Source organism: Glycine soja, chromosome 20 (assembly GCF_004193775.1).
Source record: "Glycine soja cultivar W05 chromosome 20, ASM419377v2, whole genome shotgun sequence".
Classification (NCBI taxonomy): domain Eukaryota; kingdom Viridiplantae; phylum Streptophyta; class Magnoliopsida; order Fabales; family Fabaceae; genus Glycine; species Glycine soja.
The window spans coordinates 11010201-11154379 of record NC_041021.1 but is presented as its reverse complement, the minus strand read 5'-3'; the positions used below and the strand labels follow the sequence as shown (position 1 = coordinate 11154379).

The following is a 144179-nucleotide window of genomic DNA, read 5'->3' as shown; positions in this document are numbered from 1 at the left end:
TTTGTTTTTACATATAATAAGTAAATCATTAAATAAAAAATTTAATCTAATAATATTTTATTAATTTGGTGGTATTCTTTTTCTACAGTCCATAATTTAGATAATTTAAAATATTAAAATAGAAAAAATAAACCAAATACAAGAATATAAAAATTTAGATATAGATATTTGCACAATATATTAAAAAATCAAGATAAAAATCATATAGATATATAATTTTAATATAGGTGGATTAAACATTAATTCAAGACCGATGTTGAATGTCTAAAATAATCGATGTTAAATATTAATTTTATAGTAGTGTAAGAAACAAATATTTTATAAAAGTAAATTATGCTAAAAATCCTATTATTAATACAATTAATGTTGATGTTTTATTGATCAATTTTTTCATATATATATATATATATATATATATATATATATATATATATATGCTTAATTAGAATAAAATATTTTGAAATTATTAAATAGATATATCAAATTTAATTATATTGCCTAAATACCTAACAAATAGGAACAACAACATATAATGATAATACTCCAATTAATTTAAAATTGTGGCAATAAGGAGTTATTACCTTATTGCTTTTAATTTTTTAAATTTTAATCTATATCAACTTAATTAAAATATAAAAAATTTAATTATATTGTCTAAAAAAATTTCACGTAGTCCTCAAACACTTTGTTACAGTAATGTTTTATTTAAATTATGTCAATATGTGATGAAATAATATTGCATATCCATATATTTCAAACAAAGTTGAATACGTAAATAAAATAATATCGTCTAATCATATATTTTTACATTAAAATATTCAAAAAATTGAATTAATTTATTTGTTAAAATAAATTTTGAATTTTTTAAAAAGAAAATAAATATTGAAATTAATAAATAAATTAGTGATTATGAAAATATTTGAATATAAATTAAATGATTAAATTGTCTTAAATATTATTTAATCATACGTTAATAAGCCTTAACTATAAATTAAATGATAAAAATAAGAATTAAATATTTTGTAAAAATAAATTCAATTAAAATTTTTATTATTAATACATTTAATATTGGTGCTTTGTTGAACATTTTTCTTCCTATTAAAAATATAATTGAAGTTCTGTAAACAACTTAAGACATAATTCTAGAGTTTTTGTGATGTGGGAATTTGTACTAGATGTATCTCTTATTGAAGAATTAATGAAATATAGATATCCAGATGCCCACATATTTGCTTAATTAATTGGATGAATGAGATTTTAATTTACCCAATAAATCTTCATATGTATGTTTAGGTGATCAAGTCACCACCATATTTTTTGGTAATACCTGTTTGAAATGACATCTCTAATGCATAATATTTGATCGATCAAATTAGAGAACTAAGATCTACTCATGTTGGACCATGAACATTGGGAATTAAGATCCCTTAATTTTATAACATTTATGGTCTAATCTTTCAAACTACAGTAGCATATTGATCTAGTTAATCAAATATAACCATACCGTAGCCACGTATTTGCAGGATCTTTCCTTGAGGGGATTTTGGTTGCAGAAGTGGTTGAGCACAGATAAAGCTGAAGAGAGAAGAGAGGAATGAGAGATCGACTTTTGAGTCGTGTAAAAGAAGGAAAGTTAAAATGCAAGTATGTTTTATATTCTACCTTTCAAGGGGGGGATTGGGTTATACGGTCAAATTGATTTTGAATGTTCTCACACTTTTGTTTCGTATTCATTTGACATACCAATTTCACTTAATGGTTGCTTTATTTGCAGGATGAAATTGGCTCCCTTTGACGATTTCAACACAGCATTGGATAAAGCTCTTGGAAAACTTGTGAGCCAACCTAAGCAAGTGATGTGATCTTGACTAGGAGCAGATTGTTTAATACAGGTTACAGAGTTTTGGATGACGCCACTTTCAAAGAGGGAAGATAAGGCAAGATAGACGCCACAAAGATTATCTTGATAAGTTTGATATTGGTTCAACAAGAAACCCAGAGAGAAGTTTTCGCAAAATTTTATCAAATGTCAAAAGTCTTTTTATTGAAAAACGAAAACAATACATATAGTATATCTGAACAAAAAGATAGAAATAAACATGGATCTTCTAAATAGTTTGGGCCAAAATTACAATTAAAAAAATTATAAATAAAAAATAGAACATATTTGATATGGGTCTTCAAATTAATATGGGTCTTCATCAAAAAATTAATATTCTTGTTAGTGTCTTTGCCTCTGGACCTTCATCCTTCTCCATTTGGACCTTCATCCTTCTCCACTTGAGCCTTCGTCCTTCTCCACTTGGGCCTTACTAAGTATTCCTGCTACCATTTGTTAGAGGGTATCCACTGACTGTTTGGTCCTACTCCTGGTCATAGGTCCCTCTATTTAGGCAGTTTTAGAATTCTCATCATTCCCTCTTTCTTGGAAAGCATTTGTCCTCAAATGTCCAGGATCATCACCGGGTTCAAGTACCACTTCCTTCCTGTTCTTGTTGACTTGCTTGGCACAACTTTCATTCTTCTTTGCAATTTGCACCTTCACTTGGTCATACAATCTTTTCACTTACTCAACTTTGGTCTGTGCATCCTTATGTTGAGTTTCTTGGGGATTGCTTTTGTAAACTAGCCTGTTAGGCAATGAAGCTCCTGGAAGGAGATTAACTTGATGTTCTATGTCTTTTTGAAGGTGGCAGTCCATGAGGAAACTCCTTAGAAAAGACATCTTTAAATTCCTGCAATAAGAGTTCAACACTTGGAGAAACAAAAATAGTTAACTCATTAGAATTATCAGTATAAATTTTACTGTCTTTGCAATACAATAGATAGAGTGGTTCATGAGCAAGTAACACTCTCCTCACTTCACTCGCCTCTGCAAAACAATTAAAGTTTCTCTCATGTGTATCATCTTTCTCTCAGTTGTATCACTCTTCTTTTTCCTATTCCTCTGTGGTGTCTCATTATTTTCTTTCTTGTTCTCTCTTTTCTCTCATTATGATTTGGTCATCACACACTTCTCTAAGGGATAAAGGTTTAAGAATAATTTTTTGTTCATGGTGCTGGAAAGAAATCTTGTTGGTGAAGCCATCATGCACTGCCTTGGTGTCATACTGCCATGGTCTTCCCAACAGTATATGAGTCGCCTCCATTGTAACCACATCACACAACACCCTATCATTATATCTTCCAATGGTGAGACACACCTCAACCTGCTGAGTCACCTTTACCTTTTCATCTTCACTAAGCCACTGAAGTCTGTATTGCCTAGGATGAGGCTGAGTATCCAAATTCAGTTTGGACACTAACCTGGAACTTGCAACATTGGTACAGCTTCCTCCATCAACAATTAAAGAGCAAAGCTTACCATTAATTGTATATCTGGTGTGGAAAATATTTTCTCTTTGGGTGTCATTCAGTGGCTGCATTTGACTTCCCAAGAGCCTTCTCAGCATTAGCATATCATCTTGCATAGCTTCCTCCTCAAGCTCTTCTTCCACTTCTTCTTCTTCACTAATTTTAGATTCACTAGTGATTTCTCCATCTATCTTCATGATCATGGTCCTCCTGATTGGACACTCAGAAGCAATATGTCCTCTACCTGAGCATTTGAAGCATTTTATGTTTCTAGGACCAGTGTTGGATGATGAAGCATGATTATGCTTGGTTTCAGCACTGAACACTGCTGACTTTCCATGTGCACTAGAAGAGTTGCCTCCCTTCTTCTTGGATCTGTTGGTCCAGTTCTGGTTGAAATTGTTGGATAAGTTCCTTGTTGCTGCAATTTTCCTCTTTAGCTGTTGTTCAACCCGGACTGCCTTATGCAGTAAATCATCTAATTCCACGTACTCCTGTAATTCAGTAACATCTTTAATGTCAGGATTTAGGCCACTCAAAAAACAAGCCATTGTGTCCTTAGTGTCGTTTTCAATGTTGGCCCTCACTAGTGTCATCTCCATCTCCTTGTAGTACTCCTCCACAGTCAAACTTCCCTGGGACAGCCTCTAGAGTTTTTGTCGCATGGTTCTGCTGTAACTAGTTGGAACATACCTATTTCGCATAACTCTTCTCATGTCAATCCATGTATTTATCTCCCGCCCTTTCTCTCTCATCATCTCTCTTTGATTTTTATTCCACCAAACAAGGGCATAGTGTGAGAATTCAGTTGCTGCTAACTTCACCTTCTACTCTTCAGTGTAATCATTGCAGGAGAATACATGTTGAATCTTCATCTCCTAGCCAAGGTAGGCGTCTAGGTCACTTCTACCTTTGAAAGGAGGTACATTGAGTTTTACTCCCTCAATTTTGTTCTACCCCTCCATTCTGTGTTGCTTGTGTCCAACATTGCCCACTCTGTTACCACCATAATGTCTTCCAGTATTCTAATTTAGTTGGTTCTCCAGACCTTCTATTTGTCCATAGAGTTTTTCATTGTTACGATTTAGCAATCGTTGCATTTGTGTAGTCATTACGTCTAATAACAAATGTTGAGATCCGTCCAATTGATGATAATCACCACCTCCATCACCAGCTCCTGCCATAATAAACAAAGAAGAAAATCTTATGTAGTAATTTAAAAAAAAAAAAAGGTTTCAGGACCTCACCACACTCTACTCACGTGTTTCTCTCTTTGATAGTAGTTCACTCGTGTTTGATGCTCTCAATATAGACTTTTGTGTGATGTTTTCACTCTTCCCTTTTACCACTCACTCCCTCTTAAGTTCCTGGATGAATCAAATTAGACACACAAGGTAATATAACAGGAAATACAATTTAATTATCACAAATTGAGTAACAAATTTGATTTGGATAACAAATTCGACTTGGATAACAGATTAGACTTGATTTGGATAACATATTAGATTTGATTTGGATAATAGACTAGATTTGATTTGGATCAGATTGGATTTGATTGGATAAAAAATTAGATTTGATTTGGACAATAGATTATATTTGATTAGATAACATATTAGATTTGATTTAGATAACAAATAGAAGAAACAAGGAAGCTACTTAATCACAAAGAAGAAGAGAATAGAATTAATGAAGATGACATGTAAACTTCAATTGGTCATAACTTTTGCTACGGTTGTCCGTTTGAGGTCCACTATATATCAAAACGCTCAGAATTCAGAGGAGAATCCAGATAAGAATATTTGGTCCATGATTTTCTTGCAAAAAAAATGTCTCTAAGTGCCTCAATTTCGTGTTCAAAGATCAAACACCCACTTTCTTTCTTTTTTCTTTCTTTCTTCTTTTCTTCTTTTTTTGTTTTTCAAAATTTCTGAAACTTTTTTTATAATATTTCTTTTCAAATTTTTTTAGGATAATTTAGGTAATTCATTCAATAGACAAATAGGCACATAGATTCAAGAGACTCAACCCCAAAATTATTCCAGTAAGCCAAATTGTCCCCAAACAGAAATTGTAACAGAACTTGAAACAGAGTTCAAAGAGATTTTTTTTTTTACAAAGTTTGAAAGAAACAAGAACAAGAACGAAAAACAAGAACATAACAAGACGCAAACAAGAACACAAATAACAGAACAAGAACAAAACACGAAACTGGACAAATTACAAAGGAAAAGAATTGGATAGGATAGAACCTGTATCAAGAGTCGAAGCTCTGATACCAGATGATGTGATCCTGACTAAGAGAAGATCGCTTGATACAAGTTATAGAGTTTTGGATGATGCCACTTCCAAAGAGGGAAGATAAGTCAGGGTAGACGCCACAAGGATTACCTTGATAAGTTCGAGATTGGTTCAACAAGGAACCCAGAGAGAAGCTCTCACAAAATTTTATCAAATGTCAAAAGTCTTTCTATTGGAAAATGAAAACAATACATATAGTGTATCTGAACAAAAAGATAGAAATAGACATGGGCCTTCTAAAAGTTTGGGCCAAAATTATAAATAAAAAATAAAACATATTTGGCATGGGCCTTCAAATTAATCTGGACCTTCATAAAAAATTTAATATTCTTGTTAGTGCCTCTGCCTCTGGGCCTTCGTCCTTCTCCACTTGGGCCTTGTCAAGTATTCCTGCTATCATTTGTTGGAGGATATCCACTGACTGTTTTGTCCTACTCCTGATCATAGGTCTCTGTATTTAGGCAATTTTAGGATTCTCATCCGCAAGTGACCAACCAATATACTATTTTTTGTTACATCAAAATTGTTCTGGAATTTTCAAGAAAAAACAATTTGAGAAGGAAAATGACTTCTTCATTGGGGGTAAATACTGCAAGAAATAAGCATCATTTTAATTTTTATATACAGTCTTGTAAAGATTTTTACATAGTTAACTCATCAAACTCGTGTGTCTGTATTGGCTATTATTGAGCATTTTATTAATAAGATTTTGCTCTTATTAATGTTTACATTGACTTGTCTTCTTTAACCTTCTGAAAACAATGTATTTTATTTCTTAAAACCGTAATAATTTTTTGGATAAAGATAATTAATATATATATATATATATATATATATATATATATATATATATTAAAGATTAAAAAAATATAAAATGTTAAAATTAAAAAATACTATTTGGTTATTTGTGGCAATTCTAAAATCACTAGAAAATGAAAACAAAATCAAAAATAAAAATATAAAATATGTACTTGTGGCAGTTAAAAATATTCACAAAATTTCTAATGAATTTACCCGTGTTTACCAAAAACAACCACAAACCATTACCCATTCTTGTATTTTCACTACTACAAAAGGCAGTTTTTAAGTCGCTGGTTCTAAGACGGTTGTCGAGGATCGTCTTAGAAAGTGCGCTGGTGGCATTTTTGTAATTAACAACAACGAAACAACATCATTTTGCCATACCCGTCGTCGTAGCCCCATCCAATGGCAAATTTGTAATTATGTAATTACCATACAAAGACAGTCTTGTCCCTACAACCGTCTTTGTATCATTTCTAGATGCACATGGCGGACACGTGATTGTTGTTTCGTGTTCTTTGGCGCCTAAGGTCATCGAAACACCTTTCACTAGCTACTCCCATTGATTAGTGTCATACCTAGCATTTGTTCTCTTGTGCCCTATGTTCTGCTTTCGTGGAGGTACGTGACTACACGCTGTACCTTGCTTTCTCTAGTTACATTTGGCGGGTGGTTTTCTTGGGCGTTTGTTGGTTCTTTCGTGTTGTGCCGTCTGCATTGCCCTCCAACAACGCTGACCCCCAATTTAGGTAAGTTTTATTGTAGAGTCTGCATTTGGTTCATATGTTGATGTTCATTTGTATTACTTATATTCCTTCATTGATACATTGACGTTTCATCTCTGGTTAGGGCCCTTGTGTCTGAACAGTGGTTTCGGATGTTGTACTACTCTGCAACCGATTTCGGTGAAGCTGAGTCCCATTATAGGTAATGCTTAAAACAGTGTAGTTTATAATTTTTTGTTTCACACTTGAAAGGTTTCTGTTGTTGTCTTGTATTATTTGCTTGTTTCTATGATTTTTTTTATAACAAAATGTTGGCACTTAGCTGTAGTTTCAAAAGACATAAATCTAACAGACACGACATTCTAAACTTTAATCATTAAAGGTGGAAATTGCATGTATTGTCCTAGGAGGAAGCTATAATTTTGAAAAATAAACCCTGAAAATGACAAAAAAAACTTTTAATTTGTAGGTCAGAAGATAACATTATTACATGTATTAGGTCGTACCTAGTACTACATGTATACTTGTACCTAGGTCCTGTTGTCCAAGCAAAGTAATGTAACAATAGCACCCATACGTAGTTAGTGAGGCATGTGTAAATGATGTTTGTGTGTGTGCCAATTTGTACATAACATTTGTACCATTAAAGGCAGTAAAAGGAATGCTTACTTGAGTACCACAATACAAACTAGGCTTCGTAGTAAGAGGAATGTTTACTTGGGAAAAAATCAATTTGCATGTCAGACCAAATGTAGCATACATGAAGAATTAGATCAAACATGTTGCAGGAAATAGATGAAGTCATGAAATTATTGTTACCATTGAGGGTGTTTTCAAACTTTGAATATGAGGGAGACATTTAAATTAAAGTACATGTTTAGAGTTGAAAGGGACATACCTATGAGGATAGTCAACTATTTAATAAAACAAAGGAAATGTCGTCTTGCATGTCTTGCATGTTTAGATGTCGTCTTGCATGTGTACATAGTAATTGATGTGAATGTTTTAACACATCCAACAACTTGTGTAATTCCTTAAATAAGAATATCAACACAGCATCTAAAAAAATATGAACGAGGAAATGAAACCTACAACAATAAACCTGAAAGCATTGATTATTATTGTTTATTTAGCTGCTAGTAATCATTGTGTTTTGGACTAAGTTTTTTTATGTTGCTTACTCAAAAACCTTAAGGTTGAACTCATTAGAAAAATTTGATATACTAGTGGTGGATGCATTGGGTTTTCTTCTGCTGGTATGACCCTAGCTTGTGTGATAAAAAAAATTAAGTATTAGTTTACACATTATGAAAATACATTAATATACCATACATCATATTATTAAAGACTTTCCTACAATACCTTAATAGTGTTCTGTTCAAGCCGTTTTTCCCACAATGTGTTAGTACCCTCGACAGCTTCATTGAGGAAAAATAAATATGTTCTATGTCTCCAATATTGTTTTGAGTAGCAGATGATAATATCAATGCTTTCAGAGTTAATTAGGGGTTTTATTAGGGTAAGGCTAACTACATTTGTCAAGCATGATTTGGTCTTTAGGGATTCAGTTGATATGGCTACTGCGTGTTTTTACAATTAATGTTCAACCTTACTAGGATGCACAACATATTCAAATCGGTAAGAATTAAGGAATAATGATATATAATATAGTTGTAAAATTGTTGATGTTGGAGATATCAATTTATTTTGTGTTTGTTACTTACTTTGTTTAGGACAATTAATTGATAACATTTTCTATGTGCATTTTTATGTAGTTGTTTGTGTTATAAGATCAATAGTATAGGGGAAGGTGACCACGAGAGGGCATAAAGTGGGCTCTTTGTTCAGTTTGGTAAATTTACAGTTTCTGGTGTTTTGTTTTTAGCTTCTAGTGATATGTATCATATGAAAATGAGGCTTGGGATAAACGATTAGGAAATTGAGAATCAATGTTTTGTCGTCTAATTTAGGGAAACATGGATTTGGCTATTTTGCATACAAAAGGTCACAAACATAATTATAGATTCCACAGTATGCTTAATTAACCTATTCATTATAGCACTATCTTGAGGCAAAATATTTAAATAAAAAAGAGTAAAGATAGTTGTCAACCAAAGCAAAACCCTAATTGAATTGGTATAAAAACACCAATCGCTAGCCTTGAACAATCCACATTAGTGATAGATGCAAAGAAAAGAGCATATATACATGAACGTTGCTTCTTTGCATGTTTGTGAGGTATTCGATGTGTTTCAAGTACAACTATGTAGAGAGAAACAAGCATGCTAGTTAGCACACACCAAAGGGAATCCTATCCCCTCCCCACAAAGGTTCTCTATCTGATTAGTATTTGTATAACCATAAATGCGTATTATAGCTAGCATTGTGTTCACTTTCCCATATGGTTCCTTTTTCTCCAATTTTTAACAAATATAATCATGGGAAATGAAATACCGGCAAGCGCACTGGGTCGTCAGGTATTTAAAATTAAAACGGTGATCGAGTACCGAACTTAGGGAACTTACTTATTAGATAGAGTTTTATTCAGAAGTAAGGCATTGTTGGAACAAACATTGATAATTGATGGTTAAAAACATAAATAAACTAATTCTATGGTAAAAACAGTAAATGCAAGTATGTAAAAGTTGACAGCAATAGGTAAAAAGTGTTGGGTCTTTCTAACAAACAAGTTGATGCATATGAGGATATTTCTCTAATTAATCATGTTCTTGTGTTCTATGCAATAGCCTAAAGTACTAAACCTCGATCTCTCGTAAGTTTAGACTAATTTAACCTAAGCTTCATCAACAGATCCCTCTTGTAAGACTAGGCTTAACTTAAACAGCATTATCATCACAACATATTCAAAAAACCAAAACCCCACAATCCATCCCTGGTAATGTAGTTATTTAATCCTGTTTCTATCAAATTCTAAGGCAACAGTACATTTCCCAATGCTAAAGTCACCTAACAGTACACACAAGTGGGTGATCAGGCCAAGAGCATGAAATAATTAAGCATTGAAAGAATCATTGAACACACAAAACAAAATTAATTAGATATGAAAAGTAATTACATCAACTGTTCATTAGAAATCTCCAACTAGGGTTTTTAGCCAACCATACAAGGAACCCTAATACAAATGAGACAGAAAGTACAGAGCAGTTGTTGCTTACACAGGAAGGGGGATTCCTCCTCCTCTTCTTGGCACCTCACAATCGCTCAAACACTCTCTAATCTCTCAAAGTGATTAACCCTAGCTTCCCTGCTTAGCTGCTGCCTCTTTGCTGCTTCTAGAGCATTATTCTCGAAGTCTGTGCAAAAATATACAGCTTTGGTCTCTCAAAATTGTACCCTAATTCTAACAATTCAGGCTTAAATAGGCTCTAAAATTGCGACGTCGCACTTAGCGCCACCCTCGTGCTTAGCGTGAGTAAGTGGATTTGGGCTTGGCACCAGTCGTGCGCTAAGCCTGGCAAGAGACAAACGTCTCGCTTAGCGAGCTGATCTCGAGCTTTGTGCACGACCTTGATTCTTGTGCTCTTCCAGATTCCCTTGTCACGCTAAGTGCACTGAAGCTGCGCTTAGCGGTGGATGCACACTGAGCTCACAAGGTCCGCTTAGCACGATTGCTTCTTTTAGCACTTCAAGATTTTATCCTCTTTTGACCTGAAATTGTATAGATTTTCTCATTAATTCCAATTAAAGATACTCTAATGACAGGTATCAAAACATATCAAGATTTATTTACAAATTCCTACAAAAGAACTATAACTTGGGGAAACTATACATGTTTTAGAAAATGTTTTCTATACAAAAGTTAGTCGTATAAGATGACTAACAAACTCCCTCAAATTTACAGTTTTTCTTGTCCTCAAGCAAAGAAAGAACAGTTCACTTGTCCTGAAGTGACAAAATACAGTGGTTAATCAAAGTGGTGTTTGTTTCACAAAAAAAATCAATCATATGAAATGAATATCATGGAATGCTTCAATCAAATGCCCTCCACAAACATGCAGCTTTTCAAAGATAGGAACGTATGAATTAGAGTCACAACTGAAATAAGCTAGTGAGAATGACAGATATCAAGGAAGGATCATCAACCAAAGCCTCACAGTCATTATTTCACTCAAGCACAAGTGTTTAGGCTTATTCCATCATAAACAACTAACACAAGTCCCAACCTTTGCATTTCATCTCATGCCATATAGAAATAAGCACACAAAATGAATCCGAAGGACTTTCTAGGCTTGTAATGAGGTTGGGCTACCAACAAATCATGGTTTTTCTAGGATTCAAAAAGCTTAGATTCTAGGAGAGCATTCATCCATAGATAAACCTTTACTTCTTTTTTTTTTATTAATTCCCAACCCAATACTTGCCCCTTTTTAGGCACTAAGCTTTCTTTTCATTGATTTGCAGCACACACACTTTTATTTATACTTACAGTTTTTTTTTAAACACATAAAATTGTGTGAGTATGCTGCTCTGCTTTGACCATTTCATTCCTTTACCCCATGTCTCCCCCAAATTTGGGACAATTTTTCCTTGAAACAAGCTTTTTTGTGGATGATGCTCTCCTACAACCTAAGACAAGGTAGCAGGAGATAAAACTGCATAGGCTTAATGTTCCATCAATCAAACATTCATTCAGCTCAAAACTGGGTGCAAGGGATAAATCATTCATGCACATGGTCAGCTTTTTGGCTAAGTGACTATCACAATCAAACATGGCCTTCATCATCCTCAATTTCATGCATTTAGTCATTAGTACTAAATGATAGTCGCTTTCTCTCAAAAATAAGGATCACACTCTCACTGGGTTACGGTTAATGCATTCCTTCACAATCAATCTGACAAACTGACCAACATTTTCATCTATAATTTTAATCACATGTTCTTTCTCTTCTAATGACTGCAAGCTTGCTCAAGACAAAATCTAACATTCCAATCCACTCAATTCATACAATTTCTCATTCAAATCAATCACAACACTTCATTTCATACAAAATCAAACCACTGAATCATATTCAATCAATTCAATGTTCAATCATGCTTTTGTACAAGCTACTACTACAAACAAAATAATTGAAATTTAAAACTGAAATTTAAAGATTGAAATTTAAATAACTGAACATAGACATAAAATAAACTAAAATAGAATAATAATAAACTGTTCAAAATGCAAGACAAGAACATAAAGATCCTGCCAATCCTTATGTGGGTGATCCTCTGCATGCTCGTTTAGATCCAGCACTGAAGCAGCTGGTGGATCCTGTGAAATGGGTTGCTCTTGCTCCAATGCTGGTGCAGATGGCAGGGTATCCTTATAGATAGGTGCAAGGGATGGCTCTGGAATAGGTTCTCGTGAAGGTACTTCCTCCTGAGCCATAAGTCATTAATATTGTGTCGCATATCAGCTCTCCTAAAAGCACAATATATTCAATGAGGGATCATGAATGATTTTATATCTAACTTAGTACTAAAGGGGGAAGTCAGTAGCTTTAGTCGAAAGCAGATTTCGGTAGGATTAAAGATGTTGGAAATTACAAGATAAAGGGAGCTTTGACTTATGGATTACGAGACACGTAGCAGAAAAATTGACATCCTCTTTTTAGGCCAGTTTGTTGGATTGCATCCCATGTGTCACTCTTTTTCAGTTATGGTTTCATTTTTTCCCTTGTCCTTCTATCATAGCCCTCGATGTAGCTTCCAGTGTGTCGTCACCATGTGAATCCGGCAGGAAATAATCATTCCTGCAACTTTCAAGTGAAGGTTGGATCATGAATTTGTCATAGGTCAAAGCAGAGTCTTCAATCCACTTTTGTTGTTCTAGGTGTTGCTGAACCACCTATTGTTGCTATCCTCACTTGTTGTTGTTGTAGTTGTTCTTCGTCTTCTACAACCTTCTTTTTTTCTTCCTTAGGTTCATTGGTTTGGTTCTCTGACTTAGTTGGGTGGTTGGCAGTGTCTAAACTGATGGTGGTTGTGTGCTTAGGATCAGAGGTTGGTGAAGGAAGTTGAAGGAAGCTGAAATGGTGATGATGATCAACTTGAGAATAGTGTAGTGGAATAGGACTCTTGGCCAGCTTCTAACTCAGACACATAACTGAGGATATATTGAGATAAGATGGTGGAATGTATATTTTGGTAGTACTATCACTTTCAACAAAAGAAGAGTGGAGATAGCCCCCATGAGCACAAGCTTTGCAATCCACATCAAAGTCTCAAATGTGTATGATTTGACAAAAGATGGGTTTTGAAAAAGACCCATCACTGCCATGTTGCAGCAGTAGCACTACTAATAACAACTCTTGACAACAACACCCAAATTTCTTTGTACAAGGAACAAAAAAAGGAATTTTGTGTCTGGTTCAAAAAAATTAAAAGAATAAGAGCCAGAAACAAAAACTTCTAGGGGGGAATTTAGTAATTTAACAAGTTGCACATAAACATGAACAAGTAGTAGTTGTTCAGTGGACTTTTAAAAAGGATTAAATCATCATTGGTCTCCATATTATTGTCTTCCCCACGCTTCGGGACCACAATATTCAATATACTATCCAAGGCTGAAAGTGTGTTAGACTTGACACCCTATTTTTGCTGGGCTTCCAGATCAAGTTCTTTGATTTTGATCTGATTTCTAGATATCCATTCATACAAAGACCTATAGTATTCCTCTGGTACATCTTTTCCATCATCTATGCCACCATTATTTTTTATCAAATCTTCAGCCGACATCTGCATAAATCAACAAAGAAAAATAACCTAATTACATATATGATAATGATAATCATATGAAAATGATTGGTTCTTTAATTAACACACTGCACCTTGTTTTTCACCGTAGCATTGTGGGCATTGGTATTAAGTAGTATCACATTATATGCAAGGACATATGTTGTATCAGCATTAGAAAAGACATTTGTCTAAACATTTATGTAGAAGTTGTTGCAAGTGAAATTGCTCCTGATAGTCAGATATAATGCTGATTTTATCCCACTTATAGTGCCAAATTATTGTTGCCCTAATAGGCAGATATAATGCTAATTTTATCATCACCAATACATACCAGGAGATTACAACAACAAAAAATATTGTCAGCTAGTATGAGAGGCACACTGCTTTTAGTCTACCCAAACTCTATAGTCTTGCAACAAAGGCCCAAGAAGGAAGGCCCAAGAGAAGCACCAATCAGCCTGCATATGTTACAAACTATAAATAACACTCGGGAGGGATAAGTATCAGGAATATAGTTGTTTTGTTTAGCTAAATGCCAATATTTGTTAAAAGGAATATTGTTAGTAGTGGGAAATTTTGTCAGTAGTGGAAAATTGGTTAGTATTTGAATTATGTAGAAAATGATCACTACCCACGGTTATACAAGCAACATTTTGTTAATGAAATAAGAGAGAACATGAATTACAGTTTGTTACCTTTGCATTAGGAGGCTCGTTGACGTCCAATACAAGGACTGTTGTTTGCTAGTTTAGCCTATGCTCCTAACCAAAGCTATTAAATATGTTTGTTGAATTGACATGATAGTCATAGTTGATAAAAATGAGAACACAGTCATAGTCCATGTTGTGCAAAAAAATATAATAGCACAACAGTAATGTCATGGAAATGATGGACAAAATTTTATTTCATATACCTTCCTTTCTTTGAGGCCTGGCAGCCAACAACTTCAGTCCTCTCTCTCTAGTTTCCATATTACTACAAAGAAAGAAAGAAACAAGATTTTTTTTTTTAAAGAAAGACACGTTTCAAATTTCAGTGTTTCAGTTGTAGTAGTTTCGTTAGCAGAGCCAACAAAAATTCCATTAGTACTTAATAGGTAGGTATGCTGGTTTGGTTATACAGTAGACGACCAAATGACGAGTGAAAGAGGGGATTTAAGTGAAGATGTATTGGGGTCTGTTATATTTTTGTTCTAATCAGTGATAGTGTTTTCGTACATGCATTCATACTGAGACACATACAAGTATATATAACTGGTTTAGTATGTCACCTAATTATATTGTTTGAGATTGGTTGTAGGTATTTGTATTTCAGTGACAAAGGAAGTTAAGGTGGTTTTTCATGGTTCTTGGTTCACTAAAAATAACCTGATACAATATTTGTTGCCTTCATCTCAGTGATCATTTTTGTTACACGTATCTTGCCAGGTACATATGTCTCAGTTATTGTTTTATGGATATTACAATTTTTTCAACTATTTAAATTGTTAATTATTAATATTATGCACATGCTGAGTTACCCTTAGTTTCCCGTTCAAGCCTCATTACAGTGATTAATACGGACAGTTTGGATTAATCACTATATTGGATCTTGAATTGTCTGTTTGGACATTTTGGGAGCACTTTTTTTTTACTTCATTCATTGTTACATGTTAAGTACGTTGTGCTAAATTTCATTAAGTTTTGGTTGACTGCATATCGCTTTGTTCTCTGGGTGCATACTTGAATGTGGTCAAATCATGTGACCTGTTTCATTTTGTGCATTTGGAGACCAATGTGAAATGCTGCCAAAATTTAATGAAATTTACCCTATCGTATTGGACAAGTACATATGAATGACTTAAAAAAAAGGGTTCCTGAATGGGATAGGACCACACCTTTTATTGAAAAAAGTGAGATTATCATGCATATAGGATAATGTACCTAGTATTACAGAACAATGACCATGGATCGAAGTTGGATTAGAGCACCTCGCATAAGCGAAGTTTATGAAAAGGAGGTTGAAGAGTTTTTGGCATTTGGCGAACAAAATGCACCAAATTTAGCTGCAAAATATTTCTGCCCTTGTGTTAAATGTGTCAATAGGAGACGTCAACCGTTGAATGACATTAGATCACATTTTATATGTGATGGGTTTTGCCCGACTTACACAAATTGGATATGACATGGTGAATTGCCAAACCTGTCAACAACGTCTCAACTTGAGCCGGTTAATGTACAAAGTGGAGATCGAATGGAAGACATGATACATGATCTTGGCCAAGAGGGTTTTGGGATGTTCATGCAGATATTTATGATGATTTACAAGCAGATTCAAAGAAGCCATTGTATGTGGGATGCAGAAGTGTCACTCGATTATCAGCTGTGCTAGGTTTGATGAACTTGAAGGCCAGATTTAGGCGGAGTGACAAAAGTTTCACTGAGTTGCTTATGTTATTGAAGAATATGTTTCCTGAAGATAACATTTTACCCAAGAGTCACTACGAGGCAAAGAAGATATTATGTCCTGTCGGCATAGAGTACCAAAAAATCCATGCATGTCCTAATGACTACATTCTATACCGAAATGAATTTGCAGAAATGCATAACTGCCCCACGTGTGGGTTATCAAACTACAAAGTCAATGACCGGGAAGGCAGTGATGGTGTATCCATAACCAGTACTCGTCCAACAAAGGTATGTTGGTATTTGCCAATAATACCAAGGTTTAAGAGATTTTTTGCTAGTGCATCCGATGCCAAAAGCTTGACGTTGCATGTAGATGGAAGAATAAAGGATGGCCTGCTTCGACATCCCGTTGATTCTCCACAATGGAAGATAGTTGATCGTTTGTATCCAGAATTTGCACAGGATCCAAGACACCTAAAGTTTGCTGTTGCTTTAGATGGTATGAATCCTTTCGGTAACTTGACCACCAATCATAGTTCATGGCCAGTTTTGTTAATGATTTACAACCTTCCTCCGTGGTTGTGCATGAAGCGAAAATACATAATGTTGTCTATGATGATAGCGGGTCCAAAACAGCCAGGAAATGATATTGATGTTTATCTGAGTCCCTTGATTGAAGACTTGAGAAAATTGTGGGTAGACGAGGTTGATGTGTATGATGCGAATGTTCAAGACAGCTTCAGGTTACGTGCTATGATATTTTGCACTGTTAACGACTTTCCGGCTTATGGTAATTTGAGCGGATACAGTGTGAAAGGACACCACGCATGTCCTGTTTGTGAAAAAAAAAACTTGTTACATCTAACTCACACATGGGAAGATGATGAGGACAAGGCAAGGAATAAGGGCAAGGAACCTTTAGAAGGACTTGGAGGACCTATGGCAAGGGCTAGAACAAAGAAGGCCAAGGAAGCTCTTCAACAAGTGTTAACCATGCTATTTCAATTTAGGCCCAAGTTACAAGTGAAGAAGCTTCGGATTGTTAATTGCACCATGTTCCAAGAAGAGTAGAGGTTGCCACTTTTGTTGAGTGGTTTTATTAGCATTTTGTTAGTTGAAATAAAGGCCCAAACTTGTGTTAAAGTGGCTGTCAATTCTCTTGGGATTTGCACCACCTATGGGCTTGTTTTAATTTAAAGAAATTAAGGTTTAATAAGGTGAAAACTCTAGGATTATGGCTGCCTCTTGGTTGACCAAGGAGTTGCACAATTTTCCTTATGTTTATGTGTCTTATCTAGTTTTAATTAGATATAATGACACCATCAATTGTTGTTATCAATTCTAGTTTTAATTAGGTTTAATGACACCATCAATTGTTGTTATTGGTGATCATTTCACTTATGTAACCAACTTGATGGCATTCCTATTTATAGGCTGCACATTTTCTAATAAAAACATAGACCTTGCATTTGAGTTTTTAATCACCTTCTAAAGTGTGAGAGTGAATCTTCTTTGTTACTTGAGTGATTCAAGAAATTGGTTTATCAAGGAACATCACCTTGTGTGTGACACCAATTTCGGAGGAGTGATTCTTCCAACTCCCTTCTTCATTCTCCTTCTTCATCTTTCTAAACCTTCATTCTTTAATCTCACTTGAACACCATTGTTATCATCTTCATTTTCCATCCAAACACATTCAAACTTTGAACCAAATACCTTACATTCAACCCTCCATAAACTCATCACTTTCTCTTTCATTCAATAAATTTCATTAAAAAAAAAGAAAGAAAAAACCTTTGAAGATCTATCTTCAACCCTTGTGCAAATGGGTTTACATCAGAAGAAGACAATATATACAAGGCACAGAAGATTTTTAAGCCGTAATCACCCATATCGGCGATTGAAGAAAGCTTTTAATGGAGATAATGAGATTGAAAGTGCGCCTCAACCATTACGTGGACATGATGTTTATGATCGGGTCAAAGACATTGTAACTATCTTTGGTAAGACACAAAAAAATGAATTTTCTGCGAAGAACATTTGGAAGAAAAAGTCCATATTCTTTGATCTCCCATATTGGTGAGAGCTAGATGTTCAACATTGTCTGGATGTTATGCATGTGGAGAAAAATGTTTGTGATAGTTTGATTGGCACCCTTCTTAACATTAAGGGCAAGACAAAGGATGGTTTGAAATATCATCAAGATTTGGTTCAGTTAGGTATACGAGACCAACTACATCCAGTGTCTCGTGGTGATCGAACATATTTGGCCCCAGCATGTCACACAATGTCAATGACAGAGAAAAAAAGTTTTTGTCATTGTCTACTAAATGTGAAAGTTTCACAAGGATACTCTTCAAATATCAAGAGCCTTGTGTCAATTAAGGATTTGAAAATGATTGGCCTGAAATCGCATGATTGTCACGTACTAATGCAAGAACTTTTGCCAGTGGCCATTCATGGAATCTTGCCTAAAAAAGTTAGAATTGCCATCACTCGCTTGTGTCTTTTCTTTAATGTTATCTGCAGCAAGGTTATTGACCCATCACAATTGGATAATTTGGAGAATGAAGCTTCAATTATCCTTTGTGAATTGGAGATGTATTTCCCCCCTCTTTTTTTTGACATCATGATTCACGTAATTTTTCATCTAGTTCGTGAGATTCGGTTGTGTGGCCCTATTTATTTACACTGAATGTATCCGGTTGAGTGGTACATGAAGGTGTTGAAAGGATATACAAAGAATCAATATCGACCAGAAGCAAGCATTGTTGAAAGATACGTTGCTGAAGAAGCAATTGAGTTTTGCTCAGAGTATATAAATAATGCTTCACCAGTCGGGGTTCCTCAAAGTCATCATGACTCCACGACTCATGGTAGGGGTACACGAGGATTTAATGTTGTAACAATGGATCGGCAACAGCTATCCCAAGCTCATCTATATGTACTAAACAACACAGCAGAGGTCATCCCATACATAGATTATCACAAACAACATGTGTTACATACTCACCCTAAATTTAACAAGATGAGGTTGTTGCAAGAACACAATAGAACTTTCATTAATTGGTTTAGACACACCATATTTGCAGATGACAGTGTTTCAAATACGCTAAGAATGTTAGGGTGTATTTGATTTGCATTTTCATTTTCTGTTTTCATTTCCTGTTTTCATTTTCTGAAAACTGTTTTCATTTTCAAAAGATTAGAATTTTGAAAATATGTTTGGTTTGACTTCTTGTTTTCTGTTTTTAGGAAATAAAAACACTGAAAATTTATGATATATTGACTTCTTATATTTTTTGTATTTTTAAATTTGCTTAAAATTACATTCATTGCCATCTTATTTTCATTTTACTCAAAATGAGGTTCCTGTTTTCAACTGAAAACACTGAAAATGAAATTTTATTGTTTTCATTTTCTGGTTGTTTTCTATTTTCATTTTCACTGAAAATGTTTTCAAAAATCCAACCAAACACATTTTCATCACCATTTTTTGTTTCCAGTTAAAATGAAAACAGAAAACAGGCAAACCAAACACCCCCTTAGAAATTGGTCCAAATCTAAATGTTCCCACCTGGCAAGGATATGATATCAATGGCTATTGTTTCTGCACAAAGTCACAAGATGCAAGAAGTAGCATGGAGAATAATGGGGTTAGTGTTGACGGTCAGTCAGATCACTTTAGTAGTGTTTCTGATAATAATCTGATTCACGCATCCATGCCTTACTATGGAGTCATTGAAGATATTTGGGAGCTTGATTACGGTCAATTTAGAGTGCATGTGTTCAACTATCGATGGGTTAATGGCAACACAGGCGTAAAGCAAGACAAACTAGGCTTTACTTTAGTAGACCTGCAAAAGGGTGGTTACAATGACGACCCATTCATCATGGCAGTGCAAGCTAGACAAGTGTTTTATGTCCAAGATCCGTCCAACTGGAGATGGTCAGTGGTTGTTCAAGGCAGAAAATTCTCTATGACTGACTATAGTGATGGTTCATCAGTTGATGTCAGTGACATGTCAGCCGTCTGTCAACAAATGCCCATCATAAATGCCACAGATCAAGATGATGTTGTACATGCAACTCGAAATGATCATTATGAAGGTTTATGGGAGAATAATCAAATGTAACTGCTTATGTTTTTATTGATAATGTATATGACCTATTGCATAATTGTAATACATTTATGTATTTGAATTTCATTCAACTTAATGTACATTTTATTTGTTTGTTTGACTGGCATTTATGTTGTATATCTGAGATGTTAAAAGTGATGTTGTCATACATTTTTTATCATGTTGACATTTATGTTTATATAACTGACATGTGCTGCTAATTGTATTTGTTTCAATTGTGTATACTCATGACGACATCCCCACCCTCACCTACACATTATGATATTCCTTTCAATGGTACGTCTAGGAAGACTAGACAATCCACTCGACTAAGAAGGTTGACTGCGAGAAGCTTGGATCAGCCACGGCCTACAGTTAATGTAAATCCAGCCACTGGCAGAAGATCAGGCCCTCATAAAGAGAAGTTTCATAGCTATCTAGGAGTTGTTTCACGAGACAAGATTCCAATTGTGCACTCCAGTTGGAATGATGAACTAGAAACTCTAAAGAATCTTATATGGGATTACATTTTGGTAAGTCTTTATTTCAATTGACATTTATATATGTTTTCATATAATAGTTAAACAACAAATTATATGTCAATAATTCTTACTTGAAAAAATTTTTTGGAGGTCAAATTCGACATCCCCGAGGGTGACAATGCAAAAAAGAAGGTGATGTCAATGGTGGCTACACGATGAAGGCAATTTAAGTCCTCCCTGACAACAAAATATGTTTACGGTAATATTGAGGGGCAAGCAAAAGATGATCCTTTTGTTAAGTATGGTATTGATGTAGCAACTTGGGCGGAATTTGCAAAAAGCCAGCAAACCCCTAATTGGCAGGTTTATTTTACTACATATATAGTTGTCTATGCAACTTGTCAATTTGATAACACATAAATGTTTTTTCTAATCATTCAAAATTTCTGATTTTTTTGTCAAAGGGAATAAAGAAAAAGGCGCAGGAGATTCAAAAATACAATGACTATCCTCACTTGTCTCATGGAGGTTACGAGCTTCTTGAAAATAAATTAATGGACCAAAAAAGGAAGACACGAGAACAACAAGTTGAATTTACTGAAAACCCCTCATTGTATCTTGACCCACCATCCCCCATTTTGAGACAAATGAAGTGGAAGATGGTCTGCACAAAGCAATATGGCCAGATGAACTCTACAGTCGCCAAAGAAATATCTGACAAAATTGTGAGTAATTAGCGGTCGCTACTTGATAGTGCCAATTAATTAATTGTATAATAGCAATCTTTGTTGGCTTTTAATTTTGTCTTATGTTCTTAACAGGACTCTTCAGAAGAGTAGACCATGCAGGGTAGCTTTGTTCCTTCTGGGCGTCAGGATATATTGAACACGACTATTGGCTGACCGAAGCATCCAGGTCGTGTCCGGGTGGCGGGGACAGGTGTGACTATCACACAGTACTTTGGTCAGGCCTCACGTGCGTATAACACTTCATCTGCATCGATCATGCCACAATAGTTGGTTGAAATCATCGGTAACTTAAAGGAAGAATGGAGGAAACAAGTAGAAGAAGACAACAAAAACAGAGAAGAAGCGTGAATGAGGAGGGTAGAATAAGAAAAGCAACGCACTTTGGACACAATTAAACAAGAACTGAAACAAGCAATCAAGTTGGAGTTATCACAAATTGCATCACAACACTCACCCCCACTTCAGCCATAGGATATACAAGTATTAGCTGCAAGGGTAAGCACGAAGGGGAGTTGTGCAACACTTGAGACAAATGTAGTAGGTGTAGAAACTTCTGATCTGCATCCTGATACCGTGGGCCTGCATGTACTTGTTGACTATGCAGCTAGTGGCATTGGGAAAACTGTATGACACTTCTAGCACCATACACAATGTGCCTTATGCCGATGATGTGGTTCGGGTGAGTGTTGTGAAAGTTTACCACAGTGATGCTCTCGTCCCTTTCCCGACATCAGAAATTAAGTTTGTGAAAGAAGTTGTTGGCACTTTCGTGGGATGGCCAACACATCTGGTGAAACCCATATCTGATGAGGTAATTATTTTTGTCATTAGTATTTATTTTATTGACGTTCTTATTTTTTTGGTTAGCGTAATTCTTTATTTTTTGTTAACCTTGTAGGTTTCACAAAATCCTCTTACCAGACCGGTTAAATCTATTGAGGCGGACAAGGTAGTGGCCCTAGTTGATCCATTGGGAGAGTTGGTAAAGAACTTGTTCGAAATTTACCAAAAGCCAATTCAGTTGTTGTGGGATGGAGCACAATTTGGGATTGATAATGTCAAAGATGGATTTTTCATCACACGCAAATTTTAGTGAAATAATACTAGGTGACAAGTGTTTGAACATCTCCATAATATAGTTGTGGCTGATGTAAGTAAATTTGGTTTATTAGCTCTACCATTTGTTACCTGAGGATCTATGTTGGTTAAAATATACCATTAACGATATTTATGTCAAATGTTTGAAACAGGTTTATGTGTGATTGGAGTACAAGCATAGGTTATGGACCACTATATGGTTTCCTTGAACCTCAGTGTCTCCATAATACAAAGAACAAACATGAAGATTGCCAACATTACATTGAAAATGGGTAAAGGAATCACAAAAAGAAGTCTACATAGGACCTTACCTAAATCGGTAAGTTCAATTCATGTTGTTCAATGTCCATATTATGTGATTCAACTTTTTCCTCAATGACATGCCTTTATGTCTTCAGGGCCCATTGGCAACTTGTTGTTCTATGTCCACGGGACAATATAGTTGTTTGGTTTTGTTCTTTGCGTAAGAAGCCAGATGTTAACATCAAGACTGCAATGAACAGGTTAGTTTAAGTAGGATTGCTTCAATTGATGTATTGTAATTGTACACTAGACACACAATGATTATATACATCGACTCTTAATTTAAAATAGTGCAATGAAAACATTAAGCACAAGTGCACAAGGAATGGTAGATCAACTTGTGCCTCAATGGATTGAAGCAAAGGTGTGTCATTATATTAAATTAATATAGCGATCTCCAATAACTAATGTGTGTTTCTTTGAAATAACTAGCTTAAGTGAACATGTTGCATGTAGATTCATGTTCAAATGGGAGGGTATGAGTGTGGATACTATGTCATGCCCTAGATCTGGTGCATAGTCACCAGCGATTTGAAGAATGAATGGAATAGCGTATGTTTCTTTTTAATGATGTACTTGTTAGTGTCAATAGACCTCACTAATTGCAATGTGTTAACGTACGCAACTAATTTCATATTTACAATGTTGCAGTGGTTTTATGATGGAACACCGATAAGCAAAGAGACCATGACAACACTTCGGCATAAATGGGCGGGATATTTTCTCCAAATTAAGAACAACTTGGAAGTTAAATAAATTTAGCTAACATAGGAACATGTTTCGTTCGTACTAAACATTTTTCCAAGCATTTACAGTTGATAAGGAAACTTATTTTGTAATTAAACTTCATTTGATGGTGGCAAATTTTTATGTTTCCATTGCATGTATTTTTTTCCTATTCCTTATATGAACATTACATTACTTCATGGTTTGTTGTCTCTATAACCAAATTTATGCATCAGCTATTGATTGCCTATGAGTATTGTGCTTTGGAGTTACACCAATGTAGAGCACGAGTGAATTCACTATAGGAACTACTAAGCAATGGAAATACACTTCTTCTTTTAGTCTTGTTGTGCTTTTTACAGATACTACACTTTGGTCAAATGGAGAAAACCAACTTGAAAGGTTTCTGTAATACAAGCAAAATTGTATTTGCTTCTCTAATCTTAATCAATAGTGGTGGAATTAATTCGACTTTTGCAGTCCAGCAGGTGACATCCTCATGCCATTTGTTTGTTGTTTTCTATTGTGGACCACATAACAAGCCTAGGATTCGAGGCCTAGATCCTCCAGAATAAAGGTAAGGAAAAAGGAAACTTGTATTATTCATATCCATTAGAATTACACTTTCTTTGTATATATAGATGTTTCTATTGCAAATCCTAGGCATAATCCTAACATATTTTGGCATTATTTGCCTTGGAGGAATTTGGAAATTGCAAAACCGAGGGGGACATCATCTAACAGTAATCAGCTCTGAAAGATTGGTGGATTCTGCTTCTGGAAGGTATTGCCAGCTCAGTGTCACTTGGCCACGTAGTCCTCTAGGTAACGTGGTTTGTTGCTTCCACGTTTTGGTCTGATGTTGTCTTCATTCTTTCATGCTTCATGCTATGTTTCTGCATAATTCTCTGAATTTTGCTTTGTGTTCTGGTTCTTAATCACAACATTTTCCCACTCTCCTTTTAGTTTTTTGTTAAATGTGGACATTGGGCTTAGGAAAGGCTCTCCTACCTTTAATGAGGCTCGTGCAGTTGATTTTATTGAGGAAAATGGAATTATGGCTGACATATGTGAAAGTATCTCAGGCAGTCATGTTGTGTTGTTGTTCATTTCAAATAGAGCAGAGGTTGGTTAATTGAACTCAGTGCACAATTTTACTGATTGATTCTACTATTTTATTTATATACAATTGTAATCATCAATCGTATATCTTTGTCTCTCTTTCACACAGTCCAACTTTGACATTAATTCTTTATATGATATCTAATTACTTTCCTGCCTTTGATGTCACTGAACTATAGTATTTCTCATAGCAGTTTTATTTTAAGAAAATAGACTGGTAGAAAAAGGTTTCCATAGTTGTTGAAGTACCCTGATGCTAAAGTAATAAGCCTTGGAATTGGTGATACAACTCAACCTATTCTTGTAGTCATAACTGATGCAATGTCAAAGGTATAACTTTGATCTCAAGAAAGCTAATATATGTTTAATGGTTGGAGATTGGGCAATAAATGTGGTCATTTTAGTTTTTCTTTTTTTTAAAGTAATTACCATTCCTGTGTTGAGGTTGGACCAGTTTCATTACTGCTGAATTTCTTTTCTTTTCTTCATCCTTGACACCTTTCAGGAAGAAATTTGATGAATTTTCCCCTTTTAGTTCAGTGAACATAAGTTTGTTGTGCACTTCAACAAGTTTTACAGGAACATGAAGTCGTGGATTGAGCCTTCTAACAAAATTGGGTCTGAAAAATTTTCACATTACATCATGTTTTCAGGGTGTGTAGTTAAAAATATGAGAATGTATCAACCTTTTTTCATAAAATTAAAATTTAACTTTAAGCATCTTAACTTTTGGAGGAGTTAGATCACATAATTTGTATAATAGAACATGTCAAACTCATGAATTATTTTAGTTGCACAGAATGCACTAATTTATTCAAACTATATTTGAGTGTGCTAATTTGACTGCTAATGAATATTTTGGTAGCAGTAAATGTATATATGGTTTTGCAAGTGGTTTCTATTTTTTCACAATACATGCTACATATTTTGGATTATTAGTCTTTTTGGTATTTTTCCTACTACTGAATATTTTGGTAGCAGCAAATGTCTTGCATGCAATTTAAGTTCAACAATGGTGCAAATCTTTTGTATATTTCTAGTAGGCAATTTTGAGTGATTGAAGCTATATATTTGCAATTTTTTACTTGACAAGTTTTTTAGTTCAGCTTCATGCTTTGTGAACATTGGAAGAGGCCAAATTTACTCAGCTTTCTCACTTTCAGATGGCTATCGGGAACCTATACATGTTCACTGACATGGCAGCGCAAGGGGAGCAAAGTCGATCTTCACAAGCCTTCTTTTCTTACAAAGACAACACTAATATCATTGTGACTCTGTTATTCCTTGTTTTTTATGTTTATGGTTATTACTTAGTTGGAATTGAGCTGCATCCAAAGTGATCTGGTACCCCTTTCTTCAAAGCTAGGATTTTTTTTCCTTCTTTTAAAACTCTCTAAATGTATTCTTTTCATTTTGATTAAATGATATGTGGTACTTCTTTGTGCTAGTTTGATAAATCTTATATCAATAACAGCTTTTGATCAGCATTAAAAACGCGCACATGCCCTCTGAATTGCTGTAAATGTAAAAAAAAATAAAACCTAACAAAAATGTTCTACGACGATTTTCTTCACGACCGTCTTAGAATTCATTGCATTCTAAGACGGGCCCGTCCACGTGACCGTCTTAGAATTAAGGCGCATTCTAGGACGGTCCTAGGCAACCGTCGTTGATAACAAAATGACTTTTGAGGATGTCGAAGACCACGACGGTTGAAAACCGACGTAGTATATATCAAATAACCGATGTAGAATGCGTCTTCTGTAGTAGTGTTTTGACAGCTAATTGTGATAGTAAAAATCAGAACTTGTCTTTTAAAGATAAAGATTATTAACTTAATTTTATCAAAATTGTATAATAATTATCATTAATGGAATCAATCTATTTACTGTCAAAAGTAAATCTCAAGTCTCTTAATATAATATATTATAACAATAATAAGATCCATTTATCCTATTCAACCAAAAATATATAATGTAAATTGAAGTTATAAAATAAAAGTAAAATTATTCGATTTTTTGTTACTCAAAATGAGAAAAGCTAAAATAAATACAGTACTACAATATAACAAAAGTAAAAAATAAGAATATATTTGAAAAACTTGTACAATAATGATACAAATATAAAATAAAATAACAGTAAAATGAGAAATATAAAAAACAAAAAATGCTTAAACTTTAACATGTTAAAACTAGGCAATTTATTAAGTTTCTTTAAAATTGAATAAAAAAACTATGGAATAAGTCATGCCTTTTAATGTAATAAATTATTAATAAATTACCAATATAGCTAGACGGATTATATTTTTAAAATTTGAACATCAATATTAAAAAAATTATACTTGTTTTTTCAAAATCATGATTATTGACTAATATTTTATTTCCATCAACCGCCACTGAATAAGAGAGCTAGTATTTATGAAATGGAGTAAGATTGTAGAAGAACAATTGTCTTTTATGAAATAAAAATAATACTATATTATATTATTTGAAAAAAAAAGACAAAAACTATAGATGAAATCAAACCCAACAATTGCAATTGAAAGAAAAAAAGAAAACTCACCTAAATTATAAGCAATATAATATTTCTACAAATATAATTTTGAAGGAAAAGGTATGAAGAAAGGTGAGAAGATTAAACAAATTAGAAAATCATTTAAAATTGAATTTATCCAAAATTATTTACCTATAGTCATTATAAGGTATCTGTAGTCGTTCTAAGGTTGGAAGCGTGAGTGACTGGAAAGGAAAAATGGAGGAACCATGTGTCTAAAAATAGGAAATAGTAAATAGAATAAAAGATACCATATAATTGTTATTTATATTAGGTTATGGTGGGGATACATTAATTATAATATTTAATGTTCATATTGAACTTCTCCATTGAATCTCATATTTCAAAACGAAACATTTCACATATTGAGTGAGATAATGGGTAACATTTGGTTTAATTATTTTTTATTTTCATCAGTTAAAGCCTTTTTTTTACTTCATTATTGCAAAATATATTTTCATAACTACCCCATCTATGCAAAATATATTTTCACAATTATCCTCACTTATCTCCTTTCATATGTATATCTTTATTTTTATCTTTATATATATATATAAGGAGTAGGGTGAAGGTATTTTTAGAATATAAAACGAGATGGATGTAGGTAGTTTTGAAAGAAAATCAAATTCATGAGGAGCACTTTAATTCATCTTTAGCTTTATATTATCTAATCTACTATATTATAAAAGAGAACCCCAGGAAAATTACTATTGTGCCCATGGTCCAGTTGATGACACCTGTCCATTTTATTGGATTTTCGGTCATTTTATACCCCTTCAGCTTTGCTTGGTTTTGTGCCACCTGGCTGCCATGTGTTTTGCTTTCAACTTTTTTTCTGCTACAAACTCCACGTATCATGCTCAAACTGACGGATTTCAACTTTCATTTAATTTTGCTTGATAATGTCTCTCAAATCCTAAATCTTTCTCTTTCCTCCTTTATCTCTTTCTCAAGCCACCCGCTTTTCGCAATGGATTCTCTCTTCTTCTTCTTCTTTCTCAAGCCAACCGCTAAATTTCAAGTTTTTTATTTGTTTAATCAATGTAGACATTAAACCAAATGATATACCGTTCCAAAATTAGAATTTTGGGGATCCTTTTTTATTTGTTATATATGACAATGAGAATTAGCTAATGTCAAATTGTGAATACAGAAAAAGTTGCAAGTTCCAGATGTGGAGTTTTCAAAGGTATGTATGTATGTGTTAATTCAATTATCTGCACTAGCACTACTTTGTAGGCCTTTTAAAGCTTGGTCAACTTTTTTTATGGGAGATTGATGCATATTTTACTAATTATGTTAAAATTTTATTTTGTCTTCTTCTGCATTGTAGTTAAATTAAACTATTATGTGAAAGTTTGGTCCATTTGTGTTTCAGCCCTGCTTCAATTACTTTCTGGGTGTAGAGTTATCAAGGTCAATGGAATCTATTTAGGCATATTGTTTAACTTCTACATGATTAAGTTATTACAAATTTGCATTGTTTGATTGTTTAGAGAAAGGATATATATGGTGCTTGGGAGCAATATCTTGGACTGGAACACGATGACAGTGCTCCAAAAAAGCCCTATGCAGTCAACCAGGTAAATATTCTGGATTAGCTTCTTTCTTTCCTTTGGGGGATTGCCCAATGTAGCTGTTTAGAGTTGAGATATTAGACTTACAATTTATTTTCTTCCCTAATCCTTCTTATTTATTTTCTGATTTAAAAATAAACTTATAAACTACAGTAGAACAGAGCCTACATAATAATAATAATAATAATAATAATAATAATGAAACAAAACCAAACATTATTTCCTATCTCTTACTATTATTATTATTATTATTATTATTATTATTATTATTATTATTATTATTATTATTATTATTATTATGTAGGCTTTGTTCTTTTATAATTTCTTAGTTTGTTTGCTAATCAGGAAATAAATTGTTGCTTTGTTGAGTGGATGTGCAAGTTGAGGTGCAATATCAACAAAAGGTAACTTTTTTTTCTTTCATTTTCTGTCATTTTTATCATGATTTTCTTTCTCTTATATGTTACAAATGACAGACATGCATGAAATTTCAATGCATGTGTGGAATAAGCTTAGAAACCTTATACCCACAACTGTGATGCTTCAACATTCCACTTTGCTATTGAATGTTTGGTTTCTTTGGGTTCTTTAAATAAAGCATGCACTTTGAGAAGTGGTTCATCTTTTGTAGATGTTAAGAAATCAAAATTTTAGTTGCTTATATTTTCCGAACTCATAAGAATGTTCTTATGCTTATATTTTGGTTTTGTATCATCATCATCATCATCATCATCATCATTATTATTATTATTATTATTATTATTATTATTATTATTATTATTATTATTATTATTATTATTATTATTATGTAGGCTCTGTTCTTCTATAGTTTCTTAGTTTGTTTTCTAATCAGAAAAATAAATTGTTGCTTCATTAGGTGGATGTGGGACTAGAGGTGCAATATCAACAAAAGGTAACTTTTTTTTCTTTCATTTTCTGTAATTTTTATCATGTTTTTCTTTCTCTCATATGTTTGGTTTCTTTGGGTCAAATCATTATTTTCTTTTGCTTCTGATGAATATCTAGGCTCTTCTATATTTAGTTTCCTTGCTTATACCTATAATGACTATCATACTCAAATGTTTTCTTTGCAACTTTGTGCTAGCTGAACTCCATATTATCCATGACCATGGTTCATAATAGACTCTTGATATTTTGTTTATTGATTCTTGAAGGCTCCCAGGTTACTGGTCTATTGTTTTTTTTTTTTTTTTTTGAACAGGTAGCTTCTTTGGGAAATAACATTGTCATTCAAATTGCAGTTGAAAGCAGGCTTAAGATAAGTATTTTCATCTTATTAGTTTAACTACATGTTTAACTTTTATTTCTAAACCTCCCACTATACATATCTTTGGAGCAGATTGCACTGCTATAGTACCTACTCCTTTAGCAGTTATTGTTCTTAATTGGATAGTTTTTTTATGTCTAAGATCAGTATTTGTTTTTGTTTTTAATTCCCTCAATTTTCTTTAGTGGATTTCTTGATATTTTCCATATGAGAAATCAAATGGTTTTCATCCAACAACTAGAAGCTATGGGTATGTAGTGGTTTTCATCCATTTTTTCCCTTTTTCATTTTAACTTTTATCATTCTAATACCAAAGTTTCCTTCATATTTTTTTTTTTTTTTGGAACTTTCTTACTTTCTTTCTTTTCTCATCCTGCAAGTTCTAAAGGACTACATGTTTGGTAAGTCTTTTTATGGGTATTTTTTTATTGATGCTTTCCTGCAATTTTTGGTTTTTGGTCAATTCATGGTTGGATTTTTTGTATTATTATTATTATTGTTGTTGTTGTTGTTGTTGTTGTTATTATTATTATTATTATTATTATGTATACTCTAGCTGAAGACCATTTTTTATATTCTAATTCTGGGAGTGAACATTGAGATTTTTCTTTGAGCTTCCTGGTGTGTGTAGGTTGTAATATCAAAGAAAACCATTTTTGTTTTAGCATGCAACTCCTATCATCACAACATAAAAAATGGCTTTCAACTAGAGCCAACATAATAATAATAATAATAATAATAATAATAATAATAATAATAATAATAACAACAACAACAACAACATAAAAAATGACCTTCAACTAGAGTTTACATAATAATGATAATAATAATAACAAATGAATATTCAATTTATTAATAACAAAAATATATATAAGTTTAGAATGTCTTAATTATAAATTTTTTTTAAAATACAAAACTCAACAAGCACTTCTCTACCCACACGAAAGAGAAGTTCTTAATAATGGAGGAGTAAGTTGTTATATACTTTTAATTTTTAATTGTATATTTTGTTGGAAATGTTTATTTTGATATTTGTGTGAATGCACATAATAGAATAATGACTTTCAGAATAATGCCTAGAATTTCATCATGCTTGGTTTGACAACGATAAACCTATTAAGGTATTTCCTTCTTTCTTTTTCTTTTTCTTTTAAATCATAAATTTTATTGTTGTTGCAGGAAGTCGAATTAGGATTTTATTTAATTTTATTGTTGTTGTTGTTGTTGTTGTTGTTGTTGTTGTTATTATTATTATTATTATTATTATTATTATTATTATATGTACTATGCAAAGTATCATCTCGGGTAACTCAAGGCAAAAATAGCAAAAATGAGGACACAATTATTGAAACCTCCAAAAGTATGCTGCTATTTATACTGTTTATTTCATATTGCAATTTTACATTTTAAATTATAAAGTTTATTGTTGTTGCATGAAGCTAGATTATGATTCTATTTAATTTTGTTGTTGTTGTTGTTGTTGTTGTTGTAATTTTACATTTTAAATTATAAAGTTTATTGTTGTTGCATGAAGCTAGATTATGATTCTATTTAATTTTGTTGTTGTTGTTGTTGTTGTTGTTGTTGTTATTATTATTATTATTATTATGTTGGCTCTACCTAAATGTCCTTTTTTATATTGTGATGACAGGAGTTGTATGTTTTTCTCTGGTCAATAATTTTTTCCAAACCTAATTTCTCTGCTCTCAAAAAGTGATTTTTTCCCATGTTTGTTTTCTCTCACTCTGCCTTATGGTCTAATTTTGGTTTGGGGTTTATCTTCTATGTCTTTGATAATTTAATGCATTTGAATTTGAATATGGGTACTTGCAGAGTATCATCTTAGGCAGTTCAAGGAAAAAATAGCAAAACTGAGGACACAATTATTGGAGCCTCCAAAAGTATGCTGCTATTTATACTATTTATATCATATTCTTATTCTAAGTTTGCTGATGATTGATGCAAGCTTTTGTTATATGTCTATATTCTCTAACTTGATTATTGAATGACAATTATCCTTTTGCAAAGAATGAGAAACCAGATTGCATGTGCAAACAAAGGCTTTAAATTGTAGTTGCAGTTAAGGCTTGGTTTTGGTTCATAGTCACAACCTAATGATACAACGGCTGTGTTCCATCAAACTTGCTCATTTTTTCATATAACACTTAATAGAGTTTTGGGGAGGAGTCAAGAGGGAAAGGCAATTTGATGGCATGCGATGTGTGTTGTTATTTGGTGCCTAACTTCTTATGGTTGGGGATTAATTTCCAATATCAAACTCTTTAATATCAATGTTAGTCTTTTTCCTTTTTTTACAATACCTTTCTTTTAATTCTTGCATCGGAAATCAATTGGCGAACATGACCCATAAAGTATCATAGCTGCATAGATATATATTGTTATTATTCCAAGAATCAAGCAGGTTATCAGATATGAAGGATGCATCCAAAAATAAGTGATGAAAAATGGTCTTCACCATATAGCAATATCACTAGGTTATATTGTTTCTAAAGTAATAACCAAGTTGTAATAATAGAAATGAAACATGGCAGATATAGGACTTACAAGTAAGTCATCTCTGATTTATGTCCTCTTTAAATCAATTATGGAATCAAATCTGAATTCTGTAACAGGATTAGCAGGAAAATCCATCCTGAGCTTCACCATTTTGCGAGTGAGGCACTGGTGATATGGGTCACTGGGATGTGGCAGAGCAAGACATATATTCAGAGACCATATCTGGATTGTTGAAACTTTAAAACAATGTTTTATTAATTTAGTTGTTGAACAATTATTTAGTTATTAATATTCAACTTTTTTGTTTTGTTAATTTTATTATTCTCACCATTATTTAGTTATTAATATTCAGCTTTTTATGCTTCAACACTGAATTACATTTTATAGGTATATTACAAATTAAAAAAAAAAACTTATGCAATGGCTTAAGAAACGACCCGTGCGTTACGCACGAGTTACATGCTAGTATATATAAAAGGAGAATGATGAATGTATTTTTGGAATATAAAAGGAGATGTATGTGAGTAGTTTTGAAAGAACATCAAATTCATGAGGAACACCTTATTTTATAAGGATCATGCTTCACTATATTAATTGTCATCATTACACATTACATTTTTTTCAGCACATGATTACTATATTAATCTCCTATATAAAATGTCTTTATGTCTTTCTTATTTAAAGTTTAATATGTTGATAACTTTTTGGTACGTTAATTTTGTTATTTAAATGGCTTTATTAGCCATTCTATAACATCTGATTTTGATTTCAAAAATTAAAAACTATCCTTAATTGATAGCCAATGGATTGCTCATTTTGCACACTATATAATGTGTGACAATAGCTTGAGTTTGTATATATCAAGAGTTTTTCTTCACTTTCAAAATTTCTCTCTTTCTTTAATTCCTCTATTTTCCTTTCTTTGTTGTGTTGTTCTAGGCATTTTTTTAAGCTTCCATGGTGTTTTAACCTCCAGTGTACAAGTTCAGACATGCCGCTATGTAAATCTTGGGGGGCAAAATTGAATATTGGGTTGCACCAAAGGTTTGTGGGAATTTTGCTTATAGGACAATGGTTATTACCATGATGCAACATTTTTTTATTCCTTTTTACAATTTTGCCTTCCTATATTTTTAACATGATCTTGTTTTTTAGGTTGTCAAATTGAATAATTGTGATGATTTCCTCTTTGAAAAACAACAACCAAAGGAACACAAGAGATAAATCACTATATGATACTTTTGTGAATACACATAAATTATATAAATGATGAAATTAATACATATGTCTACTTTTACTTAATATAAAAAATAATGATTACATGTTTGTTTATGTTTGATATTTCTTAATTTTTTTTTTGTTCATTCTAGGATAGTTTGTTTTGAAGCATCCTACAATATGAATCACTAACCTTGTGTTTGGATTAGGAATTTCAAAATTTCAGGAAATTTGAAATGCCTAGAATTTGAATTATTTTTTATTTTAATTTCTTTCATTTTTCAAATGCTTTGTTTGGATAAATAAATTCAAATTTCTTCAATTTTAAATTCTTTGTTTGGATAGGGAAATTCAATTTCCTCCATATGCAAAATTTTAATTTTATATTTTAAATAGATGAAATTTTAATACTAAACTTTATAGAAAACAAACACAATCTAATTTTGAAATATTAATTAAAAAATATTTTTCAATTTTTAATAATTCAAAAATACAAAATATTGATAATTTTAACTAAAGGCTATTTTTCGGTTGACATCAAATGGGGTTTTTTTTGTCAAAGTATGCTAGGAATATTTGTCAGCTGAAGTCAGTCGGGATTATTTTTCGGTTAACGTTGGTTGAGTCTATTTTTTAGCTAATGTTGACTAGGTTTTTTTTACCAACATTGGCTAGGATTTGTTTGACCAACACAAGCTAGGATCTTTTCAAATGACATTGGCCAAGGCTATTTATAGCCAACATTGGTCTAAAAAATCCTAGCAGGCGTTGACAAAAAAATCTATCCAATATCAGCTAAAAAATAGTTTGGTCGATGCCGACCAATAGAACCTACTCGATGTTAGCCGAAAAATATCATTGGTCAATGTTGACCAAAAAATCCCTAGTCGAAGTTGGCTAAAAAATAGCCCTAACCAATGTCGGACAAAAAACCCTACCCAACATCGGCTATAAAATAGCCTTGGTTGATGTTGGCTAAAAAATAGCTCTCACTGATGCCAGTCGAAAAAACTCTAGTGGATGTCGACTGTAAGAACCTAGTCGATGTCAACTAAAAATAGTCATACCCGATGTCAATCAAAAATACCTAGCTGGTGTTAGCAGAAAAAGCCCTAGCCAACATCAACAAAAAAACTTAGCTAATGTGGTTAAGAAATAGCTCTGACTGATATCAGCCATAAAACCCTAGTCGATGTCAACAAAAAAAATCCTAACCGACATTGGCTAAGAAAATCTAGTAGACATCAGTCAAAACACCCTAGCTAACACCGGCTGAAAAATAACCCTAATCGATATTGGCTAAAAAATAGCTTTGACTTGAAAAACCTAGTTGACGTCAGCTGAAAAACCCTAGCATGTGTCTACTCAAAAGTTAGTCATGACCAGTGTCAGTAGAAAAAATCTAGCCAACAGCGGCCAAAAAAATCATTGGTCAACGTCAACTGAAAAAACCTGGATGACAATAGCAAAAAAAATCCTTGGCTGACATCAGCAAAAAAATTTCATGACTGACGTTAGTGAGAAAATAACCCTAACCAACATCATAAAAAAAAAATCTTAGTCGATATCGACAAAAAATAGTTTTGGTTGACATCATACAAAAAAAATTCTAATTGAAAAAACCTCGGCCAACATTAGTGAAAAACAACTTATGTTGATGTCGGCCGTAAAAACTTTGGTCATCCATAGTTGAGCAAGAAAGAGTTGCGAGCAAAAACGTGAGTTAGAGTTAACTATTTTTTTAGAGAATTTAAAATTCCACTTTTTTAATCAATCAAAATGATTCATAAAAATTCCAAAAATCAAATCTCCTTTCAAATATTCTATTCAAACAAGCTGTTTTATCATAAATCATTTTAAATTCCTTGAAAAAATAAATTTTTCTACTGAATTACTCCATCCAAACACACTATAAATATATTTTGTTTTCTTTATTGTTGCTATATTGCAGAGAAAAGAAATAATAAAAAAAAAAGATAACTACTGAAGAACAAAAGTTTTGAAGGAAGACTACAACACTTATTTTAACTACTTTTCCATTCTCCCCACTCTATCTAACACTTTCTCTATCATTTTGATGGGCGGGAAAAAATAGACATGTAATTATTGAAGTACAAAAATGAAAATACACGAATTCGCAATGACTTTTGTGAAGCACTTCGAACATTAAACTCCATTATTTTTTTTGCTATTCATTTATTTTCTCTTTCTTCTCCTTTTTCATTTTCTTAGCCTTCATTCTCTATCAAAAGTTTAGGAAAAATTTAACTCTCCAATAAATTTAGATAATAAATTGATCAAATATTTTGTTCCCTTAGCTCTCTTTTTAGATATATATTGAGTGAAAATCAAATATTATCATTTTAATTATGTTTTAGTAACGTTTGATTAAATAATATTTAAGTTAATTTAATCATTTAATTATTCTCATAAATGTTTTGTAATGATTAATTTATTGGTTGTCTTTTAAACGCTACGATAACCGTTTAATCTTTCAATAAAAACATTTAATATTTTTTTCTAGCTTAACAAATCTTGTAAAGTATTATAATTTGGGTGATGGTAAAGTTCAACTATATTGGTGAAAAAGATTTTGACATTCAGTATTGAAGGTTATAACAACTATCGATCGAAATAATTTTATCACAAAATTAAATAATAATATTTGATAAATTATGAAATTATGGATAACTACTAAAGCATATTATGGGTTTCTATTTTAAAAAATAAATAAATAGATTGGGTATGCATGTTTCCAAATTTTTAATAATAAAATTGGTTTATCTTGATATATTATTTTGTATCATGTATTTCTTATCTAATTTTTAATATTTAATAGCATATTATCTCTTTATTTGTGTAACCTTTAATATTGATTAATGATTTCAAATTATCAAGGATGTTTTTATTTTGTTAAACTTCAAAACATAGTTCATCACATATTTCTGCATATAACATCATGTATTAATTATACATTACGCTATTATCAATATTATTCAGCATGTTTTACATGTATAATTGCAATAAAATAAATTTAATTCATCAATACTTTATTTACTTATTTCATCAACTTCACTATCCTAAATTATTTTTTATCTATATTTTCTTTGATTAGGTGTTTTGGGCATGTGATAACACTACTAAAAAAACAACTTTCTACATCGCCCAATTAACATCGGTTATAGCTAAAACCGATGTTAACGAAAGCGCGGTGGCATTTTTGTAAATAAGTAGACTTAGTTAACATCGGTTTTTATGCCATTGTTAACATCGGTTTTGTAAAAACTGATGTTATCGAGTCGATGTTAACATCGGTTTTATTATAACCGATGTTACGTAGTTGATGTTAACATCGGTTAATTTTAAAAAACCGATGTTGTTATCATTATAAATTAAACTTCTGAAATTGCACAATCCGCGCTTGAACCCTATCGTTCTTCTTCTTTCTCCTTGCGCTTGAACCCTATCATTCTTCTTCTTTCTCCTTGTGTCAAAGTCGCCTGCGCTTCCGTGACTGCAACCACATTGTGGAGATCGTGTTTGTGGAGATCGTCTTTGGCACTTATCCATTGAGGTACGTCCTTTCGTTTTAACATTAGGCGTTCGTCATTTTAACATTAGGCGTTCGTCGTTTTAACCCAGGGCTTTATTGTTGTTTCTCCTTCTGCCTTAGTTCGTGTTTTTCGCAAAGTGGGCTGCGCTTCCGTGACTGAAACCACATTGTCGAGTTCGCGTTTGTGGAGTTCGTGTCTGCGCTTCCATCGAAGGTATGTCTCTGTTGTATGTTAATGATGAAAATCTATTGTTCAATGGTGTGTCTTTGTTGTGATGTTTCGAAACCCTAGTTAGGCACAAAGGGTTAATCGTAACTGAATGTGTAGTGATTTAGGACCATATGTAACTGCCTTAAGCAGTTATTGCAGAATAAATTATGGAGTAACAGCAGGGGGGTTAGGCAGTTTTTAGTGGGTTTTCAGGAAGGGAGACATGAGGCTGTCAAAAATCAATATATTATATATAAAGATCAGTACTAGGTGTACTGAAAATAAGATAGGAATACAAGGCAAAAAGAGCCTAAACCCCACTAGGGAGAAACGGTAGATAGGACAACATACAAAGCAAACCCAACCCCTTTAAGAAAAAGCCTCCTTCAGATTAGTTGACCAGAAATTAAAATGCGATTGGAAACCCTTCTCCACACACTTGAGCCAGGACCAGGTGTGGAATAGAGCCTCATCCATGACCTTTTCTGGATTAAAAGGCTGATTATTGAAAATCATGCCATTTCTGTGATGCCAAATGGACACTGACAAAGCTATCCAGACAAATTCCCATCTCTTGACTGTGTAGGTTGGCCTATTCCACTGAGAGAATTGCAGAAAATGATTCTTTGGGTCAGTGGGGAAAGGACCCACTCTATTAACCCATCTCATAGGCTCCCACCAGAGACTCCTAGTCTTGGAGCAGTTGAAAAAAAGATGATTGACAGATTCTTCTTCAAGGTCACATAAGGGGCAACTATATGTATGCAATGACACTTGCCTCCTTCTAAGATTATCCCTAGTAGGGAGCCTGTTCTTGAATAATCTCCATGAAAAAGCACTAGCTCTTGGGGGAATTTTTAGACTCCACATGATGTTAAGAACCCTGTCCTCAATAGCACTAGCATGACCCTCCTGCAGCACTTTGTAAGCAGACTTTGTGGAATATAGGCCATTAGGATCAGACTTCCAACAAAGGAAATCCCTGCTGGAGTGATTGATGTTGCCTGACTCGATGTCAGCTATAAAATCATCTACCATGTCAATTTCATGGTCAAAAAAGTTCCTTCTCCATGTTAGCTTCCATTCCCATCTCTCTTCCACAAAATTCCCCATAGAATTAATTGAGGAGGTCTGTTGATTGCTTATTAAAAATAGAGTGGGATTAATTGAAGGGGCACATTCCGAGGCAACATTACAGTCAGCCCATAAATACTGACATATCCTCCTATCAATGGCTTCGATTTTTGTTTCTTGGATACATAGAACATCAAGATTGTTGGTCAAGGTCATTTTTCTGATGGCTGACCACTTGACACCACTACCCAACCCTCTAGAGTTAAAGGATAAAATATTCATGAGTCAATATTGTCCTTTCCCAACACAGCTGTTAAAATATTCATGTGTTGTGTGATTATTTCTTCCATGCAGGTACATGATTCCTATTTGTTGTGAGAGTGAAATGATGGGCAGCAGCACCAACTGAGGTGAGTTTATATTTCCTTTTTTTTGTCTTTATCTTTGTTAGTTTGTTATATAGTTTTTATTTTATATGTTTGAGTTTTAAATGTGTAAAAACTAGAAATAGAAAGGTCTGGTGATTGCTTAGGAATTCCTTGTTGTTTCATGGCATTCCTTTTGAACCTCAAAAGGTGCTTATGATGGCCTTTGGTTAAATTTCTGATTATATGTATTGGGGTCCTTGTGCTGGGTTATTGTTGGATTTGTTTTGCTTTTTGGAAGGTGGCACTTTTGTGTCTTGTATCTTTTATTTTCAGTACCTGTGGTACTGTTTTGTTTAATAATTTTTTTTTTGAACTGCAAAGATAATTTATATTTTTTTTTGGAAGGCAAAATTATAGTATTATTAATATAAAAACCATACAGTACCAGAGGTACTGAGTGAAACAGATACAAAGCACTCAATGTGCCACCTTCCAAAAACAAACCCAACAAAAAGCCCCACTATTAGAGATAGATTACAAATTAACCGAAGGACTCCAGAAGATTGGTAGACCACTGGTTAAAAGGAATATTAAAGCCTTTCTCTGTAGCTTTAAGCCAAGTCCACGCATGAAATAACGCATCATCCATCACTTTGGGAGGTTGAAATGGGGTGCCCTTAAACAGTAGGGAATTCCTATGCTGCCAAATAGTACTAGTTAAAGCAATCCACCAAATACAGCACCTATTGTGATTCCTCTGTGCCCTAAACCCATCACTGAATTGGATAAAATGAGCAGCAGGATCATCTAAGAAAGCTCCCAAAGTCCGGGTCCAGTTCATGGATTCCCACCACAACCCTACAGTCATTCTGCAATGGAAGAAAAGGTGCCCAGCCTCCTCCTGGTGATTTCCACATAGAGGACACATAATATCCTGTAGAGCCACATGTCTCCTAAGCAAATTAGCCCTGGTAGGGAGCCTATCTCTAAACAACCTCCATGAGAACAACTCAGCCCTTGGGGGAATTTTAAGCTTCCATAGAATCTTGAAGTTCCAGCTGTGCTGACCAGGTCTGTTGGTAGGTAGCAAGAGCCTATATGTTGACTTAGTAGAGTAGATCCCAATAGGGTCTGCTTTCCACAACATTGAGTCCTGCAGCTGCTGATGAATAGATATAGCAGATATATCATCCATGAAGGCTATTGCTTGCTCATTCTCGTGATCAAAGAGGTTCCTTCTCCATTTAAAATCCCAATTCCAAGTATTCTGATAAAACTTTCCCATTTTAGAGATGGGAAGGTTTTGCTATCTGCTAATCACAAATAATTGATTGTACTTCTGCTGAAGGCTGCCTCCCTGTCCCAGCCAAGAATCTTGCCAGAATCTGACCTTATCCCCACAATTAACATTCCAGGTCATATTCTGGTGAATAATTTGAAATTCAGGCTGATGATAAAGCTTTCTAAGGTCCTTCCACCATTGGGAGTGCCATCCTTTATCTCTACCATTCTGCAAATCTATCAATCCTCCATATTTAGAAGTTAGAATTCTGGCCCACAGCTGCTTATGCTTGGAGACTAGGTCCCATATCCATCTACCTCTCAAAGCTGTATTAAATTTGGACAAGTCTTTGATCCCCAATCCCCCATCAATTTTTGGAGTGCAAATATCAGCCCATTTGACCCAAGAGATTCTATTATGGTGTTGATTCCCCCCCCCCCCCCACATAAATGTTCTTTGAAGAGACACCAGTTTATCTACTATTCTTTGAGGAATCTTGAAGAAAGATAGGAGATAAATGGGAAGCGCATTGAGGACAGATTTTATCAAGGTGACCTTGCCACCCATAGATAAGTACTTCTGATTCCACTAGGAGAGCTTAGCTTTAAACTTGTTAATCAAAGGCTCCCAAACCATCCTGCTGGAAGCTTTTGCAGCAATAGGCATTCCCAAGTAGTGAAAAGGAATGTCCAGCTGCCTACAGTTCAGAAGTTGGGTTGCATCATGAGCCCAATTGGGCTGAAAACCAACAACCCCAAATTGGCTTTTTGCATAGTTAATCCTCAGACCTGAGACCATTTCAAATCCCCTAAGCATGGACTTCAGCACAATAATATTATCCCAAGAAGCCTCTCCAACAAAAACTGTGTCATCAGCATATTGCAATATATTTATAGGGACGTTTTGCTTCCCAACCAAGAAACTTCTATAGAGGTTTTTATTCAAAGCCTCCCTCATCATGCCAGTAAGGCCCTCAGCCACTATATTAAATAGCATAGGAGCCAAAGGGTCTCCTTGTCTCAATCCTCTAGATGGGACTAGTTCCTTTGTAGGGCTCCCATTTACTAGAATTGAGATGGTGGCTGATTGAAGGCAAGCAGAAATCCACTTCCTCCATATAGGACAGAATCCTAGCCTTGTCATCATATAGTCCAAGAAAGACCATGATACTGAATCATAAGCTTTTCGAAATCCACTTTGAAAATCATAGCAGGCTTCTTTCTGTGAACAACTTCATCCACCACTTCATTGAGAATCAGAATTCCATGGAGAATGTGCCTATTTTTTATGAACGCTGTCTGCCTTTCATCAATTAACTCATCCAGCAGAATCCTCAACCTATTTGCCAAGAGTTTTGCTATTACTTTATACATGCAGCCAATGAGAGAGATGGGCCTATAATCATTTAGAGACTGGGGTTGAGATATCTTAGGAATAAGAGCCACAAAAGATGCATTGCTGCCTCTAGGAAAGCTTCCATGAGCATGGAATTCATCCATAAATCTTCGAAAATCAGGTTTGAGCAGCCCCCAAAACTCCTTGATAAATCTAAAATTAAACCCATCTGGGCCCGGACATTTATCGCCATCACAACTCCAAATAGCATCTCTGATTTCTGAATCAGAGAAAGGGGCAGTCAGCCCCTCTCTTTGATAATTAGAAGTACCAGTGGTACTACATATTACAAAGACACATTTTGTTTTTTGCACAGCAAAAATCAATATATTATATATGAAATTCAATACTAGGTGTACTGAAGATACAAAGTTAAAAAGCAAGACAATTACAATCTACATCCCATTAGGAGAGACCGAATATAGCCCACAAAAATACAAACCCATCCCCTCTAAGAAAGAACATCCTTTAGATTGGTTGACCAGAAATTAAAGTGCATTTGGAAGTCCTTCTCCATGATAACTTCCATTCCCACCTACCCTCCACAAAATCTCCCATATAATTGATTGATGAATTCTGCTGTTTACTTATTAAATATAACTGGGGATATTTTCCTTGGAGAGTACAGTTGTCCTCCATCCATTTATGCTTCCAGAAATTGATGTTGGACCCCATTCCCACTCTCCATTTTAAATTATCAGTTAAGCATTCATTGTGATGCTGCTGGAAGATACTCTTCAAATCCTGCCACCATTGGGAAGTGAAATTCCTCCTTCCACCACAAATCAACTCCTTCCACCCACCATACTTAGAGACTAAAATTCTAGACCAAGGCTGGTCTTGATTGTTAGCCAGCTGCCACCCCCATTTGCCAAGTAAAGCCGCATTAAATTTTTTTTTTTGAAAAGCATAAGATAATTTATATATTAATCATAATAGGACACAGCAGCACCAGAAGTACTACTGGTGATTTACATAGATGCAGTGCATCTAAAACCGCCCACCATTACAGGATTAGAACAACAAAACCCCCCCACAAATACAAGAGAACCTAATTTAGCAAAGAAGTCTCCAAGATTAGACGACCAATAGTTAAAGGAGGTGCAGAAATTTTTGTCCCTAGACTTCAACCATGATCACAAAAGGAATAAAGCATCCTCCATGACTTTTGGTGTTTCAAATCTTTTGCCTTGGAATATGAGAGGACAAAATTAATAAGAGTGATTTTGCCCCCCATTGATAGAGTTCTTTGCTTCCATTTTGCAAGTTTGACTTCAAACTTCCTTACAATAGGCTGCCACACGATCCAACTCTTACAGGACACCCCAACTGGAATTCCAAGATAAGTAAAAGGAAATTCCAAAGTACTGCAATTAAGGAATTGGGCAGCTTCCCTGCACCAACTTGTTGATTTACCCAAACAACCAAAGTGGCTTTTAGAGTAATTTATCTTGAATCCACACACCATCCATGAAAATACCTGGAATAGCATTTTTTCTTCTTCTATGATTGATCAATCTGTGAAAATAAGTAGAATTGTTGTCCCCTTCTTTTAGCCACTTAATTCTAGCCTTTTGTCTCAACATAGATTCATATGCATAAGCTGCCTCCCACAATTGAACTTGAAGAGATTTCTTAAGAGTGACTTCCACTTGGGATAGAGGTCTGTCATTTAGATTCATATGATATGTATTCTTAAAAAATTGTCAATGAGCTGTTTGATAGAATGACTGAAAAAGGTTTTAAATACACTCTCAGTATAATGTCTTTTGAGAGTCAATTTATCACCATGAAGTGAGAGTCATATTGTTGATAAAAGGCTTTAAATACACTGTGGCTAATTTCTGTATGGTTTTTTTTAGGGCTATCATTTACTACTGCTAATTGGCGTTGCTGCGGAAGCGCTTTGATTATATCTTTGAAGCCTCAAAGTCAGGTATTTATATCTTTGATTCAAAAACTAATTTTGAAATTGTTGTTGTATGCATTACTGGTATATTTGTAACTTATGCTATGCCTGTCTACATGACCTTTGTTTCATTGGACTGATATCTTTGAAGTATTTACTGTGATTTAAACTCTCATAACTTGTTCATTGTTAGTGTTGAATGTTTTTGTAATTTTATCTACTGCCCTTCTCTATATATATGTTGTGACTGCCACTGCCCTTCTCTCTCTCTTGTATTATCTTTTTTTTATCAGCAAAATTATAAGTTGTATTAATAACTGTGAGTACCAGAGGTACTAAATATACAAGGTAGAAACCAGCAGACTAGCAGAAGCATAGGTCCTACGAATCAGGTGCCAATCTAAATTTTTTTTTTGGAAGGCAAAATATATATATTATTAATAGGCAAACTAGTACCAGTGGTACCAGAAATAAAAGTTACAAAGCACTAGAGTGCTGCCCTCCAACCAATAACCCACCCTAATACAACAGAATTAAGAAAGCCCAGCAGAATATCCAAAGGAATTCGAAATATTTGAAGACCAATGATTTAAGCTAATATTGAAATCTTTATCTTTAGCCTTGAACCAGGACCAAACTAGGTATATAGCATGATCCATAACTTTATATGGATCAAAAGGTCTTCCTTGGAAAATCAGGTTGTTTCTATGGTGCCAGATAGAACTAGTCAAGGCACTCCACCATCCACCCCTTATGTCCTGATATACAGGGTTCCCAAAGCCTTCACAGAATTGAGTAAAGTGGCACTTTGGGTGACTTGGAAGGGGGCCTACTACCCGGATCCATCTCATGGATTCCCACCACAAACCTTTTGTCAGATTACAGTTGAACAATAGGTGGCCCACATCCTCCTGTGCATTACCACACAAAGGACAGTTTTGATCCTGGATAGTAATGTTTCTTCTTAGGAGATTGTCCTTGGTAGGTAGTCTGTTTTTAAGGAGTCTCCAACAGAAAACTGCTACCCGAGGGGGAATTTTCAACTTCCAGATTATGCTATATATCTTCCCATCTGAGTTTGATGTACTGGGTTTAGTGTAGAACTTGTAAGCTGATTTAGTAGTGTAATGCCCGTGGGGTTCAGCTAGCCACACCATAGAATCCTTACTATGCCTCTCGATAGGAATGAAGCTTATTTCCTCCATAAACTGCACAGCTATATCATTTTCATGATCAAATAGATTCCTCCTCCACCTGAGATCCCACTCCCAGCTATCATTATTAAAGTTACCCATGCTAGAGATGAGGGAACTTTGCTGTCTACTAATCCGAAAAAGTTGATTATATTTCTGCTCAAGAGTGCAGTCTGTCCCTAGCCACTTATCTGTCCAAAATTTGATTCTTTCCCCACTCCCAACCTTCCAGGTCAAATGCTGATTGAAAATATTAGGATCCGACTGATGATATAGCTTTCTAATATCCCTCCACCAATGGGAATGACCCCTCTTGTTAGAGCCAAGCTGGAATTCTGACCAATCCCCATATTTAGAATTTAGGACTCTTACCCAAAGCTGCTACCCTAATCAAAAAATGTTGTTGATAAATTACTAGACCAATAGTTGTAGGGCTGGGCAAAGCCTTTCTGCAGCAGCAGCAGTAACATCCTGTATGCACAAGTGTCTGCTGTGTCTTGGGGCAGGTTCTTCAACACACACACACACACACAGAAACACACCCACACACAGAAACACACACACACAGAAACACATACACACAGAAACACACACACACAGAAACACATACACACAGAAACAAACACACACAGCCACACACACACACACACACACACACACACAGAAATACACACACACACACAGAAACACACACACACAGAAACACACACACACACAGACAGAGAGACACACACACACACACACACAGAAATACACACACACACACAGAAACACACACACACACAGACAGAAACACAGACACACACACACACAGCCACAGCCACACACACAGACAGAAACACACACACATAGACAGAAACACACACACACACACACACACACACACACACACACACACACACACACACACACACACACACACACACACACACACACCACACACACACACACACACACACACACACACACACACACACACACACACACACACACACACACACACACACACACACACACACACACACACACACACACACACACACACACACACACACACACACACACACACACACACACACACACACACACACACACACACACACACACACACACACACACACACACACACACACACACACACACACACAGCCAGAAACCCATACACACACACAGCCATACAGACACACACACACACACAGCCAGAAACCCACACACACACACAGCCATACACACACACACACAGAACACACACACAGAAACACACACACACACACACACACACACAGCCAGAAACCCACACACACACACAACCATACACACACACACACACAGCCATACACACACACACACACACACACAGAAACACACACACACACACAGCCAGAAACCCACACACACACACACACACACACACACACACACACACAGCCAGAAACCCACACACACACACACACACACAGAAACACACACACAGCCAGAAACCCACACACACACACATAGAAACACACACACACACAGACCCTCATTAGCCCTGTCAGTCCTTCAGCCACTAAGTGAAAGAGTAATGGAGCCAAAGGGTCTCCTTGTCTCAACCCTCATGATACACACAGATCCTCATGATACGCACACACACACATATACCCAACTACAATATTAAACCATAAGCACCCTTCAAACCCAACATTTGAAATTAGTTACATAAACAACTGCTGATGTCTATATTTGACCTTTTGTATGTTCTTGTATGTGATCAGTGTAATTTGCTATATAAACAATTGTTGTTCATGGTGAGTGAACCTTAGATTCCCGTTTGAGACTGAATGCAATGACTCTTGCAGACAGTTTGCATTAGCCATTGTATTTAGTCTTGAATTGTCCGTTTGGACAGTTTGGGGAGACTGGTATTTTTATGTTACATTCATTCGTGAAGGTTATTATTATTTTCATTAATTTGATTAAATTTCGGTTCACTGCATTTCAAGTTGTTCTCCGAGTGCATACTTGATTATCGGGAAATTCATTTGACCGATGTCATGTCGTGTACTTGGAGACCAATGCGAAATGCTGCCGAAATTTAGTCAAATTTTTGTAAATAATGGTAACCTTGATGATTAAAGCTAACATAAAAGACAGTTTTCCTAAATGGGATAGGCCCACACCTATAAATAAAAAAAAAGTGAGATTTTCATGCATGGAATTGCGTAGATGGATCGAAGTTGGATGAATGAAAGTCGCATAAGCCCAGAATATGAGGATGGCGTCGAACAGTTCTTGCAATTTGCTTCAGAAAGAGGTCGACCGAATGAAGAAGGAAAATATTATTGTCCTTGCATCAACTGTTTGAATGGAAGACGACAATTACTCGATGACATACGGGACCATCTATTGTGTGATGGGATTAAGAAGAATTACACAACGTGGATATGGCATGGTGAAGTGACAGACATGTAGAGTGGGTCCCAATCTGAACCGTTTGATGTAGAAATGGGAGATCGGTTAGAGGACATGATTCGTGACCTTGGACAGGAGTCTTTCCAGCAAGCACACGCCCCTGTGTATGAAGGATTGCAGAGTGATTCTAAGAAGCCTTTGTATGCAGGCTGCAAGAATTCCTTAACCCTGTTGTCTGCTGTGTTAAGTCTGGTTAATGTGAAGGCCAGGTATGGGTGGAGTGACAAAAGTTTCACCTCATTGCTTCAGGTAGTGCACAATCTGCTTCCAGAGGACAATACATTGCCTAAAAGTTACTATAAGGCGAAAAAGATATTGTGTCCGATGGGTATGAAGTATCAGAAGATTCATGCTTGCCCCAATGATTGCATGCTCTACAGGCATGAATTCCAAGAAATGTCCAAATGCCCTATCTGTGGGACTTCACGGTACAAAGTGAAGGATGAAGAGGAAAGCAATTCTGATGAAAACTCCAACAAGGGCCCCCCAGCGAAGGTTTTGTGGTATCTTCCAATAATTCCAAGGTTTAAGCGTCTGTTTGCTAATGAGGACGACGCAAAAGACCTTACATGGAATGCAAATGGAAGGATTTCTGATGGAATGGTCCGTCATCCGGCTGATTGCTCCCAGTGGAAGAAGATTGATGGTTTGTATCCGGATTTCGGGAATGAGCCAAGAAATCTTAGACTTGGACTAGCCAGTGATGGAATGAATCCATATGGCACCTTAAGCACTCAACACAGTTCATGGCCAGTTCTGCTAGTAATTTACAATTTGCCTCCTTGGTTGTGCATGAAGCGAAAATACATGATGTTGTGTATGATGATATCGGGCCCAAGACATCCAGGAAATGACATTGACGTTTATCTAAGTCTGTTGGTTGAAGATCTGAGAAAGTTGTGGGACGAGGGGGTTGTAGTGTTTGATGCGTTTCGCAAGGAAACGTTTGAAATGCGTGCAATGCTTTTTTGTACCATTAATGACTTTCCAGCATATGGAAATCTCAGCGGTTACAGTGTTAAGGGTCATCATGCATGCCCCATCTGTGAAGAAAATACAAGTTACATACAACTGAAACATGGGAGAAAAACAGTCTACAGTAGGCATCGCCGCTTTCTAACACCCAATCATCCTTACAGACGACTGAGAAAAGCTTTTAATGGAAGTCAAGAGCATGATATTGCGCCGATACCGTTGACTGGTGAGCATATGGAAGAAGAGGTCCATTTTCTTTTATCTTCCGTACTGGTGTGATCTTGACGTTAGACATTATATTGATGTTATGCATGTAGAGAAAAATGTTTGTGACAGTGTGATTGAGACGCTCCTTAACATTGAAGGCAAGACGAAGGATGGCTTGAATACCCGTCAAGATCTAGCTGATATGGGTATAAGATCACAGTTGCATCCAAGGTCTGATGGGAAGAAAATTTACTTGCCCCCAGCCTGCCATACTTTGTCCAAGAAGGAGAAGATAAGTTTTTGTCAGTGTCTTCGTCAGGTGAAGGTTCCACAAGGATACTCTTCAAATATTAAGAGCCTTGTGCAGTTGAAGGAGCTTAAGCTTGTAGGGTTAAAGTCTCACGATTGTCATGTGCTCATGCAACAATTGTTAGTCGTGGCTATACGAGACATCTTGCCAAACAAAGTCAGGTTCACCATAACTCGCCTGTGCTTTTTCTTCCATGCTATATGTAGCAAAGTGATTGATCCAGTAATGTTTGATGAGTTAGAAAATGAGGCCGCAATTATACTGTGCCAGTTGGAGATGTATTTTCCCCCTGCTTTCTTTGACATCATGATTCACTTGATTGTGCATCTGGTCAGAGAAATCAAATGTTGTGGTCCTGTTTATCTACGGTGGATGTACCCGGTTGAGCGATACATGAAGATCTTAAAAGGGTATACAAAGAATCTATATCATCCAGAAGCATCTATTGTTGAGAGGTACATTGCAGAAGAAGCCATTGAATTTTGTTCAGAATACTTAGAGAAGGCTAAAGTTGTTGGGCTTCCTGAGTGTCGGCATGATGACAGAGTGGGTGGTAAGGGTTCAAGAGGACTGCAGGTGATCACTCCAAGTGTAGAAGATTTGTTACAAGCTCACTTGTATGTCTTGAACAACAGTAATGAAGTTTTGCCATACATAGTTAAGCATGAAGCTTTAGTCAAATAGAATAATCCGAAAATATCAAAGAATTGGGCGTTGAAAAAGCATAACAAAACTTTCTGTGATTGGTTTAAAGATACAATCTTTGCAGATGAGAATGCTTCAGAAACATTAAGAAAACTAGCAGATGGGCCTAAAAGAAATGTTATAACCTAGCAAGGATACGACATAAACAGGTATTCATTTTACACAAAAGCACAAGATGACAAAAGTACAATGCAGAACAGCGGGGTCACCCTAAGGGCTGAATCTCAACACTTTGCAAGTGTCAATGACGCCAATCCCTGTGTAGCTTCCATCCCTTACTTTGGGTTCATTGATGAAATTTAGGAGCTTAATTATGTGAAATTTACAGTATGTGTTTTCAAATGTAAATGGGTTGACAGCAACACCGGTGTGCGCACCAATGATATAGGATTTACCCTGGTAGATCTAAAGAAACTTGGTTACCACAATGACCCTTTCATCATGGCAGAACAAGCTAGACAAGTATTTTACGTGCAAGACCCTTGTGATGAAAGGTGGTGCGTGGTTCTGCAGGGCAAAACAGTTGGTGTTAATGTAGAAGATGATGATTCATACATGGACACCTATGTTAGTCCTTTGACCGCTCAAATCACTGGTAACGTTGTCGGAGAAGAAGAAGCTGACGATGTTCATGCAAATCGAAATGATCATGATGAAGGAGAATTGATTAACATCGGCTAATGTAATTTTCTGCAAAGACAGAGGTCACCAAACCTAGTAAGTGACAACTACATTTTTCTCTTATTGAGGCATCGGTTTTTTGTCTTGTCTCATGATGTGGTGGGGTTTTGTTTAATAATCTTATACTTTTGCCTTCCAAAAAAAACTTATCACTAATCCTCTTTTCATTAATCCAATTTTGTATGTTATTATATAAAAGATCATGGGTTCTTCACCTGCCTCCACTACTCCTCCTCCTCCTCCTCCTCCTTCTCCTCCTCCTCCTCCTACTTCGGACGCATCGGCTTCGATGTCTGCCGTGAAGCGGACACGCAAAGCCTCACGCCTACGATCGTTGTCCACTAGACCACCTGGTGTTGAGAGACCAGTGGTGCATGTTGATCCTGCTACAGGGAAGGCCGACGGTCCCCACAAGAAGAAATTAAGAACATATTTAGGGATTGTGGCATGTGATAAGGTGGACATCACCTACGAGAACTGGAAGGAGGTCCCTACTGCTCAGAAGGACCTGATTTGGGAGGATATTCAGGTATTTCTCTTTTCTTATTTGATTGTGTGTAATTAATAGCCAAAAAATTTCATTATTGTAACAAATAAACTTTGTTTCATGTTGTCAGGCAGAATTTGATATCCCAGAGGCTTCTGACAGTAGGACGAAAAGGAAGTTACTACAGACCGTGGGGGAGAGATGGAGGCAGTTTAAATCAGACCTCACGAGGAAATGGGCCCTTGCAGCCGATCAGGACGGTGTCGAGGACACTGTCTGTGACAAATACGGCATCAGCAAGGAAAAGTGGGCCCAGTTTTGCCAGACTCGCAGAGACCCTTCTTGGGAGGTATGTTCCTTTTCCATTTAAGTTGTTTTTCATATTAAACATGATGTTGTTATACTTCATTCTACCCATTTCAAACATTATTGTTTAATTTTTTCAGGATGTGCGCATGAAGGCACAGGCCATCCAGAAGCAGAATACTGCCTCCCACGTTTTGTCTCGTGGGGGTTATGATTATTTGGAGCAGAAGCTCGTGGCTGAGAAGACCAAGAAGAAGATGTAGGAAGCTGCACAGTCAGGAAGCATTGATGGCGTCATCGACCCTCCATCCCCGGTCAGACGCCACGTGAAGTGGAAGATGGCCCGCACGAAGAAGACAGGGGAGATGACGATTGAGGCCGCAAAGGAAATCGCTGAGAAGATTGTAAGTCATGTTCAACTAACCATTACAATTATGTTTGAATATTTTGAGAATGTCATGTACCACTGTGTGTTTTCTGTGCAGGATTCTTTTGAGGAGCAGGCCACACAGGGATCGTTCGTCCCCCATGGACGTCAGGATGTTCTGGTCAATGCTATTGGACGTCCAGAGCACCCTGGACGTGTCCGTGCTACTGGAGCCGGTGTCACCATCAAGCAATACTTTGGATCGGCTCCACGGACGTCCCGCAGTGCTTCCTCCCTACCTCCTGACGAATTACAGCAGCTGACCCAGCAGATCAGGGACCAGCTAGAGGAGTCCATCATAGAGAAAGTGACGAGGCAGGTCATGGCATCCTTCAGCCACCTTCAGTCGCAGATGCAATCTCAGGGAGTTGCAGTGCCTCCTGAGCCTGTGGTTGGTCCTGGTCCCTCCGGTCCTCGAGTGAGCACAAAGGGGAGTTGTGTTGATCCCTCAGGAAACGATCCTGAGACCGGTGACTCTGACAGGTGCGGCTTGTACATAGAAGCAGATCCTGCACGCCTGGTTGCCATCGGGAGAGTTTATGAGGGATCCACTGTTGTTCATAACACTCCTTTGTTGTCTGGCCAAGTAAAGGTGAGTGTGGAGGAGGTTAGAGATGCAGATGCTCCAGTTCCTGTACCCACTGATGAGGTTTCCTTAGTGGGGCAGGCACTTCACACCTTCCTTGCTTGGCCGACACATCTGATCAAGTCTTTATCACAGCAGGTACTTATTGTCCTTACTATATGTTTCTTCTTTTCAAATTAGGCTATTTAACTTTGTTTCATGAACAGGTAGTTGTGTCTCCGCCAAAACCACCTCCGAAGCCCGATCCGGAGGTCGATGATCCGCTTTATCTGATGACATTGACCATCCCAGAGCTTTTCTTGAGGCCTTATCAGGTTAGATGGGATGCCACCGTCTTCGGGGTCGTTAATCCAGATTTCCCCCTGTACATGAAGCACGAAGACCTCTCCAAAATCGCACACGGTGGTCAATGTCTCAGCATATCAGTGTTACAGTTGTGGATTCTGTAAGTCTTTATATAAAAGGCTTTTATTTACCTAAGTTATGGCTTTCAATTCATAAATATTTAACTTTGACTTAACATAAACAGGCATCTCACTGAAACATGTATGCGAGCGGGGAATTCTGATATCTATGGATTCCTCGAGCCTCAGTCCATTCAGAGGTCTGGGCAATCGCAGTTTGAATCTGAAAGTTACATAAAGAGTTGGATGCAGAGTTCACAACGCGATGTGTATCTTGGAGCCTACCTAAATGGGTAAGTCACAAAATAACAAAATTTAATTAATGTTTACTAATGTACTAACCCATTTTAGGTTCCACTGCAGCGGACACTGGCAGATGGTGGTCATCCTGCCCAAGGAACACTTAGTTGTCTGGTTTTGTTCATTGCATAACAGGCCAGACAACTACCTTAAGGGGATTATTAATAGGTTAGTGTTGTTTTCAATACATTTGCATTGTAATACCTCAACGTACAACACCAATTTTTAATTGTTACTCATATGGAACAGTGCTATCAAGGGTCTTGATGATGCTCCACAGCCTAAATCAAAGGCTCCTGCTAGGTGGATTGTCGTCAAGGTACGTCATTTACATAAAACTTCTACTTATATATATTTCTTTATGTGTCTGTACACTAGTTGTTTAATCAATATCCAAATTTCATTATGTATTTAGTGTAATAGACAAAAAGGAACTACTAAGTGCGGCTACTATGTCATGCACTGGATGTCCACCATCATTTTAGGAACTTTTACAAATAATTGGGAAGCGGTAAGTTTATTTCAAAGAAAATCGATTTATTTATAATTTGTATTACATTATTAACTTAATATGATTTATTTAATCATGCAGTATTTTAACGACCCTAGACCATTGGAGCCTGAGAGATTAAAAGCATTGCGGATCCAGTGGGCACAGTTTTATCTCCGAATTAGAGATCAGGCCTAGGATTTAGGGACATTTTTTAACATTTTTTACATTTTTTACATTTTCTATGTAACATGAACATTCAATTCATTTGTTGATAGTTATTTATAATATATAAATCAATTATTTGATGTTTATTATCATTAAAACTGCTTGAAAGCATAATAAAATGTTTATTTGCTGTGAATTGGGCCTTCTGAAATTGCATTTGACAGGTACAATTTTGGGTTTACTGTAAAAACAGAAAGTATATATAAAAAAAATATTTGAAAACAACATCGGTTATTAACAAAAACCGATGTTAATATCATAACCAACATCGGTTATAATAGAAAACCGATGTTAACGTTTGTATATTAACATCGGTTTTTTGTGTATAACCGATGTCAGCGTTTGTAATTTAACATCGGTTATCTGTAGAAAACCGATGTTATCTAGTGTACATTAACATCGGTTAATTATCAATAACCGATGTGAATATTTGAATATTAACATCGGTTATTTATAATTAATCGATGTTATACACAAAGAACTACACCAAATAAGTGTATGCATCATCAACGTTGACATCGGTTTTCTAGCAAAACCGATGTTAAGGGCATATATTAACATCGGTTTTTTTAGAAAATCGATGTTAAACTAACATATTTACATCGGTTTTACTGGAAAACCGATGTCAACGTTCATCATGCCTACACTTTTTTTGCTGTTGTTCATTGTGTTTAACATCGGGTATTTGGAGAATCGATGTTGTCATATGTATGTTAACATCAGTTCTCCAAAACCGATGTTAACATTCATACATTCAACATCGTCACTTTCCACATTGGTTTTAGAACCGATGTAGAATGTTCTAAATAACCGATGTTGAAAGTGTATTTTCTAGTAGTGTAAACAATTGAAGAATTATGGATCTATTTCAAATAATATACAATTATTTAGGAAAAAACTATGTTTATTTTATTATGAGAGACCTCTGAAATGTTTTTATTTAAAATTATATGTTTATTTACAATACATGCTTTGTTAATACCAATTAATGTTTTTTATTTTTAATACATTGACTTATTTGTGGAATGTCTTACTTATTAAATGTCAAAATAATTAACTAAATAAAAAATAATTTGAATAAAAATATTTTTTATATAAATATTATTTAATACAAAATCACCCTATACATATACAAACAAATTGTTATAAAAAAACTAGTAAAGATAAGGAGAGGTGGTGAGTTGGGGTAAGATTTTTTCCGTCCAATTCAATGGCAATTTTGCCATTTCATTATTCTTTATGAATATTTTTTTTTAAAAAAAATAATCATTATTACCAACTTTAATATTGATAAACGTTTCTTATGTAAGTAAATCTGTATAATAATATGTTTCCACATTTAAATAATAAAATTAAACAACATAATTAGATAGTGATTTTAAGAAATATCTTTAAAGTATAATTTTTTTTATAGTTTTTTTTACAAGACTTTTTTTATAGTTTTGTTATCCTTTTTGTTCGATCAACTCGAAAAAATTGAAATAATAAAAATAGAAAGATATATACCATAGCATAGCGATTATTGAGTAATGGATAATTTTGGATTGTATTGTTTTGTAATTTAATGGGTTTTTTTTTTTAGAATTTCTATTGCCATTTTTCAATCTAAAAGTCTGTTGATGGAAAATAACCTCAAATTACTTCTAAATTACTTCTAAGATCTAACAAAACTAAAAGGATGGCTTAACACCACTCTTGTAAACTTCTCAAGAAGTAATTACATATGTTAAAGTAAGTTAATTTAATTTTATTTATTTATTTACTGACATAGATTAAGACTTGTTTTAGATAAGGGCATGTTTACATAAACTTTTCTATAAACATGTTTAGGAGGAAAAAATATATTAAATGATTTTCAACAAAAGTTCAAATTAACTTATGCATAAGTTAGTTTACATAAATTTTCTCATATAATTTCTCATAATTTTAAAAATTATACATAAACTAATTTTAATTTATGGAAAAGTTTATTTTTCCCCTTATTTTCTTATTAAAAATGTTTACAAGCTTATCCAAACGGATCCTAAAAGTCTCCTAATCAGCATACCTTTGAATTAAGTAGTTAAAATATATTAGCATTCTTTGTAAAAAAAAAAAAAACTGACATTATAATGTAATAATTTTTTTACCCTATCATGTTAATCATGAATTATTATATATAATAAGATTATTGACTTTTTAATAATCATTTTAATATATATATATATATATATATATATATAAATAATGATTTCTAATTAATTAATAATATAAAAAAAATTATACTGAAATTATATTACAATTAAACTCTAAAAATATGCAAGATGGTACTTGTGTCATATTGAATTCCACTACTTATTAATTATAGTCTTATGTAATTTTGTTAAGTTATGTATTCACTAAATAAATGTATATAGTAAAGGTACCTTTGCTACGATTATATGCCTTTTTTTTCTCTCTGGAAATTAAAGCAACTTTGCCACCACCAGTTTCCAGTTCTAGCTACTAATTAAATGTTCTTATTCTTAATTACAAAGTAAGATTTTGTTAGGTTGGTGATTTAATTAGATTAATAGTGAAAAGCCAGCGTCACATAAAGAGGGATGCTAACCAATCATCCACTAGTACAACCTTTATTTCTATTTTACATGTAATATTTTATATTTTATATATAAAAAATTATATATAGGTACTTTTCAACTAAACCAATTTTGCACTACAAAACTAATTAAAAAATTAAAAAATTAATTGGAAGTTGAACAAAACTAATTAAAAAATTAATAAGAAGTTGAAAATTTAGTTAGTAATTAAAAGTTGAAAGCTGAAAATCTAGTTTATTATATTAAAGTGAACTGTAAAATTAGTAGTTGAAATAATTGAAAAATGTAAAATAATATAAAATAATAAAAATATTCTTTATTTAAAAAAGGTAATAAGAAAATTTAATAAATATATTAAAAATAAAAGAGAAAAAAATATAAAAAGTTAAAATCTAAAAATTAACATTTTAAAAAATGTTACTTGAAATACTATTCCAACAAATACTAAAAACTATCAAGAAATTACTAAAAAAATTATTTATCAAATAGTCAAATAAATTTTTTCAATTACTAAAAAAAAGTTAAAAAATAACTTAAATATCTTGTAAAACATATCTTTATAATCTAGTTTTACCAACCACACTCTTAAGCCAAGATACAACATATGACAAATTTATCTCGTTAACCAAATGATAAAAGATAATTAAAAATTGGAACAACCTTTTATTGTACTTTTGTGTATTCCTTTTGTTATTGAGATGAGAGGGGGTGAGGTGGTGGATTTGACTCTCTTCACTAAAAAAAATTAACAATTAATAACTAATATTTTTTAATAAAAAAGAAGTGTAAGTTACTTTTTAATGAAAAAGAAGAAATTAACCTAGATTGTGCGGAATATATTTTAAGTAATTAATCTCCATATGGAAAAAATAAATAAATTAATCTCCATTTGGAAGACTGGTTGATTTTGTTTTCTTATGAATTAAGAGCATCGACTTTATTAAATCATGATTTAATTGATAAAAAAATATACATTCTTTAATTTGATAAAATGAATGGAATTAAATTTTTAATTAAGGTTGAGGTTCTTAATTAATGATCAAAATAAAGTTCATGCATTTTTTTTGTTGACATATAATAAATAAAGTTCATATCTATAATTAATAAAATTTAAAGTTGAAAAGCCTTATTGATTATGACAATAAAGTTCAAGTTCTTTTACAATATTTTTATCCATTGATCATTTATTAGCGAGAGATCACGAAACAACCTAGTTGCAATTTGTTGAGTTTAGTAGGAATTGTAAAATTGTTTACACGGTGAATTAATCATAAATGATTTTTAATAAAAATTTTAAAATAATTATTATAAAAAATTTATAAATTTATAACATATGACAGTTTTTAATTAGATGAAAGTGTAAAATACCTATATAAGTTTTATTTTTTAAAGCAAAAAGACCTTTATATGTTCTATTATCTTTACATGTATCATTTATTCTTATTTGTTGTTTTTGTGAGAAGTATAAGAGACGTAAGCGTGATGGAAATTGTGCAAAAACATCTCATATCTCCTTTGGAAAAAAATGTCCAAATCATTGGGCCCGTGAATAAAACTCTTGGTATGAGAGCAACAAAAAACAAAGGTTGATTTGATGAGTAAGAATATATCAAATTAAATGTAGATTTAATTTTGCTTATCAATGTAAAAATTTTATTGGTAGATTATATATAAATATTTTTGTAAGTGTTCTTTAAACTTTAAGACATGTATTTAATTTTGGTGAATTCCTAAGACCTGATTCACCTAAACTTTTATAAAAAAAAAAAGAAAAAAAAAAAAAAAGAACTCTTCGTACAACAGCAAAGAAAATCGGGTAAAAGCTATTTTTTTTCCTCAATGATCAAATTTACGTACCCGTCACATAATTAACCTTTTTCAAGATTGGGACAAATTGTGCATTACGCTACATACAAAGTATGAATGTCTTTATATCAAACTAACAAATAAAAAAATTGACTTTTTTTTTCTCAGTCTAAATAAGCTAAAAATCTATTTATACTTTTTATTCCCTCCAACTTCTTTCTATTCTACTTCGTTCATCCTTACATTTTTCCCATGTCTAAACAAATCTTTAACATAAAAGTTTTGACACAATTTGTTCAAGAATTTTGGATAAGACTTTGCACTCCTTAAATGTAAAGGATTTGGACCAGTAATTTGTTTTAGTGGATAATTTACTCCAGAGAAATCTCGTGACTGCCTAGCACCCAAGCAATGTATAAGGAAATCCAACTAGTGAATGTCAATGCTTTGATGGCACTGTTAGAAGAGCTTATCCTTTTGAACATTTTGTCTTCTAAAAGATGATAAGAACAATTTAAGAGTCATGTCCATTAATAAGGTAAGGATAAAGAAAGGTCCATGCTTCTCAATCCTTTTTTCTCTTCACACCTCTCAATTGTTATTTATTTTTGGCTTAGTTGTAAACTTTACTACCAAACTTTTATTATTTTGCGAATTTTATCATTCAAATTTTATTTTTGTGAATTTTATCATCTAACTTTTATGATTTCACGGATTTTACCATTGAAGTTTATTTTTCACGAATTTTACCTTCAAACTTTCAACATTTCCCAAATTTTACTATTCAAGTTTTTTTTTTTACTTTTGTGCATTTTATCATTACGTCCGGTAACAAAATGATATAAAAAGTCATTTTCTAAATTTTTGTTCGTCAATTGTAATTATAATTGATGTAGAAAAATGACTTTCTACATCATAATAATTAGAACCGATGTCAAAAGGTAAGACTATCCATCCTTCATCAACGATGGTAAAATATTCAAAAATTAAAAATTTGAGTGGTAAAATTTACAAAATTAAAATTTGGGTGGAAAATTTTACAAAATAATAAAAATTGGGTGATAAAATTTACAATTAAGCCTTTGCTTTTTATATTTTCAAAATATCCCTCTTGGCTCTCTCCTTCTTCACACCCCTTACTTTTTCGTGGATTTGATGGAAACTAATTTTCGTAACAATTATGATCTAATGCCTTGACATTATGAAAACTAATTTTTGCAATGTAATTTTTTATGCATTACGAAAACTAGTTTCTTTAGTGTAAAAGTTTACATTGCATAAATTAGTTTTCATAGTGTAACTTCTTTGAACATTTCAAAAATTAGTTTATGTAAAAGGATATTTTTGTTGAAAAAAAAAATTAAGAGTAACACAGAGGAAAAAGAAAAGTGTAAATAGCATCTCCCTAATAAGGGATTGCATCATAGCTCAAATGTAATAAGAGTTTGAGCTTTGGATAAATAAGCCAGTTGAATTCAAGTTGAGGCTATAATGTTAAAATATTTCTTAACTAATGTGGGGAGGATCACTAATCATTTTTTAGACAGAGATGGTAGAAGTACATTATCTCTCAATAAAGCATTCTTCATACACACAAGGAAAAGCTAATGTTTTGTTTGATTAAGGAAAGAAAGTCAAGGTAAAAGGAAAGAAGGAAAAAAAGTACAAAATGAAATGATTGTTATTGTTTGGTTGGAAAGAAAACATGTATATAAATAAAATAAATATTCCAAATAAAAAATGAGATGCAAGTTAAATAAGGATAATTTTGTCATTGTATATCAAAAAGCTATCATCTCCTTTTTGTCCAATTTGGACAAACAGTTACAACAAATAGAGGGAAGAAAAATTGTATCTTTCCTTTCATCCATGACTATTACCAAACAAAAAGCTATCACTTAAAAAGTAGTTCTTTCCTTTCATCCATACCTATTACCAAACAAAAAGAGGAAAGAAAAGTTGTATATTTTTCGTTCTATGGTCATTTTATACTCTTTTTCTCATCCAAACGAATGCTAAATCCTAACCATTTAGTGTGTTTGAATTGCAATTGAAAAAGTGGAGTTTGGTTGAACTCTACTTTGTAAACTTAAGTTTGGTTAAAAGTAGGTTTAAAATAGCTTGATTTATGTTGGAAATTTTAATGGAAAAGTAAGACAGGAGTAACTTTAGACTCAACTATGAAAATTATTTGCCAAACATGCAAGCACAATTTTTTGAGGGGTGAATTTCGATTTGGATGGTCAGACGTCAAACCAAACATACCCTTAAGCCTTTTAATGTTAACATCTACATAATATCTTTCACAAAAGTTACATTATTTTAAGGACAAAGCAAAAATAGATAATAAATATTATATTTTCTTTGGGACAACCTCTAAGGTGAACCACCAACATAAGTGGCCCATTGTGCACAAGGAATTACAACCATTAGATTAATGATTGTATGAGCTTGTCTTAGACTTGCCCCCATCAAATCCACATTCTGACATATCTCACCTTCTCTAACTCCGACTCTCATGGGCCCTTCTCTCATTGTTGTGTACCATCGTCGAAAGAACCCCTTGATGATCTAGACAACCTCATCACCTCTAAGACCGCCCCAACGGAGCATCCCGTAATGCCTTCGGCATTAGGTTCGCCACCCTCATCGAAGACACTACCAATCGCCAAAACCCATTGTTGTTGCATACTAAACATTACAGATCTATAAATGATTTTAAGAATGCAATTACAAAACAAAACATATTTGAAAAAATAAACGAGAAAATGTAAATTCAAACTTCAAGAACACAATGATAAAAGAAAACATATATGAAAGATAAAATATAAAAATTATCAAATTTCAAACCCAGATCTAGCACTCCCCTCACCAGATCTTCGTTGTAGTGACTTCGTTGCCATAACTCCTACGTCACAACTCCTTGCTCTCCAAACTCTCAAGAAACTCATTCCTCTTCTTGATTTCATAGTCTCTTCTCTCTGTTCCTTAAAAATCATATCAATGATGTATAGATCGTTAGGAGCAAGATCTTAACATGATGAGTTTGTGCACACACGGGAGGTGATTGAATACTAAATTTGAAGTTGCAGTTGGCAGAACAGAGATGTTGTGAGAATTCATACGATTGTAAACACAAAGGAAGTGTCTTGCAAAATTGTTGAGTTTGTGATTGCTAGGTGAACCACTAGAATCAGAAAAAGTAGTTTTCACAATAACTAGTGGACGCATAGTGAAGAACAACACTAGTGAAGAAGGTCGTCGACAACAAGGGATTCCTCTGACGGCAGCACACAATGAAAAGAAGCGTCACAAGGGTCAAAGGTGAGATATGCCAAAGTGTAGATTTGATAGGGACAGGTCTACAATAAGCTTATGCACACAAATTAACCTAATGGTTATAATTTCTAGTGTTTGGTGGTCCACCCTAGCCGTCGTCTTTCTTTGGTCTGTAAGTAAAACTCTAAATAGAACAAACCACATAGCAAGAGACATTTTACAAATGTTTCAAGAACATGTGTCTGTTGTTATTTGTTGAGTATGGCTTTTTTGACAGGATAAACGCTCAAATTCAGCCTACTACCAGATTTCTCTAGAAGGAATTTAGAATTTATTGTTGTTAAATTTTCGAATAAACATTGATGCTTTAAAAGTAAACTAATTCAACAAATACCAATCTTAATAAACAAATGACTGACATTAGACAACTTATATCTAACTAGTCATGATCAAGTTTATGATAAAACAATAACACAGATCAAAGTTGAGCATAATAATAATGTCACTACCTCAACAACACAACTCTAATTTGATCCTTTGACACTTGACACGAGTTTACATGGTATTTTGATAGCTAGAGGGTTGGCTTTTCAAGCCACTGGTCAACCTAACATATGATTGCTGAATTAAAGTCACTAACACTAGCTAATTGCATTACTACAAAAGCCCATTCATATATCCACAAAAATTCAGCATAAATTACAGCAGTCAGCAGCAAAATATTCACCTAGAAGCAGTATAAGAAGGCACCATTGTTGATTTACGACAGACGAGCAGAACTTCGAGTTACTCGTCTCGCATCAGAAATAGCTGTCAAAGATTGAGATGCATCAGATCCTCCTATATCTGCATCATCAGATCTACGTGGTCTGCCTCTTTTCTGTACTAAACCATTACCATGTTGGCTTTCTCTACTTTCATTCAGCTCATCCTGATTGTTGCTTCCAACTTCATCGTCAACAACCCTATTGGCTCTTCGCCTCTTTCGTTCAGATTTAATCACCTGTTTGCTTCCTCTAGGTTCATTGTCATCTTCAGTCTGCTCGGCCTCTGCCTTGGGTACTGTATATGGCCATGAAGTGCCACAACTTGGGCAAACTTCGGCAACCTAAACATCAATTAGTTGTAGTAAGATAGTCAGAAACTCTCCGCATTTCTAATATTGTAAAAATGAAATAAGACCAATACTAATACCTTTCTCTGCAAGAAAAGTTGCTTCAAGCAGTAATGATGAATTCGTACAGTACAATTTTCATTTTGGCATAATTCTGCCTGTCAAACATTGACTAACGAATTATCAGATTCAAACAAAGAAGTAATGTGTTGTGAGTATAACTGATACTATCTGCATAATTCAAAACTTCCACTTCTGTTCCTTCTAATACAATTAAAAAAAAAAACTAGTAATTTTTTGGTCTTGGGTTCTCAACAACTCCCCACAAGCCAGACAAATAGACAATAGGAATTTATATTACATCATAAAATTTAGAGAAATTTGAATATATGAAAAAGAATTATTGCTGTGTATATAATTTAAGAAAAACCACTCAATTTGTTAGTCTTCAAATCAGATCAATAAGTAATTTCAAAATTGACTGTCACAATGCAACAGGAACAACCTTTATTCCAGCTTCATTGCAAACATGACAGGATGGAAGATCATTATTTCGAAACCAACTGCGAAGATCAAGGAATGACTTTAGGCCAAGTCTTATAACACCATCTGTTGTCAGATCAAGCCACTGGTCCCGCACGAGCTCATGCAGGGTTTTTTCCTTTTGAGACAAACTGAAATTTTTCAATGCAGTTGGGACATTTGGCTGGCTTCCTTGAGATTGTGAATCTGTCACAATTGTAACCTGAAGATAGACCATGAAATTTGAGCATTTTAGTCAACATTTACAAGACATTAAAGAATAAGTATATTTTTTATTTTGGGATCAGTAACATCTGTCTCAACCCTCAAACATTGCCATCACAGAGGAAAGGTCAAACCTTTCTAAGAGATGATCAGGTTATCTTTTTCTCCATGTGTATACAATTTGGTAGCAAACAATAATCAACCTGTGATCCAAAATATGTGTATCTTGTTCCCCAACTGTGCACATAAATAAAAACAGTTCTTTTTCTTTTTGTGGTGGTGATGGTTGGGGGAGGATAGACTGCAAATCAAATGATACACTAGAGAAATACAACTGTTTTCAATACTCTTCAACCAAAAAACCAGAAACAACAATAGACTTGAAATTTAACCACTAGAAAAAATGACCAATCTTCTAGACTTTATTGCAAAATTCTAAAAACGGAGGTAAAAGAAGCACAAGCATATTGAATTACGGGCGTGTTTAGGTAAGAAGGTATAACTTATAACTTAGCATGAGTCATAATATGACACTGAAGTAAAAGCTATATGATAATATATTAAGATAAAAAAAACTTGCAACTTACAGAATCCATTTGGTCTTATGTCATGGAGACTATATATCTATTGTAGATTTGATAGAAATTTATAATGTTACCCATAAGATCTGCAAATGGTCTTCAATGAGTCAGGAAAAAGCCTACGATATAGGACCAAAACCACAACCCCTGAGGAAGGCTCTACATAATAAGGAGTTTGTGTTGCAAGGATTCAAACTGGAGCTAATTCATGGAGTTCAGCAGAAGATTCTCTTATAACAATTGGTTGGCACCAAAGGTCAACTTTGAGTCTATACCTGTCTACCATTTTATTTGTGTTACATTTAGAGAGAGATAGAGAACTGATAGAAATCATAATTGTGTTTTCATTATTGATTTGATGATTACAACAAAGGTCTATATATAGAGCAGAGTTCACAATGAGGCCTAACTCTGACTCTAACAATTACTAACTGATTCTGTTAGTAACTAACAGAATCACAGCATACTAACTAACTAAGAAGAGACAGCTAATAGTAACCACAAACAGTTTTTACAACTAACTGAAAACTAACTGAATTTAAGACTTCTCTCTAACACTCTCCCCACAAGCTCAGCAATACTAAGTACTCTGAGTTTGGAGCAGAAGTTGTAGAACAAATGCTTGCTGAGTGATTTGGTAAGTATGTCAGCAACTTGGAGTTGTGCAGGAATGTAGGAAACAACCAAAGACTTGTTCAGAACCTTTTCCCTCACAAAAAAAATGTCTAATTCCATGTGTTTCGTTCTGGAGTGAAGCACAGGGTTGTGACTAATAGCAACAGCACTTTGGTTGTCACAATAGATAACTGGAGGAGGGATGGGAACTTTGAGCTCATGGAGAAGAGACTGGAGCCAAAGAACTTCAGATGCAGCATGTGCTAGGCTCCTGTATTCGGCCTCTGCACTAGATTTAGCAACCAGAGTTTGCTTTTTAGACCACCAGGACACAAGATTAGGACCAAAAAAGATACAAGCACCTGAAGTGGACCTCCTATCATCAATATCAGAGGCCCAATCTGCATCACAGAAAGCATTAATGCTGAGAGGGGCACTGGTGGTGGCAGGCAGAAGGGTGAGACCATGATCAATGGAGCCCTTTAAGTATCTTAAGATCCTTTTGACTGCACTCCAATGAAAGACCAGTGGCTGAGCGAAAAACTGACACACCTTGCTGACTGAGTATCCAAGTTCAGGTCTGGTAATTGTAGCATACTGCAGGGCTCCTACAATGCTTCTGTACAGAGTGGGGTTGTCAAAGGGGTCAGCACCAGTTTTGGACAACTTAAGATTTGCAGGTAAAGGAGTGGAAATCCCTTTGCAGTCTTCCATGCCTGCTCTGTGAAGTATATCTCTAATGTATTTAGCTTGAGATAAATGAAGAGCACCAGATGGAGTAAGCTTGCATTCTATGCCCAGAAAGTACTCAAGAGTGCCAAGCTGCTTAAGAGAAAAGGTAGCATTCAACTTGTTCACAATGAGGTTAATAGCAGTGTTGGAGGAACCCGTGATGATTATATCATCTACATAAATGAGAATAAGCAGGCAGCAGCCATGTTTGTTGAATATGAGAAGAGAGGGATCACACTTGGATTGTTGAAAACCAAAGGAGATGAGAGTATTTGTCAAACTCTCATACCAAGCCCTTGGGGCTTGTTTTAAACCATATATTGCCTTGTGAAGTTTGCATACAAGAGTGGATTCACCCTGAATAAAGCCTTGAGGCTGTTTCATGTAGACATCTTCATGGAGTTGCCCATTAAGAAAGGCATTGTTGACATCAAGTTGAATAAGGGGCCATTTGGAAGTAAGAGCAATGGTGAGGACAGTTCTCACTGTGATTGGTTTCACCACTGGAGAGTAGGTGTCACTGTAATCTTGACCATATTTCTGGTTGAATCCTTTGGCGACCAAGCGTGCTTTATATTTGTTTATGGTACCATCCGGGTTCTCTTTGATCCTGAAAATCCATTTGCACCCGATGGCTCTTTTATGAGGAGGAAGAGGTACCAAGCTCCATGTTTTGTTAGCTTGAAGAGCTTGATACTCTTGTTGCATAGCTTCAGTCCAGTGGATAGATGAAAGAGCTTGCTGCACAGTGGTTGGTTCAGTGGTTGTTAGATTGATTGTGGGAAAGAGAGGAGGTTTGAGATGGCCAGTTTTGGATCTTGTAAGCATATGATGGGTGTTGGTTGTAGGTGAAGGAGAGGAAGTGGGAGTGGAGTTAGGATCAATGGTGGAGGAAGCTGTGGAGGGTAAGGTTGGAGTTGGAGAGGCAGAGGCACTGATGTATGGTGAAGATGTGTGGCTGGGAAAGGTAGTTGGTGTGTGAGGAGTAGGTTGGTTGTTTGGTGTGAAATTGTTTGGTGTGTGAGGAGTTTGTAGGGGAATATGGTTGACAACTCCAAGGGGAGCTGCTGATGTGACTGTTTGGTTAGGAGAGCAGGTGGTAGGTGGAGTGATTTGATAAGGGAAGTGCTTCTCATTAAACAACACATCCTTGGAGATATAGATGCGGCCAGACTTATTGTCAAGACACTTGTAACCCCTGTGAGAAGTAGAATAGCCCAGAAAGATGCATTCTTTTGACCTGTATTGGAACTTAGGATTGTTGTAAGGGGTTAGAAGAGGATAACAAGCACAACCAAAGGCTCTGAGGAAGTTATAATCAGGAACATTATTGAATAGAACTTTGAGGGGAATGCAATGATTATGAGATGCAGGGAGTCTGTTTATGATGTACACAGCAGTATGAAAAGCATGGTCCCAGTAATGATAAGGGAGAGAGGAGTGGGAGAGTAAGGAGAGGCCCATCTCCACAATGTGCCTATGCTTTCTTTCGACCACACCATTCTGATGGTGGGTGTGAGGGCAGATAATGCGATGAATGATTCCTAACTGACTGAGATATGATGTAAAACTTCTGAATTCACCCCCCCAATCAGATTGAATGGCTTTTATCTTAGTGTTAAGCTGTAATTCAGCTAATGCTTTGAATTGTTTGAAAATAGTAAGTGTTTCTGATTTGTCATGAAGAAAATAGACCCAAATATATTTGCTAAAAGCATCAATGAATGAGATGTAGTATTTGTAGCCCATAGAGGACTGCATGGGGGCTGGACCCCATAAATCACAATAAATTAACTCAAGAGGAGAATTATAAGTGCTTTGAGACAGTTGGGAAGGCAATTTGTGTGACTTGCCAAGACAACAAGAGATACAAAAATCAGTTTTGTTTTTATTGAATGTAGGCATATTACATGATTTCAAGGCATTATTCATAGTGTCTAGATTTGTATGGCCTAGCCTGTGATGCCATTGAAAATACAAGTCATTGTGACTAGTTACAATAGAATGAACAGAATGGTGTCTAGAAGAAAGACTAGAAGTAGTTGATGACTGAGAGTGAATGGGATAAAGCCCAGCCTTGTCCAATTTTCCTTGAAGCAAGATTTGATCATTGTCCTGAGATTTCATGACAAAGTGAGATGGATGAAATTGAATGTATGCATTATTATCAGATGCAAATTTTGAAACACTGATCAGATTTTTGTTGATGCTAGGAACATGCAAAACATTATTTAAATGCAATGTATGATGAGGATGAGAAGGTGAAGGAAAAGCATAAGAGGAAATTCCAGTGACACGCAAACCTTGACCATTGCCAAGGAATATGTGCTCAAGGTGAGAAGGAGGAGGAGCAGAGCCTGGAGGAGGTTGCATGAGAGTAACATGCTGAGTAGCAGCTGTGTCAAGATTGTTGTTCACGGTAGGGTGCATGGCATAACCAGTGAAATTGGTCTGAGGTGCATATCCAGTGAAGTTGGCCTGAGGTGCTGCTTGCTGCCACTGAGGGTTACTTTGAGCCCAATTGTTGTTATTTGGTGTAGTGTTCCTTACATACTGATAAGGGTTGCCATGAACATAAGGTTGATTGCTTCCATAAGCAGCATTAAACCTGTGATAACAGTAGGAAGCATCATGGCCTGTGCGATGACAGACTTGACACTGAACAGTGGAACGACCCCCACGACCACCACGATTGCCACGGCCATTTCTTCCTCCACGGCCTCTAGATTGATTGTTGTTCTTGAAATTGTTGTTTTGAGAGTCGTAATTGCCTGAATTTGAGTTCCCAGTTGTCCAATTGGCTTGAGGAGCAATCTGGGTTTCTGTCGCAGAATTAGGGTTCACAGAATTGGGGGTTTTTGAATTTGGCTGAGATTGAGTAAAATTGAGGGATGCAGCTTCTTCAGTGATACGCGCCTTGTCCAATCGCTGCTCATGAGCCAGAAGAAGGGCCCTAATTTCCTCTAAATCGAACCATTCGATCTTTGAGTTGATTAGGGTTACGAGACTTTCAAATTCATTAGGAAGACCTTCAAGAATCACATCAAGTTGATCTTGAAGGGAAACAGACTCACCAATTGATGTCAACGAATCTGAAATGTGTTTGATTTTTGCCAAGAATTCAGAGATTGAAGATGATCCTTTCTTCGTGGTGCGTAGCTGAGTTCGCAATTGTCGCGCCTGAGCCTTGGTTTTCGATTGAAAGGATTGATGGATATTTTCCCAGAGTTGGAATGTGTGCTTGCAACCAATGACAGACGGAAGAATGGCAGGGGAAAGAGATGATTGCAGCCATGCTAAGAGGAGCTGGTCCTGTAATTCCCAGTTGCTGAAAGCTGGATTTTCAATATTGGCAAGGCGATCGTGTTCCGAAGCGTATTGAGGAGGTATCTCAGGAGTGACACAGAAACGATGAAGGCGATGAGCCCTTAGGACTGGTTCAATCTGTTGCAGCCATACAAGATAGTTTGTTGCATCTAATTTGACAGAAATCTTGTAGTTGAAAGAAGATAGAGGTGTGATTGTTGAGTTGGGTGTCGCCAAGATTGGTGGTGTACGAGGTGTGTGAGGTTGGGAATCCATTGAAGAAGGGAAGATTCAGAGGAAAGAGGAAAGAGGAAAGAAAAGGAGGATCTTGCCACGCTTGTGGAAGAATCAGAAGGCTCTTGATACCATGTTACATTTAGAGAGAGATAGAGAACTGATAGAAATCATAATTGTGTTTTCATTATTGATTTGATGATTACAACAAAGGTCTATATATAGAGCAGAGTTCACAATGAGGCCTAACTCTGACTCTAACAATTACTAACTGATTCTGTTAGTAACTAACAGAATCACAGCATACTAACTAACTAAGAAGAGACAGCTAATAGTAACCACAAACAGTTTTTACAACTAACTGAAAACTAACTGAATTTAAGACTTCTCTCTAACAATTTGACAGTGAAATTATGTGTTTGATAGTTTTTCTGGACAGTTTCTGAACTCTGGGACAGCAAGAAATAAATTGGTGTAATTTCTGAGATCTGATGTGATTTAATCCTATTTCCATCTGCTTCAAAACCGCTATCTTTGATTTAGTAGGAAAAAGATGGAAGTTATGAAATTCAAGTATAGCAAATGAGAATTAGCAATCTTTAAAAGAAGAAAATTGGGGATCATTTCATAAGTCATAACACAAATTAAAATTTACAATTAATTTGATTGCATCTATACAATTATAAGTTTTGGACATTTAGCCCTGATCATCTATCAAAAATCAAATATTCTCACTGGTCTAACTTATTTATAGATTTTAAATATTTCACTTTTATATGTTTAATTGTACTTCTCAGGTTTTGGATACCAGCATACTGAAACAAGATTCAATTTTTTTAGCAGAAATATGTAGGTAGGTAAAAATATATAACCTGACTATCCAAACTAAGATTGAGAGCATGAATGCTGAAGATAGCAGCGTTTGCAGAGGCATCTTGTACTATTGCTTCAATCTGTTGTTTGCCATTGAAAAATATAAGAAAAGATTACTTGTTTCATATGTTAAAATGCCAGACATCCAAAAAACATATTTATCTCATTAAGAAAAATCACACTAAGCATTCAATGACACACATGCACAAGTGGAAGGCACACTGAGAACTGTAAATACTACATACATCACAAAAACCAATTTGTATAGCCTAGTACATATTCCACACACGTACACAGACAGATTGAAAAACACAAGCAAGTTAAGCAAAACTTACAATGGCCTTATAAAAGGCAATTTGCGGAACGGTATACTTCGTCCCTAACTTGGAATGTTCGTCAGAAACAGTATTCACCACTCCATAGTAAACTTGGCCATCATATTGATCTATGCAAGCACGCAACTCAAAATTAGCACAACTAAGCGCCTTGTTTATTTTCAGAATAAAACTATCAAACAGTTGCCGCTCAGTGCCTACAAAAAAAACAAGCAAAGCAAATACAATGTCACAATAAAAACCTATGAAGGACACAGAAAACACAAAACACCCTATTTCTAATTTTAATAAATAAAATAGTTATCTGCTACAAAAAATATTCAAATTCAGAAACACGTCACATTTCAGTATTTCACCCTTAGAACACATCATGAAACAATGTTGACTCTTCAAACAATCAGAACTCAACCTAACTCCAGACTAAATTAAAATTTTAAACCAAAAAATAAATAAAATTTCTTTTATAACCATCACGAAACTGTCCCCGTAGAAAGCAGTAATAAATTTTCTTCCGTGAGCACACACAAAGTGTGTATTTCATTCCTGACATGATTTATTTCATACTTAAGAACCAACCAGGATGCCAATCCTGGACCACTTGGTTAAAAGACACAAGCCCTACCACTTGTGTCAATCCTTGTTGGTAAATAAATAAATAAAAATACAATTTTTCAACAAGAAAATAAAAAATAAAAAAAGGGGAAAGAAAAAAACCTGGGTTTCGCTTTGTGAGGTCTTGAAACATGGCGTGCAAGTCCTTCTCGCTGAGTGGGCCCCGCGACAACAGAGATTGAATCACGACATGGTGTCTCCAGTTTAACGCGCTCGACATGGTTTTCTCTCACAAAAACCCTAATGAAGATTCTGAAACCACGGTTAGGGTTTCTGAAGACTGAAAAATCAAAAGCAAAATAGTAAGCATTTGGGAAAAAGTGAAGAATTGGAGGGTTTAGCATTAATTAGGGATTGGATTTTACCTCAGAAAGAAGAAAGCATTGCGTGGGGGAAGTTGGAGCGTTTGGGAGCGCAGAACGAAAATGAAAAGAGAGAGAGAAAAAAATGGAAAGTATGGCGGGAAGAGAAAGATATTTGGAAGATTGTGTTCTTGTTTCTGTTTTTTTTTTAATAAAAAAGTGAATATTATTTTATTATTTAATTAAAATAAAATAAAGACTTAATTGCATTTTTCATCCCAACTTTTTATTCCATCTTTTTAATATTTGGAGAATTTCACCATAATTTTTAAATTTAGCATATTTTATTTTCAACTTTTAAGAAATTTGTGAATTTTATTTCAACTATTTTTTTTATTAATAAGCATAAAATTAAAAGTAAAATTTGCCAAAAAAAAATAAAATTTGTCAAAAATAAAAATTTTGAATAAAAAGCGTAATTATATACAGAGTAAAATGACAGGATAAAATTCACATGTTTGTAAAAAATTTGATTAAAATGTGCCAAATTAAGTTGTTGGAATAAAATTCGCCAAAAATTAAAAAATTGAAAGTAATAAGTCTCATCAAACCTAAAATAGAATAGTTTATAAAATGAGAAAGAAAAAATATGAAATTGCGTTAGTGGTTAGTGATCCAACTAGTGGACCAATAATTGATCCAGTTTGATCCGGTATATATTAAAAATTCAAAATTATATATATATATATATATATATATATATATATATATATATATCATAACAATTTATAATAATGAGACATCAAAATGATATCATAGATGTGATTTATGTTTTTTTTTGTAAAATCGACTAGGTCGAACCGATACAATCGAGATTCAATGATCTAACCGATCAGATTTGACCGATCATCTTAGGTTAATTACGTGATTGATCTAATAGTGAAACCGACCTGGAGGTTTTAGTTGGATTGATCCGACCAATCAAACCGAACCAGGTTTCACAACTATGGAAAGAAGAGATATTAAAAGTTTTCAAAAACTTCTTTTGTTAAATAAGAATTTTAAATTTTTTGCTTTTAAAATCAAGAGGTAATTTTTTAAATTACGAAAAAAATAGGTTTTAAGAGTTATGGAAGAAGATGAAATAATAAAAATAACTTAAATTTAGTTTGTACATAAATATTTATTTTAGACAACTAAAATTTATAATAAAAATAATTTTAAATATATAAATTATATTATTATTAAAATTTATAATAAATAAATATTTTTGACGTATAAAATATATTATAAATGTATGATAAAAAATTTATATTGAATTTAATGGTAAATAAAACATATTATATAACTCCACAAACTTAGTGTACGTAAGAAAATTTTGTTTTGCATGAGAGAAATTATACTTATACGATAAATTATATAACAAAATATACAATTAAGAGAGAAAGAAAAAAAAAGATAAATTTAAATTTGAAATCTACTATAATATAATAAAATTTGTGAATAATTTTTTATATTCTATACCCATGTGATGATCAAACATGAGCTCTTGCTCTTGTGGTTCAGAGTATACGTGTCGAGAAGGAAAAAGCTTGTACGACATGTGTTATGAAATGAAGATTTAGTTCGATTACAAACCATATATATTATATATTAATACATTATTACATTAAAAAACAAAAATTAATTGCATTAATTAGTTTAAATTAGTTACATTAATTTTTGGAAATTAATTATTATTTTAATGAATTTAAATTAGAATTTGAAAATTTGATGAACAATAATTTAATTTGAGAGAATTTATAAAAAAAAAGTATATATATATATATATATATATATATATATATATATATATATCACGTTTTCTTATCCCAATAAAAATCATGAATTTATTATTTTCTTAAATGACTGGCTTTTTTAGACGTTATAACTTAAACTTAAATTAAGTTGTTAAGTAGGATATTTGTTCTCTCCCTTTCATAAATTCTCTAAATGTGTATTCTCATATCTCATTTTACATTTCAATCATCATCGGAAATCGAATGAAGGTGATATTCTATTTATTCATTCCAACAAAATTTAATTACAAGTTTTTCAATTTTATTTTTTTTGTTTAACAAATAATTTTTTGTTGCTCCTAATTATACTTATTCTTTCAAGCCTTCCACATACTCTCCTTTGGAAGATTCATTTTGCTGCTCATATAAGTTTTCTTTGTAACTTCAAATTATGAGTACAATTCTTAAAAAATCTTGCAGTCACTTGCTTCTTCATGATTGAGATGAGTGGGTCGATAGGCTGTAATTTAGGACAATAGAAGCATTGGAAAATTTGCATGACAATATCGACTTATGTATTTCTAATATTATGCAATGTAGATGCAATATACATTTTGACACAGTAAAACTGTCTCCCACATTGGTCAATTATATATATTGTTCCTCTTTCTTTCATTGTTTTAGAACAAAAACATCATAGATAAGATTCATCCTGATGTAAAGCTTTTTTTATCCAATGTATACACTTCTTTTGTAATTTTGTAATTCGTACAAACTCAGTAATCAATACTTTTGAGAGTGACAATATTGTTTTGTTGTAAATCAGGCCAAAACATAATGGAAGTACATATATTATTGTGCTTTTAGAAAATCAGTGTTCTCAAATTTAAAGTTTTTTCAATAGACTATATTTTAGTTTCTTTGAATTTTTCCATAGATGATGAAGGTTCTTTTTTTTGTTCTATTGCTCCATTTCATAAATAGACATACTTTTGATTTGTAAATGGTCATATTTGAGTTTAGTACCTGAATATAGGAATAGCCATGAAATAGAAACTGCACTAGTAAGGTACATAACTACTATTGGCTTTCGTGAAATATATATACTACTATATGCTTAATTAATGATAGCCAAAACATAAATCTAAAAGGCGGAAACATGGAGTGAAAAGATTATTCACTCCCAATGATTATTCATGGAGGAGGTATGAGAAGAAACTAATCAATGAATCACCTCATACTACTAAAAATATGTCTTTTAAAGATGATTTTAGGAAATTTTTAAAGACTTAAAATCGTTTTTAAAGTCAATGCTGTGAAAAGTTAATTTTTTTACAATGATTTTATGATAGTCATCTTTGTAGGATGTCATTTTTATGATGGTTGACAAATAAACTATTTTAGAATTAGTTTTCAAAAAAATATAAAATAATATTCTGAGACGATTTTTGAATAAAATTGACTTAGAAAAGTATATTTTCTAAGATTGTTTGTTCCATAATCGTCTTAAAATGTTTTTTTTTTAAATTGAAAAAATTGAGGATTCCAAGATAATTTTTTCAAAAACAGTCTTAGAAACAATTTTTCAAAGAAATCTTAGAATATTTTTTTAAATCTAAAAAATGGCATATGCAATGCTTCAACTTGTACATAACACGTAGCAATTACTTATTATCAAAAGCATACGATTAAACATCACAAGTACAAGAACGACCACATGTTTTCATTAAGAAATTGTGTACATCGACCTACCTATAATGTGAACGCATAGTGAATAAATAAAAAAAAATACAAATATTCAAGCAAATTGTAACCAAACCAACCTTATGATAGTTCCTAGATTGTAAAGTACAATGTAACCACATGCCCATAATTAACTATGTATGTTCAATTTTAATTGGCCAGTATAACCTAGTGATGTGAACCTGAGTAGGAGCGGATTGTTTGATACAGACTACGGATATTTGGATTACGCCAGTTCCAGTGAAGGAAGATAAGTTAGGGTAGACGCCACAAGGATTATCTTGATAAGTCTGAGATTGGTTCAACAAGGAACTCAGAGAGAAACTCTCACCAAATTTTATCAAATGCCAAAAGTTCCTTTATTGAAAACAAAAACAAATACTTATAGTGTATATGAACAAAAGGATAAAAATAGACATGGGCCTTCTAAACAATTTGGGCCAAAATTACAATAAATAAAAATTATAACTAAAAACTTATTTAACTTGGGCCTTCAATCATCATCAATGACAGCTATACAAATGACCAGCCTTGTCTTTATGACGTGTTGGGCCTGTTTAAGTCTGCCTCTGGTCATGGGCCCTTCAAGTGCTTCATGGTCCTTGCCCTTAGTTGTGTCCTCATCACTCCCTCCTTCTTGAAAAGGATTTGTCCTCAAATCCAAGGCTCCTCCATCTGCATCAAAAAGAGATAGATCAGACACATTGAAAGTGGCACTTACATTATACTCATTAGGCAAGTCAATCTTGTAGGCATTGTCGTTGATCTTCTCCAACACTTGGAATGGTCGGTCTCCTCTAGGTTGAAGCTTGGACTTCCTGTGTTCTGGGAACCTCTCTTTCTTCAGGTGTACCCAAACCCAATCACCTGGTTCAAGCACGACTTTCTTTCTACTTTTGTTTGCTTGCCTTGCATAGCTCGCATTTTTCTTTTCAATTTGAGCCTTCACTTGCTCATGCAGCTTCTTCACATACTCAGCTTTAGCCTGTGCGTCCTTATGCTTAAACATAGTAATGTTAGGCATAGGCAACAAATCAAGAGGAGTCAAAGGATTAAATCCATACACTATCTCAAATGGTGAACAATTAGTTGTGCTATGGACAGTCCGATTATAAGCAAACTCAACATGAGGCAAACATGCTTCCCAAGATTTAAGATTTTTCTTTAAAATAGTCCTAAGAAGTGTGCCTAAAGTCCTATTGACTACCTCAGTTTGACCATCAGTTTGTGGGTGACAAGTAGTAGAAAACAACAATTTAGTACCAATCTTACCCCACAAGGTCCTCCAAAAGTGACTAAGGAATTTTGCATCCCTATCACTGACAATGCTCCTCGGTAATCCATGAAGCCGCACTATTTCTTTGAAAAACAAATCAGCCACATGACAAGCGTCATCCACTTTCTTGCAAGGGATGAAGTGTGCAATCTTAGAAAACCTGTCAACAACAACAAACACAGAATCCTTTCCATTCTTGGTTTTGGGCAGCCCCAAAACAAAGTCCATAGATATGTCAGTCCAAGGATATTCAGGAACAGGCAAAGGAGTATACAATCCATGAGGTTTAACCTTAGATTTAGCTTGTTTACACACAATGCAATGACCACAAAACTTATGCACATCACGCCTCATATGAGGCCAAAAAAAAATGCTCTTGCAACATTTCCAGGGTCTTTTGAATCTCAAAGTGTCCCATCAACCCCCCTCATGTGATTCACTCACAAGCAACTCTCTAATGGAACACTTAGGCACACACAATTTATTTGCTTTAAACAAGAATCCGTTATGCCTATAGTAACCATTTTCAGAAAACTTTTCACATGCAGCAAAAATTTCAGCAAAGTCCACATCATGCACATACATGTCTTTCAAAGACTCGAGACCAAACAGTTTAGTTTCAAGCATAGCAAGTAAAGCATGTCTCCTAGACAGTGCATCAGCCACTACATTCCTTTTCCCCTTTTTATGTTTGATGACATATGGAAATTGCTCTAAAAACTCTACCCACTTAGCATGCCTCTTATTAAGCTTTCCTTGGCCTTTTAAGTATTTTAAGGACTCGTGATCACTATGGATGACAAACTCTTTCGGTAATAGGTAATGCTGCCAAGTTTGTAAAGCTCTAACCAAAGCATACAATTCCTTATCATAAGTTGAATAGTTAAGGGCAGCGGCTCCCAACTTTTCACTAAAATAAGCTATCGGATGTCCCTCTTGCAACAAAACAGCCCCAATACCCACATTTGACGCATCACACTCAATTTCAAATGATTTTGCAAAATTAGGCATAGCAAGAATGGGTGCATTAGTTAACCTATGTTTGAGGGCAGCAAAGGCCTCTTCTTGTTTCTTACCCCATTTGAAACCCACATTCTTCTTAACAATTTCAGTTAGAGGTGCAGCCAATGTACTAAAATCCTTAACAAATCTCCTATAGAAACTTGCTAAACCATGAAATCCCCTCACCCTTAACCTTTTCCACATCCACCCGTACTCCCTCAGCACTAACAACAAAACCCAGAAACACCACATGATCAGTACAAAAGGAGCACTTTTCTAGGTTGGCATACAATTTTTCTTTCCTAAGCACACTTAAAACAAATTGCAAATGTTCAACATGCAAATCAAGACTAGTGCTATAGATAAGAATATCATCAAAGTACACCACCACAAATTTCCCAATAAATTCCCTTAAAGCATGGTTCATCAATCTCATGAAAGTACTAGGTGCATTAGTCAAACCAAATGGCATAACCATCCACTCATACAAACTATATTTTGTTTTAAAGGCAGTTTTCCATTCATCTCCCTCTCTAATTCTAATCTGATTATGGCCACTTTTCAAATCAATTTTGGAAAACACACATGCACCATACAGTTCATCAAGAAGATCATCTAACCTGGGGATTGGATGCCTATACTTGATGGTGATGTTGTTTATGGCTCTACAATCAGAACACATCCTCCATGAGTCGTCCTTCTTGGGTACTAGAATGACAGGTACATCACACGGACTCATACTATCTCTCACCCAACCTGGAATGAGATCAATGTGATGCTCAATTCCCCTAAATGGTGGCAAACCATCAGGTACACTTGCTGGAAACACATCATCAAAATCCTGTAGAAGAGACTGAATACTAGAAGGCAATTTAAATTCATCAATTGGGTTAGCATGCAACATTTGACGTTGAGAAAACAATAAATAGAGGAGTTGTCTCGCACAAAGCACCCTCCTTACCTCCCTTTTTGTTGCTAAACAAAGCTGTTTGCCCTCAAGTGTTTCACTCTTTTTGTTTTCTCTCTTTTCCCTCTCAAGTGTTTCACTCTTTTTCTTTCCTCTCTTTTCCTTCTCAAGTGTTTCACTCTTTTTCCTCTCAAGTGTCTTACTCTTTTTCTTTTCTCTCATTTTTATCTGATCCTCACAAACCTCTTTAGGAGATAACGGTTTGAGAACAATTTTCTTGTCAGCTTGCTTGAAAGATATTTTGTTGGTGAAGCCATTATGCAATGCCTTGGTATCATACTGCCACGATCTTCCTAACAACACATGGGTCGCTTCCATTGGGACCACATCACACAACACCCTATCATTATATCTCCCAATGGTGAGACACACCTCAACCTGTTGAGTCACTTTTACCTCTTCATCTTCACTAAGCCACTGAAGTTTGTATGGTCTAGGATGGGGCTTAGTTTCCAAATTCAGTTTAGTTACTAATGTGGAACTTGCAACATTGGTACAACTTCCTCCATCAACAATTAAAGAGCACAGCTTACCATTAATTACACACCTGGTGTGGAAAATATTTTCTCTTTGATTGTCATCCAGTGGCTGCATTTGATTTCCCAACAGCCTTCTCACCATCAACATATCACCCTGCATAGCTTCCTCCTCATACTCTTCTTCTTCCACTTCTTCTTCACTGATTTCAGATTCACTAGTGATTTCTCCATCAGCCTTCATGATCATGGTCCTCCTGGTTGGACATTCAGAAGCAATATGTCCTCTGCCTAAGCACTTGAAACATTTTATGTTTCTGGTTCCAGTATTGGATGAGGAAGTGGAGGTGTTATGTTTGCTTCCACCTACACTAGACGCTGCTGACTTTCCATGCGGGGATGTGGCTGCAGGGCGGAACGAATTTCCTCCCTCCTTCTTGGATCTATTGGCCCAATTCTGGTTGTAAGTATTGAGTGAGTTCCTCCTTGTTGCACTTTTTCTTTTAATTTGCTGTTCAACCCAGAGCGCCCTATGTAACAAGTCATCCAACGCCACATACTCTTGTAATTCAACAACATCTCTGATTTTAGGGTTTAGACCATTCAGGAAACGAGCCATTGTGTCTTCAGAGTCCTCTTCGATGTTGACCCTCACTAACGCCATTTCCATCTCTTTATAATATTCTTCCACGGTTAAATTCCCTTGGGACAACCCTTGGAGTTTCTGTCGCATGGTTCTGTTATAGCTAGTGGGCACATACCTTTTTCTCATCACCCTTTTCATCTTAGTCCATGTATCTACCTCTCGTCGTTCCTCTCTCAGCATTTCTCTCTAGTATTTATGCCACCAAACAAGGGCATAGTCGGAGAATTCAGCTGCTGCTAGCTTGACTTTCTACTCATCAGTGTAGTCATTGCATGCAAATACATGCTCAATCTTCATTTCCCAGTCCAGGTAGGCATCTGGATCACTTCTGCCTTTGAAGGGAGGAACATTGAGCTTTACTCCCTCAACCCGGTTCTGCCTTGGTCCGTCATTACCGCCATTGTTACCTTTATTCCCATCTATATTTCGTCTAGCATTCTGATTGGCTTGGTTCTCCAAAACTTCTAGTCGTCCATAGACCTCCTCATTGGTATGGCCCAACAAATGTTGCATCTGTGCATTCATCGCATCCAGTAACAGTCATTGAGCTCCGTCCAACTGATGATACTCGTCACCACCACCACCTGCTCTAGCCATAATTCAACAAGAAAAAAAATGTGCAATAAAAATTATTAAGGTTTCAGGACCTCACCACACTCTACTCACATGTTTAACTCTTAGATGGTAGTACACTCGTGTTTGATGCTCTCAATAGGCTTTTGTGTAATGTATTCCCTCTTGCCTTTTACCACTCGTGTTTCCTCTTAAGTTCCTGGATGGACCAAATTAGACACACAAGGTAATATAAAATAAAAGGAAAGACAATATAATGATCACAGACATATTTGATTTGGGATAACAACTTGGACTTGATTTGGATAATAATATATTAGATTGGATTTGGATAACAAATTAGCTTTAATTTGGGTAACAGATATGATAACAAATAAGATATTAGATAGGATAACAGATAAGATATTAGATAGGATAACAGATATGACAACAGATAGGACAAGTAAACTTCAAATGTTCATAACTTTTGCTACGGTTGTCCGTTTGAGGCCTACTATATGTCAAAACGCTCAGAATTCAGAGGAGAATCCCTAAGCAAATCCCATTTGGCCCTACAATTTTCCCAAAAAACGCCTCTAACTGCCTTAAATTTGTGTTCAAAGATCAAACACCCAAATGTCTTCCAAACTTTTTTTTTGTAATTGTTTCCTTTTTTTTGTCTTTCTTTCTTTCTTTCTTTCTCTCTTTCTTTCTTTCTTTTTTTTTTCATTCTTTTTTTTTCTATTTTTGTTTTTTTTTCTAGACGTCCAGCTAATAGAATTCGTTCAATAGGCAATCATCATTAGGCAAATTTGACAATTTAGCAATTTGGAAATTAGGCAATTTTTACCCCAAACAGAATTCGAATAGGCTGAAACAAAAGTTATGAACAGAAGACAAAATACAATATGACAGGCACAAGAACAAGAAACAAGAACTCAAACAGATTTTTTTTTGACACAAAGTCTGAAAGACACAAGAAACAAGAACAAGAACAAAAAACGTGACAAAAACAAGAACGAAACAAAGACACAAACAAGAACGCAACAAGTCGCAAACAAGAATGAAACAAGGACAAATTACAAAGAAAAAAAGGATAGGATAGGATAGAACCTGTATCAAGAGCCGAAGCTCTGATACCAGATGCCTACCTGGACTGGGAAATGAAGATTAAGCATGTATTTGCCTGCAATGACTACACTGATGAGCAGCCAGTAGCGTATTGGTAATTAACTATAACAAATTAACATTAGAATCACAAATAATTGGTATTAATACTTACATGTAAAGCATGAAGAACAACTAGTCCATTTGCAAGAAAAATACCATCCAAGCTTAATGACTTGCATAAACCAAAAAAAGCATACGAAAACATCACCTAGAGGTTGAAGTGAATGATAGCTCTAAAAATGAAAAAAAACCAAATACATTGGAATCTCACTCCTTTAATAAATACAAGAAAGAAATGGTATAAAAAAAACTTAAATTGGACAAAAAAAGGTTAGAGACAGTCCAATAAGCTTGTGTTATCTTATCATCCTGCAACAAAAAAGAAAATAACGTTCAATAATATATAATAATTTATTATCCAAAGATACAGGTTTGGACTTCAACAACCCTAGTTCCTATACATATACAATAGCTACCATCCTATCTAGTTTTGGACTGCAGTTACTTCATGGCTCACAAGTCAATCAACTGCATGAGATAGCTAGCTCCGCAAAACTGCAAAGTCAACATTTTTAACAAAATGTTAATCAGATAATTCTCACTAGGTAAACCACTGTACTGGTAAATAGATCAAATAGATAGATATCACATACCTTAAGATCATCATTTTCACTTAAATTAAAGTAAGACTATGTAATAGCCAAATTGAAAACGCAAGAGATTTGATGGTCTTTGGTGATCCATGGGGAAAAAAATTAATTGGGAAAATTAAATGCATACCAATGAAACTTTTAAGTCAATGCAATAAAAAACATTTAGCTAATTTTGAAACATGTCACTGAAAAAGAAAACACAAGACAAAAGGAAGAAAGGAACAATTAATAGAATAAATAAATAAATAGAGATAATCAATAACATATCCAGAGTATATTTTAACTTCCTTAAGAAGGTTCAGAAGTAATTGTGGTTCCTTATTGCACAACTTGAGTATGATAAGCTTCCAATCAGCCAAAACATTTTGAGTGGTTAGACCAATTGAAACCTCATCTCATTCTCTTCCATCTCTGAGGAATATAATTGAAGAACATATTTCAAGATCTTCGTATTTTGTTTCTTAGATCCTGAAAGTATCATGATTCACTAGTAATTAATACATGAATACCTTGAAAGATTAATTAAAACTGAAAATACTCTACAACAAATTCACTAGTAAAAAAATAAGTTTTAACATCGTCTTATTAACAACAATTATTTGAAAATCGATATAGTTAAACACTTACAATATCGATTTTCAAATAACCAATGTTAACAGTTTGATTTAGTGCCATATTAACATCAGTTATTTTAAAACCGATGTTGTAAGTACTTAACGACATCAGTTTTCAAATAATCGATATCGTTAAGCATTTACAATATTGATTTTAAAATAACCGATGTTCATATAATTTTTTTTAGTTATTTATATATTTAAAAAAAATTCATATATTGAGTTATTAATTATATTTTAATTAAAAAATATAATAATTAATAAACAATAATAAATTTAAAAATTAAACTAAATTTTTAAAATAAATTATGTAATTTTAATTTTATTATTTCATTATTATAATTTAAATATAATACACATTTATATTAATTATTTCATATTAGTTCATTTGAAAATAAAAAAAAAACTGTTTTTAATAATAGAGATTAACTTTTATAGAATTTTTATAGAATGTTGGTAAAAACAATTATATCGTTGAACAATTAAAATTTATTATTAATATATTTTATTTAATTATTATAAAAAAAAATTTCATACAAAAACATTTATACAGACAATGTATATATTATTTATTCTCAAAATGTCTAATAAATATTTAAAAAGTATATTTTATGAGATATTTGGCACCATTCAATAAATAAATATTGAATCATCATTATATTTTAAAATTTATATAAACTTATACCTATGACTACTTTTACTTATGGATTTAATTAATTTAGATTAAATATATATAATTTATTATTTTAAAAAAATATATTTTTTATTGATGTAAATATGTTTTGATTTTAATTTTAATTTGCATAAATAATTATTAAGATTATTTATTAAATTTTCTATTTTATAGAAAAATATAAATTTTTTAACTTAGTTATAATATTTTATTTATTTAAATATTTTATTTCAATGAAAAATAAATAAATTTTCCATAAAAACATTTCTAAAAACATATGCTAACTAACCCCTCTAAGTGTAGCCTCCTTTCACATTTTATATTTTATTTATTATATGAAAATGAAAAAAAGGATAAGTTATACTTTGGTAAATCCCTAATGAGCCAAAATCATTCTAACCATGCGATGACGTTCAGAGTTTGAATTAATTAGGAAAATGGATAAATTTTAAAAAAAATTATCATAAACGGTATTTTTTTTAAATTACAAAAATAGATAAGTTATACTTTGGTATACAATTTCATAATAAAGAAATCATATATCTAAATATGATTTTACTTTTTATTTGCTTAAAACATTTTTTTCTTCTAAAAACTGAAATAGTATGTTAAATTATGATTTTAGTTTTTTTTTTCTTTTTTCTAATGAAATATATATTAAAATATGATTTTTAAATAACTATAAAAACATTAAAATTATATTTTAACATTAGATTTTAACTTTTAATAATAAAAAATTAAGTGTTGTTTCGGACAGTAAAATTAAGTGTTAGTTTAACATCACAATTAAGTGTTTTTTAACATTTAATATTATTTTAAATTTATAAACATTTAATGTTATTTTATATTTTAATTCTATAAAGAAAAACCAAAATGTTTGTATAAGAAAGCATATTTATTCAATAGTTTTAGGCAAAAACAATTATCAATAGGACCAAATCTATAAAGTTTTAAAAATAGATCAATGTTTCACAATATGGAAGTTTAATATCATCAATGCGTAATTTAAAGTAAAGAAACTAAAAGTATTACTATTTTTTAAGTTAAAAAAAAGACAAGAAAAAGAAAAGAAAATAGCATAAATGCACAATTCATTGAGTACTGTAACGACCCATCCTCATAAGCAAAAGATAAGACAACAACACGACATTGTTTTAGTGGTGAGAACTAGGGAAAGAAAAACACATAAGCAAAAGATCAGACATCAACCTTTCCCTCAGACGCTCAGAGTAAAATGACATTGCTTTTTGAACTCATGATTGTAACGACCCGCCTCGTCGCTACGATATCACCATTCTAAATACCTCGAGAAATTCAATTTTTTTTAAAACTCCCTTAATTTGCTTATGAAAATAGAAGTAATTTTTGTCTTGACATACATTCACCAAACAACACACCATCACTTGAGTGAACATATATATATATATATATATATATATATATGAATAGTAACTCAGTACACGTCATACACATAATGAAAAGTAAATTTGTTCATACATATAATTAAAAATCTGAGCTTTACATCTTTAGTTCAACAAAAGGAATCATGAACCAACTATGGAGGAGTTGATTAACAAAACACAACTCTCTCCCAAAATAATTCCAACGTCATCACGTCGGCTCCTCAATAGAATCTCACTTCCTGCACCCTACTGCTATCATTCTGCTCCCACGAACAAGGTTTGCGATCATCACATGTATCAACCATACGATACAAAATTGCAAGGGTGAGTTCATTATAAAAAGAACCAATACTAAATCCAAATAACCACAATTAGTAAGAGAACATAGACAAACATCATGAGCTTACACAACATTCATTAATCAACACACACATCCAACAATTATTCATTATCCATCCATGGATCCAATCAATTATGCTCAGAATGATGCATGCACCTGACCTCAACTCTCAGATGCAATGTGGTATGTACCATCCCCAAGGAAATAGCCTAAGCGTGTCCACACGACACCTCACTTAGGAAAACTATGCAGTAAGTGTCGAGACCACCCTATCGTGTACCATAACTCCCCCCTCCCCATGGTGATCAACCTGGGCCACAAGGGAGTTCCCAAACCAAGTGACACACCCCCTAGTACAAGTAGTCCTCCTCACAAGGAACTACAAGTACATACTGCCATAGTTTATACTATTTCCCGTGTCATATGAGGCATGAAACATGGGCACCATCAAGTGCAAGGACCATGGATGAATTAAAGATCCTAAACATCCCCTCAGAGATGTTTAAACTCTTTAACCACTCTATTTTCCCCCACCAGGGACATCCGACAAGGTCAATGCACCCTCATGAACATACACAGCATACGACGTATGAACATGAGCACCATCAAGTACAAAGACCATGGATGAATTAAAGATCCTAAACATCCCCTCGGAGATGTTTAAACTCTTTAACCACTCTATTTTCCCCCACCAGGGACATCCGACAAGGTCAATGCAACCCCCACGAACATACACAACATCCAACGTATGAAACATGGGAACCATCAAGTACACTGACCATGGATGAATTAAAAATCCTAAGACATCCATTCGGAGATGCTTAAACTCTTTAACCACTTTATTTTCCCCCACCAGGGACATTGATCGAGGCTCTACCCGAATCAAATAAACATTGAAATGCAGTATCTAGGAAGTGATCCTAGGTCGTCTCCCAGTGAGCAATGATCAACAAACGTTCATAACATATAATAACAAAACAGTAGCGAATGGGGGGGGGGGGTGGGGGTTTGTTTGTTTTTGCAATCTAAACAACAAGCAAACTTGAATTACAGAAAATAACAGAACTAAAATATGTTGTTTCCCCTTGATTCAAAAGCAAGTCTCTTATCCTAGGTTACAAGAATTTATCCCTAATCAATTCAACCACTTAATCCAACCCGAAATTAATTTACTATGCGAAAATTAACACAAGGCTGTCATTATGTGATTAAGCAACACATACACCAATTAATCCCTCTCACATGTCCATTAAGCATGAATATTAATTAAGCACAGGGACAAATAATCAAACATTAAGCATGCATGGATTAATATCAGCAACAAGTACAAAATAATTGGTGAAGGGGAAAAATTGATCAGAAATTAGTATTAAGAACAAAACCTCAAAGAGAACTAATGCTTAATCCTCAAGAGAAAACAATACTAGAGATTCAACCTTCCATAATCAGTAGAAACGAAATGGAATTTGAAGCATAAAACGAAACTGGAAATTGAAGCAGAAAACGAAACTGAAATTAGAAGAAGCTACGTGAATAGTAACCCTAAAAGAAGCTGGAAATGAAACCCTACAAAAACTGCTTACGTGAACAGTAACACGAAAACCCTTAAAACCCTAGTAGCTGGGCTCACTAAAATAAGGTCTGGTGGCCCAATTACAAAAATACAGGCCAAAAACAAAATAAAATAAAACTGGACGACAAATAAAATTGTCTGCTCTCTTCAAGTCTAAGCCGGTTCAGCCCAATTCCAGATCCAAGCCCAAATTGCTTATAATTCTCCTGAAATTAAATTAAAACACAAAATTAGTCAAGTAGGTCCAAATGATAAAACTGCATAATTAATTTGACAATTAAGGCTAATCAGTAATTAAAATGGTGACAGAAAGGGGTAAGAAATAGGAGAAAATAATGACAAATCAAATTCCCCCACACTTAGCCTTTTGCACTCCTGGGCAAAATCAAAAAGCAGAGCAAGGAACAAATCCAGAGACATTAAAGAGAGACAAACAAACATAAAAACATTTACATATTTCTCAATGAATCTCAAGGAATGGGAAACATCCAACACGTAAAGAGTTAAAGAATCAAGACAGTCATGAAAATCATCCAAGCACCTCAAACATGGCAAGGTAGTCAATCAGTTCAAGAATTGAATGAAAAGTGATAAAGCCTCACAAGATATGCACTCTATCTCTCAAGTGTCTAGGCTACTGTTTACTCTCAGAGCACCCATGAAAACAAACACCACATAGACTTGACAAGACTCTAAAATTGACAACCAAACACCACAAACACATGCACATGAAGATCAAAAGGTCTTTTAAGGTTGTAATGGGGCCAGGGACAAGGTAGAGGAAAGTATGGGATAAGTAGCTAAAACCCAAAGGAATAGAGGAGCAATGGGGAATAAGTGGAAATTAAGCAAAAGTAATAAACCCAAAATCAAAATTAAAATTAAGCATAAAAAGTAAACCCAAAACCTCCAATATCAACAAAATCAACCAAGTCCTCAAATCAGTCCAAGTCCTCAAAACAAGACCTCATTTATTCAACTTCATTCTTTTTCTGTTTTTCTTTTTAAGCAAATAGCATTTGAAAGCATTTTGAATATTTGGAAAATAAAGCAACAACAACAATTAGGCAATATATGTATATACATCAAGCATGGCAAAAATACATATCATCCACTTTGACCTCAACTTACCACTCATGAGTCCGAGCCTAGAGTTATACAATAAAACTTTCTGTCCAACCACAAAGTCCTTCTTAGCTATCAAGCTGTCATGGAACTTCTTGGTCTTCTCCTTGTAGAATTTGGAATTCTCAAAGGCTTCTAAACGGATCTCATCTAGCTCACTTAGTTGCAACTTCCTTTCCTCTCCAGCCTGATCAATAGAGAAGTTATTGGTCTTTACAGCCCAGCAGGCTCTGTGCTCTATCTCTATAGGAAGATGACATGCCTTGCCAAAGACAACTCAATAAGGAGACATTCCTATGGGTGCTTTGTAGGCAGTCCTATGCGCCCAAAGAGCATCATCCAGCCTGGTGCTCCAATCCTTTATGTTCGGCTACACAATCTTCTCCAAGATCCTTTTTATCTCCCTGTTTGAAATCTCAGCCTGCCCATTAGTTTGGGGGTGGTAAGGTGTGGAAATTCTGTGAACGACCCCATACTTTTTGAGCAAGGCATACATGGATCTGTTACAAAAATGGGTGCCTTGATCACTAACGATGGCTCTAGGGACTCCAAACCTGCAAAACAGATTAGATCTAACAAAATCCACAACAATCTTAGCATCGTTAGTTCTGGTGGCTTTGGCTTCCACCCATTTTGAAACACAATCAACAACAAGGAGAATATAAACAAAACCAAAAGAGACAGGGAAAGGCCCCATAAAGTCTATACCCCAGACATCAAACACCTCACATAACAACATGGGTTGTTGAGGCATTTGCTATCTCCATGAAAGTGAGCCGCCTGATCTTTGACAAGGCTCACAAGTGCTACATATTCTCCATGCATCCTTGAAGATGGTGGGCCAATAGAAACCACAGTCAAGCACCTTGCGAGCTGTCCTCTATATGCCAAGATGGCCACCTGGTGCGGAAGAATGACAGAATTGCAGGACCGAGTCAATCTCATGGTCTGGAATGCATCTCCTAATAACCTGGTCACTGCACAACTTCCACAAATAGGGGTCATCCCAAATATAATGCTTAGCATCACTTTTAATTTTATCACTTTGAGCTTTAGATGCTAAGGGAGGAAAAACAGAAGCAACCAAATAATTCACAATATTAGCAAACCAAGGAGTGGGGAAGGAATCAGAAATATTATATAGAATGTACAAATGGTCATCCAAAAAATCATCCCGAATGGATGAGTCCTCAAACGCATGCTCAATCCTACTCAGGTGGTCAGTCACGAGGTTCTGTACACCGCTCCGATCACAGATCTCCAAATCAAATTCTTGGAGCCAAAGCATCCACCTGATCAATTAGGCTTTGATTCAGCCTTCATCAACAGGTACTTCAGAGCTGCATGGTCAGTATAAACAATAACACGAGTACCAAGCAAATATGAACGAAATTTCTCAAGAGCAAAAACTATCGCTAATAGCTCTTTCTCTATGGTAGTGTAATTTGCTTGGGTAGCATCCAAAGTTCTAGAAGCATAGTAGATCACCCGAGGCAGCTTGTCAATCTTTTGAGCAAGGACAACCCCCAATGCATAATTGGATGCATCACACATTAGCTCAAATAGGGCTGTCCAATCAGGTGCCTGAATGATAGGGGTGGTAGTCAATGCACGCTTGAGGCAATCAAAAGCCTCTTTGCACCGATCATCAAAATCAAACTCCACCTCCTTTTGCAGCAGATTGGATAGTGGAAGGGCCACTTTGCTAAAGTCCTTGATAAAGCGCCTATAAAACCCTGCATGGCCAAGAAAAGAACGAACCTCTCGCACGCAAGAGGTGTAAGGCAATTGTGAAATAACAACTATCTTTGCAGGGTCTACCTCTATGCCCCTACTGGAAATGATATGCCCTAAAACTATACCTTGTTCTACCATGAAGTGACATTTTTCAAAATTCAGCACAAGGTTAGTTTCAATGCATCTATTAAGAACTCTATCCAGACTTTCCAAACATGCATCAAAAGAGGATCCATAAATAGTAAAATCATCCATAAACACCTCTATGCAACTCTCTAAAAAGTCACTGAAAATGCTAAGCATACACCGCTGGAAGGTACCAGGGGCGTTGCATAGACCAAAGGGCATCCTCCTATAGGCAAAAGTGCCAAAGGGACAGGTGAATGTGGTCTTTTCTTGATCCTCATGAGCAATATGAATTTGTAAATAATCGGAAAAACCATCAAGAAAACAGTAATGAGACTTACCTGCCAAGCGCTCAAGCATTTGATCAATGAATGGCAGGGGAAAATGATCTTTTCTGGTTGCCTGGTTTAGCCTCCTATAATCAATGCAGACTCGCCAGCTGTTCTGCACTCTTGTGGGGATAAGCTCATCCCTCTCATTCTTGATCACTGTGAGGCCTATCTTCTTAGGAACCATTTGAACTGGACTCACCCACTGGCTGTCAGAAATGGGGTAGATGATTCCAGCTTGCAAGAGCTTGGTCACCTTCTTTTTCACCACATCTAGAATGATGGGGTTGAGTTGCCACTGTGGCTGCCTCACTGGCTTAGCTCCATCCCCTAAAAGTATCCTATGCATGCAGGTAGATGGACTAATACCAGGAATGTCTGCTAAAGTCCATTCAATGGATTTCTTGTGCTTCTTGAGCACTAGCAACAACTTCTCTTCTTGCTCAGCAGCAATGGAGGTAGAGATGATCACTGGAAATTTTTCCTTGTCCTCCAAGTAAGCATACTTGAGGTTTACTGGTAAGGGCTTCAACTCTGGTGTGGGTGGTGGCTGAACAGTGGGAGGAACCAGGGTAGGAGAAGAAGAAGAGGGTTCCTCAGCCTGTACCTCATAAAGCAAGTCAAAAGTATATGTACTTCCTGCAACATGGTTAGTGCATTCTGACTCTAAAAAATCAACATCAAGAGGTACAACACCTAGAAAATCAGACCCAGACTCAAATTCAAATTTACTCTTGATCAAGGCCGTACCCGAATCAAATAAACATGAAAATGCAGTAATTAGGAAGTGATCCTAGGTCGTTTCCCAACGAGCAGTGACACACCAAATGTTCATAATATACTTGCAGTAACAGTAACGATTGGGGGGGATGTTTGTTTTGTGATTAAAGAGCAGAACAAGTAAACTGGAATACGAAACTACTAATATTAAAAACGGGTTGTTTCCTTTGATTCAAAAGCCATTCTCTTATCCTGGGTTATGGAGAATTCGTCCTTAACAGTCAACCACTTAATTCAACCCTATTTCAAAGTAGAAGAAGCAAGAATGAACTCGTAATTAGAAGCAGAAAATGGAAATTTGCATTAAGAACAAAAATCGTAACAAGGGAACAGAAAAACGTGAAAACCTAAAACCAAAGCTCTGAATAATGAAAATAGCATCACAGAATGCCCTGCACGAATCCCAAGGCAGCTATTTAAAAAGAGTCACTCAAAGTCACTGGGCCCTATTACAATACTCTGGCCCAAAACGAAATAAACACTGAACAACATAAAATAAAATTGCAAAATTTCCTAATTAGAAATTAACTAAGGTAAGTGCTGCTTTATTTTCCCTCTTCAAGTCCACAACCAAAATCCGGATTAAGCCCAATGTTTCATTAATTCCTGAAATTAGATTAAAAACATCAAATTAGCTAAATGAGCCCAAATAATTAAACTGCCTGATTAATTGACAATTAAGACCAATCAGTAATTAAAATGGTGCAAAAAAGGTTTAGAAAATAGAAGAAAATGATGGCACATCAAAACCCCCCATACTTAGCCTTTTGCACTCCTGGGCAAAATGAAACAAACAACAAAATCCAAGGATATCAAAGAGAGACAAACAAAAACATTCACATATTTCTCAATGAACATCAAGGAATGAAAGGAATGGGTAACATCTAACATAAGGAGATCCAAAAAGTCAAGACATTCATGAAAATCATCCAAGCAACCCAATCATGGCAAAATAGTTAATCAGCTCAAGAATGAAAAGTGATAAAGCCTCACAAGATATAAACTCTATCTCTCAAGTGTCTAGGCTACTATTTACCCTCAAAGCACCCATGAAAGCAAACACCACATAAACTTGGCAAGATTCTAAAATTGACAATCAACCCACAAACACAAGCACATGAGGATCAAAAGGTCTTTTAAGGTTGTAATGGGGCCAAGGACAAGGTATGGAGAAATATGGAATAAGTGGCTAAATCCCAAAGGAATAGAGGAGCAATGGGGAATAAGTGCATATTAAGAAAAAAAATAAGAAAATAAAAAGAAGTAAAGATAAAATTTAAACATGAAGAGTAGAACCAAGAGTTTCCTCATTCTTGTGCCATTTATTGCTTTTCTTTTTCTTTTTTCGAATTTTTTTTTTAATCTATAGCCTTTCAGAAACAACATTTCATTCAGCATGTCCAACATTTAACCAATATACAATGTACATCAAGTATGGCCCAAAATACATCATGAAGCATAGTCAACAAAACAAGTTATCCAATGAAACAAAACCCCCCACACTTATTCCCAAAACAATTCTAAAGCTCCAAAATTCCTTAAGGATATGGTGATATCATGGTTTTTCATTTAAGGCTTGTAGTGAGCTTCAAAACAAGGAAAGGGAAACAAGGCTCAAAAGGGCTATCAAAGTAATTAATTCAAGGTAAGTCCATTTGGCTAGAAGCTTATAAGAACAAAATTGCCTCAATCATTTCCAAATATGCATGTGAATTAGGAAGCATCAACAAGAATCAAGCCAAGACTATTGTGCAAGCAATCAATGGGGCAAAACACACCAAATGATTATGATGATGGATGGCTCAAATTCTCACAAAGGTAAACTCATCACTTTCAAATTGAGCTTTCAAAACTATCATGACATGTAGAGGAGAATCAAGGATTTCAAGTCACAAAATGTCAAGAACTTTTATTTTCAAAACAATTACCCATTTCTTGAACATATCCTATAATTCAAAGAAAAACATGCAAATTCGTACATGCACATAAAATTGACCCAAAATATTAAACTAAAAATCCGACGAAACTAACAACATTAACAAATTAACACAACTAACAAATTAACAAAACCAACAAAACTAGCAAAACCAAAGAACACTCCCCCCCATACTTAAACAACACATTGTCCTCAATGTAGCACAATTAAAAGATTAAAAACAATTAAATCATCAAAGAGAATCGGACAAGTGTAATAAAAGCAAAGAAGGAGATAAGAAAAGAAAAACTCCCTAAGTCATGGTGGAGGAAGAGTAGGGTGGAGTAAGGAAGTCTCTTCCACCACTACGTCCACTAAAGAAGGGTTCGTGAGGAATGACTTAAGTCGATGTCTGTTGACCTTGAAGCTCTTGTTTGTGGAGTCGCTTTTGATCTCAACTGTACCATAAGGAAAAACATTAGTAACAACAAAAGGACCAATCCACTTAGACCTCAACTTACCACTCATGAGTCCAAGCCTAGAATTATACAATAACACTTTTTGCCCAACCATGAAGTCCTTTTTAACTATCATGCTATCATGGAACTTCTTGGTCTTTTCTTTGTAGAACTTGGCATTCTCGTAGGCTTCTAGGCGGATTTCATCTAACTCACTCAGTTGCAACTTTCTTTCCTCACCAGCTTGATCCATAGAGAAGTTGCAAGTCTTCACTGCCCAGTAAGCTTTGTGCTCAATTTCCACTGGAAGATGACATGCCTTTCCAAAGACAACCCGATAAGGAGACATTCCTATGGGTGCTTTGTAGGCAGTCCGATGTGCCCAGAGAGCATCATCAAGCCTGGTACTCCAATCTTTCATGCTTGGCTGCACAATCTTCTCTAAAATTCGCTTGATTTCCCGGTTAGAAATTTCTGCCTGTCCATTGGTCTGGGGGTGGTATGGTGTGGATACCTTGTGTACCACCCCGTACTTTTTAAGCAGGGCATGCATTGTCCTGTTGCAAAAATGGGTTCCTTGATCACTAACAATTGGTTTAGGTACTCCAAACCTGCAAAACAGATTAGACCTGACAAAGTCTGCAACAACTTTAGCATAATTAGTTCTAGTGGGCTTGGCTTCCACCCATTTTGAAACATAGTCAACTGCAAGGAGAATGTAAACATCAAACACCTCACAAAATAGCATAGGTTGCTGAGGCATTTGTTGTCGCCATGTAAGTGTATTTCCTGCTCTCTGACACTGCTCACAAGTGCTGCAGATCTTCCACGCATCTTTAAAGATGATGGGCCAATAAAAACCACAATCAAGCACTTTGCGAGCTGTCCTTTGAACACCCAGATGACCTCCCAGTGCGGAAGAATGACAGAACTGCAGGACTGAGTCAGTCTCATGATCTGGAATGCATCGTCTAATTACCTGATCACTGCACAATTTCCACAAGTAGGGGTCATCCCAAATAAAATGCTTAGCATCACTTTCAATTTTATCTTTTTGGGCCTTGGATGCTAAGGGAGGAAAAACAGAGGCAACTAAATAATTGACAATGTTAGCAAACCAGGGAGTAGAAAGAGAGTCAGAAATACTATACAGTATATACAAATGATCATCCGGGAAATCATCCCGAATGGGTGAATCCGCATCTGATACACGTTCGATCCGACTCAAATGATCAGCAACTAGATTTTGTGCTCCGCTCCTATCACGGATCTCCAAGTCAAACTCTTGGAGCCAGAGCATCCATCGGATCAACCTAGGCTTAGAATCAGCCTTCTTCAACAAGTACTTTAGAGCTGCATGGTCAGTGCAAACAATAATGCGGGTACCAAGCAAATAAGATCGAAATTTTTCAAGAGCAAAAACTATGGCTAGAAGCTCTTTCTCAGTAGTAGTATAATTTGCTTGGGCAGCATCTAAAGTCCTAGAAGCATAATATATCACCCTGGGCAGAAATTTTTGCAGGATCTACTTCAATACCTTTATTGGAAATAATGTGCCCTGAAACTATACCTTGCTCAACCATAAAATGACATTTTTCAAAATTTAGAACAAGGTTAGTTTCAATGCATCTATTTAAAACTTTTTCTAAACTATCCAAACAACCATCAAAAGAGGATCCATATACAGTGAAATCATCCATAAACACCTCTATGCAATTTTCTAAAAAATCACTGAAAATACTAATCATGCACCGCTGGAAGGTACCAGGGGCATTGCACAGGCCGAAAGGCATCCTCCTATAAGAAAAAGTGCCGAAGGGGCAGGTGAATGTGGTCTTTTCCTGATCCTCAAGAGCAATAGTAATTTGCATATAACCAGAAAAACCATCAAGGAAACAGTAGTGAGATTTACCTGCCAGGCGTTCAAGCATCTGATCAATGAATGGCAGGGGAAAATGGTCATTTTTGGTAACCTGGTTCAGCCTCCTGTAGTCAATGCAGACTCTCCAACTCTTCTGCACCCGAGTAGGAATCAACTCTTCCTTCTCATTTTTGATCACTGTGAGGCCGGCCTTCTTCGGGACTACCTGGACGGGACTCACCCATTGGCTATCAGAGATAGGATAAATGATTCCAGCTTGCAAAAGCTTGGTTATCTCCTTCTTCACTACATCAAGAATCACCGGGTTGAGTCTTCTTTGTGGCTGTCTTACTGGTTTAGCTCCATCCTCTAAATTTATTCGATGCATACATGTGGATGGGCTAATACCAGGAATGTCCGCCAGGGTCCAGCCTATAGCCTTCTTATGCTTCTTGAGAACTGACAACAACTTCTCCTCTTGCTCATCAGCAAGGGAGGCAGATATAATCACTGGAAAACTCTTGCTATCATCCAAGCAAGCGTATTTTAAATTTGATGGCAGAGGCTTCAATTCTGGTGTGGTCGGCTGGACAGTGGTAGAAGGAGATGGTTTCTCAGCCTTTACCTCATAAAGAAAGTCAGAGGTATGTGTACTTCCTGAAACATGGTTAGTCCTATCTGACTCTATAAAATCAATCTCGAGAGGTAAAACACCACCACCAGACATGCAATCAATATCACTCTCAGATTCACTCTCAGCATCAAATTCAGACATATGATCAAGTACAATTTCAGACTCAATGCATGAAGAGTGAGAGGCATGCAAATTAGAATAAAGATCAGTCATGTATTCATCAACAACATGGTCAATTATTTCAGCACGAAATACAGAAAGATCTTCAGATGGGTATTTCATAGCATCCAGAATATTAAAATGAACAGTTATATCACCAAACTCCATGGACAGTGTGCCTGCATAAACATCTATCTTAGTTCTAGCAGTTTTCATAAAGGGTCTGCCTAGAATGATGGGAACTGATCCTTGAGAAAATCCATCTTCCATATTCAAAATATAAAAATCAACAGGGAAAATCAGTTCACCAACTCTAACTAAGACATCTTCTATGAAACCAACAGGATAGGCAACACTTCTATTAGCTAAATGAATTACCACATCAATTGATTGCAAGGGACCTAGAGATAGAGAATTAAAAATAGACAGAGGCATAACACTAACAGAGGCTCCTAAATCTAGCATGGCATTGTCAAACTTACTATTCCCTATAATACAAGGTATGCTGAATGTACCTGGATCTTTGCATTTTTCAGGAATTTGAGGAACAGATTTACCAATCAATGCAGAGACATTTCTGCCCATGCTAATTCGTTCACTTCCTTTAAGCTTCCGCTTATTAGTGCACAGTTCCTTCAAGAATTTAGCATATCTTGGAATTTGCTTTATTGCATCCAACAGAGGTATGTTTACCTCTACTTTTCTAAACGTTTCCAAGATCTCTTTCTCTGCCTCTTCCATTTTTTTGTTGGAAACTGCTCTTGGAGGGAATGGAAGAGGGGGAATGTGCTGCTTCTGCAAATCAGAATTACCTGTGGAAGAAGATTCACCTACACAGAAATTGTTGGTTAAATTTTTGTCATCACCTTTTTCTGGAGTAGAGTGAAGTTTGGCAGGTTCATTTGCAGATGAGGAAGGTGCTACGGGTTGAGGACCTTGACACTGCTTTCCCGACCTCAATGAAATGGCACTAACATTTTTGGGATTTTGGACAGCTTGAGAAGGTAGCTTGTCAGAATTCTGGGACTGTTGTTGATTCAATTGTGTAGCTAATTGTCCCATCTGATTAGTCAAGCTCTGAATGGAAGCTCTGATCTCTTGTTGAAATTGCATGTTTTGCATAGTCATTTGCCTCACAAGTTCTTCGAGGGAAGGTTGTGGAGGGGCCTCAACTGTTGGCTGTTTCTGGGGTTGTTGCTGTTGTTGGACTGGTGGAGGAATGTATGGTCTGCTTGGGCCAGCAGCATTTTGGAAGGAAGGAGCAGGCTGCTGTTGTTGTTGCTGAGGGCTGGACCATCTGAGATTAGGGTGATTCCTCCATCCAGGGTTGTATCTGTTGCTGGAGAGGTTGTAATTGTTCTGCTGTGGTTGATTTTGCTGCTGAGGTTGAGGAGGTCTATTGTAAATATTTGCAGCATAAGCTTCAGGCTGCTCAATTGCTCCAGGTTGCTGCATGGAAGGGCAAAGGTCTGTATGGTGGTCAGCAGAGGAGCACAAACCACAAACCCTTGCGACAGGTACATATTTCTGATTCAAGGCCAGCTGGGTTACCAAGTTAACCAATGCATCCAGTTTGCCTTCAAGCTTCTTAGTCTCAGATGATGCAGCTGAGTTTATAGCTACCTCATGCACTCCTCTAATGACTATAGCATCATTTCTGGCGCTAAACTGCTGGGAGTTGGAAGCCATCTTCTCAATTAAATTCTTGGCTTCAGCAGGAGTCATGTCTCCAAGGGCTCCACCACTGGCAGCATCTATCATACTTCTCTCCATATTACTGAGTCCTTCATAAAAATATTGGAGAAGAAGCTGCTCCGAAATCTGATGGTGAGGGCAACTGGCACATAGTTTTTTAAATCGCTCCCAGTACTCATACAGGCTCTCTCCACTGAGTTGTCTAATACCTGAGATATTTTTCCTGATGGCTGTGGTCCTGGAAGTAGGGAAAATTTTTTCTAAGAATACTCTCTTAAGGTCATCCCAGCTCGTGATGGACCTTGGAGCAAGGTAATACAGCCAGTCCTTTGCCACTCCCTCTAATGAATGAGGAAAAGCCTTCAGGAATATGTGATCCTCTTGGACATCTAGGGGTTTCATGGTGGAGCAGACAATATGAAATTCCTTCAAATGTTTGTGCGGGTCTTCACCTGCAAGGCCATGAAACTTTGGAAGCAAATGAATCAGTCCAGTTTTAAGAACATATGGGACATCCTCATTAAGGTATTGGATGCACAAGCTTTCGTAGGTGAAATCAGGTGCAGCCATTTCCCTTAGAGTCCTCTCACGGGGTGGAGGTTGTGCCATGTTCTCAGAATGTGCAAAATCAGAATGCTCAGAATCAGAATGCTCAAAATTATAATGCTCAAGATCAAGATGTTCAAAATCACCAATAACAGAATGCACAGATTCACCAGTAATGGAATGCTCAGAATGATCAAAAGGTATAAAATGATGCCTAACTAATCTATGAAATGTCCTATCTATCTCAGGATCAAAGGGTTGTAAGTCAGATGGATTGCCTCTAGTCATACACTACATTCAGCATGCACACAACTAGTTGCCTTGTCATGTAAATAAAGGTGTAGGTTTGAACTACAGCTACCCTCAAATGATATCCAAATGACTTGAAATTTTGTGAGCAACCTTATAAAATGATGAGAAGATAGCACAAAAAAATTTCAGACAAAAATTCAAAGTCTAACTATGAAAGCTAAAAATGGTAAGTTAAGAAAAATAAGTGAATAAAACTTGAAAAATAAAAAACTTTTGACAGAATCGCTTTTTTTGGACGATGGAGACCTCAGTCGGCCTATGGCTAGAATGCCCCGGCGTAGGAAATTTTTTTCTACCCCAAATGCATATATAATAATTGCGATTCTGATAACCGAAGCGAAAGTTATGGCCGTTTGAAGTTTTGACAAACACAAAATTTGCTACTTTTTTGGAACTTTCAAATCTGACCAAACTAAAGGCTCTAGCTATTTTTCTTACAAAATATGGATTAAAAGAAGTGACCAAAAAAAAATTCAGCAAAAAATAACAACCCTAGCTACTAAAACAAAAAATCACAAATAATTCAACATGGGTGGTCGCTAAAATCCGTCGCTAAGGGATTTCTACTACTACTCTGGTTTGCCGCAAGCAGAAATGGTCGCTAAGTCTGTCGCAAAACACTATTCACAGCAAAACACCCAAAACTGAAACAGGGGAAGTGCTTAGCAGGAAACCTGAAACAGAACACACACTAAACAAAATACCAAGATACTAAACAAACACTAACACACATACTAACACAATACTAACAATTAAACATAAAACACGAAAGAATTAAACACACGACGCGCTAGCTATTATGAACCTTTGGACACTGCTCCCCGGCAACGGCGCCAAATTTGATCGAGGCCGTACCCGAATCAAATAAACATGAAAATGCAGTAATTAGGAAGTGATCCTAGGTCGTTTCCCAACGAGCAGTGACACACCAAATGTTCATAATATACTTGCAGTAACAGTAACGATTGGGGGGGGATGTTTGTTTTGTGATTAAAGAGCAGAACAAGTAAACTGGAATACGAAACTACTAATATTAAAAACGGGTTGTTTCCTTTGATTCAAAAGCCATTCTCTTATCCTGGGTTATGGAGAATTCGTCCTTAACAGTCAACCACTTAATTCAACCCTATTTCAAAGTAGAAGAAGCAAGAATGAACTCGTAATTAGAAGCAGAAAATGGAAATTTGCATTAAGAACAAAAATCGTAACAAGGGAACAGAAAAACGTGAAAACCTAAAACCAAAGCTCTGAATAATGAAAATAGCATCACAGAATGCCCTGCACGAATCCCAAGGCAGCTATTTAAAAAGAGTCACTCAAAGTCACTGGGCCCTATTACAATACTCTGGCCCAAAACGAAATAAACACTGAACAACATAAAATAAAATTGCAAAATTTCCTAATTAGAAATTAACTAAGGTAAGTGCTGCTTTATTTTCCCTCTTCAAGTCCACAACCAAAATCCGGATTAAGCCCAATGTTTCATTAATTCCTGAAATTAGATTAAAAACATCAAATTAGCTAAATGAGCCCAAATAATTAAACTGCCTGATTAATTGACAATTAAGACCAATCAGTAATTAAAATGGTGCAAAAAAGGTTTAGAAAATAGAAGAAAATGATGGCACATCAAAACCCCCCATACTTAGCCTTTTGCACTCCTGGGCAAAATGAAACAAACAACAAAATCCAAGGATATCAAAGAGAGACAAACAAAAACATTCACATATTTCTCAATGAACATCAAGGAATGAAAGGAATGGGTAACATCTAACATAAGGAGATCCAAAAAGTCAAGACATTCATGAAAATCATCCAAGCAACCCAATCATGGCAAAATAGTTAATCAGCTCAAGAATGAAAAGTGATAAAGCCTCACAAGATATAAACTCTATCTCTCAAGTGTCTAGGCTACTATTTACCCTCAAAGCACCCATGAAAGCAAACACCACATAAACTTGGCAAGATTCTAAAATTGACAATCAACCCACAAACACAAGCACATGAGGATCAAAAGGTCTTTTAAGGTTGTAATGGGGCCAAGGACAAGGTATGGAGAAATATGGAATAAGTGGCTAAATCCCAAAGGAATAGAGGAGCAATGGGGAATAAGTGCATATTAAGAAAAAAAATAAGAAAATAAAAAGAAGTAAAGATAAAATTTAAACATGAAGAGTAGAACCAAGAGTTTCCTCATTCTTGTGCCATTTATTGCTTTTCTTTTTCTTTTTTCGAATTTTTTTTTTAATCTATAGCCTTTCAGAAACAACATTTCATTCAGCATGTCCAACATTTAACCAATATACAATGTACATCAAGTATGGCCCAAAATACATCATGAAGCATAGTCAACAAAACAAGTTATCCAATGAAACAAAACCCCCCACACTTATTCCCAAAACAATTCTAAAGCTCCAAAATTCCTTAAGGATATGGTGATATCATGGTTTTTCATTTAAGGCTTGTAGTGAGCTTCAAAACAAGGAAAGGGAAACAAGGCTCAAAAGGGCTATCAAAGTAATTAATTCAAGGTAAGTCCATTTGGCTAGAAGCTTATAAGAACAAAATTGCCTCAATCATTTCCAAATATGCATGTGAATTAGGAAGCATCAACAAGAATCAAGCCAAGACTATTGTGCAAGCAATCAATGGGGCAAAACACACCAAATGATTATGATGATGGATGGCTCAAATTCTCACAAAGGTAAACTCATCACTTTCAAATTGAGCTTTCAAAACTATCATGACATGTAGAGGAGAATCAAGGATTTCAAGTCACAAAATGTCAAGAACTTTTATTTTCAAAACAATTACCCATTTCTTGAACATATCCTATAATTCAAAGAAAAACATGCAAATTCGTACATGCACATAAAATTGACCCAAAATATTAAACTAAAAATCCGACGAAACTAACAACATTAACAAATTAACACAACTAACAAATTAACAAAACCAACAAAACTAGCAAAACCAAAGAACACTCCCCCCCATACTTAAACAACACATTGTCCTCAATGTAGCACAATTAAAAGATTAAAAACAATTAAATCATCAAAGAGAATCGGACAAGTGTAATAAAAGCAAAGAAGGAGATAAGAAAAGAAAAACTCCCTAAGTCATGGTGGAGGAAGAGTAGGGTGGAGTAAGGAAGTCTCTTCCACCACTACGTCCACTAAAGAAGGGTTCGTGAGGAATGACTTAAGTCGATGTCTGTTGACCTTGAAGCTCTTGTTTGTGGAGTCGCTTTTGATCTCAACTGTACCATAAGGAAAAACATTAGTAACAACAAAAGGACCAATCCACTTAGACCTCAACTTACCACTCATGAGTCCAAGCCTAGAATTATACAATAACACTTTTTGCCCAACCATGAAGTCCTTTTTAACTATCATGCTATCATGGAACTTCTTGGTCTTTTCTTTGTAGAACTTGGCATTCTCGTAGGCTTCTAGGCGGATTTCATCTAACTCACTCAGTTGCAACTTTCTTTCCTCACCAGCTTGATCCATAGAGAAGTTGCAAGTCTTCACTGCCCAGTAAGCTTTGTGCTCAATTTCCACTGGAAGATGACATGCCTTTCCAAAGACAACCCGATAAGGAGACATTCCTATGGGTGCTTTGTAGGCAGTCCGATGTGCCCAGAGAGCATCATCAAGCCTGGTACTCCAATCTTTCATGCTTGGCTGCACAATCTTCTCTAAAATTCGCTTGATTTCCCGGTTAGAAATTTCTGCCTGTCCATTGGTCTGGGGGTGGTATGGTGTGGATACCTTGTGTACCACCCCGTACTTTTTAAGCAGGGCATGCATTGTCCTGTTGCAAAAATGGGTTCCTTGATCACTAACAATTGGTTTAGGTACTCCAAACCTGCAAAACAGATTAGACCTGACAAAGTCTGCAACAACTTTAGCATAATTAGTTCTAGTGGGCTTGGCTTCCACCCATTTTGAAACATAGTCAACTGCAAGGAGAATGTAAACATCAAACACCTCACAGAATAGCATAGGTTGCTGAGGCATTTGTTGTCGCCATGTAAGTGTATTTCCTGCTCTCTGACACTGCTCACAAGTGCTGCAGATCTTCCACGCATCTTTAAAGATGATGGGCCAATAAAAACCACAATCAAGCACTTTGCGAGCTGTCCTTTGAACACCCAGATGACCTCCCAGTGCGGAAGAATGACAGAACTGCAGGACTGAGTCAGTCTCATGATCTGGAATGCATCGTCTAATTACCTGATCACTGCACAATTTCCACAAGTAGGGGTCATCCCAAATAAAATGCTTAGCATCACTTTCAATTTTATCTTTTTGGGCCTTGGATGCTAAGGGAGGAAAAACAGAGGCAACTAAATAATTGACAATGTTAGCAAACCAGGGAGTAGAAAGAGAGTCAGAAATACTATACAGTATATACAAATGATCATCCGGGAAATCATCCCGAATGGGTGAATCCGCATCTGATACACGTTCGATCCGACTCAAATGATCAGCAACTAGATTTTGTGCTCCGCTCCTATCACGGATCTCCAAGTCAAACTCTTGGAGCCAGAGCATCCATCGGATCAACCTAGGCTTAGAATCAGCCTTCTTCAACAAGTACTTTAGAGCTGCATGGTCAGTGCAAACAATAATGCGGGTACCAAGCAAATAAGATCGAAATTTTTCAAGAGCAAAAACTATGGCTAGAAGCTCTTTCTCAGTAGTAGTATAATTTGCTTGGGCAGCATCTAAAGTCCTAGAAGCATAATATATCACCCTGGGCAGAAATTTTTGCAGGATCTACTTCAATACCTTTATTGGAAATAATGTGCCCTGAAACTATACCTTGCTCAACCATAAAATGACATTTTTCAAAATTTAGAACAAGGTTAGTTTCAATGCATCTATTTAAAACTTTTTCTAAACTATCCAAACAACCATCAAAAGAGGATCCATATACAGTGAAATCATCCATAAACACCTCTATGCAATTTTCTAAAAAATCACTGAAAATACTAATCATGCACCGCTGGAAGGTACCAGGGGCATTGCACAGGCCGAAAGGCATCCTCCTATAAGAAAAAGTGCCGAAGGGGCAGGTGAATGTGGTCTTTTCCTGATCCTCAAGAGCAATAGTAATTTGCATATAACCAGAAAAACCATCAAGGAAACAGTAGTGAGATTTACCTGCCAGGCGTTCAAGCATCTGATCAATGAATGGCAGGGGAAAATGGTCATTTTTGGTAACCTGGTTCAGCCTCCTGTAGTCAATGCAGACTCTCCAACTCTTCTGCACCCGAGTAGGAATCAACTCTTCCTTCTCATTTTTGATCACTGTGAGGCCGGCCTTCTTCGGGACTACCTGGACGGGACTCACCCATTGGCTATCAGAGATAGGATAAATGATTCCAGCTTGCAAAAGCTTGGTTATCTCCTTCTTCACTACATCAAGAATCACCGGGTTGAGTCTTCTTTGTGGCTGTCTTACTGGTTTAGCTCCATCCTCTAAATTTATTCGATGCATACATGTGGATGGGCTAATACCAGGAATGTCCGCCAGGGTCCAGCCTATAGCCTTCTTATGCTTCTTGAGAACTGACAACAACTTCTCCTCTTGCTCATCAGCAAGGGAGGCAGATATAATCACTGGAAAACTCTTGCTATCATCCAAGCAAGCGTATTTTAAATTTGATGGCAGAGGCTTCAATTCTGGTGTGGTCGGCTGGACAGTGGTAGAAGGAGATGGTTTCTCAGCCTTTACCTCATAAAGAAAGTCAGAGGTATGTGTACTTCCTGAAACATGGTTAGTCCTATCTGACTCTATAAAATCAATCTCGAGAGGTAAAACACCACCACCAGACATGCAATCAATATCACTCTCAGATTCACTCTCAGCATCAAATTCAGACATATGATCAAGTACAATTTCAGACTCAATGCATGAAGAGTGAGAGGCATGCAAATTAGAATAAAGATCAGTCATGTATTCATCAACAACATGGTCAATTATTTCAGCACGAAATACAGAAAGATCTTCAGATGGGTATTTCATAGCATCCAGAATATTAAAATGAACAGTTATATCACCAAACTCCATGGACAGTGTGCCTGCATAAACATCTATCTTAGTTCTAGCAGTTTTCATAAAGGGTCTGCCTAGAATGATGGGAACTGATCCTTGAGAAAATCCATCTTCCATATTCAAAATATAAAAATCAACAGGGAAAATCAGTTCACCAATTCTAACTAAGACATCTTCTATGAAACCAACAGGATAGGCAACACTTCTATTAGCTAAATGAATTACCACATCAGTTGACTGCAAGGGAACTTCAAGAATTATTAGTGCACAGCTCCTTCAAGAATTTAGCATATCTTGGAATTTTCTTTATTGCATCCAACAGAGGTATGTTTACCTCTACTTTTCTAAACGTTTCCAAGATCTCTTTCTCTGCCTCTTCCATTTTTTTGTTGGAAACTGCTCTTGGAGGGAATGGAAGAGGGGGAATATGCTGCTTCTGCAAATCAGAATTACCTGTGGAAGAAGATTCACCTGCACAGAAATTGTTAGGTAAATTTTTGTCATCATCTTTTTCTGGAGTAGAGTGAAGTTTGGCAGGTTCATTTGCAGATGAGGAAGGTGCTACGGGTTGAGGTCCTTGACACTGCTTTCCCGACCTCAATGAAATGACACTAACATTTTTGGGATTTTGGACAGCTTGAGAAGGTAGCTTGTCAGAATTCTGGGACTGTTGTTGATTCAATTGTGTAGCTAATTGTCCCATCTGATTAGTCAAGCTCTGAATGAAAGCTCTGGTCTCTTGTTGAAATTGCATGTTTTGCATAGTCATTTGCCTCACAAGTTCTTCGAGGGAAGGTTGTGGAGGGGCCTCAACTGTTGGCTGTTTTTGGGGTTGATGTGAACCTTACGGGGCGCAGATCGTTTGATACAGGCTACGGAGATTTGGATGACGCCACTTCTAGTGAAGGAAGATAAGTCTGGGCAGACGCCACTTCCGGTGAAGGAAGATAAGTCACGGTAGACGCCACTTCCAGTGAAGGAAGATAAGTCTGGGTAAACGCCACTTCCAGTGAAGGAAGATAAGTCAGGATAGACGCCACAAGGATTACCTTGATAAGTCTGATAATTGGTTCAACAAGGAACCCAGAGAGAAACTCTCACCAAATTTTATCAAATCCCAAAAGTTTTTTTTTATTCAAAACAAAAACCAATACTTATAGTGTAGCTGAACAAAAAGATAAAAATAGACATGGGCCTTCTAAACAGTTTGGGCCAAAACTACAATAAATAAAAATTATAACTAAAAACATATTTAACTTGGGCCTTCAAATTAGTTTGGGCCTTCAGCAACAATTAATTGTCTTGATAGTGTCTCTGCCTCTGGGCCTTCATCCATCTCCACTTGAGCCTTCATCCTTCTCCACTTGGGGGCTTTGTCCTTCTCCACTTGGGCCTTCGTCCTTCTCCACTTGGGCCTTTAGCCTGTATTTGGCAAGTTTCATGATTCTCATAAGGGGTTGTTGCTGTTGTTGGACTGGTGGAGGAATGTATGGTTTGCTTGGGCCAGCAGCATTTTGGAAGAAAGGAGCAGGCTGCTGTTGTTGTTGCTGAGCGTTGGACCATCTGAGATTAGGGTGATTCCTCCATCTAGGGTTGTATCTGTTGCTGGAGAGGTCGTAATTGTTTTGCTGTGGTTGATTTTGCTGCTGAGGTTGAGGAGGTCTTTTGTAAATATTTGCAACATAAGCTTCAGGCTGCTCAATTGCTCCAGGTTGCTGCGTGGAAGGGCAAAGGTCTGTATGGTGGTCAGCAGAGGAGCACAAACCACAAACCCTTGCGACAGGTACAAATTTCTGATTCAAGGCCAGCTGGGTTACCAAGTTAACCAATGCATCCAGTTTGCCTTCAAGCTTCTTAGTCTCAGATGATGCAGCTGAGTTTGTAGCTACCTCATGCACTCCTCTAATGACTATAGCATCATTTCTGGCGCTAAACTGCTGGGAGTTGGAAGCCATCTTCTCAATTAAATTTCTGGCTTTAGCAGGAGTCATGTCTCCAAGGGCTGCACCACTGGCAGCATCTATCATACTTCTCTCCATATTACTGAGTCCTTCATAAAAATATTGGAGAAGAAGCTGCTCCGAAATCTGATGGTGAGGGCAACTGGCACATAGTTTTTTAAATCGCTCCCAGTACTCATACAGGCTCTCTCCACTAAGTTGTCTAATACCTGAGATATCTTTCCTGATGGCTGTGGTCCTGGAAGCAGGGAAATGTTTTTCTAAGAATACTCTCTTAAGGTCTTCCCAGCTCGTGATGGACCTTGGGGCAAGGTAATACAGCCAGTCCTTTGCCACTCCCTCTAATGAATGAGGAAAAGCCTTCAAGAATATGTGATCCTCTTGGACATCTGGGGGTTTCATGGTGGAGCAGACAATATGAAATTCCTTCAAATGTTTGTGTGGGTCTTCACCTGCAAGGCCATGAAACTTTGGAAGCAAATGAATCAGTCCAGTTTTAAGAACATATGGGACATCCTCATTAGGGTATTGGATGCACAAGCTTTCGTAGGTGAAATCAGGTGCAGCCATTTCCCTTAGAGTCCTCTCACGGGGTGGAGGTTGTGCCATGTTCTCAAAATGTGCAAAATCAGAATGCTCAGAATCAGAATGCTCAAAATTATAATGCTCAAGATCAAGATGTTCAAAATCACCAATAACAAAATGCACAGATTCACCAGTAATGGAATGCTCAGAATGATCAAAAGGTATAAAATGATGCCTAACTAATCTATGAAATGTCCTATCTATCTCAGGATCAAAGGGTTGTAAGTCAGATGGATTGCCTCTAGTCATACACTACATTCAGCATGCACACAACTAGTTGCCTTGTCATGTAAATAAAGGTGTAGGTTTGAACTACAACTACCCTCAAATGATATCCAAATGACTTGAAATTTTGTGAGCAACCTTATAAAATGATGAGAATATAGCACAAAAAAATTTCAGACAAAAATTCAAAGTCTAACTATGAAAGCTAAAAATGGTAAGTTAAGAAAAATAAGTGAATAAAACTTGAAAAATAAAAAACTTTTGACAGAATCGCTTTTTTTGGACGATGGAGACCTCAGTCGGCCTATGGCTGGGCTGCCTCGGCGTAGGAAATTTTTTTCTACCCCAAATGCATATATAATAATTGCGATTCTGATAACCAGAGCGAAAGTTATGGCCGTTTGAAGTTTTGACAAACACAAAATTTGCTACTTTTTTGGAACTTTCAAATTTGACCAAACTAAAGGCTCTAGCTATTTTTCTTACAAAATATGGATTAAAAGAAGTGACCACAAAAAAATTCAGCCAAAAATAACAACCCTAGCTACTAAAACAAAAAATCACAAATAATTCAGCATGGGTGGTCGCTAAAATCCGTCGCTAAGGGATTTCTACTACTACTCTGGTTTGCCGCAAGCATAAATGGTCGCTAAGTCCGTCGCAAAACACTATTCACAGCAAAACACCCAAAACTGAAACAGGGGAAGCGCTTAGCAGGAAAACTGAAACAGAACACACACTAAACAAAATACCAAGATACTAAACAAACACTAACACACATACTAACACAATACTAACAATTAAACATAAAACACGAAAGAATTAAACACACGACGCGCTAGCTATTATGAACCTTTGGACACTGCTCCCCGGCAACGGCGCCAAATTTGATCGAGGCCGTACCCGAATCAAATAAACATGAAAATGCAGTAACTAGGAAGTGATCCTAGGTCGTTTCCCAACGAGCAGTGACACACCAAATGTTCATAATATACTTGCAGTAACAGTAACGATTGAGGGGGGGGGTTGTTTGTTTTGTGATGAAAGAGCAGAACAAGTAAACTGGAATACTAAACTACTAATATTAAAAACGGGTTGTTTCCTTTGATTCAGAAGCCATTCTCTTATCCTGGGTTATGGAGAATTCGTCTTTAACAGTCAACCACTTAATCCAACCCTATTTCAATTTACTAAGCGAAAATCAACTTAGGGTTGTCAATACGTGATTAGGCACTACATACACCAGTTAGCCCTTCGTCCATTAAGCATGAACGCAAGTTAGGCTCAAAGGCAATTAATCGAACATGAAGCGTGCACTGATTAATATTCACGAATTTGGGATAACTGGTGAAAGGAAAACTGCCAGGAAACCACATTACAAGCGAAACCTCAAAGAGAGTTGGGCTTCGTCCTCAAAAGGAAACAACACCAGAAAATCTAGACTTCCATGGATTCAAATAGAAATCGCAAATGAAACATGAAGCAGAAACGTAAATGAACAGAAACGTAAATGAACAGAAACGTAAATGAGACAGAAATGTAAATGAAAGTAGAAGAAGAAGCAAGAATGAACTCGTAATTAGAAGCAGAAAACGGAAATTTGCATTAAGAACAAAAACCGTAACAAGGGAACAGAAAAACGTGAAAACCTAAAACCAAAGCTCTGAATAATGAAAATAGCATCACAGAATGCCCTACACGAATCCCAAGGCAGCTATTTAAAAAGAGTCACTCAAAGTCACTGGTCCCTATTACAATACTCTGGCCCAAAATGAAATAAACACTGAACAACATAAAATAAAATTACGAAATTTCCTAATTAGAAATTAACTAAGGTAAGCGCTGCTTTATTTGCCCTCTTCAAGTCCACAACCAAAATCCGGATTAAGCCCAATGTTTCATTAATTCCTGAAATTAGATTAAAAACATCAAATTAGCTAAATGAGCCCAAATAATAAAACTGCCTAATTAATTGACAATTAAGACCAATCAGTAATTAAAATGGTGCAAAAAGGGTTTAGAAAATAGAAGAAAATGATGGCACATCAACTCTCAACATAAAAATCCGATACATGATCAAATTCAAACTCAGATTCAGATTCAATGCATGAGGAATGACAAGTATGCAGATCAGATAAAAATGGATGTTTCCTACCATGAAGAGAATCAAAATCAAACATATAATCATCAACAATATGATCAAGTATCTCAGCATGAAAAACAGAATGATCCTCGGATGGATGTTTCATGGCATCAAGAATGTTAAAATGAACAACAATATCGCCAAATTCCATAGACAATATGCCAAAATAAACATCTATCTTGGTTCAGGTTGTTTTCATAAATGGCTTGCCTAAAATAATTGGAACTGAACCATGGGAAAATCCTTCTTCCATATCAAACACATAAAAATCAGCAGGAAAAATAAGTTCACCAACCCGAACCAACACATCCTCTATGAAACCTGCAGGGTAAGCAACACTTCTATTTGCCAAGTGAATCACCACATTCGTAGGTTGCAAAGGTCCAAGAGATAAAGAATTGAAAATGGACAGAGGCATGACACTAACTGATGCTCCTAGATCTAGCATGGCATTCTCAAATTTGTTGTTCCTAATAATGCAAGGTATACAGAAAGTACCTGGGTCCTTACATTTCTCAAGAATGTGAGGAACAGATTTACCTATCAATGCTGACACATTTCTGCCCATGCTAATCCTTTCATTGCCTTTGAGCCTCCTTTTGTGGGTGCACAACTCCTTTAGAAACTTGGCATATCTTGGAATTTGCTTGATGGCATATCTTGGAATTTGCTTGATGGCATCTAGCAGAGGTATGTTCATCTCTACTTTCCTGAAGGTCTCCAAGATCTCCTTATCCACTTCTTCCATCTTTTTGTTTGGAATTGCTCTAGATGGAAATGGAAGAGGGATAGGAGGCTGCTGCAAGTCAGGACTACTAGAAGAAGGTCCACCTGCATGAAAATTTTTGTTAGCTCCCTCATGATCAGGAAGCTTTCTCCTCTGTGCAGCTAGCTCATCCTCTTTTTCAGGTGTAGAATGAAGCTTGACAGGTTCAGGTGCAGGTGCTGCTACTGGCGAAGGCACTGCAATTTGCTTGCCAGACCTCAAGGTGATGACACTCACATTTTTTGGATTCTGCACAGTTTGTGAAGGCAATTTGTCAGATTTATGGGACTGAGCTTTGTAACAACCCGCCTCGTCACTACGGTATCCACACTCTAATATTCGATAATTTCATTTTTTATAAAAAGAACTCCCTTAATTTTTGCTTATGAAAATAGAAGTGATTTTGTCACAACATAAATTCATCCAACAACACGCCATTACTTAAGTGAATATGCATAATTACATAGAAACAATAATTCGGTACATGTCATACGCATAACAAAAATTAAATCTGTTCATATATATAATTAAATCTCAGTTTTACATCTTTAACTCAACAAAATAAAACTTAAAAGCCAACTACGAAGGAGTTGATTACAAAACACAACTCTTTCCCAAAATAACGTCAACGTCATCACGTCGACTCGGCGGCTCCTCACCAGAATCTTACTCCCTACACCCTGCCACTGTCATTCTATCCCAAGAACCAGGTTCGTGATCATCACAGGTATCAACCACACGATACAAAATTGCAAGGCTGAGTTCATTATAAAAAGAACCAATACCAATTCCAAATAACCACAATTAGCAAGGAACATAGGCAAACATGATGAGCATACACAACAATCATTATTCAACACTCATATCCAACAAATATTCATCATCCACATCCAACAATTACTCATCATCCATCCATGGACCCAATCAAGACTGCACAGAATGATGCATTCACTTGACTCAACACTCAGATGCAATGTGGTACGTACCAACAACAACCAAACCTCAAGAAATATCCTAAGTGTGTGCACACTACACTCTCACTTAGGGAACTGTGCTGAGTTTGTCGAGACCACCCGGGTGTGCACGTAACAGCCCCCCTCCCATAGGTGATCAGCCTGGGAACCCAAAGGTGTTGCCTACCAGGTGACAAGCCCCCTAGTACAAAGTACACTTGGCCACAGTTACTCTATTTCCTGTGTCGTATGAGCCAAAAGTAAGTGCCAAAGACCATGGAGCAATTAAAGTGCCTAAGCATCCCCTCAGAAGTGCTTAGATTCTCTAACCACGCTAATTACCCACGTCTGGGCCATCTGACAAGGTCAGTGCACTCTACCCCCCATGAGATACACTCCATACGATGTATGATCGTGGCCAAAAGCTAGTGCCAAAGACCCTGGAAGGTCAGTGCACAGTGCCCCCCACGATCATACACAACATCCAACGTATGAACGTGGCCAAAAGCTAGTGCCAAAGACCCTGGAAGGTCAGTGCACAGTGCCCCCCACAAACATACACAACATGCACATTCCAATGCATTTCCAACATCAATCAACATTCCATTTCCATGTCATTCTCAACATAAATATCATCTCGTCTCAATGACGTTATCAACAACAACAACAACCTCATTTTATATTCACATATTCATCAATAATAACAATTCATGTTGACATGGTCTTTATTAATAACGTCATCTCAAATCAATATCATCATAATCATCATTATCATCACATATCAATTAAAATCCTCAATAGCAACATCAACAACAAATCGTATTTCGCACACATATATATCTTTCATGTCTGAGATTCACACTCACGGCCTTCAAGCAACATAATTCAGACAAACACAACAGTATCATTCATTACAATACATACATACATACATACATACACACACACACACACACACACACACACACACACACACACACACACACACACACACACACACACACACACACACACACATACATATATATATATCGCATCCCATTCGTCAAAACATAATTTCTCCTGAAAAACCAGCATGCATATCAATAATAATTTTATCGCATCCCATTAGTTAAAAACATAATTTTCTTGAAAGAAAAATCAGCATGCAACAGGGACAGGCAGATATCCTCATAGCTAGGTTCCCTGACCTTAACTATGGTGTTAAAATAGTAAATTTTATAATAAACTTCCCTCACCTATTGTGAGCTACCCACAATTTCCTTGTCACGTCACTTGGAGATGTCTTTTTCTTTTCTGCTCGTCGGTTCCACGCAATCCTCTACCATACCAAAATGAAGGAGACTTAATATGGATTTCAGAAAACAAAGCTAATAATAGTGCTTTGGGTCAAACACCCACATCATTACATGAAAGAGCTGAGAGCATTTCGGGTTTTACAAAGGAACATCATTTGGAAATTCCGACCATGCCAATGTGACCGGGGTTCAGTGTAGGTTACGAAAATAACATGCATTTCATGAAAAGATAACGTTTACAAAATCTCTTTCTCTAGGGTTTTTCAAAGGAAGCATAAGACATGCAATGGTGGTTCCAAAGTCAGAAAAGATGCAAAGACAAGCTGAAACTAACAAGAAACAAGCGTAGAACCATGGTTACCTTAAAGGAAAACGAAAGGTCATACTAGGGTTTCATTCTCTACCGAAACCGCGATCCAAGTTGGAAGATTCTGCTTCGGTCGAAGGGTTCCTCTCAGTGTGGGGTTGCAACGGAGAACAATGACGGTTTGTGGTGGCTAATGGTGGCTTTGGGTGATGGAGAAAGTGCTTGGGACGTTAGAAATGGCTTTGGAAGAAAGAAAGAAGAAGAAATGGTGTTTTTCCTAAGCTACACGAAAGCAAAGGCTGAAAAGCTTAAATGAGAAATGCTCTCGGGAACGGAAGCTTCGCGCACACTCCAGACATCTTCTCAAAGATCCCAACAGCCAGATCATGGAAAACTGTCTTGTGAAGCTACAGACCAAATTTTGAGAAGATTCAACGGTTAACGAAGGCTGGGAAGCGTTTTTACCGAGGCAGCTCATGTAGCTTCCTCAAGAAGCTTCCTCGTGGCTTCTTTAAGAAGCTTTCTCAAGAGACTTCTTTGAGAAACTAGATCCTTATCTACCGGCAAAAACACCAAAAGGGGCCCCTTTTAGAAATTATTTACCAAAAAGGGGCCCTTTTGAAATTATTTCCGGAGGGGGTCACTTTTTTTATTGCAAAGCGCCCCCCACCCCGGCGCCTCCACTGTGCACGTGACACGTGGCACAGGGAGGTAGCGCCCCTACACCAGGCGCGACTGGTAGCGCCCAGGGGTCAGGCGCCTTTGGTAGCGCCCAGGGGTCAGGCACTACGGCTAGCGCCGGGCAGCCAGGCGCCTGCCCCCCCCCACACCCCCCACACCCCCCAGCCCCTTCCCACACCCCCCCCCAGCCTCTTCTTCTCACACCCCCCCAGCCCCTTCCCACACCCCCCAGCCTCTTCTTCTCACACCCCCCAGCCCCTTCCCACACCCCCCCAGCCTCTTCTTCTCACACCCCCCCAGCCCCTTCCCACACCCCCAACCTCTTCTTCTTACACCCCCCCAACCTCTTCCCACACCCCCCCGAAAATTCTATATTTTTTATATTGTTTATCAAAAATTTAAATTTTGTTTCATTTTTGTTATTTGTATTATTTGTTATTTTTTATATTCCCCCAACCCAAAATTTCAATAAGATTATTTTTTATACACTCTAAATTGTATATTTTTTAATTTGTTTATCAAAAATTTAAATTTTTTTCATTTTTATTATTAGTATTATTTGTTATTTTTTTATATTTTATTATTCTCTCTTTTTGAAGTATATATAAGTACATTTTCAATAAAATACATTTTCACCTAAAATACATTTTGAAATCCTAAAATGTTTTAAAATGCTTCTTGATTTGGTCAATTCTTTTTTGATTTGGCCATTAAATTACGTAAGAGATCACTTTTGATTTATGTGTCATTAACATTATGGTTATTTATTTTTATTTATTTTAAAAGCATTGCACAATAAATTGAAACGTTGAAGTGACAATAATATTAAATTAACATGAAATAAAATCATACAAAGTAGAAGACAATATGAAACACATGGAAAAAAATAATACAAGGTACATGAAAATGTTAAACCATGCGGAAAAAATGTAAACTCATTATTAATCAATCATCACTATGTCTGTGATGCCGCGACGAAGTTCCACATGGCCGGTCCCAATTTCTAGCTGCTCTATCAGGATTTCTTCTTCTAGGATTCGCCCTTTCATCCACTTGGTCAGTCTCGGCAGAGAAATCATGACGTAAATCGACCCCTAATAAGTCGTCCATGTCGGGTATATCTCCAGGTACATTCCACGGACCAGCAAGTGGGGCATTTGGGGTCGATACTTGACCACTTTGGGTAAATGAAGGAGTTTCCGTTGAAGAAGGAGAGGACCCAAATATGCCTGCAAAACTATACCCTGGTTGAAAATCATGTGGGTATGAATACATCGGCGGCATCTGAGACGGTTCTTGGGTGAATGTCGGCGGTGTGTAATACATTCCATGTTGTCATTCTGGCATCGGAGGCAAACTATATGTTGCTGCATCAACAGTTTCCCGACGTCGCGCTAAGCCTCGAGTCTCCACACTTTGCCGTAGTATATTAAACTGTTGATGTTCAAATTGTGGCTGAGAAGGGGGAGCATCTTCATGTGCCTCAAGTATCCTATCCTCTTCCTCAGACAAAAGAGTGATCTTCTCGATACATGGCAGTAAATCGTCAAAAGTAGAAACCCTTCTCCCAACAGGCGACACCATAAAATGTAGTGTTTCGGCGATTTCACCCTGCATAGAAAATAAATGAATAGTTATTAAAATAATCTTAAATAAGCGCAACATTCTTTTCTAAATTATAATGGACAATGTATACCAATAGTCCTCTTCTTGCATGTTTTGGGTCCACATACACTTTTGTTTTACGCCTGTACCACCTCATATATTCAGAGTTCAGACCGAGGGTCCCTGTTTGTGGCGGCGTCTGCTCTACTCTCCTTTCATAGCGACTATTCCATTCATTAAGCGCGGGTTGCATTAGTCGCATCCAATTTTTTCCTTCCTTTCCCTTTAATGTCAAGTCATGTATGTTGTTGGGTTGCATTACTGGTCCCGGAATAGGTTGTTGCATTCCAAATTGTCTCATGACTCTATCCGGCTGGTGCCATTCCACTTTTTGAAAACAAATAAGTGGTATGATACATGTCCATAATACAGACCCAAAAAAACAAACTTGACTCAAGTTCATTTCCACATGTCCAGCATAAGGGACCCATACAAACTGCATATAAAAGTTAAATTTAATAAATTAATTAAGAAATACAACATCATTTAATAAACAAACATCAAAATTGTTACCTCGTCGCGTTTCATGACATCTAATTTACGACGAAACTCAATTAAATTGTCATTGCCTATGTGATGCAATTCACCTCCCAACCATCTTCACAAAAAATTAAATAACAAAATAAAATGTTACATAGAATAATGATTAACATCAACCAAGCATGTTTATTAATAATGAATTCAAAATAGTAAAGGAAAGTATACCTGTAACCAAGTGGCGCGTTTTGTTGTTGTGGAGGAATAACTGAGGGGGCTAATGTTGGGCATCGTTCCCATGCCCATAATTGAATCAAGAGAGTGAAACCGCCTATTGATTTAGCATTATAGTCTGTTGCGATGCACATCTCTCTATAAAGGTTACCCAAAACAGCAGCTCCCCATGCATAACTACTGCACTCTCTAAGGTCTCTCAGAAACTGCAAATATTTCAAATGCACCCGTTTGCTGCTTTTGTCAACAAACATTACCCCACCTATGAATTGTAAGATCCAAGCACGAGCAAATCTTTCAAGGCCTTCTTGGTTGCCTGTAAAATCATGAATATTTGCAAAATGAGAAGACAACCAACTCAATTTAATTGAGTTCCCATCAATTGCAGCATCGTCAGGCATGACACCCAATAATTCATGAAACAATTCAAACCAATCAATATTTGTATTTCCAATTAATGGTCTTCCATCCACAGGAATACCAAGTAGCACAGAAACATCTTGAAGTGTAATAGTTGCCTCTCCACACTTCAAATGAAATGTATGCGTTTCTGGCCTCCACCTTTCAATAAAAGCATTCACCAATGCTCCATTCACTTTCAGCTGCGCCAATTTCATTATCGGGTACAAACCCGAAATTTGTAATAGAGGAATAATTTCTTCGGGCGGTGCTTCTCTATGATTGTATAGTGGTGTGGCTCGTCGAATTTTTAATGTCCTATCATTAGCACCATTCCAAATATGTTGGGATACATGATTTTTTTGCATCCACAATAAATCATCCTCTAATGGTCCAGATGCCACGTCATAATGATGAGAAGATGACGAACTAGCCATTTTAAAACTCCTGTATAGAAAGAAAAAAAAATTAATAGTCACACATATCATAAATAATAAATAAAGTTAAGTACGTACGCGTAACTTAAATTTTAGAAACGAACACGTAATTTAAATTTTAAAAAGGAGCACGTAATTAAAATTTTACAAACAAACACGTAATTTAAATTTTCTTCACATTGAGTGAGGAATTTTTTTACTTAATTTTCAGAAAATATATATATATTTTTTTCTCCATTTCAACAATTTCAAAAAAATAATTTCTACACATTGAGAAATTTTTTTTCTTCATTTTCAGAAAATATATATATATTTTTTGTCAATTTCAACAATTTCAATATATATATATATATATATATATATATATATATATATATATATATATATATATATATATATATATATAATAAAAATTAATTTTTACACATTCAGAATTTTTTTTCTTCATTTTCAGAAAATATATATATATATATTTTGTCAATTTCAGCAATTTCAATATATATATATATATATAATAAAAATTAATTTTTACACATTCAGAATTTTTTTTCTTCATTTTCAGAAAATATATATATATATATTTTGTCAATTTCAGCAATTTCAATATATATATATATATATAATAAAAATTAATTTTTACACATTCAGAATTTTTTTTCTTCATTTTCAGAAAATATATATATATATTTTGTCAATTTCAGCAATTTCAATATATATATATATATATATATATAATAAAAATTAATTTTTACACATTCAGAATTTTTTTTCTTCATTTTCAGAAAATATATATATATATTTTGTCAATTTCAGCAATTTTAATATATATATATATATATATATATATATATAATAAAAATTAATTTTTACACATTCAGAATTTTTTTTCTTCATTTTCAGAAAATATATATATATATTTTGTCAATTTCAGCAATTTCAATATATATATATATAATAAAAATTAATTTTTACACATTCAGAATTTTTTTTCTTCATTTTCAGAAAATATATATATATATTTTGTGAATTTCAGCAATTTTAATATATATATAATAAAAATTAATTTTTACACATTCAGAATTTTTTTTCTTCATTTTCAGAAAATATATATATATATATTGTCAATTTCAATAATTTCAATAAGCATATATATATAATAAAAAAATAATTTCTTCACATTGAGGATTTTTTTTCTCAACTTTCAGAAAATATATATATTTTTTTCCTCAATTTCACAAATTTCAGAAAATAATATAAGAACACGTATATATATATTTTTTATATATAATAATAATATGCCTTTCTTTTTTAAATACGCATAATAACATTATTACAGTAATATTTATTATGAATCTTAATTAAGTTTATATTCTAAAAATTAAACAACCGTAACACAAATAAACAATTTGTTATATAATTAATAAAAAATAACTAAAATAATAAACATATTAAACTAACAGCAATTTGTACACAAGATGACCACCTGCAAAAAAAAAACATACAACAAATAAAATATAACAATTTATAAAAAATAAATAAATTTGAAATAATTAAAAAAATCACATACCAGCAACTTTGGGGGAGAATGGAAGCAAAAATGGAGTGTTGGGAGGGGGGGGACAAGCTTCAAACAGAAGAGAATTTGGGGGAGAAGGAGGGAGTGGGGGTGAGGGGACCACGGGGTGAGGGGGGGACCAGGAGGGGTTGGGGTGGGGTGGGGTGGGGGGGGGGGGGGGTGGCGCCTGGTCCCTAGGCGCCTAGGGTCGCGCCTGGTGCAGGGGCGCCACCAGTCGCGCCCAGTGCCAGGGCGCTACCAGTCGCGCCTGGTGCAGGGGCGCTACCTCCCTGTGCCACGTGTCACGTGCACAGTGGAGGCGCCGGGGTGGGGGGCGCTTTGCAATAAAAAAAGGGACCCCCTCCGGAAATAATTTCAAAAGGGCCCCTTTTTGGTAAATAATTTCTAAAAGGGGCCCCTTTTGGTGTTTTTGCCTTATCTACCCACACCCCTCTATAAACTAAATTAACCTCCTTGAAAATAATTACGGATAAAAATAACGTAGCAAATAATCAAACATCAAACATAATTACTAATAATATATAGATATATATATCAGGGTGTTACAAGCTTGGTTCAACTGAGTAGCCATCTGCCCCATCTAATTTGTCAAACTCTTAATGGAGGCTCTTGTCTCTTGCTGAAATTGCATATTCTGGATGGTCATTTGCCTCACTAACTCCTCTAAGGAAGGTTGAGAAGGGGCCTGACTTGCTTGTTGTCTTTGTCGCTATTGCTGCATTGGAGGAGGAACATATGGCTTGCTTGGACTAGCAACATTCTAGAAATGAGGGACAAATTGTTGTTGCTGCTGTTGTTGTTGTGGAGGATTTGCCCATCTCAGATTTGGATGATTCCTCCAACCTGGATTGTATCTGTTGCTTGAAAGATTATAATTATTCTGCTGTTGTTGGTTTTTTTGTTGAGGGGGTCTATTATAAATGTTTGCAGCATAGGCTTCAGGTTGCTCATTGACTCCAGGTTGCTGCAAAGAAGGATAGAGATCTGTATGGTGATCAACAGAAGAACATAGACCCCAGACTCTTGCATCAGGAACAGGTGCAGATGCAGATTTCTTATTTATGGCAAGCTGAGTTACTAGGTTGACCAAGGCATCAAGTTTTCCCTCAAGCTTCTTATTTTTAGTAGATGAAGATGAATCCGTGGCCATATCATGGACTCCTCTAAGGACAATAGCATCATTTCTTGCATTGAATTGTTGGGAGTTGGAAGCCATCTTCTCAACCAAATTCCTAGCCTCAACAGGGGTCATATCACCAAGAGCTCCACCACTGGCAGCATCAATCATACTCCTCTCCATGTTGCTAAGTCCCTCATAGAAATATTGCAGAAGGAGTTGCTCAGAAATCTGGTGGTGAGGACAACTCGCACACAATTTCTTGAATCTTTCCTAGTACTCATACAAGCTTTCTCCACTAAGTTGCCTGATGCTTGAAATGTATTTTCTGATGGCAGTGGTCCTAGATGCAGGGAAGAATTTCTCCAAGAACACCCTCTTAAGGTCATCCTAGCTGGTAATGGACCTGGGAGCAAGGTAGTACAACCAATCTTTTGTCACTCCCTCCAGAGAATGAGGAAAATCCTTTAGAAAGATATGATCTTCCTGGACATCAGGGGGCTTCATGGTGGAACAGACAATATGGAACTCTTTAAGATTCTTATGAGGATCTTCACTTGCAAGACCATGAAACTTGGGCAACAAATGTATTAGTCCAGTCTTGAGAACATATGGAACATCGTCATCAGGATATTGAATGCACAAGCTTTCATAAGTGAAGTCAGCTACAACCATCTCCCTAAGAGTCCTCTCACGAGGTGGAGATTGAGCCATGTTCTTAGTATGAAAATTAGCAGCCGAATGCTCAAAATCAGAATGTTCAGACCAGCAACAGAATGCTCAGAATGCACAAAATGATTAGGATGCACAGAATGATAAGGATGCACAGAATGATCAGGATGCACACTATGCCTTACTAATATATGAAAGGTTCTATCTATTTCAGGATCAAAGGGTTGTAAATCACCTGGATTGCCCCTAGTCATGCACTATATGCAGCAATTAATGTATTTCTCAAACAAGCACCAAAGGGGGTAAAACTACAACTATACTCAAATGATATCCATAAGAGCTAAAAATTTGTGAGCAACACCCTAAAATCATGAAAAGATAGCACAAAAAGTTTCAGACAAAAATTCAAAGTCTAACTATGAAAACTGCCTAAGGAAAGTTTAGAAAAATAGAACAATAATAATTGAAAAATAAAAAAAAAACTTAGTAAACAGATGATTTTTTAAGTTTGGGAAACCTCAACCAGCTAAAGTTGATTGTCACGGCATGGGAAATTTGTTTCTATCCCAAATGCATATATAATAATAGTCATTCTGATAATCGGAGCAAAAGTTATGGCCGTTTTAAGTTTTGCTAAAAACAAGTTCCCAAATTTTTTGTATCTCTCAAAATTCAGCCATACCAAGTGCTTCTGGTATTTTTCACACAAAATATGGATCAAAATAAACTACCACACAAAAAATCAGCCAAAAATAATAACTCTAGCTATCAAAACAAAAATTGTCAATTAATTAGTAAAATCCCATACTATTCACAACACTATTCACAGCACAACACTTCTGAACAAGGGAGCGCAAGACTGAAAAACAAAACAGAACACTACACAACACACCTGAAACACACACAAACAACACTAAATAACTAAATTTATAGAAACACACAGAAACAAACACAAAGATACAAAAACATAATTATGAACCTTTGGACCACTATTCCCCGGCAACGACACCAAATTTGATCGAGGCCCTACCCGAATCAAATAAACATTGAAATGCAGTATCTAGGAAGTGATCCTAGGTCGTCTCCCAGTGAGCAATGATCAACAAACGTTCATAACATATAATAACAAAACAATAATGAATGGGGGGGGGGGGTTGTTTGTTTTTGTAATCTAAACAGCAAGCAAACTTGAATTAAAGAAAATAACAGAACTAAAACATGTTGTTTCCCCTTGATTCAAAAGCAAGTCTCTTATCCTAGGTTACAAGAATTTATCCCTAATCAGTTCAAACACTTAATCCAACCCGAAATTAATTTACTATGCGAAAATTAACACAAGGTTGTCATTATGTGATTAAGCAAAATGTCCATTAAGCATGAACATTAATTAAGCACAAAGTCAAATAATCAAACATTAAGCATGCATGGATTAATATCAACAACAAGTACAGAATAATTGGTAAAGGGGAAAAACTGATCAAAAATTAGTATTAAGAACAAAACCTCAAAGAGAGCTAATGCTTAATCCTCAAGAGAAAACAACACTAGAGATTCAGCCTTCCATAATCAGCAGAAACGAAATGGAATTTGAAGCATAAAACGAAACTGGAATTAGAAGAAGCTACGTGAACGGTACGCGTGAACAGTAACCCTAAAAGAAGCTGAAAATGAAACCCTACAAAAACTGCCTACGTGAACAGTAACACGAAAACCCTTAAAACCCTAGCAGTTAGGCTCACTAAAATAAGGTCTGGTGGCCCAATTACAAAAATACAGCCCAAAAACGAAATAAAATAAAACTTGACGACAAATAAAATTGTCTGCTCTCTTCAAGTCCAAGCCGGTTCAGCCCAATTCCGGATCCAAGCCCAAATTGCTTATAATTCTCCTGAAATTAAATTAAAACACATAATTAATCAAGTAGGCCCAAATGATAAAACTGCATAATTAATTTGACAATTAAGGCTAATCAGTAATTAAAATGGTGACAGAAAGGGGTAAGAAATAGGAGAAAATAATGACACATCAAACATCCAACAAGGTCAATGCACCCCCCCATGAACACACACAACATGCATAATCTCAATGCATTTCCAACAACTTCAACATTTCATTTCAATATCATTCTCAACATAAACATCGTCTCATCTCAATGACATTATCAACAACAACATTCTCATTCCATATCAACATAATCATCAATAATAACATCAATTCATGTTGACCTGATCATCACTAACAACGTCATCTCAAATCAATATCATCATAAATATCAACATCACCACATATCAATTTAAGTCATCAATAGCAACATCAACAGTAAGTCGCATTCTGCATATACATATATCTTTCATGCCTGAGATTCACATTCCCCTGGTCTTCAGACAACACAAGTCTAATAAAGACAATAACGTTATTCATCAATAATAAATATATCGCATCCCATTCGTCAAAAACATTATTTTCTAAAAACAAAATCAGCATGCAACAGGGACAAACATATATTCCCATAGTTAGGTTCCCTGACCCTAACCGTGGCATCAAAACAGTAAATTTATAACAAACTCCCTTCTCCTATTGTGAGCTCTCCTTCAGTTCTTCTTTGCGTCACTCAGAGGTCTCTCTTATTCATGTTTGTCAGTACAAACACAAGTCTCTATATACCAAATTGAAGGAAATTTAATATAGATTTTAGAAACAAAGTAATGACAAACATTCAAAGTCAAATACCCCTGTCAAAACATAAAAGCCTGAGGGGTGTTTCGGGTTCTATAAAAAGGGAACATCATTTTGAAATTCCGATCACGCCAATGTGACCAGTGAAGGTCACTAAAACAACACCCATTTCATAAAAAGATAACTTTTGCAGTGTCTCATTCTCTAGGGTTTTTCAAAGGAAGTGTAAAAACACCCTATTACAGTACCCAACACATAAGAGACACTAAGAGGAACTCAAACTAACTAGAAGAAGGTTTAGAAGTCAAGATTACCTTAGAGAAACTTTGAAATGGAGGATTGAGGGATTATCTCCACTGAATCTTTGAGGAGGATTCTGAAGATTCCGCTCCGATTAAAGTGTTCCTCTTGGTGTGGGGGTTCAACGGCAAGCAACGACGGCTTACAGCGGTCATCGGTGGTGGAAAATGAGGTTTTAGGGTTTGGGTGGCGTTTTGGAGAAGAGGAGAGTGAAAATCATGTTTTTCACGCTGAAAACATATTTATAATCTGCAAATCTCACTTAGCGAGCTCATCTCGCTAAGCCGGAGTCCACTTTTCACGCTTAGCGCAACTTCCACTACACTATGGCTCGCTTAGCGCACTCCTGCTCGCTCAACGCAATTCCCCCTTGGATTGGCAAGAGACCAAAATTTGTTATTTTCAGAATCCCAACGGTCGGACTATGGAAACATGTCTTATGAAGCTTCAAACAAAATTTGAAGACGATCCAACGGTTAACAAATCCGGGATTGCAATTTTATTGAACTAGGTTTAGGTAAAATCTAAAATCTCATAATTTCAACTTAGCTCAACAAAACTCCACATAACTCAACATCCACATCAAGAAATTCACACATGACTAATTCAAGGCATACTTAAACTCATTCAAGTCAACCATATAGTCAAATAACACAATAAATACAATTAAACATCGACTTATAACTTGTAATATTTCAAGGTGTTACAGTGGTCGTGAATGCGAAGAACACCTTCCTCTTCGCACTTAGATAGTCGCATAGTTCTGAAATTCAACGCTCAAAGTAAGTTATTTGAATCTGTACATTTGTGTTCTAAGAATGCCTTTTTCTCTTTTGGGTTTTTGTTTTTGGATTAACTTTACTTTTAAGTCCATTTTAGTTGTGAATTTCTTAAATAAGTTCTGATTTTAGTGGGTGTGTTTTGTGTTGTAGACTCATTAGTTTTCAAAATATTTGAGGTAATTGCAAGCTGTTATTATCTATTGATTTTCTGTTTGTGTGATTTCGTGTGATTTTCTAAAAAGGAAGTTGAAGCCAGAATTCTGAGAAGCAATTGTAATCATGAAGATGTTTCAAAATAAATTGAAGCGAAACTTTATTTATCTGATTCTGTATGACATATTGTCGCAACCTACCCTTCGGCGGGAGGGCGACGCTGGGCTCGCGGGTGCATCTCCCATGGGAGGAAAATGCATGGAGTCGCCACCAACGTTTATTCAAGGAAAACGTCGGAAAAACCGAAAAAGGTGTGGTCTACGAACTTTAATCGTGAAAGGTTCGGGAGTTGTTTTTACGCACGGGGAAGGTATTAGCACCCCACGCGTCCGTCACAAGGGACAACAGCCTTTAATCAAGTGTGCAAATATGACTTCAAAATGTTTCATTTCCCCCTTTTTTATGTTTTTATGTATTTTCATGCCTTTTTTGTATTTTTATCTTTTTGTGGTTGACAAGGGTGTTTCCTTTGCTCCTACGTATTCCTCAATTGGGATGAGGAAATTAGACCTATGAAGTTCTTCGAGAACTAAATGTTGGTTAAATTATTTTTATCTTTTTTAGCAAGATATATTTTAACCGAACAAAAGGTCATTTAAGGTGTTGGACCATTAAACGATCTTTTGATTTTTGAAAGGAGAGAAATGTTAAGGCGTTGAACCATTAATGATCTCTTTGGTTTTTGACTAAAGCGGCAAAGTTACATATTGATTTTATGATTTTGAATGGTCCATGTTAACCAATAAAAGAAAAGAGGACCGTTTAAGGCGTTGGACCTTTAACGGTTTTTTACTGATTTTTGCGGACAAAGCTTAATTTGTGAGTTGATTTTAGCTTTAGTTTCACTTTGGTTATTAGTCAATTCATTCAAGGAAACTTTCAAAGAAAAATGTCCGATTGGTTTTTATTTTATTTTATTATTATTTTGCCTTTTTTTCCGGTTCAAACGTGGCTACTGCGTGAACGATCGGTTGGATTTTATTTCAACAATGATTAAACGATATTACAACTCAAATGATCGCTTGAAATTCATTTTATTATTTATTAGGTGAGAAAACGACTTAAATAAATGGTTAAAGCACGTCAAAGAGGGGGGGGGGGTACAGAAAACAAACGAAATAAAAATAAAAGCGAAACAAGTGGGGACCACTAAGGGTGCATAGAATGAATTGAAAGATTCGATTTTGAGAACTTACCGATTGAAGACCGAAGAACGACAAAAAGGGGTGAAGAATCTTCTCGAAATTGCTCACGGAAACGTCTCAGAAGCGTTACGGAAGCGCCTCGGCTTGGATTTTTTCCATGAAAACAATTTTCCTCACTAATTTTGAGAGAATCCCAAATACCAGAAGGGCTGAACATTTTTGCTCTGCCCTTTTCCCCCTATTTATAGGAGAAAAGAAGCAGGTGGTTGTCACCCAGCTCGCCTAGGCGAGCTGGGTTGCTTCCACCAAAAGGCACCGACTTCTGTTGGAACCCCTTAGAAGGCCCAAGTGGGCCTGGTTGCTATTTGCACCCTTTTTTACTAAATACACCCCCTTTTGTGTTTTTTGCTGATTCCTTTCTGAAATGTGACGGAACTTTACGGATTACGCAACGACACCCATTTCCTTTCCGGAATGTTGCAAAACTTTACGGATTACGCAACAATGTCCTTTTTGACTTCCAGAATGTTGCGGAACTTTATGGATTGCGCAACAATGCTTCCTTTCGACTTTCGGAATGTTGTAGAACTTCATGGATTACCTAACGATGGGTGTTAAGTACCTCAAGGCGGTCAAGCAAAGGTTGCATGCCACCAAACAATGGTCCTCGGACGAAATTAGGGTATGACAATTGCCCCTCTTTACTTATCTTTTATTGGAGATAAAAGCGAAGTAAAGATAAGACACTAATTTCGTTCGAGCGGAACATCATTCAGTCGGTCAATATCCCGACCAGCGGAACCTGTCATTCAGAAAGAAAGAAAAGGCATCAGAAGCGTCAACAAAACTTCAGCGTCTTGAAAGCGATAAAGCGGGACAACCACAACACTTCCCTACGCCATCGAACTTGATCGTCCCCGCCCAGCAGAGAAGAATCTCGTGTGTCGTCGGGCTTGAATGTCTCCGGACGAGGAGAGTAAAAACCTGCAAATTTTTTGAAAATAATTAGAATTGAATGACCAACATCATCCTGATACCGTCGAATTCATTCCCCTCGGTTGACGAAAGGTGCGGATGACCATAAGGTATCTGTGCCTACCACCTGACTCGCTGTCCCTGGATGGCAAAAGGTGCAGAAGACGATGTTAGTCTCTGTGCGTCAACGGGCTCGTTTGGCCCTGGTTGATGAAAGGTGCGGATAACCATACGGTACCCCCGCATGTCACCTGACTCCATGGGTCAGGATGACAAAAGGTGCAGAAGACGATGTTAGTCTCTGTGCGTCAAGGGGCTCGTTTGCCCCTGGTTGACGAAAGGTGCGGATAACCATACGGTACCCCCGCATGTCACCTGACTCCATGGGTCAGGATGACAAAAGGTGCAAAAGACGATGCTTGTCTCTGCGCGTCAACGGGCTCATTTGCCCTTGGTTGATGAAAGGTGCGGATAACCATACGGTACCCCCGCATGTCACCTGACTCCATGGGTCAGGATGAAAAAAAGGTGCAGAAGACAATGTTAGTCTCTGCGCGTCAACGAGCTCGTTTGCCCCTGGTTGACGAAAGGTGCGGATAACCATACGGTACCCCCACATGTCACTTGACTCCATGGGTCAGGATGATAAAAGGTGCAGAAGATGATGCTAGTGTCTGCGCGTCAACGGGCTCATTTGCCCCTGGTTGACGAAAGGTGCGGATAACCATACGGTACCCCCGCATGTCACCTGACTCCATGGGTCAGGATGACAGAAACCCTTTGTACAGATATCCGCCTGGGTATCTCCACACGTCACCTGACTTCACGAGTCAGGATGATAGAAACCGTTTGTACGGATAACCGCTTGGGTATCTCCGTACGTTACCTGACTTCACGGGTCAGGATGACAGAAAGCGCGGAAGACAACGTAAATCTCCGCGTGTCAACAGGTTCGTTGGCCCTGATTGACAAAGGATGCAGAAGACGACGTTAGTATCTGCATGCTACCGGACTCTTAATCTGACAGATAGCGAAAGTGTGTTTATACGGATAACCACTTAGGTATCTCCACCAGCCACCTAATTTCACGGGATAGGATCAACATAAATCGTTTGTGCGGATAATCACTTGTGTATCTCCGCACGTCACCTGACTTCACGGGTCAGGATGACAGAAACCGTTTGTACGGATAACCGCTTGGGTATCTCCGCACGTCACCTGACTTCACAGGTTAGGATGACAAAAAGTGTGGAAGACGACGTAAATCTCCGCGTGTCAACAGGTTCGTTGGCCCTGATTGACAAAGGGTGTAGAAGACGATGTTAGTCTCTGCATGCTACCGGACTCTTAGTCTGACGGATAGCGAAAGTGTGTTTATACGAATAACCACTTGGGTATCTCCGCCTACCACCTAACTTCACTGGTTAGGATTAACAAAAATCGTTTGTGCGGATAACCACTTGGGTATCTCCGCATGTCATCGGACTTCACGGGTCACGATAGCAAAAGGTGGGGTGGTCGACAAAAGCGAGGCTTTTGCTCCTATGTATCCTCAATTCGTGATGAGGAACTCAGACCTACATAGTTCTTTCAAAAGCAGTGTGAGACTAAAATAGTCTCTACTGGAAGATGCTGACATCTCCGGAAAGGGTGCAGATGACCACATTGGTCTCTACTTGTCAATCGGACTTGGGATCTCCAAATGACGAGGTGCGGATAACAATAAGGTGTCTCCGCATGCTACCGGACTCTTGGGTCATGATAGCAAAAGGTGGGGTGGTCGACAAAAGCGAGGCTCTTGCTCCTACGTATCCTCCATTTGTGATGAGGAACTCAGACCTACGTAGTTCTTTCAAAAGCGAGACTAAAATAGTCTCAGTGTTCTCTCACTAAAATGCGAACATGCTTTAGTAAAGAAACAAAACCTCCAACTGATCAGAGCAACATATGATTTTTGATGAAAAACAATGTGTCTATTGGGGAAGGAGAGTATGCTGATGAAATTTTCTCATAGCCATAAATGAGATTTTGGATGTTAGCGTTTCATTTCTAAATGACCATTTAGGGGAAACACCGGGTCCAACAAAATAGAAGAAAATCACTCAACGTGTATCAATCTCACACAGGTAAGTGTTTCATCTTAGTTCTGAACCATGGATATGTCATGACTTGATTCTGCAAATCATTTCCTATCAAATTAAAGATTACACGCGTGATCATGGATCAATAGGACTTTTTCGGGAATGGTGTTTTGGGGAGGAATTTGGCTCTGAGTGTTTGGCCTTTTCCTTTTTTGTTTTTGTTTAGTGCGAGGCAAAAAAGTCACCGACATATAGGATTTTGGTTGGCAATCAAAGGGAGAGGACCACTTCAAGTCGTGGTTTCCTTTCTTTTCTTGTTTACTTGTGACAATTCTGTATTGTTCAGATATTGTCTGGTCCAAAGACCTTTTTGTATATTTTGTTTTCTTCCGATCTTTGATCGGGAATTTTTCTTTCTTTTTTTTTTGCTTTCTTCCAATCTTTGATTGGGAATTTTCTTCCTTTGCTTTCTTCCGATCTTTGATCGGGAACTTTCTTTTTATTTTTTTTGTTTTCTTCCGAGGGCAAGTGATGTGCCATTATTTTCTCCTATTTCTTAACTCTTTTTGTCACCAATTTAATTACTGATTTACTCTAATTGTTAAATTTATTATTCAGTTTTATCAATTGGGCCCACTTGACTAATTAGGTGTTTTTAATTCAATTTCAGGATAATTATAAGCTATTGGGCTGAGCCAGATTGGACTTGAAGAGAGTAGACAATTTTATTAGATTTCGTCTAATTTCGTTTTTTATTGCGTTCAGTTATTTTTATTTCGTTTTAGGCCAAAATAATGTAATAGGGCCCAGTGACTTTGAGTGACCCTTATAAATAGCAGCCTTGGGATTCGTGTAAAGGCTATTCTATTATTGAGGAGAATACCTGTCGCAACCTACCCTTCGGCGGGAGGGCGACACGAGACTCGCGGGATGCGTGTTCCACGAAAGGAATACGCGCGGAGTCGCCACCAACGTTTATTTGAGGAAAACGTCGGAAAAACCGGAAAAGACGCGATCTACGAACTTTTAAGTGAAAGGTTCGGGAGTCGTATTTACGCACGGGGAAGGTATTAGCACCCCACACGTCCGTCCCAAGGGACGGCAGCCTTTAATCGAATGTGCAAACATGACTTTGATTTTTATGTTCCCTTTTATGTCCTTATATCCTTTATACCCTTTTTATATTTTTTTCCTTTTTTGTGGTCGACAAGGGTGTTTCCCTTTGCTCCTACGTATTCCTCAATTTGCGATGAGGAAATCAGACCTACGTAGTTCTTTCTCATCAAGTGATTCTTTTTTACTTTAAGAGGTGATCATTTTAAGGCGTTGGACCTTAAAAATGACCCATTTTACTTAGTAGACAAACTTCAAAAACCTATTTTTGTGGACGAGCTTGACTAGGCGAGTTGATTTTAGCCTTAGTTTCACCTTAGTTATTAGTCAATTCAATTAAGAATGAGAAATCCCATAGAGAAAATGTCCGATTAATTTTCCGCTTTATTTTACTAAAAGGTATATTTTTGTTATTATATTATTATTTTATCTCTTTTTGACTTACGGAATGTTACAGAACCTCACTTAATTATGCAATGATGCTTCCATTTGATTTCCGGTGTGTCAAGGAAACTTACGGATTGTGCATCAATATTTTTTTGGTTTTTCGGCATGTCCTGGAATTTCACAAATTGCCTAATGATGGGTGCCAAGCACCTCACAAGGACCAAAGAAAAGTCGCATGTCATCAAGCAAAGGTCCCCGGACGAAATTAGGGTATGACAGTTGCCCCTCTTTACTTGTCTTTTATTGAAGATTAAAGGAAAGTAAAGATAAGGCACTAATTTCGTTCCTCTCGATTTGACGAGAGTCGCGGGTGACCATAAAATCTCCACATGCAAATGACTTGTTGTTCCTGGAATTTCACAAATTGCCTAATGATGGGTGCCAAGCACCTCACAAGGACCAAAGAAAGGTCGCATGTCATCAAGCAAAGGTCCCCGGACGAAATTAGGGTATGACACTAATTTCGTTCCTCTCGGTTGACGAGAGTCGCGGGTGACCATAAAATTTCCGCATGCAAATGACTTGTTGTTCCCGGAGGAACAAAAGGGGCAGAAGACTATGTTAGTCTCTGCATGCTATCAAGCGTTCTGTCTTACAGATAGCAAAAGAATGTTTATACGGATAACCACTCGGGTATTTCCGCCCGTCAGCATGACTCAAAAGTTAGTATGACAGATCTTGTGAGTGCGGAAGATAATGTAAATCTCCGCGTGTCATCGGGCCCGCCGCCTCTGGATGACAAAAGGGTGCAGAATGACCAAATTTTGTCTCTGCGCGCCATCGGACACGACTGTGTCTGAATGGCAAAGGATTGCGGAATGACCAAATTTTGTCTCCGCATGTCATCGGGCCCGCCGCCTCTGGATGACAAAGGGTGCAGAATGACCAAATTTTGTCTCTGCGTACCATCGGACACGACTGTGTCTGAATGGCAAAGGGGTGCGGAATGACCAAATTTTGTCTCCGCATGTCATCGGGCCCGCCGCCTCTGGATGAAAAAGGGTGCAGAATGACCAAATTTTGTCTCTGCGTACCATCGGACACGACTGTGTCTGAATGGCAAAGGGGTGCGGAATGACCAAATTTTGTCTCCACATGTCATCGGGCCCGCCGCCTCTGGATGACAAAGGGTGCAGAATGACCAAATTTTGTCTCTACGTACCATCGGACACGACTGTGTCTGAATGGCAAAGGGGTGCGGAATGACCAAATTTTGTCTCCGCATGTCACATGACCTCAGGGTCAGTATGACAGATCTTGTTGGGCGGTCGACAAAAGCAACGCTCTTGCTCCTACGTATCCTCCAATGAGGAACTCAGACCTACGTAGTTCTAGATAACTTGTGAGACTTGAAAAAGTCTCGACCGAAAGATGTTGACATCTCCGGAAAGGGCGCAGATGACCACATTGGCCTCTGCTCATCAATCACACTTGGGGTCACTGAATGACGAGGTGCGGATAACCGTAAGGTGTCTCCGCGGGTTACCAGCTCTTGGGTCATGACAGCAAAAGGTGGTGTGGTCGACAAAAGCAAGGCTCTTGCTCCTACGTATCCTCCAATGAGGAACTCAGACCTACGTAGTTCTGGATAACTTGTGAGACTTGAAAAAGTCTCGGTGTTTTCTCCACTAAAATGCAAACATGCTTTAGTAAAGAGACAAATATTCCAACTGATTAGAGCAACATATGCTTTTTTGAGTGACAAACAATGCGTTTACCTGGGAAGGAGAGTCTGCTGATGGAATCCCCCATAACCATAAATGAGATTTTGGATGTTAGCATTTCGTTTCTAAATGACCATTTAGAGGAAACACTGGGTTCGACAAAAATAGAAGAAATCCACTCAAAGTGTATCAATCTCGCACAGGTAAGTGTTTTATCCTAATTCTGAACCATAGATATGTCATGACTTAACTTTGCAATTTATTTCCTATCAAATCAAAAATTACATGTGTGATCATGGATCAATAGGACTTCCCTTGGGAATGGGTTCTTTTGATGGGTTTTTCGGCTTTTGTGTGTTTTTGGCTTTTGATTTTTTGTTGGCTTTTTTCTTTTTCTGTTTTTGTTTAGCGCGAGGCGAGCAAGTCACCGACGCACAGGATTTTGGTTGGCCATCAAAGGGGGAAGAACATTTTGGTTTCCTTTCCTTCTTTTTGTTCATTTGGTGACAATTTTGTATTGTTCAGATATTGTCCGGTCCAAAGACCTCTCTGCACATTTCTTCTGGTTTCTTTGACCAGGAGCTTGCTTCTTTTTTACTTTCTCCCATTCTTTTTTCTTTGACTTGGAATTTTCTTTCCTTTCTTTTCGCTTTCTCCCACTCTTTGATTGGGAATTTTCCTTCTTTTCTTTTTTTGCTTTCTCTTTGATTGGAAATTTTCCTTCTTTCCTTTTTTTTGCTTTCTCTTTGATTGGAAATCTTCCTTCTTTCCTTTTTTTTTTGCTTCCGAGGGTAAGGATAGGCATTCTCACCCTGGGTCAAGGTTTATGGTGAGTTAGGATTTCGGCTCAAGACTTGTAGAATGGCTAGACATGATACATGTCAGGGTTTGGTTTGGTTCAAGGATAAAAGGGATGCCCCACATTATTTCTATGACACAAATGCAAAAATGATGATTTGGAAATTTTATGCAAAACTGGTCATGCATGCACCTATGTGGACACTCAAGTGTCAAATTTTTATGGTCATGTGATGCTAGGGCTCAGGATTCATTTCCTCTATTTTAAATCAACCCAATGTTTCCAAAATATGTTCTTTTATCAATTTGTGCATTCATCCGAGTCCATTTCGGGCGTCCGGGGAAATTTCACAGCATTCACCCTTCAGGCGTAGACACATTTTTTTTTCCCAAAAACTAGCTATGATCAGCGAATTTTTCTTTAAAGAAAAGTTGGAAGTCATCTCTTTTCAAAAGCATATTGGTTTTTCAGCTAGACAACTTATTTTTCTTTTTTCTCTTTTTTTTTTTCATTTGTTCATTTCTTTTTCTCGTTTGTTTTTGTTTTTTTTTCATGAGGTATTTTGCTACCTAAACATGTGTATATTTTTGTGAGGTATTTTTGCTATATACATGCATATCCAAGGTATCTTGCCACCTAAACATACATACATATATATATATATATATATATATATATATATATATATATATATATATATATATATATATATATATTTTGTGAGGTATCTTTTTGCTACATACATGCATATCTAAGGCATCTTGCTACCTAAACATACATATATATATTTTGTGAAGTGTGTTTTTGTTTACATACATGCATATCTAAGGTATTTTTCACTACCTAAACACGCATACATATATTTTGTGAGGTATGACTACCTTCCGAGCTTGTGCTCATTTTATTTAAATTCCCAGGATCATGAGCAACTAGGTGCGTCCTACTATAAAAAGTGATCAAATAACAAGCATAGATTCAAAAGGTACTAGGTTGCCTCCTAGTAGCGCTTCTTTAACGTCTTGAGCTGGACGCCTAATGATTTGTCGGTCATGGACGTAGTACTTTGCTTACCTTTGGCTTTGGACTTGGTCGCCTATTGGTCGGCCATGTGGTGTAGGCAATACTCAAACCTTTTTGTGGATGAGCAGAGGTGAACTCTAAAGGTGGTGGCGGTGTGTCTATTGCCCGCTACAGGCCATCCCAATGCTGATGTGGTGTTTCGCCCTGCGCCTGCCTGGGGGCGCAGTACTTCTTGATGAAAGCTCGATTGGTAGGGGGCCTGATGACCTTGCTGGGGGCAACAGGCACTCCCTTGAACTGACAGAGACCCGTATTTAGAGCTGACAACTCCAAGACCCTGTTGGCCTTCATCGGGTCCACTGGGTGTCTTGCGGGCGCGATCCCTGCAAATAATAGATGACATCAGAAATCAGTTGAGAGAAGTGCATACTTACCTATGTCACGATGGCATGACCTTGCTGGGGGGAACGGGCACCCTGTAGGACTAACAGAGGCCCGTAACCAGAGCTGGAAACCCCAAGGCCTTGTTGGACTTCTCCGGGTCCACTGGGTGTCTTGTGGATGCGATCCCTGCACATAATAGATGGCATCAGAAATCAATTGAACCATATGCATACTTACCTATGTCGGAACGACACAGACCAATTGATACTTCCACAGGGGGAGACCGGCATTGCGGTCGCTGGGCAGAATGTTGCTAAGTAGCAACGTCATCTATATCTATGTAAGAGTGGTCATGTTGATGCGCATGATCCGCACTCGTCTCTTTGCAGCGGCACGGGTGAAATCTTGCCCCAGTATGCATAGTAGCCGCGTGATAGCCTCCCTCTCAGGTTGTGCTTGCACAGTTGGTCGCCCTCCAATATCAGGGGGGTGGCCCAGAAACTGATAAAAGGAAACTACTGGCCCCTTAATCGGGAGGGTGAGTCTCGGTTAAGCTTTTAAGGGCAGAGGACCTTAAATTATCTTAAGGTGTGGATATGGGGCCCACTGAAAGTGAGAACGCGTAGCCCTCTAATGGTGAGGGCGTGCAGCCCTCTCAAGGCGAGGATGTGTAGTCCTCTGGAGGTGAGGGCGTGCAGCCCTCTAATGGCGAGGACGTGTAGTCCTCTCAAGGTGAGGGCGTGCAGCCCTCTGTTGGCGAGGACATGTAGTCCTTTCAAGGTGAGGGCGTGCAGCCCTCTGTTGGTGAGGACGTGTAGTCCTCTAAAGGTGAGGGCGTGTAGCCCTACGAAGGTGAGGACATGCAGTTCTCTGATGGCGAGGGCGTGTAGCCCTCTGAAGGTGAGGACGTGTAGTCCTCTGAAGGTGAGGGTAACTAGTACCCAAGGCGAGGGCGGGTAGCCCTCTCAAGGCGAGGACATGTAGTCCTCTGGAGGTGAGGGCGTGCAGCCCTCTGATGGTGAGGACGTGTAGTCCTCTCAAGGCGAGGACGTGTAGTCCTCTGACGGTGAGGGTAACTAGTACCCAAGGTGAGGGCGTGTAGCCCTCTCAAGGTGAGGACATGTAGTCCTCTAAAGGCGATAGGTACAAGTACCCAAGGGTCCACCCTTATGAGAAAGCACGAGATCGACTCATCGAGAGGGTCGGTCATCCCAAATCCATAAGATTTGGACATTAGATGTAGGAAATCTATGCAGTTAACATGATTTTTAGGGATGCAAATGCATGCAACCTTTGTCGTGAAATTTGGTAATGCTGACCGCACATGGAAAAATGCAATGAAATGGAAAGTTGTACAATGTTCATGACATTCTTTCCTTATTTTGTGATTTTGATTTTGATTTAATTTTAATAATTTTTTCTTGGAAAACACAGATTGACTGTCCTTTTGAAAGAGGTGATAGTCCATGCAACCTTATCCTATCTTTTGCAAATCTCTCCGAGAACTCCCTCAGAGTGTGTGTTCTGTTTGATTTAGTCATTTGACCATTTTGGAGTGACGGCAATGGAGTCGTTTGATGTTTAATCAATCCATTGAAATCCTAGGGTTTATCCCCCTTTTTTTTGTTGAAGACATCGATGGGTGAGAACTTTTGATCGGCCCCTATGTTCACCTGAGGCTCATGCACGATGCCTCTCATTGCCCCAGTGTAAGGCTTTGAGGTACCAATTGTTATCTTTCGTCATGACCTTGTAGCAAGGAACCTATTGGGTGAGAACTTCTAATCTGTCCCTAGATTCGTTTGAGGTTTATGCATGGTGCCTTTCATTGCCCCAATGTAGGGCTTAGAGGTACCAATTGTTGTCTTGTTTTCACAACCTCGTAGCGAGGGAGAATGAAAGAAGCAATTGATTTTTGCAAAAAGAATTTTCCAAGGATGAGAAATAGTTGAAGGATTTTTTTTCAGTTGATGGATTAAGTCAAATGACTCCTATGTAGAAGCAAGATATTTTGATGCTTTGATGATGCCGAAGGATCAAGTGCTTCTAAGTTTTATTCGAGACAAGAAATCAAGATATATGATCAAGTTGATCTCTAGAATCTTAGGAAGAAGTTTCCAAATTGAAAAACAAAAGGTTTGACCAAAGAATTCTATCATTTCAAATTGAGATTTGCTCTCTGGTAATCGATTACCAGCAGTTGAAAATGTTTTAATTCAAATTTTTAAAACCTGTAATCGTTTACACAAGTCTTGTAATCGATTACCAGAGGGGATTTTCGGAAAATAATTTCCAAGAGTCACATCTATTCAAATGGTTTATGAATGGGCATCAAAGGTGGCTTGGAAGCACGAATTTAAAGAGAGTTTTTATTGCCCAAAAAGTTTATCCTCTCAAAAGATTAAGAGTTTTTATGAATTGAACTGTCTTATTCTCTCAAAAAGATTCCTTGGTCAACCACTTGCATATTAAGGAATTTTGATTGGTCTTCATTGTACAATCTATCCCTTTTAAGAGAGATTTCTTCTTCTCTTCTTCTTACTTCTGAAAAGGGATTAAGAGACTGAGAGTCTCTTATTGTAGAGGATTCTTGAACACAAGGGAAGGGTTGTCCCTGTGTGGTTTCAGACTTTGTAAAAGGAGTTTTACAAAGAGAGTGGAAAATCTCAAGTGGGTTTCTTGAGGACTGGACGTAGGCGCGGGAAGTGGCCGAACCAGTATAAATCAAGTTTGCATTCCTCTCTTCCTTTAAACTTCTTTTATTGCTATTTATCTTTTGCTTTAAAGAAGCTTATTTTGATTTGTCTTTTGAGTAATTCATGTTAAGGGTGCATTGTTAATCCAAAAAGAAAGAGTGATAGTTCAATTGGGGAATAGTCTTTGCATCTTAATTCAACCCCCCCTTTCTTAAGATAACTGAGGCCATTTGTCCAACATCCTATTCTTGACAACTCGCTTCTCTAAGAAGACAAACTTTCCGGCATGATAAAATGAGGTCACATGAACGTCTATATTTTTACTTGAAAACACAGTCAATCAAATGCCCTTTTTCTTTTTGAACCCTTTTTTTTATTATTTTGGAACTTATTTGTTTTGAACTTTACTCGTTGTTTTACGGCAACCCCACCAACGTGCAAGACGAGTAATCTTTGATTGAACGGTCTTGGAAGTCCAAACTCAGGAGCACAGGTCGCTTGAGCAAACTGACCAATGGCTTGCACTTGAAAATCCTGATGAGTCATTAGAGACATCTAACAACAGCTTTCAAAATTGCCCCATGTGTGGCATCTCTTGTCAATGTCAGGATTTACATGCGATTCTCCTCAAATTTCACCCAGCCCGTATCAATTAGACTTCACACTTTATGCTTCGGGGTCATACAATGCTCAATGGAATGCCCAGGGGCTCCTCCATGATAAGCACACGTTGCGTTCGAGTCGTATCCTTAGAAAAATGGAGGTTGAGGAACCTTGGTTGGGGTTATGGCTACCATTGAATTATCGAGTGGATATGGGATCAAGTTTAGCATATGATAACGGAATTTGGGGTGAACCCTACAGGCTTTTTGCTGCAAAATTCCTTTTTGTTGGTGTTTTTTGGTTTGTGCTAAAGGTGGTCTTCGTCATTGGAAGTGCGGTAGACAGGCTTTGTGGTTGATTTAGGGATGGCCTTTGTGGATAACTGGGTGGTGGGTAAGGAGGTTTGTTATTGGCTGAGTAATGACATTGTTGGGTTGGTGGGAAACTTGGCAGTATAGGAATGGCAGTCACAACATGGGTTTCTCCCTCTTTCTCACCCTCTTTATTTGCCCCAGTTTTCTCAGTCGTCCTAGTAGGATGATCAAATTTGCCTCTTTTCAGACCCACATTGATCCTTTCACTGGCGAAGACCAAATCTACAAAGCTTTGAGGGTGCGCAGCCCACCATCTTTTCATAGTAGAGTACCGATAATGTGTCTACCATCACGATTATTGTCTCCCTTTTTGCACATGTTCTGTAGTTGCATCCTATCCGGAACGATATCAGAATAGTACTGATACTGCCTAACGAAGGCAACCATTAGGTCCTTCCAAGTATGGACTCGGGAAGGTTCCAAGTTAGTGTACCAGGTAACAACTACCCCAGTAAGACTTTCTTGGAAGAAATGTATCAGTAATTCCTTATCTTTTGCGCATGCCCCCATCTTCCGATAATACATCTTTAGATGGTTCTTGGGGCAAGTAGTCCCCTTGTACTTGTCAAAGTCCAGCACCTTGAACTTGGGAGGGGTGATGATATTGGGTTCTAGGAACAACTCTTTTAGGTTAGCAAAGGCATAATCTTCACGTCCTTCAATGGCCCTGAGCCTTTCCTCTAAATGATCTAACTTTTCCATTTCTGCCATAGCACGAGGGTTTTTACTTGTTGTGGAATGCAAGAGGTGTAGCTGGGGGTGATACTGAGGGCCTTCCGAAGTGTTTTCAAGGGGTATACCACCAACTGCTTGCCCTTCAGTGGCATATCCGAGCCAAGGCTCGAAGTCGGCTAGATTGTGGTGGGGAATTTCATGTGTCTCTTCCACGGTTTAAGAGACATGTGCATGATCAGTTTGGGGTTGCTGGCTCTCAATGGGTATAGGAGTGGAGTTATTGACATTCTTATTGGGAGTGTACGCCACATTGGGCGGCGTATAGTTGAGAGGCAAGCCATATGGCGGGAAGGCATGCTCGTTTTGAATTTGCACATCATGGGGGCTGCCTGTACTTCCCAAATCTTTGCCTACCATATCTGAGGTTGGATGATTCATTTGGTTGATGCCGGATGGGGACGTCGGGTTCACCTTAGCAACAACGCTGGTAGCGGCAATTGCAACCGCATTGGCTTCCATTATCTTCTTCACGCTCATCATGGCCTCCATCATTGTGGCCATTTTGATAACAATGATTAAGTTCATTTTATTTTATTTTATTTTATTTTTCAAGGAAAGAATGCAATGAGCAATGCAACCAATGAAAAGCATGGATGTATGCGAATGATGTACAGTTGAAGTATTGCGAATTTTTACGCAGGATATGGGGTTGAATCAATTTAGATTTTCAACATGGTCCATGACATCTTTGTCAAGGTGAAACTGGAAGTAACAAGGACATCAACAATCCTAAATATGTTTGGCAGTAGACGAAGCAGTGATGTGACTCGATTCATCTTTTGCCCCAATTTTGCAAGACGGTTACTTCCATATTTCAACTTGACTTGATGAACCTTTTTATAAAAGCATGAGCTTGGTTCAACCCTATAATCCAAGGAATGGCAATTCTGATCGCCAATACTTCAACAACATCTCATAGGGATGAATGACTCGGGCATACTTTAAGCTATGCATGGAAAATGTAATTATGAAATTGAGATGCCCGAAGAAACACCATTTCCTAGTTAACCATGCATTAGGTACCATGTTCAATTATTTTGTTTTGTTGTTGTGTGTTTTTTTTTTTAGAAATGGGTTTATGATCCCAACATGGTTGGCTCATGGTGCCTAACACATGCAACTAAGAATGTAGTGTGAAGTTTCACGCTTCCCCTTTTTTGTTTTTGTAGAGGAAAACACAAGGATGAGCAAACATGAAAACAAATGGTATGCAATTTTGCAGATCAAAAAGTTTGTTGAACGCATATGCATGATGATGCCATGACTCATGCAAAATGTGAGGCTAGAATATGATAACGGACAAATGCAGGAACGATATGTTCATTATGATGTTATGAAGAGATGCTTATGTGATGCATGATATGAATGCATTTTACGGACACGAGAGCTCGGAAAATTATCTCTTCTTACTTGCGCATTTGGGGGCGCAGTGCCCCATGTGTACAATTAAGAAGGTGATATGGACCTTCCGGCTTCCCATGACAAAGGACGAGACCAACATACAATGCATGCTAGAGATAAAATGTGGGAGTGACTTGATTCGCACTGATTTTTGGAGTAAAAACGTGGGATAAACTCATTTTTTTCAAAAAGTTATAACTAGTCAAGATCTGAGCGACAATACAAACTTCCTAGCGGTTTCTAATCATATGGTCCATTAAGTCTATCATATGCTGACAATAGCTGAGAAGTCCGTGGATCTCCTTGGGGGCGGAGTAGGTGTCCGCCATTGCTTTGGCCTTGGCTAGCAATCGGGGAAGTTCTTGACTCCTGTTCAAAGTAAGAGCAAATCGGTCCATCCACATTGTTGCCTCTTGGTGCAATGAATCAATTACCCTTTCCCTTGCTTCCCTTTCTGCTGATATCTTGGCGTACTCATCCTCTAGCCTTTGCTCGTGAGTCGCTGCTAGATTTAGCTTCTCTTTGCACTCATCGATGATGGCCCAAATATTCCCTTCAGTCTCGCTTAACTGTTGGGACAAATTTCTTTTCGACCTAAGGCAAGCCTTTAGCTCGTCTTTCAAGATCATGCCTTTGACCCGTGATGATTCCTTTCACCTCTTCGGAGCTTGAGCTCACTATTGCTGCCCTATAAAGCCCCTCAAAACTTTGCTTTGGTCGTGTTCTTCCTTTCGGGCCTTCTTGGTTTCTCGTTCCAAGGCTTCAGCTGTGGCCATATTGACGTCCCTTAGTTCATCATACTCTTTTCAGACTTTGATTGCTATGGACTTGAACTTCTCTTCGACTACCCGGGCTCTTTCAAGCTCTGCCTTTAGGGCTTGTACCTCATCACTTTCTTCTGAAGCTTTAACCTCATCGTCTCTCACAGTCTTTAGATTTGGGAGCCAATCCAATCCTTGTGTTCGGACTCTCAGCCACTTATGATAGCCGCCGATGATCCCATTACTGCTTCCCCTAAGCTCTCTGTCCTTTCTTCACGCCGCATCCCATGCCTTGCGAACTCCTTGGAGTACCCTCGCGTTGTGGTCACTGAAACCCCATGCGATGAAAGGCGTGATGCTTTCGTCTGATGGCACTCCTCTCATGGGGTAGCCAAGCTGTCTTATGGCGAGGACGGGATTATAATTAATACAACCCCTTGTTCCCATCAAGAGAACATTTGGACATCCTTCGCATGAAGATAGAATCCTGATTCTTCCTTCCTTCTAGCGAGGGAACCAATTAACAGACGCCCCTCCATGCTAGCCAAGAGTTGGTCCCAATTCGCCTTTCCTTTTTCGACGCACGAGCGGTGACCTTGTAGCGGATAGACGAGCCTACCTTCTTGGAGAAAAGGGTGTGAAACCAGCCACACATAGAGAGCCAGTGCACAACAAAAAATTCTTGCGTTGCTCTTTTCACATCCCCGGTCGAACGTGTCATACATGGCCAAAATGGCGACGACCGAGCTTTCCTTGCCATGATGAAAGGCGAGGAAAGCGTCAATCACTGCTAGGTCCACTAACCCTTCCATATTCGGAAAGAGGACAACTCCAAAGATCAAAAGCGCCAAGATGTCAATAAAAGAAAGCCCATTCGCCTTGATTTTTCAAGGCCTTTGCCCTTTCCTCCAAACACTTCCTTGATACTCCGACTACCCCATTCCTATTTTGCTTTACCTGGTTCAACTCTTGTGCTGAGATTTTCACTACCTTGGCAACTCTTGTCGTGGAGGGATAGAACCCAGAGAAAAGATATGGCTTCCTTCCTCCCAGTGGGCATCCCAGGATTTCTTCAAACTCTTTCACAGTCGGCACTAGCTGGAAGTCCTCGAATGTGAAGCACCTTAGGGGCTGGTCATAATACTGGGAAAGGGATGCAATCGGTTCCATGGAGACTTCTACCCTAGCTAGGTCCCAAATCTTACCATAGGCTTTGCGGAAGGCTTGCCGTTGAAGTTGACCCATTAATTGCCCCAACTCTCATAAACTAGTGACCTCTAAGCTCTTGATTTTGACTTGATTGAACCTCTTTTTAAGCGGATGCTTTTGACTTGATCCCATGTTTTACTAAAGTGAAATAAAATCTAGTGCGAATCAAAACTCTGACATCTATCATGGGTGGAATGGATGAATGCATGAAGGAATGCATATGACACGGATGCAATTTATGAATACGGGAGCCCGGGAAATTGTCTCCTTCTTAGATACAACGTCTTGGGGTAGCAAAGTGCCCAACGTATGTATTTAAGAAGGTGACACGGACCCTCTGTTGGTTTGCCCAAGAGAGGGGATTAAGACGGAACCCGCACATGATGCACATGCGAAAGGTACAATACGGGGATGTACATAGTATGACAATATTCACTGAACATAAGCAAAAGGGTATATGATACTTATGCATGGCAGTGTGAAAAATGGCACGCAGCGTGTTTGCTCCGTGCCCCTATTTAAGGGACCTATAAGGGAGAGAGATAACTAGGCATTTAGTGATAACCCCCAAGGTAGTCATATCTCTCTTGATGGTTTCTAGAGGTATTATCCCCTTTGAAGAACATACACCAGCAGTAGGGACTACTAGCAACAATATGTTTCCAAAGAGAAAAACTCTAGATGAGGGTTCACTGTAATCAAGCAAGTCGGAGACCTAGCATGATCACAGATTCACCTCCACTCCTTATGTTCCCATGAACCCGGGTATAGGGCCCTTTTTCAACTCACAGTGTGTGCAAATAATGTTGGTGTTTGTGTGCATCAAATGAATAAATATTTACCTCATGAATACATTTTAAAACGCACTAAAAGCAACAAAGAGTTTATATTCACAAGAACATAAAAAATAAAGGGAAACCAACAAAGGAGAAAGTCATGATAAAACATTGCACAAGATTAAACGGCCTAACTCTCTAAAAATAGTCCCCAGTGGAGTCGCCAACTGTCGCAACCTACCGTTCGGCGGGAGGGCGACACGAGACTCGCGGGATGCGTGTTCCACGAAAGGAATACGCGCGGAGTCGCCACCAACGTTTATTTGAGGAAAACGTCGGAAAAACTGGAAAAGACGCGATCTACGAACTTTTAAGTGAAAGGTTCGGGAGTCGTATTTACGCACGGGGAAGGTATTAGCACCCCACACGTCCGTCCCAAGGGACGGCAGCCTTTAATCGAATGTGCAAACATGACTTTGATTTTTATGTTCCCTTTTATGTCCTTATATCCTTTATACCCTTTTTATATTTTTTTCCTTTTTTGTGGTCGACAAGGGTGTTTCCCTTTGCTCCTACGTATTCCTCAATTTGCGATGAGGAAATCAGACCTACGTAGTTCTTTCTCATCAAGTGATTCTTTTTTACTTTAAGAGGTGATCATTTTAAGGCGTTGGACCTTAAAAATGACCCATTTTACTTAGTAAGAAATTGAAATGACAAACTTCAAAAACCTATTTTTGTGGACGAGCTTGACTAGGCGAGTTGATTTTAGCCTTAGTTTCACCTTAGTTATTAGTCAATTCAATTAAGAATGAGAAATCCCATAGAGAAAATGTCCGATTGATTTTCCGCTTTATTTTACTAAAAGGTACATTTTTGTTATTATATTATTATTTTATCTCTTTTTGACTTATGGAATGTTACGGAACCTCACTTAATTATGCAACGATGCTTCCATTTGATTTCCGGTGTGTCACGGAAACTTACGGATTGTGCATCAATATTTTTTTGGTTTTTCGGCATGTCCTGGAATTTCACAAATTGCCTAATGATGGGTGCCAAGCACCTCAAAGGAACAAAGAAAAGTCGCATGTCATCAAGCAAAGGTCCCCGAACGAAATTAGGGTATGACAATACCTAAGCTGAGTGCATGGAGTTTTAGGGTTTTACATTTTTAGCTTTGTATTACTGTTCACATGAATGTATTTTTCCATTTTCTGCTTCTAATTGCAATTTCGTTTCTGTTCCTTCTTCTGCCTTTAGTTTCATTTTCATTTTTTGCCTTTAGTTTCATTTACGTTTTCTGCCTTTAGTTTCATTTGTGTTTTCTGCTTCTGTTGAACTTATGGAAGGCTAAATTTCTAGTGTTGTTTCCCTCTGAGGATGGAGCATAATTCTCTTTGAGGTTCTGTTTTTAATGTTGCTCTCCTATCGGTTTTCCGTTCACCAATTAACTCACATGCGTTCTGTTAATCTGTGCATGCTTCATGTTCGATTAATTGCCACTGTGCTTAAATTACGTTTGTGCTTAATGAACAAGGGGTTAATTGGTGTATGTGTTGCTTAATCACATATTGACAACCCTAAATTGATTTTCGCTTGGTATATTAAATTAGGGTTGGATTAAGTGGTTAACTGCCAGGGGTGAAATCCTCATAACCTAGGATAAGAGAATGGCTTCTGAATCAGAGGAAACAACACGTTTTTAATATTATTAATTTCGTATTCCAATCTGCTTGTTCTTAATTTCACAAACAAACACCCCCCCCAATTGTTACTGTTATAAAGAAACATATTATGAACATTTGGTCAGTCATTGCTCATTGGGAAACGACCTAGGATCACTTCCTAGTTACTGCATTCTAATGTTTATTTGATTCTGGTACGACCTCGATCAGCAAGGATGGACATTCTCACCCTGGGTCAAGGTTTATGGTAAGTTAGGATTTTGGCTCAAGGCTTGTAGAACGGTTGGACATGATATATGTCAGGGCGTTGGTTTGGCCAGCGGTTCAGGGATAAAGGGGATGTCCCACATTTATTTCCATGACAAACATACAACCATGATGATTTGGAAATTTTATGCAAAACTGGTCATGCATGCACCCATGTGGACACTCAAGCATCAAGTTTTTATGGTCATGTGACACTAGGGTTCGGGATTCATTTTCTCCTATTTAAGTCAACCCAGTATTTCCAAAATACGCTCCTTTATCAATTCACGCATTCATCCGAGTGCATTATGGGTGTCCGGGAAAATTTTCACACCATTCACCCTTCAGGTGTATACACGTTTTTCCAACAAAAAAAACATTTGTTTTGATCAGTGAATTTTTGTTCAAAGAAAAGCGGGAAGTTATTTTCCTTTCAACAACATGTTGGATTTTTAGCTAACCAATTTTATATTTTTATTATCATTATTATTTTCTTCATTTATTCTTCATCTATTATTATTATTTATTTATTCCCTCTTTCTGAGAAGGTCATGCGGATGAGGGCACACACGGCCTACCTACATTAAATCACAAAGCAAACGAAAAAGAATGCAATGGTAAGTTGCAACAAAAATAGTGACAGAATAAATGAGAGTCGTAATGCCAGATCATAGCGGAAACAGAAACAATAACTGATAGCAGTAATGTTAGATGACGACAAAAATTGAAAGCAGTAATGTTAATAACAAAAAGTGCGGCGACCTTGGTCATGTGGCTCCGCTCCCTCCCAAGAAACCGAGCAGGTCCGTCATATCTTCATCCATATGGGACTCATCCGCCTCACCGGGGGATCCTGTAGGCTCCTCCCCTACCTGGACATCGGGCCAGTTTCTAGGCCATGCGACCTCAGCCCCAAACTGCTCTGGGGTAGGGCATACAAAAGGGGCGGAACCCTGCCCCTACTGACTGAGGCTGAACCGATAGAGACATTCATGTATCTGCACCTGCCCACGGTGGTTGGCCACTTGCTGGCGAACCAAATGCTGTAGATAACGCTCCACGCCCAGTGGCCCAGCCGGATCGGCCTGCCGAGGTGGTGGCGGTGCGCCCGCGGCCTGATGTGCGTCACCCTGCCTATGCCTAGGCGTGAAGTACTTCTCGATGAAGGCTCGGGTGATCGACGATCGGATTACCTTGATGGGGGTGAGAGGAACTTCGTAGGACTGGCAGAGGCCCGTGATCAGAGCCTTCTCTGGGTCCAGAGGGTGT

At 36.6% G+C, this 144179-nt stretch overlaps 2 protein-coding genes, 2 long non-coding RNA genes and 2 other non-coding genes across 10 annotated transcripts; 4 read left to right on the top strand and 2 right to left on the bottom strand.

Moving 5' to 3' along the window:
- The first annotated feature begins 31857 nt into the window (after positions 1 to 31857).
- On the top strand, positions 31858 to 33155 carry LOC114402309. The gene is made up of 2 exons (XR_003664411.1): positions 31858 to 32226; positions 32959 to 33155. It is a non-coding gene; the product is annotated as an uncharacterized LOC114402309 (long non-coding RNA).
- Positions 33156 to 37755: 4600 nt separating this feature from the next.
- On the top strand, positions 37756 to 43848 carry LOC114401423. The gene is made up of 3 exons (XR_003664267.1): positions 37756 to 37827; positions 39253 to 39308; positions 43806 to 43848. It is a non-coding gene; the product is annotated as an uncharacterized LOC114401423 (long non-coding RNA).
- A 537-nt stretch (positions 43849 to 44385) lies between these two features.
- LOC114401863 lies at positions 44386 to 60686 on the bottom strand. The gene is made up of 2 exons (XM_028364442.1): positions 60533 to 60686; positions 44386 to 45380 (listed from the first exon to the last, which is right to left on the bottom strand). Exons 1-2 carry the CDS (start codon positions 60684 to 60686, stop codon positions 44386 to 44388), a joined length of 1149 nt encoding a protein of 382 aa, XP_028220243.1.
- Positions 60328 to 70886, bottom strand: LOC114403247 (non-structural maintenance of chromosomes element 1 homolog). Of its 5 annotated transcripts, XR_003664625.1 has the most exons (9): positions 70781 to 70886; positions 70518 to 70695; positions 69804 to 70000; positions 69468 to 69548; positions 62886 to 63125; positions 62461 to 62538; positions 61994 to 62374; positions 60860 to 60974; positions 60328 to 60693 (listed from the first exon to the last, which is right to left on the bottom strand). XR_003664625.1 is itself a non-coding variant. In XM_028366073.1 (8 exons), exons 2-7 carry the CDS (start codon positions 70633 to 70635, stop codon positions 62027 to 62029), a joined length of 1062 nt encoding a protein of 353 aa, XP_028221874.1. In that variant the 5' UTR covers positions 70636 to 70695; positions 70781 to 70886; the 3' UTR covers positions 60328 to 60974; positions 61994 to 62026. The 5 variants fall into 5 exon arrangements, 4 of the variants coding, with proteins under 4 accessions (XP_028221874.1, XP_028221875.1, XP_028221873.1 ...); XM_028366073.1 differs by having other exon boundaries at positions 60328 to 60974; XM_028366074.1 differs by having other exon boundaries at positions 60328 to 60968.
- Positions 70887 to 96526: 25640 nt separating this feature from the next.
- LOC114404022 lies at positions 96527 to 96633 on the top strand. Its single transcript, XR_003664783.1, has one exon. It is a non-coding gene; the product is annotated as a small nucleolar RNA R71 (small nucleolar RNA).
- Positions 96634 to 105411: 8778 nt separating this feature from the next.
- Positions 105412 to 105518, top strand: LOC114404004. Its single transcript, XR_003664767.1, has one exon. It is a non-coding gene; the product is annotated as a small nucleolar RNA R71 (small nucleolar RNA).
- Positions 105519 to 144179: the final 38661 nt, after the last annotated feature.

Bases quoted from the DNA above. Each gene is read 5' to 3' on its own strand.
- LOC114403247 (XM_028366073.1), bottom strand. From the start codon at position 70,635: ATGTCGAGCGCGTTAAACTGGAGACACCATGTCGTGATTCAATCTCTG. The intron at 63,126-69,467 runs GTTATATATTTT...GTCTATCTTCAG, and splicing joins ATCTTAGTTTGGATAGTCAG to GTTACAATTGTGACAGATTC. The intron at 62,375-62,460 runs GTATTAGTATTG...ATTGATGTTTAG, and splicing joins AACTTTTCTTGCAGAGAAAG to GTTGCCGAAGTTTGCCCAAG.
- LOC114401863 (XM_028364442.1), bottom strand. From the start codon at position 60,686: ATGTTTAGTATGCAACAACAATGGGTTTTGGCGATTGGTAGTGTCTTC. The intron at 45,381-60,532 runs GTACACAACAAT...GGGATTGGTCAG, and splicing joins AAGGGGTTCTTTCGACGATG to AATTCCAGCTTGGCTCTAAC.